The sequence below is a fragment of the Lycium barbarum genome, chromosome 3, assembly GCF_019175385.1.
Source record: "Lycium barbarum isolate Lr01 chromosome 3, ASM1917538v2, whole genome shotgun sequence".
Lineage (NCBI taxonomy): Eukaryota > Viridiplantae > Streptophyta > Magnoliopsida > Solanales > Solanaceae > Lycium > Lycium barbarum.
Genome location: NC_083339.1, coordinates 7,348,237 through 7,492,415, shown reverse-complemented (window position 1 = coordinate 7,492,415; position 144,179 = coordinate 7,348,237). Strand labels below are relative to the sequence as shown.

At 35.1% G+C, this 144,179-nt stretch overlaps 11 protein-coding genes, 2 non-coding genes and 1 pseudogene across 18 annotated transcripts in view; 7 read left to right on the top strand and 7 right to left on the bottom strand.

Annotated features, from left to right (window-relative positions):
- Positions 1 to 9,680: 9,680 nt before the first annotated feature.
- Positions 9,681 to 10,409, bottom strand: LOC132630218 (probable F-box protein At4g22060). Its single transcript, XM_060345803.1, has one exon. The coding sequence runs from the start codon at positions 10,407 to 10,409 to the stop codon at positions 9,681 to 9,683; it is 729 nt and encodes a 242-aa protein (XP_060201786.1).
- Positions 10,410 to 12,531: 2,122 nt separating this feature from the next.
- On the bottom strand, positions 12,532 to 15,951 carry LOC132630096 (delta-1-pyrroline-5-carboxylate dehydrogenase 12A1, mitochondrial-like). 3 transcript variants are annotated; one of them, XM_060345630.1, is made up of 7 exons: positions 15,781 to 15,951; positions 15,436 to 15,473; positions 15,203 to 15,328; positions 13,859 to 13,916; positions 13,615 to 13,728; positions 13,237 to 13,320; positions 12,532 to 12,839 (listed from the first exon to the last, which is right to left on the bottom strand). In XM_060345630.1, the coding sequence occupies exons 3-7, from the start codon at positions 15,325 to 15,327 to the stop codon at positions 12,726 to 12,728; spliced, it is 495 nt and encodes a 164-aa protein (XP_060201613.1). In that variant the 5' UTR covers position 15,328; positions 15,436 to 15,473; positions 15,781 to 15,951; the 3' UTR covers positions 12,532 to 12,725. The 3 variants fall into 3 exon arrangements, with proteins under 3 accessions (XP_060201613.1, XP_060201614.1, XP_060201615.1); XM_060345631.1 differs by lacking the exon at positions 15,436 to 15,473; XM_060345632.1 differs by lacking the exon at positions 15,781 to 15,951 and having other exon boundaries at positions 13,859 to 14,455; positions 15,436 to 15,449.
- Positions 15,952 to 31,026: 15,075 nt separating this feature from the next.
- On the top strand, positions 31,027 to 31,797 carry LOC132630217 (uncharacterized). The gene has a single exon (XM_060345802.1). The coding sequence runs from the start codon at positions 31,027 to 31,029 to the stop codon at positions 31,795 to 31,797; it is 771 nt and encodes a 256-aa protein (XP_060201785.1).
- Positions 31,798 to 33,393: 1,596 nt separating this feature from the next.
- Positions 33,394 to 43,700, bottom strand: LOC132630093 (ribonuclease MRP protein subunit POP4). The gene is made up of 9 exons (XM_060345629.1): positions 43,437 to 43,700; positions 39,644 to 39,679; positions 39,474 to 39,550; positions 39,125 to 39,387; positions 37,866 to 37,934; positions 37,676 to 37,734; positions 37,278 to 37,379; positions 33,921 to 34,070; positions 33,394 to 33,843 (listed from the first exon to the last, which is right to left on the bottom strand). The coding sequence occupies exons 1-8, from the start codon at positions 43,654 to 43,656 to the stop codon at positions 33,973 to 33,975; spliced, it is 924 nt and encodes a 307-aa protein (XP_060201612.1). The 5' UTR covers positions 43,657 to 43,700; the 3' UTR covers positions 33,394 to 33,843; positions 33,921 to 33,972.
- LOC132630095 (T-complex protein 1 subunit epsilon-like) lies at positions 40,002 to 41,710 on the top strand (annotated as a pseudogene).
- Positions 43,701 to 55,781: 12,081 nt separating the features above from the next.
- LOC132630091 (uncharacterized) lies at positions 55,782 to 60,833 on the top strand. Its single transcript, XM_060345624.1, has 7 exons — positions 55,782 to 56,053; positions 56,598 to 56,947; positions 58,351 to 58,542; positions 58,629 to 58,868; positions 59,185 to 59,402; positions 59,967 to 60,221; positions 60,369 to 60,833. Exons 1-7 carry the CDS (start codon positions 55,983 to 55,985, stop codon positions 60,615 to 60,617), a joined length of 1,575 nt encoding a protein of 524 aa, XP_060201607.1. The 5' UTR covers positions 55,782 to 55,982; the 3' UTR covers positions 60,618 to 60,833.
- On the bottom strand, positions 60,707 to 65,628 carry LOC132630092 (mitochondrial import inner membrane translocase subunit TIM14-2-like). Of its 4 annotated transcripts, none has more exons than XM_060345628.1 (3): positions 65,485 to 65,628; positions 62,688 to 62,866; positions 60,707 to 61,233 (listed from the first exon to the last, which is right to left on the bottom strand). In XM_060345628.1, the coding sequence occupies exons 1-3, from the start codon at positions 65,485 to 65,487 to the stop codon at positions 61,083 to 61,085; spliced, it is 333 nt and encodes a 110-aa protein (XP_060201611.1). In that variant the 5' UTR covers positions 65,488 to 65,628; the 3' UTR covers positions 60,707 to 61,082. The 4 variants fall into 4 exon arrangements, with proteins under 4 accessions (XP_060201611.1, XP_060201608.1, XP_060201610.1 ...); XM_060345625.1 differs by lacking the exon at positions 60,707 to 61,233 and adding an exon at positions 61,290 to 61,749; XM_060345627.1 differs by lacking the exon at positions 60,707 to 61,233 and adding an exon at positions 61,290 to 61,743.
- A 12,354-nt stretch (positions 65,629 to 77,982) lies between these two features.
- Positions 77,983 to 84,204, bottom strand: LOC132630090 (lipid phosphate phosphatase gamma). The gene is made up of 2 exons (XM_060345623.1): positions 83,283 to 84,204; positions 77,983 to 78,316 (listed from the first exon to the last, which is right to left on the bottom strand). Exon 1 carries the CDS (start codon positions 83,969 to 83,971, stop codon positions 83,300 to 83,302), a length of 672 nt encoding a protein of 223 aa, XP_060201606.1. The 5' UTR covers positions 83,972 to 84,204; the 3' UTR covers positions 77,983 to 78,316; positions 83,283 to 83,299.
- A 6,940-nt stretch (positions 84,205 to 91,144) lies between these two features.
- Positions 91,145 to 97,250, top strand: LOC132630089 (DEAD-box ATP-dependent RNA helicase 57). The gene is made up of 14 exons (XM_060345621.1): positions 91,145 to 91,249; positions 91,335 to 91,424; positions 91,827 to 91,874; positions 92,543 to 92,672; positions 92,793 to 92,917; positions 93,029 to 93,120; positions 93,924 to 94,020; positions 94,119 to 94,199; positions 94,282 to 94,514; positions 94,937 to 95,131; positions 95,286 to 95,376; positions 96,348 to 96,470; positions 96,576 to 96,726; positions 96,884 to 97,250. The coding sequence occupies exons 2-14, from the start codon at positions 91,344 to 91,346 to the stop codon at positions 97,081 to 97,083; spliced, it is 1,647 nt and encodes a 548-aa protein (XP_060201604.1). The 5' UTR covers positions 91,145 to 91,249; positions 91,335 to 91,343; the 3' UTR covers positions 97,084 to 97,250.
- A 431-nt stretch (positions 97,251 to 97,681) lies between these two features.
- Positions 97,682 to 97,753, bottom strand: TRNAQ-UUG (transfer RNA glutamine (anticodon UUG)). The gene has a single exon. It is a non-coding gene; the product is annotated as a tRNA-Gln (tRNA).
- Positions 97,754 to 98,177: 424 nt separating this feature from the next.
- Positions 98,178 to 99,786, top strand: LOC132630087 (protein OSB2, chloroplastic). The gene has a single exon (XM_060345619.1). The coding sequence runs from the start codon at positions 98,346 to 98,348 to the stop codon at positions 99,504 to 99,506; it is 1,161 nt and encodes a 386-aa protein (XP_060201602.1). The 5' UTR covers positions 98,178 to 98,345; the 3' UTR covers positions 99,507 to 99,786.
- Positions 99,787 to 102,488: 2,702 nt separating this feature from the next.
- LOC132630088 (beta-1,4-xylosyltransferase IRX9) lies at positions 102,489 to 107,669 on the top strand. Its single transcript, XM_060345620.1, has 3 exons — positions 102,489 to 103,485; positions 105,131 to 105,359; positions 107,289 to 107,669. Exons 1-3 carry the CDS (start codon positions 102,728 to 102,730, stop codon positions 107,400 to 107,402), a joined length of 1,101 nt encoding a protein of 366 aa, XP_060201603.1. The 5' UTR covers positions 102,489 to 102,727; the 3' UTR covers positions 107,403 to 107,669.
- A 9,973-nt stretch (positions 107,670 to 117,642) lies between these two features.
- LOC132634507 (small nucleolar RNA R71) lies at positions 117,643 to 117,749 on the bottom strand. The gene has a single exon (XR_009580225.1). It is a non-coding gene; the product is annotated as a small nucleolar RNA R71 (small nucleolar RNA).
- Positions 117,750 to 140,820: 23,071 nt separating this feature from the next.
- Positions 140,821 to 144,179, top strand: part of LOC132630085 (protein IQ-DOMAIN 3-like) — a 5,531-nt gene continuing 2,172 nt past the window's right edge. Inside the window, exons 1-4 of the mRNA XM_060345618.1 lie at positions 140,821 to 141,016; positions 142,284 to 142,382; positions 142,751 to 143,077; positions 143,486 to 143,707. Of these exons, the coding sequence (XP_060201601.1) occupies positions 142,308 to 142,382; positions 142,751 to 143,077; positions 143,486 to 143,707 (624 nt within the window). The 5' untranslated portion in view covers positions 140,821 to 141,016; positions 142,284 to 142,307. The remainder of the gene's footprint in view (positions 141,017 to 142,283; positions 142,383 to 142,750; positions 143,078 to 143,485; positions 143,708 to 144,179) is intronic.

Sequence of the window (144,179 nt, the reverse complement as noted above, 5' to 3'; positions counted from 1 at the left end):
GTGTAGCTGATTTATCACAATCTCTTTTTTTTTTTTTTTTTTTTGGTGGAATACATAGTTAGTTTCTTATCAATAAATTTTATTTGAACACTCAAATTATGATTCATTTGATCATGTAATAAAGTTTATTAGACACTTTTGGCTCAAATTTCAGAACAATAATATGTTTAGGTGCTTAATTGAAACATGTCATAGTTCTAGTGAATCAAATTTATTGACAATTTTAAGGGATTGTTGATGTATTTATCCTTTTTTTGTCCATAATTCATCGCTTGAAAACTGTTGAAGAAGAATCAATTCAATGCTCAAGTCAAAGGGGAACGCAGGTCAAGCTCTGTAAAAGCTCAACAGGGCTCCTACTATAAAAACCAACTTCTCCTCGAAGGTGGATGTAATTCAGCTAGAATGAAGTGGACCTCCATTAATTATATAGCGAAGATCACCAACTTTTCGCGATCTGCTGTCGAATGTATTCCGAATTCAAGAGTTCGGATCGAATCGATCCAACAATCACTTAAGAGTTGTTGTCAAATCCTAACCTGCCCCATATCATACTACTTTCAGATATGTCCAAACTTAACCAAGTTCTGATCAACCTTTAAAAATTATGGTGAAATGGTAAGTATCATCCATTCTTAATAAAAAATATTGAGTTTGTATTTTGAGAATATAAATGTTTTTAGTAAGAGATATTTTATCCCTGAAAATAAAACTTTTTTATTTCTTATGCAAATTCAAATTAGTCCGTGAATTTTTTACAGATCAATTTGTATATTGAGGTAGAAGAGTTTTAACATTCTACTGTGTGTTACAAAAAAGATTAATTAGTGGTGAATTTATCACCGCTCAATCTTAAGAACAGGATCGCCTTTAAATTACACCATTTTGGATTTATTTAGATTAACTAGATTTAACTTCAAATTAGGTAATTTATATAAGGAAATTAGTGCCAATTATTTTGGTGAGGAAAATTAGGTGTCTAAAGAACTAGAATAGGACCGTATATAACATTTACATTTTTATTTCATTATTAAGATTGAGGAAACAAGAAATACAATCTATATATCTTTTATTTCTTTGCAATATTTACTCGACTTATATACTTACATTTCATTTAATAGAGAGAAGAGGGGCTTTCGAATGATAAAACTAGATGATACACTGTAATCCTTCAAGTGTATCTGTTTTAAAAGTGAGCATTTTTAATTTTTGTTATTTAGTCGATAAAGTTTGATTGTTAAATTCTAACGAGTTTTCTATCAAGGAAGATTTCATTTTCGGAGTTCAAACATGCAGACTTTGGACAACTTGGCACTAAAACTAAGATAGAATGACCAATTAATTTTCTCTTAAATCAAATGTGATACCTGGATATCTAAAAGCAGAGGCGAAGTCAGAATTTGAAAATAATGAATTTGAGATTTCTATACTTTTAAGTTATTGAGTTATAAATTAATCACTTATACATATTCAATAGATTTTAAAGACAAATACTAAGTTTGGATTAAAATTACTAGATTCGACTCTAATTCCGCCCCAATCCAAAAGTCCAACTATGGCAAATTAACAAACCAAATTAGGATAAAAATAATGGTCAAAAACAGTATTAAAATGAAACATTTGCATGTGTAAACGAAAATAAGTGTTTGTAAAAGTGTCTTATCAACTCTACAAGTTGCTAACTAAATTAGGGGGGCATTTTGCATTCATGAGGACAAAAGATAAGTGAGGGAAAAAGAATCCATAAAGAAATTTTGGCTTTGCATTACCAATCAATACTTAAATATATACATAATTCTCACACTTGGGACATATCTGATCTCCATGAAAACCAGGTGGTACTTCCAATCGACCATGAAAATAACTTCTCTTGATCACTCCTTCTTGTTTCTTCAATTGAGAGCCAAAGACGTGGTGCATCTATCGAACAAAGTACGCTATGAATTTTCTTGAAGTACTTGATTATCAAGAAGTTTCCGTCTGCCTTTCGAGTTAAACCCGGGAAAGAACGTCTCTTGATCCATTCGGCTTTGAGAGAGACATATTTGATAGTTTGATCTCTTTGTGAACATCCCACAAGTTTATAGGATTTTCGAGATTCTTGATTGGTGTTTTTCAATCATTTGGTATAAATTTATTTGATCTATCAACCTGAATAAAGAGTGGGCAATACTCAAATTATTAGTAATGTAATTGTTACTAATTGCATAAAGCTAAAAATTACCTCGTTCTTGTGGACTTCCAACTTATTTGATGAATACAGATACAAAATATTTGAATATTACGATGGTGTAATGATTTTAACATTTCAAAATCGAATGGTCGAAATCTAAAAAAGAGTTTTAAATTGTGGAGGATTAATTTCCTAAACCTGGTTACGGAAATATTTACCTTTAACTTCCCAATATTATGTTCAACTTTTGAATTTATTTGCCTAAAAAATTTAATACTTATATACACTAACAACACCAGCTATTAGGGAAAATATCATTTTGACCTCCCACCTATTCAGTGAAAGATTAACTAGTAGTTCTGTAGTTGTACAATCATACTACAATAATTGAAAACTTATAAAAATACATAGTTATGACTAATTAACTAACCTCTTTTTTATTTATTTTTAAGGTTTCATCCTAATGATGGAGGAGTTAGGCATGACTTCAACCTTTATATTTACCAAAAATTATAATTATACGGAGAAGGACGTAAACCTTAGCCTCTAGCACATTGTGAAACTTGGTTGTAACCAACTTTAGATAAATATGAATGCAAAAATATCTAGCCTGCACAATGCTGTAAGAGTAAATGTTAGGGAGTTTTGAAGCATCACCAGAAGATGCAATGTACATATTTGTAATGAGTACCCAAAAGTACTTATCTAGTTGCATTAATAACATAATTTGTTTTTCTTATGTCTGAATATGAAGTTTGGGATTCCATCTGCTTCCAACTTCAACGAGGCTCTAACTTTAGAAGGAAGAGAAATAGCCTCTCTGAAGATGGATAATCTTTTATGTTTGCAAGGATATCAGCAATGTTGTTACCATTCCGAAGGGTATGACAAAAGTTGAATGTTCCATAAGGTACGTGTTGAGAAATCGATTATAAGTTACGTTAGGCAATGTATTTCAAGAAATAAGCAAGAAGGTAGTTCTTCATTAACAATTGTTCCTTTTATGCACACCCAATTCAAGGCAACCTTCGATATTAAATAAAAATAGGGGCGAATCTATGTATAAAAAATAGGTCACGTGAATTCATGGTCACCCGATTAAACTCAATATATTATGTATATAATCTGAGTTTCTCTCTCCTCTCTCTCTCTCTCTCTCTCTCTTCCCCCTCTCTCAACAGTAAGTAACAACTCCCCACCCCACCCCACCCCCCTCCTTCCTGGCAGCGAATCAGCCCCCCAGCGGGTATAGGGTCCTTTTCCGGCCAGCCTCCTCCTTTTTCTCTCCTTCTCTCTTCTCTTCTCTTCTCTTTTCCTTTATTTTCTTTGTTTTTTTTGCCTCTTGTCTTCTCGTTTCTGCACCTGGAAACCTCCGCCAGTGGGTTTCCGGCGGTGAACAGTAACTCCGGCAGCGAACAGGTTTTTTTTGTTTTAAAATTGTTTTCACCTGGAGTTGGTACCTCTGGTGGCTCATATTAATTCATGTGTCTTTTAACCTTGTTAAATCTTGCCTGCTACACATTCTTGACTATTAACTTTAAATTCTTGCCTTTATTCCTTTAGCTTATAGTGCTATCTTTCTTGTCATAGTAACCTGACTTGCATATAGTCTCTTGATAACTATGCTTTAGTATTGATTCTTGTTTGTTTGAGATAAATTTTTGATTTACTTTTATTTCCCTTAGTGGCTATAGTGAGTGATGGTAGACTAGGGTCATGTTCTCGGTCGGGGAGAGGCGCTAGGGTTAGAGGGGGTAAGTGGGATCAGGGAGCGTCTAGGTTGAGAGTAGGGTCCTGGAACATTGGGACTTTGACGGGGAAGTCCATAGAGCTAGTTAAGATTCTTAAGGAGAGGAGGATTAATATAGCTTGCGTCCAAGAGACCAAATGGGTAGGATCTAAAGCTAAGGATGTGGGCGGGTATAAGTTATGGTTCTCGGGTAAGTCAATGTATAGGAATGGGGTAGGCATTTTAGTAGATAGTGAGCTAAGGGACCAGGCCGTAGAGGTTAGGAGGGTCAATGACCGGATGATGGCGGTTAAGTTAGTTGTGGAAGGGTTTACCTTGAACATTATTAGTGCTTACGCGCCACAAGCGGGCTTGGACGAGGAGGAGAAGAGGCGCTTTTGGGAGGATTTGGATGAAGTGGTGGGAGGTATACCGCCCACCGAGAAGTTATTCATAGGAGGAGATTTCAATGGACACATCGGCTCAACCTCGGGGGGTTATGATAATGAGCATGGAGGTTTCGGCTTCGGAGTCAGGAATGGAGGAGGAGTCTCACTTCTGGATTTTGCTAAAGCCTTTGGATTGGTAGTAGCCAACTCGCGTTTCCCGAAGAAGGAGCAGCACTTGGTAACCTTTCGTAGTTCGACGGCGGCGACGCAGACAGACTTTTTGCTCCTTAGAAAAGAGGATAAAGGTCTTTGTAAAGACTGCAAGGTCATTCCGAGTGAGAACCTTACGACCCAACATAAGCTTTTGGTGATGGATTTGGGGATTACGAAGAAGAAGAGGAAGAGGGTCGCGGATGACCTGCCAAGGATCAGGTGGGGGAGTCTGACTTTGTCGAGTGCCCAGGAGATAGGGGAGAAGTTGATGGCTATGGGGGCTTGGGAGAGTAGGGGGGACGCAAGCAGTATGTGGGATAGGACGGCGAGTTGCATTAGGGAAATAGCTAGAGATGTCCTGGGAGTCTCGAGAGGTCGCCGTGGTAGGCGACGAGGGGACTGGTGGTGGAATGGAGAAGTCCAGGGAAAGGTGGAAGCAAAGAAAGTGGCGTACGCGAGGTTGGTAGACAACAAAGATGAGGAGGAGAAGTGGACGAATAGGGAAAGGTATAAGATTGCGAGAAAGGAAGCGAAGTTGGCAGTTTCGACGACAAAAACGGCAGCTTTCGAACGTCTATATGCAGAACTAGAGGAAAAAGACGGGGACAAGAAGTTGTTCATGCTAGCTAAGGTGAGGGAGAGAAAGGCACGGGACCTGGATCGAGTAAAGTGCGTAAAGGACGAGGATGGCAAAGTATTGGTAGAGGAAGCTCTCATTAGACGGAGATGGCAGTCATACTTCCATAAACTCTTGAACGAGGAAGGTGATAGAGACATTGTGTTGGGAGATTTGGAGTACTCTGAGAGGCGTCGCGACTTTGGGTATTGTAGGAGTATAAAGGTGGAGGAGGTTAAGGGTGCTGTTCGCAGGATGCGCAGGGGAAGAGCTGCCGGTCCTGACGAGATCCCTGGGGAGTTTTGGAAGAGTGCAGGAAGGGCAGGTTTGGAGTGGATGACTGGATTGTTTAATGTTATTTTTAAGACGGCGAAGATGCTTGAGGAATGGAGGTGGAGTATGATGGTCCCTTTGTATAAGAACAAAGGTGATATTCAAAGTTGCAACAACTATAGAGGGATCAAGCTGCTAAGCCATACTATGAAGGTGTGGGAAAGGGTGGTGGAGATGAGGGTGAGAAGAGGCGTGTCCATCTCACAAAACCAGTTCGGATTCATGTCGGGGCGCTCAACTACAGAAGCCATCCATCTTGTGAGGAGACTGGTGGAGCAGTATAGGGAGAGGAAGAAGGACTTGCACATGGTTTTCATCGACCTAGAAAAGGCTTACGACAAAGTGCCAAGAGAGGTTTTATGGAGCTGCTTGGAGGACAGAGGTGTACCTGTAGCGTACATTAAGGCGATCAAGGACATGTATGAGGGAGCCAAGACCAGGGTAAGGACAGTGGGAGGAGACTCAGAGCACTTCCCAGTGAAGATGGGGTTGCACCAAGGATCAGCTCTTAGCCCATTTTTATTTGCTCTAGTGATGGATTGTCTGACGCGGCGAATTCAAGGTGAGGTGCCAAAGTGTATGTTATTTGTGGATGACATAGTCTTGATCGACGAGACACGCAGTGGAGTAAACGCTAAGCTGGAGGTTTGGAGACAAACTCTGGAGTCTAAAGGGTTCAAGTTGAGTAGGACCAAGACAGAGTACATGGAGTGCAAGTTCAGTGACATGAAACATGAGTCTGGCGTGGAAGTGAGGCTTGGTACCCAGGTCATCCCAAAGAAAAGAAGTTTCAAAAATCTCGGGTCTATTATACAAGAAAATGGGGATATTGACGATGATGTCTCACATCGTATTGGCGCAGGGTGGTTGAAATGGAGGCTTGCTTCAGGAGTGCTGGGTGATAAGAAGGTGCCACCAAAACTTAAAGGCAGGTTCTTCAAAGAGGTTGTGAGACCGACCTTGTTGTACGGGGCAGAGTGTTGGGCAGTCAAGAGCTCTCACGTCCAAAAGATGAAAGTTGCGGAAATGAGAATGTTGCGATGGATGTGTGGGCACACGGCGAGATAGGATTAGGAATGAAGATATCCGGGATAAGGTTGGAGTAGCATCAGTAGATGACAAGATGAGGGAAGCGAGGCTGAGATAGTTTGGGCATGTGAGGAGGAGAGGCACAGATGCTCCAGTGCGGAGGTGTGAGAGGTTAGCTATGGATGGTTTCAGAAGAGGTCGGGGTAGGCCGAAAAAGTATTGGGGAGAGGTGCTGAGACAGGACATGGCGCGGGTTTAGCTTACCGAGGACATGACCTTAGATAGGAGGTTTTGGAGGACCCAGATTAGGGTAGAAGGCTAGTAGGTAGTCGCTGTTTCGATCTATAGTCTATTGTCCTTTTGATTCTTGCTACTATATGTGGTTTCTTGTACTTCGATTATTTTATTTATCTGTGGTAGCTGCGGCTCCCTTTTTTTTCCAGACTGCTCTATTTTGACTTATTCGCTTTCTTTAGTTTCATTTGCATTTTGCTTTGAACTGCTTCTGCTTATCTAACCTTTCTCGTTGTGATTTCTCTTGAGCCGAGGGTCTTTCGAAAACAGTCTCCCTGTCTTCCGAGATAGGGGTATGGTTTGCGTACACTTTACCCTCCCCAGACCTCACATTGTGGGATTTCAGTGGGTATGTTGTTGTTATATTATGTATATAATCCTTAAATTATATATAATATTAACGGAAGGACCACATGCTCAAATTAGACTGAGTGGGGCCTTAGTTAAGTGTTGGGTTTAATCCCTTAAGGTTGTGCGATTGAAACCTACTAAATGCACTTTTGCATCTTTTTTTTTTAAATAATAATTTTAAGATGCACTCATGACTCATCCTCTTGAAATCCTGAATTCGCTTAAAAGAATCAAATATTTTTAAATATAAGCTCTTTTTAAGACCCTACAAGTAAGTTTGCAATTTTATATACAATGCGAGTCAAATATTGAGATGAAAGTATGACACATAATAGGTGTGAGTTCGATCCTAACTCAGGCCCCCTTCCCATAAATAAAGACAAAATAGATTGGAAGTATGCCATGAAACGTGAATCTCCAATGTCTTAATTATTTGTTTTGGTATAATTATTAAGTTAAGAGTTAAATTTTGTGGAATTTAAGCGTAGATAATTCGGAAGAAGTGTAAAATAAAATTATTATATCGAGTAAAATAGATCACAATTTAGTATCATTAGAAGTCATTAATTAGTCTGCATCTAGGTTTGTTGGTAACTAGTCGTTATTAGAAAGAAGGCAAAGAATAAACAAATGGACTACGATATTTAAATCTTGAAAAACTAACTGACAATGAAGCATAACTTAAGAAGATATACATTAGGCACATGCATGTATATTATAATATGAAGTAGTTCACAACTACTCAGTAGTCAGTATACCTTAAAAGGTTCTACGATTTCATAAATAAAGAAGGCACATCTTCACCAACCTACATTGATTAAGAATAAGATAATACAATTTCCAGGTTAGATTAGGCAGTTTACAGATAGTGAATTGTCTGTTAAGACTTAAAAGGGCCCCTTTAATTTATTTTCTCTTTGTTCTTTAAGTTTGCGAAAACTGAGCCCTTTTAGTCTCCGTTAAACATTTAATAAGCCTTGGGTGTTAGATTTAGCCAGAACAGTTAAAAAAATAAAAATAAAAATGAACTTACATTTGATGTGCAGTATTTACATTTTTTAAAACAAAATTGATCATTTGTAGAGTCTGGTGGAACCACTGCTCTTTATTTATTTATTTATTTATTTATTTATATTTTTTTGGCTATTCAAGTACCTTAACAGTGGTGCAACCATAATGACAGGACTCTCTGGTTGTTTTTTAATATGGAAATCCATTTGATATGGCCAAATGACATAAACCAAAATGACGGGATCCCTTTGCAATGGTTCGTAAGTTGGATGACTACTTTGAGAAATTCGAAAGTTTTAGTCTATAACATAGCATGTCACATTATCTTTCAGACATAGGAGAGTCGAATTTCCAGCAAAAATGACCTTTTCGGGAAGGTTGGGTTAAGTAGGATAATTTTATGGTTACAAGAAATTCAAAAGTCACTTTGTTGTGTTATTTTTGTATAACTGGTATGACCGTTTAATAAGTTTTAACTTCTACATTTGAAGGCTATTAAAAAGATTTTGAGGCAATCGGCCCTTAATATGATAAAAGTCATAGATGCTGGATAATTACTTCTTGGTGTTGCTAATAAGATTACTTAACAAAAGTTTCAGTTGGTTTTTAAATAATCAAAGCAACCAAGTCAATCAAAATAAATTCGATCATGCAACAAAAAGTTCAACTGAATAAAGCAAATAACATAAAATTCTTATTTTTGTAGCTCTGCTAAATTTGACAGATGCAAGTATTGTTATCCCTTTCTATCTCAGGCACATATCAAGCATATGAAATTATGAAGGAAAACAAATAGAACTTAACTTTAGGATGATACTTTGGAAAAAAATACGTAGTAATTAACCAAACTGAAAATATACAATACAATAACTCCTCATGATCTGAGCAACGACATGGCGGCGAGTGAAGTAACATTATCATAATGATGGTATAACCCAAGTTGGATGCATATACTACTTAGTGATAATCCAGGATAAAAATATTCAATATTTCCATCATTAAGATTGTAAGCTCATTTATCTTTTCCACCTTCCAAATTTTGGTTTTGCTTAGTCCAATCATCAATAAAATATATGTGATTAGGCCTGACTCCGGTAAAATTAATAGAGCTAATACAACTTGCTCCATTAATGCCCAAAAAAATTGTTGAATTTCCCAAAGTGTTATCTTTTTCAATTTACCTTTAATTGCATCTAGTTCGTATACTTCAAAGCTGAAAGTGTCAACAGCCAGCATAGCACTTGGACCTTCTTTCTTTGCCCGCCTACTGGCAATTCGGGTAACAAGTAAGAGTACACTGTCTACCTCAACTAGCTAGTGCTGTTTTGTATACTTATATTCTTCAAACAACTCGTTATTACTGTCAAGATAAACCATGCGCGCAGAGGCGGATCTAGAATTTAAATTCTTGGGGTTTAACCTTTTAAATTTTTTAATATTAAACCATTATATTTCTAAAGTTGTGGGATCATATCTACTATTAATTGTAAATTTAGTAAATTTTTACATATAAATTTATACAACGCATCTAAAGTTTGGGGTTCAATTGAACCCCAAATTATAATGCTCCATCCGCCTTTGCATGCGCGACTTTACGGTTGGTTCAGGCGTATTAGGCCCGGGAACATCAAGAATACAGACTTCACCGGGCCAAGTAACAAAAACAAATTGGCCCTTATAGTAAATCATATTGGAGACTCCCCCCAATGTATCAACAACGTCAAATTTATTCCAATTGAGATCTCTAGGTCGCCAAAAAGCCAAATGATTAACATTTGTATTATAAGAAATCACCAGAACATAATCTGATGTAAGAGAAGGATTGGCAGACAAGACAGCTTTACTGATGTTGTGATAGCCTTCATATACTTTGACTATACCAGGTTGTAAATCCCATAAGGCTTTTTGGGAAGGAAGTTGAATTTGGGTACGGGAGAAAGGATGCAACAAGTTTAACTCTCCGTCTCCGTCCCATGCCATGGTGACAAGCCATGTCTCAGATGGGAAACACGCTCGCCCTCTAGCCTCCGGGAGGCACAATATCTGCGATACTTTACCCTTGGAAAGAGAGTAAAATTCTCGATAATCATCATCTTTATCCGCCAGCATTAGCAGAGGAAGTTGGGGAGAGAGGACGTCGAGATTATCCTTAGGGGAAGCAGTTTGCCAAGAGGTACAAACGACACTTAAAGCAATGAAATCCTCTATTAGTTTAACACGCTTTGCAATCAGAACAAGAAGGTCGTGAGGCAATCCTGCCCAGTCCGCCATAGCTTAGAAAGAAGAGCATGCAAGGGTTTTCGGGCAAACAGGAGTATTGTAAGGCTTACAAAGAAAAAGAAAAAAAAAACAATTCGAGGGAATTTATAACAACAAACCAGGACATGAGTACATTCCTATATTGACAAGGATTTGGAATACCTCCTGTTGAGTTCCGTTTATCAACTTATTCTTATGTTGCGGTGAACAAAATGTAATACTACGTTACAATCTATGGAAAGTGACACTTTTGCTAGCCATGCTTGTATTTTTTTATGTTTCGTTTTTGTCTAGCTAGTTTCCAAAATATAAGACCTTGTTACTGTTGTAAATATTTAAATGTGGATGTCCATAACTTCTAGGTGTTACTCCGGCATTATGTGTAGCAATATCACCATCTTTACTACTCTCTCATTGATCTCCCACAACCCCACAATCTTCCCCGTCTTCTCGAGGGTAAATGTCATGTTTATGACACCTTTTTATGTTACTCAATATAGCCCTATAAATAGAGGCATGGAGAATGAAATTGTACACACTCGAACACACGTGGATGAATAAGAAAGTTCTCGTCTCTTGTCTCACTATTTCTATTGTTTTCATCCTTTAATATTGTTACTATTGTAGCTTAATTTTACAACAGTTACCTTATAATGTCCCAATTTATGGCACCCTTTCCTTTTTTGTTTGTCCCAAAAAGAATGTCAACTTTCTATAATTATAAACAACTTAATTTTAAAATTCTCCTTAATGAAATGATTTATAGCCCCACAAATGTCTAAGGTTTGTTTTAGATCACAAATTACAAAGTCTTTCTTTCTTTCTTAAACATTGTGCCAAGTGATGTCATAAATTGAGACAGAAGGAGTAACTCTTTTAATAAATAAGTGAAGTATTTGATATTCAATAATTGAAAATGGAAATCCCCATATTAGATAGGGTGTAAATAGAAAAAAAATTGTATGGATTAGCCATTTTTGCGGACCATTTTTCGCAAAATAGTCAATGGTTGAAAATTTATTGGGGACAATAGCCAATTTTGATGTGGTAACACCAGGACAGTATCATGAATTTCAAATTTAAACAAGTGAAAAATCCAGAAAACTATCATGGATTTCGAGCTTAAAAAGGTGAAACTCCAGGATGTCCTGAATTTCGTCCACAATATTGTGAAAATGTTTCACTTTTTAAGTTCGAAATCTATGATATAGTGATAGTGTTGTGTCATGGACTCCAAAAATTAATTATTTTTCAATATATTTTTAATCATTAGCTCTTTTTTAAGGAAAAAATTAGGTGACTTAGCAAACTAAGCCCCTCTAATTATCTGAAATAGTAATAGTTTATAAATTACAATACATAGGGAGAGTTTGGGTTTCATAGCAGATACACCCAATTCCTCTAAATTGAACTGGTCCCAGTAAACACGACGGTGAAGGTGGATGAGGAAGAGCAGTACAAAGAAAAGAGTGGTGTATCTAGAATGTTTCTGCTTTGTATCTAGGATCCAAATCTCCCATTTTTTTTTTTTTTTGAATCTAGAATGTTTGTGATGTGTATCTAGGATCCACATCTGAATTTCTAGTGGTGGTCGGGGTGACACTACTAAAAAAATTGGGATTTTCGACCAAAAATTTCGACCACACGAGGTCGAAAAGGCCTTTATTTCGACCAATTTTTCGACCACACGCGTAGGTCGCTAACAGGTAGGTCGAAATTTTTTTTCGACCACACGCGGTCGCAATCACATTCTACCGAAATTAAGGGAAAATTATTTTCGACCACATGTGGTCGAAAATTATTTTTATATTAAATTATATATTTAACTTTTTCGACTACGTGTGGTCGAAAACACTATTTATATTTAATATTAAAAAAAATTATTTTCACAATTTCGACCACATGTGGTCGAAATTGTAAATTGGGCCCAGATTTTCGACCACATGTGGTCGAAATCTGGCAACAATATTGCTAAATTTCGACCACACGTGGTCGAAATTTTATTTTCTGGGTACAATTTCGACCACATGTGGTCGAAATTGTGAAGTATCTGGGCTGACTTTCGACCACCTGTGGTCGAAAATCTGGAATATTTTTTCCAACATTTGCCTGTTTTTGACATCCAACCTGCCTATTTTCAAATAACCAAATTCATCAATCAAAACAGTCATCCAATTCATCAACAATGCAACACAACAACCATAAACAATGTTCAAACACTTGAACACTTAAACATTGTCCATTCAAACACTTAAACATTATAAACTGCGTTCAAACACTTTAACATCTTAAAATTAAAAGTACTTCTAATTCAAATTAAAACTACATTCAAACTCTTAAACATAATATACATATCCATTTAAACATAGCCGAATTAGAATCCATGTACAACGCTCCCATCAGCTGAAGCAAAGGAAAATTAAAGGGAGTAATAACTGCCACCTACAAAGTAAAGTTTAAAAGTGGGCAGTGTGAGAACCTTTAACAATTGAAGTACAAACTTCGATTAATCACATAAGAAAGTCACAGCTGGGGAATGTAAAAAAAAAACCTATGTGCTGTTAATTTTACCACTATGAGCACTATGCCCAAAAGCAATCTAGGTTAAATCCTTAAATTAGCAGGAAGACATTCATAAAAAATGATTCCCGCAGATATATAACACAACTTTTACACTATTCTGAACTAGTGAAGAATTTTTATTCCCATAAATTTAGTGATTTTAGTTCTAAAACTGCTCCTTTAGATCTCAGTTTCAAAGTGAAAGATAGCATTAGAAGACCCTTTTGTTTAACACTTCCAATTAAATTAGTCAACAATTTGCCAGAATGGTGCTTACAGGTCCATAAGGCCAGCGAAAACCATAGCTCTGCTGCCCCAGATGATTTCCTGGTACTGCGAAAGACCTAGCTAGAAAGCGAACCTGCCAAATAAATCAGGTGTTCAGTGTTTGATCTGACAGTAATGTTAAAGAAAACGGAGAAATGATTCCCCTGGAAACAAGTCCTTCCTGAACCTGAAGTCAAAGCTTTTAAATATTTCAATGTCAAATAAGCTACTAACATTAACAGAACAACAAAAAATAAAAACAAACAACGAATGAGTAGACACAAAATTGTTGAAATAACATAAAGCAGCAATAAAATCATGTGGATTTTCTTTCTTAGATAGCCCTTGTATAACGTAGAACGTACGAGGTAATAGTTTTAGAATCTACCTGATCACCACGAAAATTTTCCAGAAATTTCTGCGTCACGGAAACCTCACCAAGAGCTTGTTGGAAACTCTTAGGAGACATCCGTTGTATTAGCTTAGCAAAGAAGTCAGAAACCTGAAAGACCAAAAAGAAACAAAAAAACAAAACAAAAAAAATTAAGAGGATAAGAATTAATTATGAAGTTATGAACTATCCGTAAAAATGGCTAAGCGAACACCAGCATCCTTGCTTGAATATATCTTACCTCAGACAAGCCAAGCGCATGAGCTGCTTTTGTAGATACGTCTCCTAACATTAGGTACCTGCAAAAAACGGTGTCACTCGATACATTCTCTAAAGTCATGATTTCTTCCTTTGTATAAAAATTCACAAGTCATTAAAGGCTCATCCTATACACTGTTCAGCTAGAGAACATCACAAAAAACAAGAAAAAGAACAAAAAATTAAAGCAAACCTTTCTGGTGCTTTGAATGGATTATGTAGACCATGTTTTGGGCACTTGGACAAGCTCTCCACAAATGGTTGCACAGGCGACAAAAGGAATTATAGAATCATCACTATGAGCCAATCTTTGATGTTAAAGATTTCATACTAGAATGGAGAAGTCTTTATGTGACCGAACTAATAGTTGGCCATAAAGTAACAAGTCAGTTGTACAGAATAACAGACTCCACAGGTTGAAAGACTCGTCTAGAAAAATACAGCGCAAAGAATTATGATGCATCCAAATTATTCACCTGCAATTCTGATTCGTTTACTTCTGCAACTTTAATGAATGGTTGCCCATTCAAGGGATCCAGTAATGTATTACAATTAGAAGAACTTGTCCACTTGCCTTGCACTGAATGGATGAAAATCACCAGTCAATTAGATGTAGCAGTAAACTAGAACCATAACCAGAGTTCTCTATTTGTATTTCGATTGAACACAATGCACATTTGGTGAAAAAGGAAAAAGTGTACAGAAGTGATGTAATACATCCGGACCAGATTAAGGCTACCATCACAAATAACATTATTATCAAAAGATGCATGCCTTTTCATATGTATAGCAACAAAAAAAAAAATACAAAACAGAGGAGGTAACCTCGCTGTAACTATTTACTTGATTGGAACAGGCTTCAATGTGTGAAAAATAGAATTGCTAGTAAACTCATAAAAAATGAGGGATATCCCATGACAAAAATAATAAAAGAAGCTGAAGCTTTATTCTTGCTGAACAACAACAACAACAACATTCAACTTCAATATTTCATTCTATTTCAATTCAAATCCCTAAAATAAATAACATAATATAAACCCCAAAACAACTATTGAACACTAAATAAAGTTATCAAATCTACTAAATATAGAAGGTAATGTAACTGATAACATGGTATTGAAAACAAATATATACCCATCAAACTTTCCAATGTCAACAAACTGATACAACATAACACAAATTAACACAGATTTAGAAAGAAAAAAAATGAAGATGAAGAGAACTGGAAGAAATTTGGGCAAATATTAAGAGAAAGCATCTTGAAATTGTAAAAGCTAGCTGCTGAGGAAATCAAAGGGGATCTACAATCCTGCATATAATGACATACCAAGACTTCAGCTTGAGGTATTCGCTAAACATCCTTGAGTTTTCTGCCACCTCTTTTGCCTGTTTCTTAGCCTCTTTCCTCATTTTCTTCAATTTTGCACACTTCTCTGCTTTAGTCAACCTCATACTATAAAAAAAAAAATTGAAAAGAATTACAATTACCTTGAGGAGTCCAAATCCTCTCTCTAGACCGAATGAGGATAAACAGAACACAAAAGCTTAAAATGTTCTTACCTGATCGAGGTGAGGGCCTTTGTTTAACAGTTTTCATCCTAAAGGAAATTATTACAAACCATAACTAAAAGATTCATTGATTAACATAGAGTGCAGAAACCCCAAAGTGATGCCAAATACAGCAACAACAACATTCAATTTCAATATTTCATTCTATTTCAATTCAAATCCCTAAAAAAAATAACATAATATAAACCCCAAAACAACTATTGAACACTAAATAAAGTTATCAAATCTACTAAATATGGAAGGTAATGTAACTGATAACATGGTATTGAAATACAAGTTTGAGCACTAGTTCAATTTGGGGGTTGTCTTCATGAGATTGAGGAAGGAAAAAAACACCTGAGCTGGCGGCGTCTGGTGGCGACGATTGCTGGTCGGAAACAGCGGCGACATCTGATGGCGTTGACCGTCTAAGGAGGGGGTGGGGTAGTCGGGTGGTGGGATGGTAGAGAGAGGAGAGGGAGAGAGAAGAGAGTGAAAGAGAAGGGGGAAAATGAAAAGAAAATTAAAGAGACATCCGGTCTAAATCTTTTGAAATTTTCGACCACATGTGGTCGAAAATAATTAAGTCAGATTTGACCGACTTTGATTTAATTATTTCGACCACATGTAGTCGAAATTAGATTTTTATTTTTATTTTTTATTTAATTTTTTTTATATATATAATTTAATTATGTATAAAATGTTTTTTTCCCATTTATTATTTGTATAAAAATTAATTTCGACCACACGTGGTCGAAATGCATTTTTTCTATTAAAAAATTGACCCGGTGTGATCGAAATTCTATAAAAAATTAAATTCTTCAAATTTCGACCGCCCGTGATCGATTTTTTTTCGACCAAAAGTGTGGTCGAAAATGCCCATTTTTTTAGTAGTGTGATTTATGGTAATGATATAAGTGTATTTCATAAATTACAAGTGTGATGACATACAAGTGCGTGTTGTATATGTAGGGGTGTTCATGGTTTGGTTTGAGTCGGTTATCCTCTAAAAGATGATCAAACCAACTTAGTTGGTTTTTTAAGTGTTAGAATCAAATCAATTAAGTCGGTTTTTCATTGCTTGGGTTTTTGTGGGTTTTTTCGATTTTTATTTAAATATATGATAATATACGTCCAAGCACATATTAAATTGATTATTTTCTAGCAAACCACTACCAAATCAATTATTACTATTTGAGAAGAGAAAGAAATATAAAACTAATCAAGTTATATATGTACTTTCTCCAAGAATTTGTATGCATCACCTAAGAATTTATCCATTTTCAAGGAACATAAAAAAAAAAAAAAACTTACAATGAATTTGTTTTTGTGCAATAAATTAAAGATCTAGTTGTGATTTTATCTTGATGAATAATTAAAGGACTCAAAAACAAGTTATTTTGAACAAGAAATAGATTCTTAGAATTATCAAAATAAAAATAACAAATCAAACTAAAAAGTAAATACAAAAATTGGATTACTATAAAGGCAAAAATATAGATTATGAATCAAGAGTGCAAAAGTTTAATATCGTAAAATTTCATGTGTGTCTGTGTGTGTGTATGCATCTATAATATTTAGATAGATATTTATTTGTCGGTTTGGTTCGGTTATTTCAGTTATTTTTTGCTTAAAATCAAATCAAATTTGATAGGTTTATAAAATGAAAAACCAAAATCAAATCAAACCAACAAGTTTTTTTCTTCAGTTTGATTCGATTTTCGGTTTGATTTGATTTTTCGATTGTTTGTGAACACCCCTAGAACTTGTATGTATGTAAAGGGCATGTTTTCATGTAAGTTGTATGTGTGGGGGCTGATGTATTGAAGTGTATGTAAGTTGATCTTATATCCGTGCGACTTCAGTTAGGCAAAGATATTGTATGCACGCAGATACACTTATAATGCACGATATGCGGGCGGATACAAAATATTTGGCCTGCGCTCGAAGACAGAGTATTCCGCTACATTTTGAAACTAATATCTCGCTATGTTTCGTAATTACTCAAAATGTCGCTATTTTTCATAGTTATGGACGGACCCGTCATTATATATGATTTTTTTTTCATTTTTTAATTATAAGTTATATTTTACCGTGTAAATCATAATTTTCTGGATGTCATTGAATTGCATGTAAGGACGAAGAAATTGCATGACTTTCCTTTCAGATGGGTTGGTCTTTAATTTTTGCCCTTTAGCGATCGAAGTTATGCCCAATGGACATAAGTTCTTTAAGGCTACGGGACATACCTTTGTGAGATATTATGATATGAAAATATAAACTTATGCCCAGCGAAAAAGTTGTTTGGTATGAGGTGCAAAAATTAAAGACCATCACAAAATAAGGACATAAGTGCCAATGACCCAAAAGAAACCAATTTTTTGCACGGATTTCCTTCAAACGCACTAGTCTTTAACTTTTGTCCCTCATATCTGCGGTCCTTAATTTTTCTCCTACTACTAATTTAATGAAGATATCCAGATATATTTCACTCGGCATAAGCTTTGTAACATTTTTATCTTTGAAAATTAAACTTTTGCCTTGCTCGGCTAAGTTCTGTAGGAATTAAGTTATGCAGCATAAGTCGTGTAGTATTTTTCAGATTATGATGAGTGCCGAAAGTTTTGTCTTTCCGGCATAACTTGTGTGGATATGATGATACATATGTCGAAGCTAAACGCTAGCTATGTCGAGTGAAGCCTAAACTTATGTATTTTTTTCAGATTATGTTGAAAGTTTTACCTTGTTCGGCATAACTTGTGAGATGTTATGATACATATGTCGAAGTTAAACACTAATTATGCCAGCCAGAATGTAGTTTATGCCGCGCTAAAAGTGCTGAAGGGAAAAAATTAAAGACCACAATTGAAGGGGCAAAAAATTAAAGAACACTCGAAATAGGACCATTTGTGCGAAGAACCACATCTCGGATGGTCTTTTAGTTTAAAGGCTCGATAAGCCCATTTGAACTCATAAAGAGCCCATAAAGTGGTACAGTATATCCTGTTCCTGGTAAACAATTGGGAGCCGGGGCGGGGGGGGGGGGGGGGGGGGGGGTGTGTGCGGGGGAGGAATATCCATGGACTTTAATGTTTACACTACATTATACTCCACTAGTAAACTTATTCGCGCTTCACGCGGTGATACTATCGACATAGTCTCTGGTCCTTTTTCTAATGCTCGGAGATAAAAAATAAAATTTTTATTTAGTGACTTTTTACATTTATATTTTTCATGCTTAATTTAAAAATCAGCTTTTAAGTTGGGACTCTCTCGCTATCTCGTCCTCTTCTTTCAACATTATCTATTTTCATTTAGCTAATAAAAATTACATGCCAATAAATTACATAGCAAAACACTTTAATATTTCTTGAAGGAGTCTTTTCTTAATGATCTTTGTTCTTATAATTTTGTACGTTTTTTTAGATTTGTTCTCCTTTTATATACTTTATTTTTTACATTCAACCACAAAATAGCCTTATAAATTTAGAAAGCTCAGAACACATCAAATTTTTTATCAACCTCTTTGTCCAATAAATATAATTTTGAAACATCTGTTATGGATTTACAATCTAATCTTTATCTATATAAATCTAATTTTAAGAATAAGATATAGATATTTAAATATTTAAGAAAACATATTATATGTTGTACACCATAATACACATTTTTCATTTTTATGAAACTATTGGCGAAACAACATCTTTAAAACACCATAAAAAAAAATTCTATATAGCAGATTTTGAGGAAGTTAAGTCCTTTTTGTGGTTCCGACTTTTTTCTATTGTTTGCATATGCGTAGGAAAACAATGACATACTTTTCATGTTATCATTTGTTTGGGGGGCATGTAAAGATAATTATACACACTCTCTCTCCCCCTATTGTGAGCAATGAAGAGATAACGAAAATCAATTTGAATTTAGAAAAATATCACCCCTAAAATTCAAAGTTACTAAATATGAATTAGCACTATAACTATTAAGTTTGGAACAGACTAAAAGAGTAACAACACGTATATAATTTATATACCCTTTTTTTTCGAGCTCTTGAGGAGTGAATACCTTTCTCTCTGATATTGTCGTCACCTATCAGAAACTCAAAATCATTTTAAAAGCAAACACAATAAATAAAATAAAACATAATCTACAACAATGTGCATCACGAAAAAAATACCTCGAAAGATTATTACCTTTGTTTTGTAATTCTCACTATCTTGTGAATTTACCCTCCAAATCAACCTACATAAAAAGAAATTCTACAACAATGTGCATCACTTCTATCTTGTTTTGCAAAATTCATTTTCTCGTGTGATTTACCCTCCTATTGAACCTACAACCATTTTCGTTCGCCTAAGAAGAGTACATACTTTTTGTATTTCCAAAACGAAATATGTGAAAAAGCTCACCGATTGTATAGAAGAGTCAGATAAGAGTACGAAAAAGAAAATGATGAGCAAAAAAGCACTCACGTTGGGGAAAAAGGAAAAGAAAAGGAGGAAACTTTTTGTGCAGAGATTTTGGGATGAGGAGAGTGAAAATGATAAATGAGAAAGAAGAGAAAAAAATTATGCAATGAATTAGATATGTTTTTGTATTTATAGTAATAATAAAATTAGTATTGATAAATGAATACATCAATTGATTGTAATAAAAGTAGTACTACGTGCACTAATATTGAATGCATTAACTGATCATTGTAACAAAATTAGTATTAAGTGCACTAATTTTCATAAAAATCATTTGGGAAGAATGTTCTTCTTTTCGGCGGAAGGATTGACTGACTCTTCATTGTCATCCATTTCCTGCAATTTTTAATTGTCTTCATAACTTTTCATTTTCCTCTCTATTAAAACAATAATAACGAATAGAAGAGCAAGAGAGTAAGATAATTAAGAGGTATAATTAAGAGAATTAAGTGAGTAATGTTTTGATTTTTTTTAATATAGAATATTAATTTTTAAATAAGGAAAAATTCAAAAAAAGGAGAAAAAAGATAAATGTCAATGGAGGTCATAGAGAGGTGCCACATAGGATTGTCTATGCCTAGCTTTATATTATATATAGATTTCATAATGATTAAGTAATAAATTGAAATAAAAATTCATATAAATTAATCATGAATTAAGTGGTAGGAAGTTTAAGTAAACACCAATATCATACATTTAACTCGTTTGTTATCAATATTGGGTGCGGATAATTATTTTTAAAAGTGTTTTAAATTTGATCAAAGAAACGTTATATTTGCAATTTGCATGTACTTGTTCTTTTTGCTATCCATAGACAGGGGCTTGCACTTATCATCATACTAGTGAATATATCCGCGCTTCGCGCGGTCATAAAAATATTAGCGAATACATGATTTTTTTTTATTTTTTTTTTTGTATCTATCGATTTAATAAATTACAAATTATAACCTTTTCATTGGAATTTCCTTGGTTGGTTGCTCTTTCTAAAACATCCAATTGTCAATTTTCCTTTTAGGGTAAAGGTGCAAATATATACCTCAATTTTGCGATTTAGAGCAGATATACCCCCATTAAAAAGTGGTATATATATACCCTCGCCGTTACAAATGGTGCAAATATACCCCCTGCCCTTACACAAATAGTGCAAATATACACTTTTCGTTATCGAGTTTTTTTTTTTTTTTTTAAAAACATTTAGCTTAATTTTTAATTAAAAAAATGTCATGTGGCTTTAAAAAAAATCTACCCATTTTTTTTTTGAGTAGACGTATTTTTCTAACGCCACATGGTAAATGTTTTTTTGGGGGGTCAGGTCTGCTCGTTTAAAAAAATATTTTTGTGGCTTTAAAAAAAATAAGTTTGCCCATTTTTTTAAACAAACCAGACCTGACCCACCAGAAAAAAAATTATCATGTGGCTTTAGAAAAATATGTCTACAAAAAAAATGGGTAGACTTTTTTTTAAAGCCACGTGGTATTTTTTAAAATAAAAAATTAACTAAATGATTTTAAAAAAAGGGTCAACAAAAAGGATATATTTGCACCATTTTGTAACGGCAGGGGTATATTTGCACCATTTTGTAACGATAGGAGTACATTTACACCACTTTTATAGCGGGAGGCATATCTGCTCCTAATTGTAAAGTTGAGGGGTATATTTGCACATTTTCGCTTGTTTTTCATGTTACATGACAGACATAAAATCTTCAACTTCATGGCATGCTCTTGCCAGTTTTATTTGTTTATATCAATAAAATGTAACTTCATCTTGAAATGTTTTTCATAGCATGTAACTCTTTTTCAATACTTGGATCTTAATATTTGTTGCCAAGACCCTTACCGAGGGATTTGAAGTTAAGTAATTAATTATGAAAAATTCCGCATTGTCATTTACTTACCTTGGACGATATTTGGCATTATACTAACAAACTAATTATCACGATTTATATGATTAAATTTCAAAAATTAAATAACCAAAAAATAAATGTTAATTTTATTCTTATAAATATAATCATAGTAAAGTCGTGTGTGTATCTTGTTTGTAAAATGAAGTTGGCTTTATGTTATCTCCCTTATCTTCGGGGAGGGCATGAAATGGTACTTCCATATTTATTTTTCTAATTCACAACATCAGGCTACATTGACTTCTTAATTAGTATATGCATTGAAATTTTACTTTTCTTTGGTCTACGTAAATATTGTTGATAGACTGTAAAACTTTATTAGAAAGAATTAAAACCTAAAAATGTGCAATTTGGTGAAGTTAATGTCAAAATAAAGAGCTAGGTTTTTCTTCGTTAATTTAGAAACTCTTTCCTATCAAGCATGCTTCGATGTAAACAGTATGAGAAATTTGATATGTAATATATGAAAGTCAACAATGACTTTTGTGACATGAGAAACATTGTATGATATCCGTAGGAAATAATGTTTTTTTCCCCCCCACAAATTAACAATTCTAATAGAGAACGTCATGTCATCATGTATAATTGTTTATACCACTCAAGATTTGATTCATATATTAAGATTTGAAATATTTACTATATGCATGGGAATTTAAAAAATTTACTCTGAAAAACTTAAAAAGTGTAAATACATATATTTTAGAGGTTACAATAATTTTTTTTTTATCCAGACCATGGAATTAACAAATCGATCAAAGAAAGGAGATGTGATGAGGAGGTTGTACAACAGTTTATCAAAGAATTCATAAGAAACATTAAAAGTTAAATATGAACCAACTCGTTGACATCATTTCATTTCTCACATGTAACAATTAAAAAATTACTAAAAGAAAAGGAAGCACGGGAAAAATGGTAAAACAAAATAACTGAAAAGAGAAGAAGAAAAAATCAATTATGTATCATGTCGATAGTCAGAGAGGATGAAAAGGAGAGAGGCAAGCTTAAAATCTGACCTCTTAAGTCTACTTGAGGAGAATTCTCGATTGCATTATATCTAAGATCGCTAGATCTTGATTGATATAGGAGAAACAACAATAATAAAATGAGTTTGCAATTAAATAATCTAGAAGGAACTCCAAGTATTATGTGAAAACATTAAAACAATTCTTTAGATGAATCACATGGCCACAAAGAATTCATACATGGGACTTCAACTTATTTAGAAGTGAGACATAATCGTTGTTATTATTGTTGTAAGAAAGAGTATAGCTAACCTTTTCATCAAAATGCTGAGTTGTATTTTCTATGATCCCATAACACTATTGTCTATTGTCTTTCTGCAAAAATCAATTCAATAGACATAGTTGTCATTCATGCTTGGTTAGAGGAGGATGAAAGGGAAATGAACAAAGTAAAAATAGTAAAAAGTACTCACCAATATTAGTTAGTTTTATACTCGGAAGATTAAAAATGTAGTAAAGTACCAAAATATAGAAATGAAAAGAGAAGAGGGTTCTTTGGGTCATCATAATGATACAGTTCATTCCCAGAATAAATCGGAGATAGATCATTCTAATTCGCTTTTTAAGTGTCAAGACGCATAATACTTCAGGTCTCAGAAACATAAATAAGGCAGAAAAACTGTGCACTTGGACGTACAAATACAAGTGTATCTTTCCTAAACAACTTGTACTATAGTACTATAAAAGTTTGTTGATCTTGTGCTTGAGAATTGAGATTTGCCTGAAAAGGAACCTTAGACAATCACTTTAGAAACTTCTGGCCTCAACTGATAGAAAGCAAGAAAAGTAAAATAAACACACACAAAAAAGGAAGAGCTATTATGGCATTTTAGCTTAGCCACCGGAATTGAACCGTCTCATATTCTCACTGAAATTAATAGCAATTAATTGGCTGACTTTCCAAGAGGAAAACATTACTTGTTGTTTAACGTTATAGAAGTACTCATTTAGGGGAAAAACGGCTTTTGATTTTATTTGAAAACAGAATTTATTAGTAAATATGGTCTTAAATTGCTGCTACGTGGGTTGAGTAGACAAAAGGTTAATTCGGCCTTAATAATAAACGGTTCCTTGGGCTTAATTACAGGTGTTACGTGGGCTGAGGCTTTAGTTAATTCAGTTAGTAAAATATTTTGTGTTATAATATAGAGAAATGAAGTAAAAAAATGTCAAAAAAAGGAGAAAAAAGATAAATATGATTGGAGGCCATAGAGAGGTGTCACATCACCTTATCTATGCCTAGCTTTATATTATATATAGATTGTACTAAAAGTGGGAAGACACTAAGATGTTAAGTTAAATTATCAAAATGTCCATAAACAGTTAAACGACATTTTTATCCCTCATCTAAGCACTGCTCCTATACTACTTTTATACCAAATAGTAAATTTACCTGCCAATAGATGCTAAATAAATCAATTAAATTGCAAGTTCCATGTATCTGCCATAACACTTATTGTAGCATATTATAAAAAAACTTTAACTAGCAATTAAACAACCTCTTCGTTTGTAGTTTTTTTTTGTTTTTTTGAAATGGACTTGCTGATCAATTAAATGTATAACACCTCTTCGTTTCTGGAATTTAAGGACTTGCATTGATCTAGTAAATGTATAATAATCCAATTAATAAATCAAACGGAAAAATCCAAAGGCGCCCAGCAAATCAGTACAAATAAAAGATGTAAACATAGATTTAAATTTAATTCAAATAAAGAAAAACGGACACCCCTTTACGTTGAAATGTAACGCCTATTAAATTACTACAATTATTCACTCTTTCACTCTTCTCCTATATATACAGTTATTTGAAGTCTTTAGTTTGCCATGTAACTTATCATGAATCAATCGAAGATTAAGAGTCACGTCTGTTAAGCTTCTAAATTAAAGGCAAAAAGAGCAAACAAATCTTCTATGTTCTTATGTATAATATTTGTCCACAAATTCGAAAAAGCTGATAAAGACTCTCTACCCCACTGTATATATTTACCAAAAAATATTAACACCGTCAATTTACCTAAAAATCCAAGACATAATACGTTATTTTCTCCTTCATCGCAACAAAGCCAACCTTTTACAAATATCTCTTTGCAAATCCAGCTCTCCACTTAGTGCTAAAATATGATATTGCTGTAAAAAAAAAAAAAAATCATTTGTTTTTTCTTCTTTTAATCAGCTAACTTTTTTACTTGGAAAGTGTGATATGTGATATAGACTTTGTCCGTCAAATATATGTGTTTGATATGTAACATTTTTTTTTTCCAAAATGTTTTCTTTTTTGTTTCATCATGTTGAATTGTGAAAATTAATAACTAATTGATGATTGTTAATCATGTTTTAGCCATTTTGGAGTATAAAGATTTTGAGGTAAAGATAGAAGATTTAATGTTTCAGTATATGCTATCTATTTATCTTCTAATTATTTGTGTCCTGTCGATGAATTTTGGTTTATTCTCTTTCTTTATCCTTTTTTGATTTGTTCATTTTTAACTGACAAGTTATGAAATTTGCATAGTGGTTCTTAGATAAGCATAACTTACTTTTTAAGTGCTTTAGAATTGTTGATCAGAAGATCAATGAGATTGAAGAGCTCAATTTCCAATAGTGGTGAAGTAACCTACTGTAGTTGTCAGATCACTAGTAAATTTTGGGTGAGATTTCTGGACTGGTTAAAATGGTAAAGGGCTGCAAAGCCAGGGGAGGAAGAGTGTAACTGGATTATTCAACAAACTAGAGGCAGAGGAGCTAAAGGAATGATTCTGAAGGCAGATTTAGCTGCTGTAATTCATACTTGGTGGATTAAAAGGAACTCAAGGGTGTTCCAAAACCAGGCTCAGCATGGACGAACTACTACATAGTGTAAAAACTAGGTTATTTTTGCGAGTCCAGCAAACAAGCAGATGAGAACTGATTCTGGTAATCAGTGGAATGGGGGCGGCTATTATGGAAGGCAAAATTATGGAGGATATGGATATGGCGCATCACAAAATCAGGATTCTGGCATGTATGCTGCTGGAGCAGCTTATGGAGCATCCTCTAATGGCTATGGTAATCACCAACAGCCTGTTAGCTAAGCTCTAACGGACTCTGCTGCTAATTGAGAGTTTGCCAAAACACTCTTTCTCTTTGGGGGGGTTCAAATTTAAGTTTACTTAAAAAGATTAAAAGCATAGTGTTTGATGAGAATTTTGTAGCTGGATTTATTTTATGCTTAGTGAGTCCAAGATATGTGAAACTTATACCTACTAAGATTTTGAGTTATGATGATTGGTGAACTTATTTCGAAAAAAAATAAAAAAAATCAATGTTCTTATATACTCCACAAATTCGAAAAAGCTGATAAAGACTCTCTACCCCACTATATATTACCAAAAAATGTTAACACAATCAATTTACCAATAATTTCAGGACATAACACGTTATTTTTCCCTTCATTGCAACAAAGCAAACCTTTTACAAATATCTCTTTGCAAATCCAGTCTTCCTCTTATTGCTAAAATATGATATTGCTGCAAAATTCTTTTTTTCATTTGTTTTTTCTTCTTTTAATCAGCTAACTTTTTTACTTGGAATCTGTGATATGTGATATAGACTTTGTCCGTCAAATATATGTGTTTGATATGTAACATTTTTTTTTCCAAAATGTTTTCTTTTTTGTTTCATCATGTTGAATGGTAAAAATTAATAACTAATTGATGATTGTTAATCATGTTTTAGCCATTTTGGAGTATAAAGATTTTGAGGTAAAGATAGAAGATTTAAGAAGATTTAATGTTTCAGTATATGCTATCTATTTATCTTCTAATTATTTGTGTCCTGTCGATGAATTTTGGTTTATTCTCTTTCTTTATCCTTTTTTGATTTGTTCATTTTTAACTGACAAGTTATGAAATTTGCATAGTGGTTCTTAGATAAGCATAACTTACTTTTTAAGTGCTTTAGAATTGTTGATCAGAAGAGCAATGAGATTGAAGAGCTCAATTTCCAATAGTGGTGAAGTAACCTACTGTAGTTGTCAGATCACTAGTAAATTTTGGGTGAGATTTCTGGACTGGTTAAAATGGTAAAGGGCTGCAAAGCTAGGGGAGGAAGAGTGTAACTGGATTATTCAACAAACTAGAGGCAGAGGAGCTAAAGGAATGATTCTGAAGGCAGATTTAGCTGCTGTAATTCATACTTTGTGGATTAAAAGGAACTCAAAGGTGTTCCAAAACAAGGCTCAGCATGGACGAACTACTACATAGCGTAAAAACTAGTTTATTTTTGCGAGTCCGGGATAACAATAGGTTGTTTGAGTTCATTTGTAAGTTGTAGTTCGATGGTGTTTGGAGTCTGTCTTTGGTCATTGTGTTGCACTGGGACTGTAGGATCTGAACTGAGGAGAGGCTAGCCTGTTAGGCTACTCCTGGTTTTGTAACGTTGCTCTAGTAATTAATAAAATATCTTTTAATTGCCAAAAAAATAATAATATTGTAATTATGTTATTTTAATCCTCTAATCTTTGTGTTGGGAGTCACCAAAACCTATGAGCTTTTGTTCCTCATTTGACATATATTAGACAATGATTATGCACTATCTCAACTTAACATACTCATAACTCATAAGTTGTCTTCAAACTGAAAATTATTACTTATCAAAAATTTGAAAACGTTGAACGTGAAAAAGAGCCTGAAAATATTACTTATCAAAAATTCAAAAACTTTGAACGTAAAAAAGAGCATCCAGAACTACACTAACTAGAGATAAGTTCAGAACAGTTGCAAAGAAACGTATCTAATATAATGTATGGTTAAGTTGACATTTGATTATCAGATACTGTATCAATAGATCTAAACCTATGAGTTTTATTTAACAAACATGATCTTACTTCACATGTTTGTGGTGTTATGAATAAGGGTATCCTCTTTGAAAAGTTTGTTGTCAATACTTATTGAAGTATCATTTTGTTCAATTGAATTGTGAATTTTTTCACAACTTATAAATAGCAAATTTTTTAGAAAGCAATGTTACTTTTATCATTCTTGCAAATAATAAACCTGGGACACACGTGCAAATCACGTGCACAAAAACTAGTTTTTCTTTAAAGTTCCTACAATATTAGTTTGATTCTTTTTTATAACGATTGGTTTCGGAGAAATGAATGCTCCTTTTCAATTTTTTTCTTAAATTGTCTTTTTTCCCCTTAAATCAGACACGTGTAGTATATGTGTTGACATCTTATTGGTTCATTTAACACGTCATAGCAAGTGGATCAGAAGTCATTCGTAAAATCAGTTGGACTTGAGTGTGCACGAGGCACATTTGTATTCACGTAAAGTGTCCAACTCGTCACAAGATCAATCTAGATGTCTAACCGTGTCACGCCCCGAACCTGGTCCTGGATGTAACACGGCACCCGGTGCCTGACTACATGTGACCGAGCGAACCAACTAGTTGGCTGAATCAACATGTGATAACAAAACATACTGAATGCGGAAATAAAACTAACACATGCTGACATACTAAAAGTCTGGCTGTGTAAATCACTGAATGCGAATATACTGAGCAAAGTCTGAACATAACAAAGTTGTCAATCATGGCTAACATAAAAAACATGAGACTCTGACTGATTACTACTCTAGTTTATGAATCCTCTTAAGAGTACTGAAAATACTGATTGTTTACCAGGACAAGGCCCCGGTATACCTGTCTGTCTAAAATACTGAAAACATGACTGTAATAAGGATAATGCCCCGAAAGAACTGGGGCTCACCGAGCAGCTGATACGAGAAACCTAGCGAGCCGATTCGTCGTCCTGTAAATCAATACCTGCATCGTGAAATGCAGGACCCGGGCAAAAGGGACGTCAGTACATTTGAATTGTACTGGTATGTAAAACAACTGAATGAAAGAACTGTAAGTGGGCTGCTCGGGAAAGGGCAGCCCAAATCAATAAACATGTATATATAATCTGAAACTGATAATTGAACTGAACAAAAGAAGTAAAGTAAATGGGTACTCCCTGTTCTGAATATGAATCACCTATTTTTCTTGATTTATAATCTATGGCCTTGGCCAAGAATAAGTGCTCAAATATGTAGCCTAAGGCCCAAGTAAGTGCATCCAGCTATGGCCTTGGCCAAGTATAAGTGCACAAGTATGTGGCCTTGGCCAAGTATGTGCATCAGTCGGTAGCCTCAGCCAAGTATACGTATACATAAAACTGTGCCCTCGGGCAAAGATACAGGTGTTCAACATTCATCAACTTATATTAAGGAACTGAAAATCATACTGTAATGCATAACACTGGAATACTGAACATTACTATGCTGAGACATGTATTCAAGAACTGGTTATGGAGTTTAAAGCATTAACTGTTTATAAGCATATTGAGTTTTCATGACTGAGACTCATGGGATAGCAAACATGAGTCTATATTGATTACGTACTGAGTTCACAATATTCATAATGATAATCATGAACAACTACAAAACTTTTTTCTCAAAGGATTAGAAGTTTTGAACTTTTCATGAACTAAGGCATAATCTCTATTTCTGATGCAACTCGTAATAATCATGAAGAACGAGGTGTGGGGAAGATCAATAACATTCTCACACGTAGATAGTTAGCCTTACATACCTGTAATCGCTCCAATCTAACAAACTAAACTACTTCTCTGACTTAGAACACCAAAACTCTAGCTTTGAATCTCTAGGATTTACCTTGGAAATCCTATGTTTTGGTTGAAGAATCATGTTACTAATCATGAATTAATGTTAGAATTACTTAGGAATTGTTAGAGTGATCTTACCTTGACGTCGGAGGATGAGGAGAGAAGAGAAACGGCTGTTTAGGGCTTTAGAACGAAGTTGGAACGTCAAAAATGGCATAAAATCATTTAAAGGTCGCTTTTATAGGCTAGGGCGAAGTATCCCTTGGCTCGTTGAGCGAGCTCCCCCCTCGCTCTGTGCCTCGCCTCGCCTGCCATGCGCGCTCGATAAAATGGGCATAACTTTTTGTACAGAGCTCTGTTTGTGCTCCACAATATATCGTTGGAAAGGATTTCAAAGGGCTACAACTTTCATGTTGTAAGTTTTCTCAAATACCTAACAGATTTTCACGAAATTAGGATAGAAAACAGACCTTCCATAAACTTAGTCGATTCTATCGAATGTTATGCACCTCACTATCTGTCTTGATTCCAAAACAACTATTTCCACCCAAACTCATCCCGTTGGGACTTCATATGGCCAAAATGCCACGCTAACACTCATTTAGCGCATTCACACCTAATTCGGATTTATGGAGTGTTACAAGTTGATCATTGATACCTCACCAACTTTGAATTTTTAACATGAAAAAGGAGGAAATAGAAAGAATAAAGTGGGCATTAATATGTCCTTTAATTAAAACCTCCTATAGAGATAATTTAAACATGGAGGATCTTTCGGGTAAAATTCACATATAGCCATCTTCTAGTCCCTATGATCGGCAAATAGCCAATTTTTGGTTAGGTAGAACTCTATTACATTATCCTGGAGTTGTACTTGTGGAATTTGAAACTTCATGATAATGATTATTTTACAATGACAGAACACAAAAAGTGATCAGTGAGTGCTATTTCTACGGCCTACGGATCTTTCACCTTTAAGGACATATTTTGTTGTTTATATATCGTAAAAGATCGCGCACTATTGTATCGAATTAACTGGATCATGACAACTAATTGAAAACATAACGACTTAGATATTCGATTTTTTTTCCTTACTTTGATTAGATAATTTGGGGGTAATCTTTATATTTGATTTTATTTTATTTGATACAACGGAAAAGATTTAATTAATTTTTTTTTTATAGATGCATCCAAAATCCAAATGACAGATATCAGAATAAAATCTAACTCATTAGAATCCCTAAGTTACGGATTAGAATCTGTGGTTATTAACGAGGGCCCCATAAATTTCCTTTTGTAGACTATGTTAGGCTGTCTGAATGGTTACGTACAATCATCATAATTGAAGATAAAAAAAAGGAATCTCAGCAAGGTAAAAATCATTTCTAATCTTAACTTTACACCTCATTAGTTTTGAATCTCCATATTATAAAAGCACTACAGTAAAAAATATCACAGTGAATATATTTCTTGATTTTGATCATTAATATGGAGATTTCCTTAGCCCTTTTGAAATAAACTATACATTAAGCATCATCCTAATACCAAAAAAGAGACTAAAAAATGTCTGAAAAATGTCTCTTAATGACATCTCTAGCAATTCTTGCTTGTCATCCAAGTTCTACAATTAGATGCTTCAAGCCAAATCCAAGTTCAACTAATTCTCCAAAAAGAGAAAAAAATCCTTCAAATCCACTTGAAAACAAAGGGATTTCAAAATCAAGAAAGAGGTTAAATTTCAAATCTTGTTCCAACATTTGTGACTTTCCAAGATTGAATGTGCACAAACCGCTTAAGCTCTTAGACGAGATTGTTGAAGGGAATCATTCAAAAACCATAGTGGAAGCGATTTTTCGCTCGGGATGGAAGCATGGAGTTGGATACAAAATTGAAAAAATCTTGAAAGTGAATCATAGCGAAAAGATTAGTGAAAATTTTGAAGAATGCAAGAAGATGGTGACGAATTCAAGATCCACGAGAAGTTCAAGTAAAAGACAAGTAGAGAGAGTTTTCTACTATGGTGCAACGGTTACTTGTTCGTTAGGCCTTGACAAGTCTCCAAGAATTTGTAGCAAGAAAACATGTGGTGTGTGCAAAATCATAGGCCAATATTATGGAATTCATGAGAAAACTAATTGGTTTGAATCATTTTCTACTAGTAGTTGGAGTGCACATAGAAAAGTTGTTAAGCAATTTGGAGATGGAGTTTCAAAGAAGGCCATTATAGTTTCAAGGGTGATTGGAAAATTGAGAGGAGAAAACAATGGAGAGGTTATTATTTTGAATCCAAGGGCTATATTGCCTTGCTTTGTTATCATATATAGCTTTTCTTAATATATATAAAGACCAAAAGTATGACACATGACTTGCAACCTATGTTGCAGAGACTTTTTAAAAATGTTGATTGGTGTGTGTTGGATTCTCCAAAAATAGTGCATTTTTTTAATGATCCAACACGAATACGGAGAATTCAAACGACATAAGTTTCAACCGTTTTCTTCATTTTAGAATTGTTCTTTTCTTTCCATACATTCTATGACTGTGCAATTCAGTGTGTGAATGTTCAATTCTAATTAGAGTCAATGTGTAACTCGTAACTTACACGCAACGACAGATTGAGAATTTTAAGTTAATGAGTTCAACTTTTGTTACCTTTAAGCTTTTTGTTTAGAGTTGATCGATTTATGAGTGATCATTTGTTCTATTTTTGAAACTGTGAAAATTGTTACCTGTACACTTTTTGTTCAGTAGGGACCATTTAAAATGTATTTAGAGATCAGATAAGTGAGCATTTTAGAATTTACGTAATTGTAAACCTTATTTCGCACTTACTACTTCCATTAGGAAACTTACCTAGTTGGCCGCTCCGTCAAAAATATTTAGTCTTTAGTCAAAATATTATGTATATGAAGAAATTGCACGACTTGTCCTTAAAATGCGCTGGCCTATAGTTTTTACCCTTTAGCAATTGAAAAGTTCTTTTAAGGGCAAAATTCATACTTAGCATAACTTGTGAATATTATGATGCAAAAATATAAATTAATGCCAATGAAAAAAATTATTTATTATGAAGGACAATAACTAAAGACCAGCACAAAATAAGGTCATAAGTGTCAATGAACCATATCACATGTAGGCTATCTTTTTAAGAATGCGGCTATTTCTAAACATTCTAAATATAACCAAAAATTTGTAAATCAATGTTCATGTACTTTGTATCTGTTAAATGAATAGACTTTTGAGTCTTTAACTCTAAACTCCAAAAGTTAGCTCATGAAACAAGGGTTATCCTTATCTATGATCATAGAAAAATTATAATTTGTGACTCACACGACTTAGAAGAGTTCAAACATGAGCATGATTTAGTCATCATCAGTGAGCCTCAAAACAGGCCAACAGAAGTCCATCTTTCCGTATTATTTCTGGTGTGTCGAGGATATGAAAGAACTTTATGTTGTCTGGTTGATGGATTCCACAGAATGCAATTACATTATAATTCCCACTATTAGCCACAGGAAGTTAATGCAAATCGATAGGTCTTTCAATCATCAAATATACTACCGACTTCCCACACTTATCAAACATCACCGAACTTCAACGCTTATCCCATGAGAGTGTACATAAGAACTTTGTGCCTCTGTGGCGACGGCCAAAGTGAACCTTTCAAACATAGAATTACACAAACCTTTCTGAGAAGGAGAAAGACTTAAAAATCTTCATACCAATTCATAATGTTTCTTTCATCTAAGCACATATATGAATTTTTCTTCAGGCAGGAAAGTGAAACTCTGCTCACATACCCTTCTAAGCATGTGAAAGTCTCTGGTCTTTCAGATTTTCAACTTCAATTATTTATACCAAATATGTATGAATAGTTGAATACAAAGCCAAATGCAAGAAGAGAAGCTTTCTCCAAGAAACTCTGGGTCCTTTCTTTTAACAGTAAAATCAATATGATAAATATCTCTTTCTGAATAAAAGTTAACTGTACAACTCTAAATGACACAAGGAGTATCAAAATTTTGCAAAAGAAATTCTGTTGCAGCAATAGATATGCTCCTTGAACAGTATACAACAACAACATACCCAGTGAAATCCCACAATGTGGAGTCCTTGAACAGTATGTCAATAAAAAATATAGAACTGTTGCATCGATTTTTATCACTGAGGGGAAAAGTACCTAACAGAGATGCTTTCAATTCCAACACCGTACTCAAATTTCAAAAACTAAGTACCCCCTTAAATGCCGCCTTTATTCTCCCACTGTAAGCCCAATGTAGTCTTTCTTTTGATCAGCCTCGGCTAAAAGAATGAAACCCAGGCCACGTGATCTTCCAAGCAATAATACAGCTATTGGAGTCATTCTTCATCTGTAAGATACTGCAAGAGCCAAGAAGGATGTTTAATCATAACTAGAGCTTGTGGCAACATTTTTAGACGTGAATAGAGCCACTAACCTCAAGAAATGCCAAGAAGTTTCTCATATGATAAATATCCATTTTAACTATATCATGTAATCATGTTTCTTGACATTAGTTTGTCTCCAAGCAATGTAACTTTCCAGCAGTCCACTTGTAGCATAAATACAGAAAGCTTTTTTGGTACAACTGCAATTCAGATAAGCAATAAGATGAGAACAAGGCAGTGAAAAAAACAAGTATTAACAAGAACTTCTGCATTCTTGCCCCATCCCCTTTTCCTAAATCGAAAAGAGAAAGAGAAGCTATGTTACTCGGACTCTTCAAAAATGTCACCGAGTGCGTCTCGGATCATCCAAAAGTAGTGCATTTTGGAGGATCCGACATGACAGACAGCATTTTTAGAGAGTCCGAGCAACATAGAAGAAAAGTAGTTTTTTCTTAGCTTGGTTCAAGATTTTCACATAAGAGGTCGAAGTTAGCTACTGGATTATGATTCAAGCGTTATATTCCAATATAGCCTACTAAGAAAATGCTCATTCATTAAAAACAGTAACTGACGGATTAAAGGTTACTGCTCCATATCAATGTATAGTAGACACTCTTGAGGATGGATGCAGCCGAGTTTTGGAACTATAGACTTAGCAAGCCTCTAAAATGTCTATAACATACTAAGAACCAGCTTATCTATACAATATTTTGCAGAATATAAACCAAAATACAAAATAAGGTGTATCAAGTAAAAGTTCCAGGTTGCATTGACAGCATGGGTGACAACTCACAAGTCACAGCTTAATGAAAAGAGAAAGAACTAAGAAAGTTGAAATAAGCAAGCTGATTTCTGAAAATCAGAATGCCTTTTTGAGCAAGAGACAAATAGCAGATGCAGCACTGCTGGTTAACGAGTGCATTGATTACTACTGTAAAAAGAAATTACAAGGAATTATGTTCAAATTAGATTTGGAAAAGGCTTATGATCATGTCAGCTGGCCTTGTTTGCTGAAGTTGCTGGAAAAGATGAACTTTGGAGACTGGTGGATTCAATGGATAAAATTTTGTGTTTCCACTAATAAGTTTTCTGTTCTTATTAATGGTAGTCCAGTAGGTTATTTTAGCTCCCAAAGAGGCCTGAGGCAAGGGGACCCTCTTTCTCCTATCTGTTTCTTTTAGTTATGGAGGTGCTAAGTCAGATGATTAATACTACTGTGAGGAGTGGATGGATAGAAGGCTTTAAACTGGAGGGTCGCTCCGGAAATTGTATAGAAGTTTCTCATAGTCTTTATGCTGATGATACACTGTTGATGTGTGGGGCTGAAATAGAACAAGAGTTACACTCGAGGGTGGTGGTGTTGGCATTTGAAGCTGTTACTGGATTGAAAATCAACCTGACTAAGAGCTCAATGTTTTCTTTGAATGTTGAAACTGATGTAAATGTGCTGGCAGGCTAATATCATGGGCTGCAAAGTTGAAAAGTTTCCTACCAGTTACTTGGGATTACCTTTAGGTGCAAAATTCAAAGACGAATCCGTATGGAATGGAGTGATAGAGAAGTGTGAAAAGAAGTTGGCTCTTTGGAAGCAACAATACTTATCTTTTGGGGGCAGATTGACATTGGTAAATAGTGTCCTCGATGGCATCCCAACATATCTAATGTCTCTGATTCCTATTCCAGCCAGTCTTGATAAAAAAGTGGATAAAATCAGAAGGCAACGCAGAAAGGAGGAAATTTCATTTAGTAAAGTGGAGCATCGTGACAAAACATAAAAAGGAAAGGGGTCTGGGAATTAGAAATCTCAGAGCTCAAAATCAAAGCTTGTTATGTAAATGGCTATGGAGGTTAAATGATGGGATAAAAGTTCATGGAAAGAAGTGGTAGAGGTGATTTATGGAAAAGAGGGTTTTTGGGCACCTAAAGCAGTAAAGACTCCATATGGAGTTGCTGTTTGGAGACAGATTTCCACTCTATGGGAGGAATTCAACAAGTACGTTGTTTTAAGGATCGGGAATGGAAAAAAGATTAGCCTTTGGGAAGATAATTGGGATAGTTGTGGTTTGCTGAAAAATCAATTTCCCAATTTGTACAGATTGGCATATAATCCAGAAGTCCTCTTAGCAGATATATTTACTAATTCAGGATGGAACTTCCAGTTCAGAAGGAATCTCTTTGACAGAGAAATGCAAGAAGTTGATTTATTTATTCAGAAGATGCAATCAGTTGTGTTAGTCCCAAATAGAGAAGATAGCCAAATCTGGGAAGCGAGTAAAAAGGGTTCTTTTACTGTCAGATCTTTCTATAAAATTCTAAATTCCTCTCAGCCAGTGCACAGACAAAATTGGCCTTGGAGGATGATCTGGAAGACCACAGTCCCAACAAAAGTTGCCTTCTTTGGTTGGCTTGTGTCTCATGAAGCATGTCTAACACTAGAAAATCTGAAGAGAAGGGGTTGGAAAATGTGCAGCCGATGCTACTTGTGTGGAAAACCTAGCGAATCGGTGAATCATATTTTTGTGCATTGTGAATTTACCCGGCAGGTGTGGTCCATGTTCATTGCTAACTTTGGCATTCATTGGACAAGTCCAATGACATTCAGGGGTGTGTTATAGTGTTGGGAAGCTGCATGTCCAGATGCATCCCTAAAGAAGATATGGAGCGCCATTCCTCTTAGCATAGCTTGGACTATATGGATAGAAAGGAATAAGAGGTGCTTCAAAGGCAAAAAGCAGCAGTTGCAGCCTGTGAAATATAGTTGTAGGAACAACGTGTACTATTGGAAAGATGGAAATGTTGTGATGAATTTAGATGACATGCTACACTACTTAGGTTTCTAATGTAATCTAGCCTGCATTTTCTTTGCACTTTCGCAGTATCATCTTGATACTGCTTTTGAATAAAACTTTACCTTATCAAACAAAAAAAAAGTTGAAATAAGGATAAGGTTGGAGAGAGTATTTACCAAATGAGCCTACACTGGGGTATAGTTCCCAGAAGGAGAGTCGGAAAGGATCATTATTCCCCAAAGATTTCTTTCAGAACAATAGCAAAACGGCTAAGGTGCCAATTTCCTTTGGATTCAAAGTTGAAATACGATCTTTTAAAGCTAAGAAATTGGACGGCACGAGTAGAAATGAAAACTAACAAAAATTGAAAATAATGCCTCACTTAGTGGTAAAATTCATTGGTCATCAAGGAGAGTGGCACCAGCAAAAATCACTCAACCAAGAAAGCAAAAAAAAAAAAAAAAAAAAAAAAAGAGAGAGAAGACAGAAGCAAGCAAGCATCATAATCTGTTCTATTTCTGGCATCAGGGCTAGTGAAAGTAGATTGCAATGGACATATATTTGCTACTTATAGGCTCCTATAGCTATCAATGAAACTCTAAGTTGAACAGGACAAACCTTGGAATTTGTTGTCTTCTGTGATTATTCCAAATGTTTCTACGGTCTCACGAATCATGATACCACGTACACCAATTAAGCCTGCTATTTTGCACTGAACAACTGCAACAAATAAATGCCACAATGTTTCAGAAACAAAGATGTTATATTATCTGTGAGCACGGGCCACTGTGCAAGAGATAAACACTGTGAAAATTTTCTCTATCAAAGTTCAATTCTTCAGGCTTTAGATATAGATAACCGCTTCTCGCAATTTAGCTCATCACAAAGAATGCTTAGGTCCTTGTAAAACATTAATGACAGGACAGAATCAGCGAGTAATAATATAGCCTTTCCTTGTAATAGTTTTGAAGGGTCTACCTAAAAGAGTTAAAAAGGAGATGTGTTTTATACTTAACCTAGAATTAGTGCACCATGTAAGTCTGCATTAAGGAGACATTGTGATAACTGATTTTTCCTGCAAGGCCAATACTGCAGGTGAGAGAGACATACAAATTGTTTAATTGGATCACTAGAGAAAAAGCTTCTTTTTAAAAAAAACTGAACCATAAAAAAATAAAAATAAAAGCGAGGAAACAAAAAGCCAACCCAATATTTTTCAGGAGTTTTGTTACATAGTCTTTCCACTTATCGTGCATTGGCTTGAAGATGTTATAGCTGCAGAAAAGGCCACATAAGAGAGTCACGTACACACATTACATTAAAAAGGAAAAAAGAACAGAAAAGAGGGGGGGGGGGGGGGGGGGGGGGGTTGAGGGAGGAACACCTAACCTATAAAAGAACAAAGCTTAGCAGGGAACTTAACTAGTCAAAATAAGAACAACATGCATATAAAAAGTTGTAAGAATATAATATCCATGAGGTATCATCAACTGTAAGTATCTAGGAATATTTGGCTCTATGTGACCCCACAGTACGCAAGGCCCACAAAAGTACAATCTTTCACTGCTGAACAAGGCGAAGCGTCTAACAAGTAGCTCTGTCCCTAGAAACCTAGTTGAAAAATATAGCTAAAAGTCAAATAAGTAGACAGCTGAATTTAAATCTTACCTTATCAAAAAAAAAGTAGACAGCTGAATTTGTTCACTTAGCAATTGAATTTTATGCGGAAGAACCACATGGTGTAAGATATCCATTTTGGGATTTGACTTTCTAGATAAGCAATATGTATTGTAATCAACATAAGGGAGAAGTAATAGCAGCCTATTCATCTTTTGTCCTCAGCAGATCAAATGATATGGAGGCCATGAGATTTTTTTTAGCTCATTACACAATATGTAATATTGCTACTCGTAAATACTCACAGCACCTTCTGGTTGTGGGTCATTCAATAAAAGACCTTTAACGCTAAATAAAAGAATAATTACCAGAGCAGATAGAAGAGACAGATATCACATGCCACATGAGATTCAGTGTAGCCGTTAATCTCTTAATCAAGACCATCGCATGAAAAGGTAATCTTACCGAGAATAATTCACACCAGTTTTTTTAGACGAAAAATAAATTGTGTGAATTATTCTCTGTAAGATGACCTTTTCATGTGATGGCTCTTATTAAGAGAAACAAAAAAATCTTTAAATTTTTTTTTTTTTTAATAACAAAAGTTCACCATATTAAAATAAATAAATAATCACATCACAATTAAATCTACAAACCACCATGAGACTTCAAAGTTCAAAGTTCAACTTCCAACGTAGTCAGACTCATCTAGTCAAACAGAAGAAAAAATGAACCGCAGTACACTGTAGTAAGTTCGAAAACTACATATAATTCCTCACTAAGAAGGGCAGAAAGTTTTAAACAGGCAAGCTAAAACTCTTTTACTCAAAAAAGTAGACGCAACTCACTTATGGAATTCTTGAGGCAAATCCAATAATCCCAACTTCTTATGTTGCTTTATGGACATATGTCTTTTAGATCTCTTTGACTGTCTCTCCATAGCCCGAATACGAGCTCCAGTAGCAATGCTGCTTTTTTGTACAACATTATCAAGAAGAATCCAGTTATCAACTTTCACATTTTTTGACCCCTGCATATATTTCTGGGCTGAATCACCATGTTGGAGAAGATCATGCAAAATATCGTTAACAGTCGTGTCTTTACCAGGAATCTGCAACAAAGGGGATGAGTAATAGAGAAGCTATTAATTAATAGAGCACATTCTTGAAGCATTATTTTGTTCACGTGTATTCTTACCTCAGTTGTAATTTTCAGGAGATTCTCGTCTACTGAATGGGAGAGCTTGAGGTATGCTGGATTATTCAATTCAACATCTATGTAGCAGGATGAAATTTAGCATCCTAGATTAGTCTCATGTATACCTTTAGATAAGAATGCAAGAGAAGTATATAGAAGAAAGGTTGTACCTTGAGCAGATGTATGGCCAGAAAAAGATAAATAGCCTACAAATAAACCAGAAAAATGTTTGAATGAAGATAAATCAAAAGAGAGAATCACAAGAATGAAATCAAGACAGAACCACATTAAAATGTTTAACTCACGTTCCTGGAAAATGGCAACTGTGTTGCACAGTTTTTGGATGCCAAAAGTTAACTACAGATATGAAAGAGAATAAAAAGAAGGAAAACCAAAGGGTTTGGCACTGAACTGAACTTAGGATTCTGAAACCTTCTAGACAGACTACAGATTCACTCTAGACTCCATCGCACCTGATCCCATTGAGGATCATCTCATTGAGGATCTGGTGCAGAGAGAAAGAGAGCAATGGCATTGGCATTCGATGAGTTTGGTACGCCATTCTTAATTATCAAGGAACAAGAACCGAAAGCTAGATTAAGAGGCCTTGATGCACAAAAAGTCATCATTTTCTCTGGAAAAGACATAGCTCACCTTCTCCCACTTCTCTTGGTCCTAAGGGCATGGGCAAGATGCTTCAGAATCAGAAATGATTGCAAAACCATCTTGGAGCAGATGAATGTTGACAGTCAGATTGCAAAATTGATGGTGCAGTTGTCACAAAGTCAACATTATGAAATGGTGATGGAACTACTGGAGTAGCTTTCATGGGCTCATGGCTAGGGCACTTCTAGAACAAGCGGGGAAGTTGTTGGAACGTGGTATACACCCTATTCGAATGACACAAGGATATGAAATGGCTCAAGGATAGCAGTTAGGCATTTGGGCCATATCGAACAGAAGTTTGAATTTGATGTGAATGAGTTTGAGCATTGATTCCAACCTGCATGACTAGTTGACTACTTAGATCTAAGATTGCGAACAGATGCAACCGTAGCATGGCTGAGATTGCTGGCAAAGCAGTTATAGCTGTTGCAGATTTAGAGAGGAAGGACGTTAATTTGGACTTAATCAAAGTTGAGGAAAAAGTTGGTGGGAGGATAGACAGCTAATTTGTGGAATTGTAGTTGACAAAGATATGACTAATCTTCAGATGCAAAAGCAAAATGAGGATGCCGTTTTGACTTGTCCGATTGAACCTCCAAAAACCAAAGATAAAGTATAAGGTTGACATTGATACCGTGGAAAATTTTCAAACTTTACCCCAACATGAGCAGCAGTACTTTGATGACATGGTTCAGAAAGGCAAGGAGGTTGGTGCCACTTTAGGTATTTGCCAGTGGGATTTTGATGACAAAGCAAGCTACTTACTAATGCATAGAAATCTCCTGCTGTTAGATGGGTAGGTGGTGTGGAGTTGGAGCCTATGTTGCTCGGACTCTTCAGAAATGTCGATGAGAGTGTGTCGGATACTCCAGAAGTAGTGCAATTTTGAATAATCCGACATGGGTGCGGCAATATTTTTGGAGAGTCCGAGCAACATAGGTTGGAGCTGATAGCAATTGCTACGGGTGGGCGAATTGTGCAGAGGTTTCAAGAGTTGACACATTAAAAACTTGTCAGGGCTGACCTAGTCCAAGAGAAATCATTTGGTACAACAAAAGGACAGAAAGACATATATTACACATTGTGCAAATTCAAGGCTGTGACAATATTTATCTGTGGTGGCAACAAGATGATGACAGCGGAGACAAAACATAGTAGCCATGATGCTTTGTGTGTGGCTAGAAATCTTATTCGCAACAATTCTATTGTATATAGTGGTGGTTCAGCAGTGATCTTTTGCTCAATTGCTGTGGAAGCAACAGCTGATAAAGACCCAGGAGTTGAGCAGTATACTATCAGGGCATTTGCAGATGCTTTGGTTTTATCCCAATGGCACTTGCTGAGAATAGTGGTCTCAAACCCATTGAAATTCTATACGCTGTTATATCTCAGCATATTAAGGAAAACAATTGTTGTTGTGGAATAGAATGCAATGATCTTGGCACAAATAACATGAGCGAACAAAATGTCTTTAACACACTGATTGGGGAGCAATAGAAGAGTTTTCTTGCAGCTCAGGTTTTAAGATTAATCTAAAGATTGAGGATGTCATTAGTCCATATGGTTATTGATGTTAAGTATGCAATTGCAAAGTTTTGCTTTTCCTAAGAGAAGGTAAATATACTACCTTTGGCAATGCCACTCCACGCAGTTTTGGTTTCTATATCTGCAATTTGGTCAGAACTTTGGTGGTTTACCAATTGGTGTGATTTTTGGATTGAACATATTGGTTTGGTTGATCATCGGTGCCTTGACACAATTTGCTCTGTCAAAAGCTTATATTCTATCTCGGAGGGAATTTACCCCTTTAAAAGAATCCAACAAAACAAATTCCCTCATTTTGTTTTTCTGCCATAGAAAAACACAAACTAACACAATATCTTCTGCACACAAAAATATGTTTTCTTCTCCACGTATGATTTTCTGGCAGTTACACAGTGAATCATAATGCAATTGCAACTACTTTCTTTTGAAACACCAGTTCCAATTACATTTAGAATTTAAAGACGCAGCTCCAATCAATGAGAAAAAACTAAACATAGGTAATTGCAAGTCTGTTTCTTTCTTTTTTAAAATAGGACATCAAGGTCAACATCAGCAAGCTGTTCTGGTGTTGGATTTCACTACTGAAGACAACTAATGTAGGCTCTGAGGAAAATCTGGAAGCACACTAGGTTGAGTTTGAATAAGTTGAAGTGAATGACTGACACTAAGATTAGGGAAGTGATACACTGACGAACGGTAGCAATACAGTGAGCAGATGAAGAGGATTTTAATCAAACACAAATGCAATTTTCTAAACTGTTGCAACCAAAATCGGTTCCTGAAAACCCTCACTACTCTTCCTCTTTCTTTTCCTTCCCTCACTTTATCCATCTATACAAATATGAGAATATCATTTTCCTTAGTAATTAAAGTTCATCCTATAAAATCAAACACACCAAATAGTAAGAGATAATACTAGCATTAACTGAGAAGAAAGATCGAAACCAGTTTTAGCTAATCTCGGATAAATACGCATCAATCACTGCTAACGTTAAACCTAGAGCATAGTAAGTTCAAGGTGAACCCAAACAAATTAGTTGCTCACATTAAAACTGAAATTTTTTTAACAACCAACACAAAAGTGAACATAATTCCACCTAATCCGCAGAGCATAGTAAGTTCAAAGTCGGGGTAAAGATTATTTGCACTAAGTTCATGCCCAGGCATAAAACATAATTATGACGAATCCTACTACTGATATACTCCCTCTGTCCCAATTTATGCGGCAACTTTTCGTTTCCCCATATACAAACCACATGAACTTTGACCAACATTTTATGACGTATTTTTTTCACTAAATTGGTATGAGAAAAGTTAAAATTGCAGTACTTTTCACGTAGTTTTCAAAATACATAAATTTTAATTTTAAAATATTAAGCTAATCTAATCTAATTCAACTTCAAAGTTTAGTCAAATTGACTCTCGAGAAGCGAAAAGTGACACATAAATCGGGACGGAGGGCGTACATACAACAAGTATAGAGGATTCATGTAGCTAACCACGACGAATTTGAAATTGATGCATAGTTGATTGATAAATAAGGTTGACCAGTTTAGGAGTCAAAAAACTATTTCTTTTGACTGCAAATTTTATCCAATATATTGTGAATTAATATTTTTTTATGTAGTTTTCAAATATGTAAATTTTATTCTAAAATACTCTTAAAATTAAGTCAAACAAAAAGTTATTTGACTCCCAAACTGGTCAACTGGAACAGAGGGAGTACTAAAAACGAGTGTAAAAATATGAAACCTTTTTTGGATGACGTGGCAGTAGAAGTTGCAATTGATTTGAGAGGTGAAGGTGAAGAATTGATACTCTGAGGAGTAAGTTTAACGTTGTTTTGAACAGGTGTTGTAGTAACAGTGAATTTCTTGTTTTTGTGTTGTTGTTGTTGATGAACTTCAGCTTTTGCTTGAGCAAATCTTCGTTCTAATGCTTCCATTGTTCGTTTCTTTTGTTGTTCAGCCATTGTTGTCCCCAAAAGCTTTATATCTGGTATAATAATAGTAACAACTGAAAATCAATTAAATTATGGTGTTAGTTTGATACGAGAATGTTTGGGTTTGGGTTGCTTATACTATAAATGGGCCAAGGTATAAGCCCAACAATTCTTGTACAATTTGCACGTTTGTGCTGGCCTTTAATTTTCGTCCCTCTTAATAAAATACCTTTTGCATCGTAGAGTCCGTTTGGATTGGCTTATAAGTTGCTTATAAGCTGTATTCAACTTTTTTGAGTGTTTGGCTGGCCAGCTTAAAGTCATTTTGTGCTTAAAATAAGCTCAAAAAAATAATTGGACTCATTTAACTTAGGTTATTTAAAGTAGCTTATAAGCTGAAACAGCTTATAAGTCAAAAAAAATAAGTTAGACTACCCAACTTATTTCTTTTAGCTTATAAGCTGCAAACAACTTATAGGCATAAGTCCATCCAAACAGGGTCATAATATGCTCTGTATGACTTTTTCATTTAAGTCATACCAAATACCAAACTTTCAAACTTCGATTCGGTTATTTAGTAATCGTTAAATCAAACTTCGATTCGGTACGATATTCGGTAATACCCTATTAAAGTCGAAATCCACAGTAATACCCCTAACAGTGGATGCAAAAATGCACTTCATTGTACCTTGTAGCTAAATGCAAAAATGCTTTCAAGCACTAGACTTATGCAAGGACTAACCGAACCAGATGACTGATATATATATAAACATTAAAAGATTACCTAAATGAGTCAAGATTTACAAGAGCAATGGAGGAATATAGTACCTTGAAATTGTAAAAGTGAGAATGGGAGGGACAACTGACAAGAGCTTTTGTATCTGTGGTAGGTCGATTAGGGATTTTAATTATTAGGTTATTAAGTGTGAAGTGAGTTTAGGTCGATCAGGGATTTTTTTTAGGTGTGATTCGTGTGAAGTGAACTGATGGGTAGGCCTATTGGCTATTGGGCTGGACTAGTAATTATGTAATTTAATACAATGGGCTTATATCGGTATTTATTTAGGTATTCGGAATTTTCCGAAATACCGAACAGTATATTTATAAATACCGAAATTTAAGTACCGAATTTTTTACTTTTATTCCCCAAAAATCGAAATACCGAAGACTGAAATACCGAAATAGTCGGTTCGGTTCGATAATTCGGTTTTCGATGTTTTATGCCCAGCCCTAAGTGCAAGACCATCCACAATCATTTTTATTAAGAGTGTCAAATAGACGGGTTGAACTCAATTTAGACGGATTAAAATGGTTGAGTTAATAAATGTGCGAGTGACCCCTTGAAAAGCTGTTTGGGGTGAAATGGATCAGACTAAAATGACTAAAAAACGGGTCATAATCTAATCCGTCAAATTCCTATTAAGTTTTAATTTCTTTGTCTATTCTTATAATTTTATAGTACCTAATAAAATTATTATTTTTCTTTATTATGGCTATATATAACATATAAAATAAAGAAACTGACTTCTTGAAAAAAAATTGACAATATTTTTCATAGGTCAATTTGAACTACATATCAGCCATAGGATGAAAAGCATTGGGCTGAAGTGAGCTGAGCTAATAAACGGGCGGATCATAATCAGCCGAAACTTAAATGCATAGGATGAATTACATTTTCACTGGCTAATCTTGACACCTCTAAGTTTTTACAAATTGTAAATACTTGCAGATTAATAAAAATCAACAAAAGGGTAAAAAAAAAACAGTTGCGTAATAGGTGTGGCGGCTAAGGAGTTTTGGGGTTGGAGAAAAGGATTGTTAGAAGAGTTTCTACTTTGCTTCACTGATAAATGAAAAATTGGGAACATGAAAAGTTGGATTTCAATGTACTCCTAAACGGCAAAGGCTGATCCAAGATTTAAACTCTATGGTTCAATCTTAAAATTATTAGTATTGAACCTATTATATTTTGAAAGTTATGAATTCATAATTACCATTTATTACAATTTTAGTATTTTTTTACCCATAAATTTATGTTTTGCGTGAAAAATTTGGGGTTCAATTTGAATACCTACCTAGCACTCTATACGCCTCTAACCGGTTACAATGTAATTACTACGAAAAATAAGATTTTTATAGAGTTAATGCAAGCGGAGTAGTGATACCAAATTTCAACGGGCATGGCAACTTCAGATTTGAACGAAACCTTCTAACCTTCTTTAAACAAGAACAGGAAGGTTATATAAGTTTGGCTAGTCTAACACCATATTTTTGCGCGGATTGCCCTTCTTTTGGGGTGGTCTTTAAATTTTGCCCTTCAAATTTGTGGTCTTTAAATTTTGCCCCTCATATTTGTGATCTTTAAATTTTGTCCTTTGCTTGGAAAGGTGGGCGAATACATGAAGTTCTGGGTTCGAACTCCCGCTTAGGCATAAAATAAAAAAATAATTTCGCCAGGCAGGACTGGGGGAGTGTATGCCGGATCCAGCATACAATCTTTAAGGAAAAGCTAAAGTTATGCCGGATCCGGCATAACTAAAAGTTTGCCCCATAAGGCAGAATTTTTCCTAAGACATAGTTTAGTTATGCCTTATGGGGCAAAATTTTAGTTAACACATAAGAAAATTATGCCCCATAAGGCAAGAACTTTTCTTAAGGCATAGACTTTGCCTTATAAGACAAAGTTTAAGTTATGCCTTAAAGAAAAGTTCCGCCTTATGGGCATACTTTTAGTTATGTCTTTGGGGCACACTTTTTAGTTAAGGCATAACTAAAAGTTTACCTTGAAAAGTAAATATATATATATATATGCTTCAAGGCAAAGTCTGCCGGAGGGGTAGACTTTTAGTTAAACACAACTAAAAGTCTGCCCCTTCCGGCAGACTTCTAGTTAAACACAACTAAAATTCGGCCCCCTCCGGCAGACTTCTAGTTAAACACAACTAAAAGTCTGCCGGAGGGGGCATAGCAAAATTTAAACTTTGCCTTATAAGGCAAACTTTTAGTTATGCCTTGAGGAAAACTTACGCCTTATGAGGCATACTTTTAGTTATGTTTTATGGGGCACACTTTTAGTTAAGGCATTACCAAAAGTTTACCTTGAAAAGATAAAAAAAAAATATGTATATATGCTTCAAGGCAAAGTCTGTCCCCTCCGGCAGACTTTTAGTTAAACATGACTAAAAGTCTGCCGGAGGGGGCATAACGAAATTTAAACTCTGCTTTGCAAAATTTTTTAAAATTTTGACTGAGCGGGGGTTCGAACTTGGAACCTATGAGTTTTAGCCGAAAGGCAAAATTTAAAGACCACAAATATGAGGGCAAAATTTAAATACCACCCCAAAAAAAGGCAATTCTACGAATTGCCCGTCTAACACAAGTATGACCTTCGTACTTGTTCCAATATTTTTATTATGTTGGACTTAGGAGAGACATTATAATTTTGGTGTAATTTCCCGTAACAAAAGAAGTAGCGCGGCGAGAATATAATGAAATACTATTAAGCATCGTAACCTTATGAAATCTTTGTCATTTTACATTGATCGGAAACAAATTATACTATACTATTAGATTTTGACCATCACACGTCCACTTGTTGTGGCTCACGAGTTCAAACCCCGTACAAAAACCTAAATTTAAGAAAAAAAGAATAAAAATCAAAAACTTATTGCTTATCGAGTTCATCCTGTGTGCCACTAAAACTTATACTATTACTATCAATTATTCTCAAATGGCAAATTAGTTACTAGTAGTAGTATTTTTAATTAAATGTAATTCTTGAATTATGAATAAGTACTTGAAAGGATGTTGTTTTGCAACTCCACTTCCTTTTTCATGAAAAGCAAATACAAGTGCTAGAGCCCGTTTGGATTGGCTTACAGCTTAAAGCTGTTTGCAGCTTATAAGCTGAAAAAAATAAGTTGGGGTAGTCCAACTTTTTTTTTTTTTGGCTTATAAGCTGTTTTCAGCTTATAAGCTGCTTTAGATAAATTAAGTCAAATGGGTTAAATTATTTTTTTGAGCTTATTTTAAGTATAAAATGACTTTAAGCTGGTCAGCCAAACACTCAAAAAAGCTGAAAACAGCTTATAAGCCAACTTATAAGCCAATCCAAACGGGCTCCTAGTAAAGATTATTGAGCTTGTGGGAAAAGAAACAGAAAAGACATGTACAATAAACAGATCCAAGTCATTTTACAATTTCAAGAACAAAAAATATCACTTTTTTACACCGACAAAAACCTGCAAAGCTGGAAGCTTAACCCCCAGTCAAAAACGGTTCAAGAAAGCGTGACTACGACGGCATCTTTTGCAGATTTTCTTTGCCCTTTCCAAGTTATACAGTACTCCCTTCGTCCAAAAAAGATTGCCAATTTTTACTTTTTGTTAGTCAATTTTTTTAATTTTATTTGTGTGTTAGAACATATAATCTTTAAGTTTTTCGGAATAGAATTTTTACATATTTGAAAGCTACATAAAAAGTATTATAAGTCATTTTAATTAATAATTTAAGATATTTAAAAGACATATAAAAAAAATTATGATTAAACTCAATTTGTTGGACTCTCAAAAAGCGAAAAGTGTCAATTTTTTTAGTACGGAGAGAGTATTAAAAACTAACTAATTCGACTAATTTAAATGGGCGTAGGATTCTCTTTCTTATAAAAGAAAAATTATTTTTAAAATTTGAATGAGAGACCTCTAATTAAAAGTTGATATACATACATCTCGTAATATTCGATTCATATCTTTTATCATTGTTAGTAATGGTAGCCAATCTTGTCAGATAATTTTTTGTTGGTACTAACTTAGGGTTAAAATTCACCTGCATTATTAACATTAAATTAATAAATATGCCGAAAAGGGTCGAATATAACCCTCTACTATTAGAAATGATTTGAATATATCCCTCGTTATACTTTTGTCCAAATATACCTCTTTTATTATATTTTCAGTCTTAATATATCCCTTCTCTTATAATTTGACATTGATTTATCCTTATTTTTAATGGAATGACACGTATCAGCTTAAAAATAAAAAGACTTGTCCAATTTTTTACTCACTACCCGACCTTAATTTAGACTATTTCTAATAATATAGGGTATATGACATAAATTTGTGTATAAACTTTTAGCATTAAATGATAGTTGATTGATATACATGTCCACCTTATTAAATCGATAAATTATACTTCCTCTGTTTCATAATAAGTGGTATTTTTATCTTTTCATTTTGTTTCAAATTAAGTGGTGTTTCACAAAACCTAGAAGACATTTTATTTTCTTCCAGTTTTACCCTTAATTAAACAGTTGGAGTTTTATATAACTAAGAAGCCATCAAATATCTACTTCTTTTTCAAAATATTTGATTAAGAGTAAGTTAATAAAATATTTTTTGCTTTTTAGGAGTGAGCGGTTTTCTTAAGGAATTTTTTTTAAAGAGTTTGTATAAATTAAAAATACCACTTATTATGACACGAAGGGACCAGTGAATTTATATGATTCGACGTAAATTCGAAAGTACTACTTAAGCACAGCGTGGCCATTTTAGTATTATGGCATCAATCTCAATGCAACTATGTCCTTTCCTTAAAATATAGGGACTACTAAAGCATAGGAAAAAAATGGAGGGCCCAAGGCTGCAAAGCTCGGAAACACCATGAAAAGTTTAGAAATCTGGTATTTGGGCTGGACCACTCTAATCCAAAGCGAATATGTGTCCATTAATTATTTTCCACGGAAGAGGTCAAATGCATCAGCTTTTTTCATTTTTTCAAAATATTTAAAAACTCAAGGTTCTGATTGTTTTTTTATATATAAATATTATAATCAAATTCGAATAAATTGGAAAATCACAACTTTCAGTTTATGTGTATGTTGTGCTGGCGTGTACCATCATGACTATATTTTTATTTATTACGGATTGTTTGGTTCAACGTAATTCGAAATTTTTAATGGACTGGAATGGCTAACGCAATAGGTTAGGCGCAACGGGCTCTCTGCTCCTAGTTACTAAGGCTATGAACCTCTGGCCTATTAAAGTTCTTTTTAGAAACCTCGTTCAAAAACTTGTATAGAGAAGGATTTTGATGGGCCCGGGGATATATAATATAATTGATCACTTCTCTTATGCGGACTCTTATTCGATATCAACAGCTCAGCTTCTTTGTTTAATGAAGGCACAATCCCCTGAGTGAGAGCATTCATTTGTCTTACTTTGACACCTTTACATAAGGTAAATTTTGCTTTTTTTGGGGGTGATAAAAAAAAGTTAACAGATAAGTCACTCTTACTGTCGCTCTAGAGAACTACACACGAGATTCTCAATGCATACGACTCAACAATAACATATCCAGTGTAGTCCCACAAGTGGGATCTGTGGAAGGTAAGATGTAAGCAGACCTTACTCTTACCTTTGTGAGGTAGAGAGACCATTTCCGATAGACTCTCGGCTCAAAGGAAGCAATACAAGTGGCGCATCAAACGACTAGGAGTTCAAAATTATCAATTAAAAAAAATTATTGACAATTTAAATAATTGATTGCCCTTTCTTTGTTCTTTCCCGAGTGAAGTGACTCACACTAAGCCACGCTTAGAACTGCACTCGTGCCTCTTCCACATCAAATTAACCGCCCCTTACATAGTTCTATCAATCACGTAACGTAGGTAGGACCCTGCATTCTTGTTAGTATATTTTAGGTAAACTTACAGAAATAACTACCTTATTATAGGTTTTTACCATTAGTAGCTACCCTTTTCAATATTACGATATGTAGCTACCATTTCATTAGTTTATGTATTTAGACACGTGTATTTGAAGGTCTTCAAATACATAACTAATCTGTAAACAATAACCAGATCCCATAAATTTAGGCATTAACGGTGGTGTTTATTAATAGACAGAATAATATCTTTTTTTAATAACTTTCTCTCTTCCCTTCTTTTGGTAAGGTAAATTTTGTTCCATAATTTTAGCTTTTATTTCTTTCTCCAACCATGATTTTCTTTCTCTCTTCCCTTCTTTTTGTAACTAAATTCAAAATTCAAAAACATTAATAATAGAAGGAAACACAAAACCAGAGACTACGATCATTCAACCGGTAATTTGAAAAATACATGATTTGTAACTTCAAAACACTTAAAAAATAATTGTATTTAAGCTTTTATTGAAAAATTCAAATATACAAATACATTCGAACATTCATAAACAAATTTAAAGTGACTGTGTATTTGATTTGCACTTCATCACTATTTCAACAATACAAATACATACAAACAAAATACATCACTCATTGGTTCAAATACACAAAAACATGCAAACTGTTACGTGGCGCCTTCTTGAGATGTTTAGAAGGGCGACGTAAGGCTAAGTAATCCGACTTCCGTGTGATCAATATCCGCCAACCTGAGGTCCCCTCTACATGCTAGACTAGACTGTTTATGCCGTGTAGGAAAATTATGTCGTCAACAATTTGCAATGAGAGAATTGAAAACGAAAATGCTTGCTTGTATTAACAGAGAATTGATTACAAAAGAGCTGGGGTGTTCGAGGGGGGAGAGAACACCTTTGCAGAAGATTTGAATGCTTTTTTATTTCACCAACTATATCCCCCCTAATAATGCTTTAAAAATAAAAACCCAAGTTACAGGAGTAGACATAAAAAAAAAAAACTAGAGAATCACACTACAAGAACAGGAAGTAAACTACTCTATATTTACATCAAAAGTGACCTAAACTAGAGCAGGTCCATTACAGCAACTTCGGATCATGGCACTGTCGTGCGCACCGGGGTGCGGGCACGGTCGGGCGGGTGTGGGCGCAGGCTGTCGTGCGCGCGCACGCACTGGGGCGCTGACGATCGGGCATTGCGCGGCGGCTGCCTGGCATGGGCACTGACTGCAGGCAAGCGTTGAGGGCGCTGCTTGCTGACGGGCGCTTTGGGCACTGCCGGCTGGTGGGCACGGTCACGAGCAAACGATGGGGCGACATTAGCATAGGCGTTCTTGTTGCTTGGTGCGACCAAGACCACGGGGTCTTCCATGACACTAGGGCCATGGGGTGCGACCAAGGGGTCATTGGGCATGGCGGTAAAGCCACCCATGACAAAACATATGCATCATGATAGCCGTTGTTGAGAAGAAGTTAGGGTTTATGATTTAGTGAAAGAAGGAAATGGAACATGGTTGAAGAAGGAAAGGGAAGAGAGAAGGAGAATCATGGTTGAAGAAGGAAAGGAAGCTAAAATTATGGAACCAATTTTAATAATAGTCATGCCTATTATTAAGGGATTTGTTTAACCATGTATGTGCATAGTTACTGATATAGCTATGGATGGTAAATTAGAAAAGTAAATTAGTTACTATATATAAATAACTAAAAGAATAGTTATTATCAATAAATAGATCTTATAAGAAGCTACATCAAGTAATTATTCCTTAAACTTGTGTAGTCCATGACTCCATTATGGAAGTTTTCGAGCTTTGCATCCCTGGGCCCCCATTTTTTCCTCTGCTTTAGTAGTTCCTATATTTTAAGGAAAGCACATATTTGCTTCGTAGCCACGCTAAGTCCATGACTCCATTATGGAAGTTTTCAAACTTTATGTAGAATTATAGATAGCAAGTATCCATATCGCAATTACTAAAATATAAAAGACTTTCTGTTTTACCTTTTTTTTTTTTTTTGGAGCAAAAATGAAAGCGGATGAATTGAACAGGGATGGAGAATGATATAAATTGCTGGCAATACGTTATTTACATTTTTAATATACAAAATTTAGTTTCAAAAAGTCAAAACATGGTTGATGAAGAGAAAAAAGGTAAAAACGTTGGGAACGGGTGAGTAACCCATGGTATTCCATTTTAATATTCCTAGGAAATAGCTTTTTCAAGAAGATATTGATAAAATAAAATTTAATCAAAAGAACCTGATCTTTGGGAGGACAAATCAGTCCATATATACTTTTTTTATTAGTAATAAATAGGATAAAATAGTTGGTATAAAAAAATTAAAATAGAGGAGGTAGCCGTAATATTACAAACGTGAGGGGAGGTCAGTGAAACGAAGCAAAACGCGAGGGAAGGTCTCTGAAAATTTCCCTTAATTAAATTAATAAGATACTTATGTATTGTCTTTTTCGTACAGCATTGTTATGTGTTACTCGAGTCAAGGGTCTTCTGGAAACAATTTCTCTATCTCCATGAAGTAGGGGTAAGTTTGGCGTATAATCTATCCTCTCCAAACCCCACTTGTGAAAATATTTTGAGTACGTTGTTGTTGCAAGTAATTTAATAAAATGAAAACGCATACTGATTAACTGTATTATGAAAAGAATGATAATGATAATGTAATTTTCTGGAGTATTGATAATGTTGGTTCCGCTATTGCTAGCAATGATAAAAGATATCACATATTATGAGATGAATGCAATTTTTTTCACTTTTGTTCAGATTTCTCAAATTCAAGTTCTAAAAATGAATTCCTTTATTTATTTAGAAGAAACTCATTTTCCTTGAAAACGCTTCATGGGGCATCAACTTAGGAGCCTTTTGGATATGGTTTGAAGCCATGGTTTCAATTCATGATTTGAAATCATGCTTGGATATCTTAAGTTGTGAAAACTATCAAAACATTCCCAATTCTTATACAATCTTACCAAATGAGCAAGTCATAGTTCATAACAAAATTAATACACTACTAGAAGGCCTTTCTAAAAAATACAACATCAATTGATCGAACTTTAGTTTAATAAAAATGAAAATTTAACATGAATAGGAATGTAATTACTTTTTAATATAATCCTTCCACATGGTAGACATAAATAAAGGTTGGTGGAAGTTACTGAGGTTGGTAGGAGTAATTGTTAAAAGTATTTACCAATTTATGGGTCTTTTTTTATAAAATATAAATTTATGAGTCAATTTTTATATTTAAAATTTTTAAAACCCCAAATCATGCTTTTTCTTTGGATGATTTGAAATTTTAAATTATGATTTGACATAATGAAATGAAATGCATGTCTAAATGCTGATTTTATCTCATAATTTCAAATTATGATTTCAAACCACATGTCCAAACGCCTACTTAAATTGATGTATGAATAAATTTAAAAAAATCGAGGCAGTTAAATTGGAAAAAGGAAAAATTCTGCAAAAGATACCGTCGTACTCACGCTTTCGTGGACCGATTTGACTGGGGTTTCAGCTGCCAGCTTTACAGGATTTTTGTCGGTGTGAAACTGACATATTTTTTGTTCTTGAAATTGTGAGCATTGAATGAGATATATTATACCTTGGTTGAATCTCTCTTGAATGAATTATTTTTTAATATAATATTTTTATTTCAAAACACTAAAATCAAAATCCTATAAAATATGATACTTAGATCTAAAGATGACAAGTTTCTAAGCAAACAAAACTTACTTCAGGGCACTCTACAACCCCTAAAACGACGATACAAACGTTTAGGTATAATTGATGTAATGAGCCGACGTTATTGTACGCAAAAAAATATATTAAGTTATATATAAAATATTGATATTTCGGAATTTTGAAATATAATTAATTTTTACCCAAAGTATGAAAAAAACGTGATTTTTCATAGCTTAAAAAAATATCTCTTTCATGCACAAATTCTGTGCGTGAAACCTAATTTAGATTTTTTTTTATTGAATTAGTTTGGTTCCAATATTTTTTTTATTGTTTTATTAGAAAAGTGCGGGGCTCAAACGCAGGGTGGTGACTAGTGAGCGCGTCAGAAAGAGGGAGACGCTTTAACCTTTTGGTGAGGTTAATATTTTGAACTTTACGGAAGAAGATCTGATTCCTTCTGCAATGGTCGGCTGGGATTGATTAGGAAAGACAGAGGAAGAGTATCTTTTACGTCAACATTTTAACATTTCTACGCCGCACGACATGAAAGCAAAGTTCAACTTTATATCTTTCCTAAATACTACTCCTTCCCTCTCAAAAATATTATTTTATTTTAATTTGATACAAAATTTAAAAAATAAAAAAAGATTTTTGAAATATATGGTTCAAAATAAGTTTTAGATATTTGTGTGGCCGTAAATTATCTCATAAAGTTAAATTATTTCTAAATATAAAAAAAGAATAATTTTTTTGAGACAGACTAAAAAGGAAAGGAGGACAATTTTTTTGGATAGAGGGATTAATTGTTTTCTCTCCTTCCACTTTTATTTGTTCATGTTTAATTTGACACACCTTAAAAATTAATAAATAAAATAATATTTTATTATGTCAACCCTAATAATTATAATCATCTATATTGTTGCTTTCCAACTCTCCCCAACTCTACTTAAGGGATTACACTAGGTATGTTGTTGTAAATAATTAAAATTAATTAAATAACTTTAAAAGTTACGCAGTCACTATTTATTCTTTGAAGTTTTCAACTCAATAATTAATAATAAGGATAATATTAGATGAAATGGTAAATTATTTCTTAGTTTTTCGGACAAAACAAGTAAAGGTGAATACTATTTTGATTATACTGGATAACAAAAAATGGACAAAGGGAGTATATAACAAGGAATTTAGTATGCTACTCCATCTCTTTCAATTTATGTGAACTTATAACTATTTGAAAGTCTACGAGGTAGTTCTTGACCATATCTTTCTTACATTTTTTCTAAATTATCTTAGTTATAAATTGTCAGTACTTTTTATATAGATTTTAAATATATAAATTTTATTTTTACAAATTTAAAAAATATATATCAAAATTTACGATCAAAGTTATACAATGAAACACACGTAGCAATAATTAGTTCTTTCGTAGCATAAAAAAAAAACTTTGTAGTTACAAAAATATAGTCAAACTTACTATTCTGACGATACTCGATATCATGTCAACACTTCAAGTCAAATTTTTATCATGCTTCTTTCTTTCTAACATTCACATGTTTTCCCATTGTGAATAAAGATCCTCTCATGCTCTGTTACTTGTGTTAAAGATAAAAAGAAAAGATATTTGTAAATTGTAGTAATATTATTTTAAAAGCAAAAAAGAAAAGGCAGCAAAACCAAAAGAATAAAGAAAAAAAAAAAAAAGAGAAAAGAGGGGGCTCCACAGAATTATTGTTCACTAATTAATTTCTGTCACATACTACTAAATTAGTACTACTCCTATGAGCACATCACTATCTCCTTTATATATTCTCTCTCCACATTCCCCTTTCCGGTCACTACCACTACTCTCCTAATTAAGTTTATTAACACTAAAATAGATCGTTATCATTTCTTTCTTCTATAAACTTTATTTTTATAGATATTCCTTTCATAATGTGTGTGTTTTTAAGTGTAAACAGCTAGGTTTTAGGAGTGTGTTTTCGAAGTAATGGCGGATGTTGCAGTTGCAAAGTCATGGAGGGACGAGCTAGCAAGCTTAGTAGAGGACAGCGGGATAAGGTTCTCAAGCAAAATATTTTATTCATTAACTAATAAGTTAGCGTTTCGTCATAGATTTTGGATCAGATTTGAAAATTTATTTTCATTTCGCCGTCAAATTTGATCACATTTTGAAAATTTATCTTCAAAATATTTTCAAGTTCGCAAAACTTCAGTTAAACACAACTTTAAAAACTCAAATTTGCAAATTTCAAGTTACCAAATTTGAATCCTAGCAGTATCTCTATTTATAATAGTTTGAAACTTCTTTTGACTATAAATTGGAAAACCTGTTCGTATATATTTTTTTACTATAATTTCTAACTAGACATGAATTAGCAGGCATTTGGCCATAGAAGCTACATATTTTTTTATTTTTTTTTGAAATTTTAGTTGGAGATGAAGTTGTGTTTGGTTATAGTTTTTGTAAAAAAATAATTAGTTATTTGAATGCACAAAAAATGTAAATAGGTGTTTTTCAAATTGCAAATACAACTTCTAAGTTAAAATAGTAAATTCGAATCAATTTTGGTTTCCTACGACTTTGAATTATTTTTTCCAACAGGTTCGCCGGAGATGCAGTAGAAATATGTACGCCGGCGTTCGAGGAGAAGAGATCGGTGTATGAATCTCCGGGGACCGAGGAGGTTGTGGCGGAGCCTGAGAGTTTTAGGGATCAATTCGAGGGTTTCGTGAAGGCTTGGGGAGAATTGTTGATGGAATTGTTGAGAGGTTGTAGAGATGTTGTGCAACAAAGTTTATTGACTGAGGAATCATACATTGTGAAGAAAACTAAAGGTCCTTTGGGAGAAGTTTCAAGGAGGTTGAGTGTTTTGAATGAGTTTTTGCCGGAGGATCGTGATCCTGTTCATGCTTGGCCCGTGATCTTCTTCGTCTTCATCCTCACCCTGTCCGGTAAATTTCGGCTTTCTGTTATTACTTTGAGAAGTTCTCCATTTGCATTTGCATTTTGCCAGTAGTATGTAGAATTCTTAGAAATCACTTTTGAATTTCAAAGTGCTGGGGAGAGGTGATTAGAAAGGATATGGCGCAGTTTCAGCTAGGGGCGGATGGAGTCAAAGCCCAGGTGTTCACTCGAACACCCTCGGCAAAAAATTATAGTGTATATTGACGGTCAATTTTCTGTGTTCATGTACATATATTGACTTTTGAACACCCTAAACAAATGCAAAAATAGGTTCATTTATTTTTCCGAACACCCTGATTGAAAATCCTGAATCCGCCACTGGTTTCAGCTTACCGAGAACATGTCCTTAGATAGAAGGTTATGGAGGATACGGATTAGGGTAGAAGGTTGTGGAGGATACGGATTAGGGTAGAAGGTTAGCTGGTAGTAGAGCGTTGTCTCGCTTATCCTTTCATACTACTAGTCGTAGCATTACTCCTGTGGTGTTTGATGTAGTTACTGTTTAGAATGCTTTGGTATGCTTTCGGTAGTATTTTGCCATGACTTTCTCATTTCTGTTATTTCCTTTTTTGAACTGTTTTTTCTCGAGCCGAGGGTCTATGGGAAACAACATCTTTACCTCTAAGGTGGGGTAAGGTCCGGTACACTCTACCCTCCCCAAATCCCACTTTGTGGCATTACACTGAGTTTGTTGTTGTTGTATTTGTAAAATTTCAAAGTGTCAGGTTTTCGCTACTGCGGTGGTCAAAATAATCGTCACCTTTGATTACCTTTTATGGGTATAATTAACTCTGTTTGATTGATTAACTTCTCATACAAGTTGTGATTGTAGTTGAAATTCTTTATCTAACATTCGGCTCCACTTTGAAACGAAAGAATTGGAAAACTACTCCTGTTTGGCACTAGTACTATTTGGGAGTCAAACTGACTTTTCTTTTTTATCTCCAGAAAATGCAGTACTTATTGTTTAGTTTTTGAATATGTGAATTTTATTTTGAAAATTTAAGAAATCCAAACTCAAAAAAGTAGATGAGTTGACCTTCCTGCTCTAACCATCCCATTCTTTTTAGGACCGATGGAGTATAAAACAAATTAAAGGCTTTAACTTCTAGAAATCTCTGGAAATTTTCAAATCTAGCATTTTCTTTGAAGATGAAGAAGTTTTCATCCTTTTTTGAAGTGTTTCTTTGTTTCTTTGTGGGATCCATTGTAATATTATTAGTCACAATGGTTAATAACCTGATTTTATTATGTTTCTACAATCAATGAACATCTCTTAGGCTCTTGTTAATAGATTTCTGGGATCTAATTGTGCTTCTTTCTCTAGTTTTCTCCTCTCGGTTCATGATTCTTTTTGGTTTCTGGTCCTGATAATTGGTGACATGTGCAGCATTAAGTGTAAATAGCAAACAAGATACCTCGGGCAAGCTAGTGAAAGAAGTGTACATACATTTTCCTAGCGCTACTCATATACTGCTTCCAGATGGTAGAAATATGGCATATACTGAGATAGGAGTTCCACCTGACAGAGCTAGATATTCTGTAATTGCTCCACATGGCTTCCTCTCTTCTCGACTTGGAGGTAGGGAATTGCTGCATAGCTAGTTAAATATTTAATTTGACATTGGTTCGTGTTAATTAGTTTGTTCTATATGGCTTTTGTGATAGGTATACCCGGAGTGAAAGTATCACTTCTTGAAGAGTTTGGGATTCGTTTGGTAACTTATGACCTTCCAGGTTTTGGAGAGAGTGATCCTCACCCTGAACGAAACCTTAACTCATCTGCTCTGGACATGAAATACCTGGCTGATGCCTTAGGAGTTAATAGTAAATTCTGGGTTTTGGGCTACTCAAGTGGAGCAATACATGCTTGGGCTGCGATGAAATTTATACCTGACCGAGTTGCAGGTATGTTCATTCTCCCATTTTTCTGTTAACTCTTCTCCACTAAATTTTAAGGATTTTTTTGCTCTTTTAGCATGAAGTGATTGTCAAAGTTAAAGTAGATGGCATGATAATATGCCATTGGGACAATTCACCACAATCAATGATGATCTCTTAAAATAGGAGGAGAGATAAAAGGAACATCACTTGAATGACTCACACTGTAATGTGCTAGCTTCCTTGGTTGCTGGATGGTCTGATAAATATCATGCTTTCCCCTCTGATTGATCACATTAACCTTACTCATCAAATTTCTGATGATTTTATCATCCTGTTACAGGCGTAGCTATGTTTGCCCCATTTGTCAACCCATATGAATCAAGCATGACCAAAGAAGAGATGACAGGAACTTGGAACAAGTGGACAAGGAAAAGGAAATTGACATACTATTTAGCTCGGAGATTTCCAAAATTTCTTGATTACTTCTATAGCCGGACATTTCTATCTGGGAAGCATGGTCAAATTGATAAATACTTGTCTCTGTCGTTGGGACAAAAGGTAGATATTGTTATGCAAAATAATTGAAAACCCAGCATGAAATAATGTGAAATTTGAGTAAACGGGTGTCACCTTAAATTTTCAATGTTGGATCCCCCCCCCAAACAACAATCCTCGAGAGTGGTCTTAACAGTTTTTATGGAATGCAAATATTCACTTGCGGCTCCGTGAAACAAGAAAAAGAGAGTCCAGAATGTATTCATTCTTATGTTTTCAGTTTGGATTGCCTGTAGTAGGTGACCTGCAGTGATTAAAAACTTAAAAAGATTTCATTCCAAAATATATAATAAGAAAAAGGAAAAAACTGGACACACTTTGCATTACTATAATAGCACTTAGTTCTGCCTCTTCTCCTTTTTTGTTTGTTTTGTTGTTTATTGTGTATGTAATAGATGTGGCAGAAAATTGTATATCCAACCTCTACCTGGAGCACCCCAATTTCCCATTGTATTTGTGATAGATACAGAAAAAAAGACCTGATACTTCTCTCTCTGTCTTCTGCTTGCAATATCTTCTGTAGCATTTTAATTATCTTTGTCATGTATCATCTCGTGTTCTTCTCAGGATAAAGCGCTGATCAGTGAACCAGCCTTTGAAGAGTTCTGGCACAGGGATGTTGAGGAATCAATACGTCAGGGTAGCACGAAGCCATTTGTAGAGGAAGCTGCACTTCAGGTGTCAAATTGGGGGTTTAGCCTTGTGGATCTTCAAGTGCAAGAAAAATGTTCCGGAAAAGGGATTCTATCATGGCTCAAGTTTGGTCATGGTCAAGTGAAGTGCGAATTGACTGGATTTCTAGGACCAGTTCATATATGGCAGGTTTGTAGACATCTAAATCTTGTTTCCTCTGTTTCATTTGATTTCTCGTCTCATTCTTTAGAATGTATATCTGTGCAAAGATAGGATTGTTTCCACTGTGTCTCAACTGTATAGGATATATTTCATGAGCATTCGAATTATGAACAGGGATTGGATGATCAGGTCGTACCACACCAAATGACCGACTATGTGGCTAGAATTCTGCCAAGAGTGGTGGTACACAAGCTTCCTGATGAGGGCCATTTCTCCTATTTCTTCTTCTGTGACGAATGCCATAGACAAATGTTCCTGACCATTTTCGGAAGCCCTCGGGGGCCTCTTGAAGAGAGCATTGAAGCTCCAATGGAAGACGATGAAGAACAGGCAGCTACAAATCTAGATTTGGCAGCAGAATGAGCGAAAAAAGTTTCATGATCACTAGCTATTGATGTATATACTACAGGAATGCTCTCTCTCTCCAGGAGCACAATAGGTCAGACATACGGGTGGTCCTAACAGGCTTCAATATATTTTTTTTTTTTTTGGGTGGACAGTGCTTTGTGGTTTTCACTATGAATTTTAACAGCAGAAGTTGCAAAAGACAGTTACAGGAAGTTTTTCTTTTTAGAGGCAGATCTTTGTCTTTCAATAGATATCCCGTATTTTGGACATAACTTGTTACAAGGATCTGTTTTTGATGCCAAAGTTGACAAGGTTGACCGTAGCGTCTCCGCTTACTGTTATTTTCTAAATTTACTTCACTCTATAAGAAAAGGTTTCTACTGCAAAGTTAATACTATTACACAGGTGCAGATATATCTTCCAGTTATGCAGCGTCCATAAACAAATGTTACAGAAACCATTGTTCTAAAGATCAAAAAACTATACTACATAATTTTTGAGCCTAATTTGATAAATTGTCGATCTTTGGTGGCTGCTGCAAATTTTCTTTGTTTTCCAAAACCACTTGATTCCTCTGCACACATCCCCTATACAAAAGAGGCTACATAAAAGTGTCTTCACTGGAGCTTGCCTAGAGGATTTGAAGGAGCACTCAGTTACTTAAATGGAGCGATGATGCGGCATGGATAGTAAGAATTCATATTATCAATCTCTGAAACTTGCTTAGATTAAGATATAGTTGCTGCTCATAGCATTAATCAAGACACTGTTTGTTGTCTGTCATCAAGAATAGCTAAATTGAAAGACTTTAACCAGCTAGAAGAATCAATAAAGAGATCTACCCCCTAATGCTAAGTTATCCGACTAAATGTACATCTGTTGGTTTAGAAGAATGATACTCTATTCTCAATATTCTAGTGCTAATGGCCACAAATATCCATAGAGTGTAGGATTTGGAAATTCTAAGCACCAGCGAAAAATCTCGTTAGCCTAGAATACGGATCCACTGCTCTTCGTCTGTCCAAGCAAAGTGTCTTTCGCTTCGTTTATTTTAGAAGCAAGGTAGTGACTACCTCCTGCATCTGGATGGTTAGCTACCATCACCTTCCTATGTGCTTCCCTCACTTTATCTGCTTGAACACTTTCCCTGTTGAAGATTGGTGTCAATATAATGAATCCAGAAAGGAAAAAATAAAAAAGGGCAAGACGAGTGATGCTGATGTTCTTATATATTGAATATCATTCTACCAAGTCTTTTTCTTATTTGGGATGGGGTTGAAAAAGAGAGAGGGATAGACAGTACTACAAAGCACAGCAAACACGCACAGACGAAATCGTTAGACCAAAGTCGAGAAATGAGGTAGGTATGGAAATGAAATAAAAATATCACTTATATGTTCAATTTCTATATCAACTTAAAACGTGGAGACAAATCCAACTCTACAATCTCGTTTCTCAAATCATATAAACACCAAAGGCAGGTTCACCACAATACATAGGGAGAGGATCAAAGCGTCTACTGCTTTTCTTATACCAGACAAGCAATATTGCTTTGTCCCTTGTTCTAAAAAGTATAGCTAAGAGAAAGCAAAGCTCTACAACAACAACGAATTAACTTTAAACTATTGCAGAACAATTGAGCAACGATTCAATGAAAACGAAACATACGAGGAAACTCAGAACCAGAAAATGTGTTGCAAACCTAAAAATACATCTATCAGGTTCCAAAAGACGCAAAAGTGATGCCTCAAAACAACCTCACAGATCAACACTGAATCAGTCCTCCATGTCTTGCATGCTCAATTTAATAGTTTCAATGATGCACCACTTATAGGTGCACCCAAGGTTATGGCCTAGTGATCAATTAAGTGGATGGAGAATCACAAAGTCTAGGAGGCAAAAAACACTAGGTGATTCTTCCATCTGTCCCAGCCTTGGAGGACAGAGTTATCCGGTACTCCGTGCTAGTGGGAGGTAGCAGGTCTCCTTTACGCAAGCTGACCCAGACACCAAGTTTTTTTTTTTTTTTAAAGAAAAATCTCATATGAATTGCAGCAAGGTGTTAACATGAATGAGAGAACAGACCTGACTCCAAGTATGAGAGCTGCTTCCCTCCTGTTCATCTTAGGCTGAAAACCTCCTTCATAAAACTTGTGCATTCTTACAGAGGGAGGTCTCGCCTTGAATGCTTGCCATGCCTGGACTCCATACCTTGAACCATATGCAACAGCAGCTATAGCCAGTCCTGCTATCAATGGTGCGACCTGAAGCACAATTTAGAGTTACGTAAATTACAAGTATAATCAAGACAAATAGTCTGTTTCGCCAAGCATCTAAAATCAGTTTATTTTGAAAAGTGCTTTTCCAAAAAACTACTTTTGGTGAGAAGCAATTTGCATTTGGCTAATCAATTTGAAAAACACTTTTGAACAACAATTAGTGTTTGGCCAAACTTTTAAAAAGTGCTTCTAAGAGTATTTTCAGAAAAGTACTTTTGGGAGAAGCTATATTTTGCAGTTTCTCAAAATTAGATTCTGCTTCTACTCAAAAGCACTTTTCTCTCCTAAAAGCTTGGCCAAACATCTCAACTTTGAGAAGAAAAAAAGCACTTTTTGCCTTGGAGAAGACTGGCCAAACAGGCTAAAAGTAACCATCATACTGAAACCACATGGTGAGCATTAAACAGCATGATGACATAATTACTTATGCATCATAAATGGCACTGAGAAATAGCATAGTAGTTTAAAGTGACCCAATATATGGCCAATTTTTTTTTAATTTTTTCTGATAACCGAGAAATTCCAAGTTCAAGTGGTGCATGGTTCAGAACTTGGTGGATAATGTGACAACTACACCCTTCTCTGCACTAATAGGCTTTTATCTAAGGCGAGGCTTGGTGTCCCAATGTATGAGCTATCTCAAAACCTTTTTTCCCAATAATATTCCCATTTGAAGAATGACTCGAGAATGTACAAAGACGACATATACTTTTTTAAATGATGGTGGTTTCAAGAAGCTGGTCTATTCCAAATGGTTTAGACTCTATTAGCCCATTCAAAGGGTTGGGCTAAAATGGGCTAAGCTAATAAATGGGCGGGTCACAAACTTAAACGGGTTGGGTGGGCCACGTTTTCATCAGCTAATTTTGACACCCCTAGCTTAGAGCAACCCCTTCATTGCCACTTACAGAGAGGTTTTTCAAAGCAAAAGTCAAACTGTGATCCCAAACGGCCTAATAACATTAGTTTGGTTCATAGGCAAGTGATACAAGGATTCTAATATGGTGAACTATAAGCACTAAATTGTCGTTTTGCTGTGATGAAAGCTGATAATTTAGATTGAATATAGCAAAAGGGAATCATCATTGAGAACAAAGACATGAAGAAAGATGCTTGAGCAACATCATCATGCAAAGCAATGATCCAAATTCATAAGATAACCTAAAAATCTCAAAAGCTGAAAGCATCAACAAGCATGAAGCTTTATTACCATAACTAAAAATAAAGATTCCCCTAAGTATGAAGTGCATAGACAACAAACACAGAAGATTAAAGACGCATAATAATCAATATTCTCCATGATATTAGGATGTCCTAAATTAAGAAATTCGTAGTCAAAGAAAGCAAAGGCTTCTGCAAAGAGACCTCTTTTACAAAAATGATCTTGGACTGAAAATAGCAACAACGAAAAAGACAAGGACATGAAATTAAGATGCTTAAGCAACACCATCGCACAATGCAATTTCGTAATTGAAGTTCATAGCATAACTATTTACTAGAGAAGATTAAAGATGCATAAAAACCCAATATTCACCATGATATTAGGATGCCCTGAATTAAGATACACGCAGCAGAAGAAAGCAAAGGCTTCTACAAAAGAGACTCGTAACAAAAGTGATATCTTGGCCTAAAGATAGCAACAACAAAACAAAAAAAGACATGAAATAAAGATGCTGAAGCAACATCATTGCACAAAGCAATTTCTCAATTCAAGTTCATAACATAACTATGTAAGTTAAAATCTCAAATCAAAGAATCAAAAGTTGGAAGCTTTATTACCATAACAAAAAAAAAAATAAAGATCCCCATAAGTATGAATTTCATAAACAACAAACACATAAGATGACAAAAATGATATCTTGGATTGAAAATGGAAAAACAGGGCATGAAATAAAGATGCTTAAGCAACATCATCACATAAAGCAATTGCTCAATTCAAGTTCAAAGCATAACTATTTAAGTAAAAATCTCAAATAAAAGACCAAAAAGTTCGAAACTTTGTGCCCCCGGGGCTTAGCTCACTTGGCAGAGGTTGACGGATTTGAGGCTTAGGTCACAAGTTCGAGCCCTACAACTATGCTTAGCATTTACTCCTTCTGTTCACTTTTACTTGTCGTGTTTCGCTTCCCAAGAGTCAATTTGATTAATTTTCAAAGCTAAATTTACTTAAATTTCAAAACTATGCGAGAAATACTGTAAGTTGCAATTATTCTCATATTAATATGGTGAAAAAAATACTATCTTAAACTGTTAGTCAAAGTTCACGTAGTTTGACTCTCAAGAAGTGAAATTTTCTCAGTATCAAAATAAAGTGTGAAGCTTTATGATTAGAAACAGCAAGGACAATAACAACACAGAAGTATAAAGATGAATAAAGCCCACTATATACTATATTAAGAGTATGCTAAAAAAAATCAAGAATCAACCACTAGAAGGGAAATAAAGCAGATAAATGCTAAGCTTTTTTCACAATTTAGAGTTTAAAGAAGTAAACATTATGAATTTTCTTTATAGAAAAACAGAATGGCCACAAATATTTGAATAACAAGAAATTAGATTAAATGATAAAACACAATTTTTTAAACAGAAGAAAGAGTATTCACCATATTTGTGGATTGTTCTCCACGATGAAGTGATTAAACCATTAGTGGGTTTCTTGGGAGAATGAGATGAGGAGGGCATCCAAGTCTTCAATTAAAAAAAGGGGACAGGTGGGTCTCATTTTTTTTCTTTTTTCTTTTGCGCAATTAAACGCTAATTAAGTAAAATTGGGGTTAACTTGTAATATTCAAAATTTAGAGATATAAAAGAATCTCTTTCTTTTCGAAAATCAAAAGGCATTCACTTAGAGCCCATTTGGATTGGCTTATAGATGCTTATAAGTTGTTTTCAGTTTTTTTGAGTGTTTAACTGATTAGCTTAAAGTCATTTTGTACTTAAAATAAGCTCAAAAAATAATTTGACCCATTTGACTTAGCTTATTTAAAGCAGCTTATAAGCTGAAAACAACTTATAAGCCAAAAAAAATAAGTTAGACTACCCCAACTTATTTTTCTAGCTTATAAGCCTTATAGGCATAAGCCCATCCAAACAGGCTCTAGTCCCAAATTTTATTCCATTGTTGAGTTGTGAAGCCTTTGAGTTATAAATTTGTGATTGAAATTCGAAAATAATTGGTGAATCATTGCATAATCGAGTAGATATTATTTATCTGTGCTTAAATAGGTTGTTAAAACTACTTGGAAGGAGATTTAGTGTAAGAAAAATTAAAACTACATTGTTGGGTTTGTTAAAGTTGAAAATTCGAATCTGAAAATTGATTATTATTTTGAGTGGGTGTTCTTGAAAATCATTGTAAACACCTGAGAGAAGCTAAATATCAAATTTGAGATTATTCAATGGTGATTTGAGAGATTTTTGAAAATAGATTTTAAAACCAATAAATAAAATTTTGCAGTCGCGAACAACTACGGGAGTTGTTGGACAGCTACATTAGTTGTTGGACAACTATTAAAATTCTTGAAACAACAACTATTGTTGTTCCCACAACTTCAACAGTTGTTCCAATATTTAATAATCATAACTAAGTTAATATTTCACTATATTAAAAAGATCTTACTGGTTCAAGTTCGATACTACGTGTCCCAACAATTATTGCAGTTGTGGACCAACTTAACTAGTTATTGGGACAACTTCAGCAGTTGTCCATCAATGGCAGTAGTTATTGAGACAACTTTAGCATTTGTTCCAACAACTACAATAGACGTTGGGGACCTATAATCATTCGTATTATAGATTCTTAATAATTCTTGTCTTTTTATATTTCAGGTACGATGTAATGACCTCAAAGATTGCTAAGTTTGTTATATAACTTAATGTGTAGGGAAGAAAGATATTTTATTTGTCATAAGTATTTGACGTTGCTATTATTACTGATCTAAGTTTAACAAACAGCCTTGATGTATATTTAAGAGCTTGTGGTAACAAGTCATTGTATGAATTATGTTGCATTAATGGAGTCATTTTATTACAGTAGTCACACGTGTTAAAATTATTATTGAGTTTTTTCAATAACTTCGGTAGTTGTCCCATAATTACTAATGTAGTTGTCGGACAACCTTCAGAAGTTGTTGGAAAATTCTGTTAGAGATAAGCCAACAACTTTAGCAGTTGTCGTACAACTAGAGTAGTTGTCGAACAACAACTAAAATTGTTGGAACAGCAAAGCCAGTTGTCGGAACAACTTCTATAGTTGTTGCCACAACTAAAGTAATTGTTGGGCATAAATGTAGTAACTCAATGATAATTGAAGATAGATCAAGTGATTCTATGAATTATTACATATAAGCTAAGTGATTTAATGAAAATTGATGATCAATTAAGCTAAATTATGAATTATTAAGGATAAATGTAGTGATTCAATGACAATTGAAGATCGGTTGATCTATTCTATGAATTATTGCACACAAACTAAGTGATTTAATAAAAATTGAAAATCAATTGAGTCATTCGATAAATTATTAAGGATAAACATAGTGATTGAATAACAATTGAAGATCGCTTGAGTGCTTCTATGAATGATCACATATAAATTAAGCGATTTAACCACAATTAATGATCAATTGAGCTATACTATGATTAAGTAAGGATAAACGTGGTAATTCAGTGACAATTAAAGATCGATCCAGCAATTTTATGCGTTATTACACATAAACTAAATGATTTAATGACATTGATGGTCAATTGAGTCATTTTATGACTTATGAAGGATAAATGTAGTGATATAATGACAATTGATGCTCAATTGAATCATTCTATGTATTATTAAGAATAAACGTAGTGATTCAAAGATAATTGAAGATCGATTGAGTCATTCTACGAGTTATTGCACATAAACAAAGTGATATAACGACAATTGATTATCAACTAAACCATTCTATAAATTAAAGATGAACATAGCGATCCAATAACAATTGAAGATCGATTGAACAATAATATGAATTATTACACATAAAATAAGTAATTTAACGAAAATTAATGATCAATTGTTCCATGTTATAAACAAATGTAGTGATTTGATAGCAATTGAAGTCGATGGAGTGATTGTATGAATTATTACGCATAAACAAAGTAATTTAATGAAAATTAATTATCAACTGAGCCATAATGCAAATTATTAAGGATAAAGTAGTGATTCGATAACAATTAAAGAAAGGTTGAGTGACTGTATTGAGCATTACACAAAAACGAAGTAATAATAAAAATTGATGATCACTCGAGCCATATTATGAATAATTTTGGATAAACATAGTGGTTCAGTAAGAATTGAAGGTCGATCAAGTGGTTCTATAGTTATGTTTGGCATAAACATAGCAATTCAATAACAATTGAAGTTTGAGTGACTTTATGAAATATTACACATAAAGTAAGTAACGTAATGACAATTGATGATCAATCAAGACATTCGATGAATTATTAAATATAATATAGTTATTGTATTAACGATTTTATGAATTATTTAAGAGTTATTAGGATAACTACATAAAATGATGAAATAACTGACATAGTTGTTGGGACAACTAAAGAAATTGTTAAGTATAATATAGTTATTGTATTAACGATTTTATGAATTATTTAAGAGTTATTAGGATAACTACATAAAATGATGAAATAACTGACATAGTTGTTGGGACAACTAAAGAAATTGTTGGAACAACTCAAGCAGTTGATGACATAATTTTAAAAAATTGTTGGTACAATTGAAGCAATTTTTGGGCAACTATATAAATTATAGGAGCAATTAAAGTAATTGTTAGGACAACTATAAAAAATAACGATTAATTCATTATAATTGAATATCAACAGCGCATACAATGCATAGTAAAATACTAGCTAAGAGATTTAGCGATAGTTGAAGATTAATCGAGTGATTCAACATATTATTAGACATAAACTTATTGATTTGGTTATAATTGAACATTAATCAAGTGATTATACACATAGTAAAATATTAACTTAAAGATTATAATTATTAAATATTGAAACAACTTCGACAGATGATGGAACAACTATTGAAGTTATGGGAACAATTATCGTAGTTGTGGGAACAACAATAGTTGTTAACTTTAATATTACGTGTTACAACAACTTTAACAGTTGTCCAGCAACTAATGTAGTTGTCCAACAACTAATGTAATTGTCCAACAACTCCCGTAGTTGTTCGCGACTGTAAAAGTTTATTTACTGGTTCTAAAATTTATTTTCAAAAATCACTCAAATCACCATTGAATAATCTCAAATTTGATATTTAGTTTCTCTCAGGTGTTTACAATGATTTTCAAGAACACCCAGTCAAAATAATAAACAATTTTCAGATCCGAATTTTCAACTTCAACAAACCCAACAATGGAGTTTTAATTTTTCTTACTCCAAATCTCCTTCCAAGTAGTGTTTTAACAACCTATTTAAGCACAAATAAATAATATCTACTTGATTATGCAACAATTCACCAATTATTTTCGAATTTCAACAACAAATTTATAACCCAAAAGCTTCATAACTCAATAATGGAAGAATTTTTTTTTTTAGGCAATTTTTAATTTTGATGGGGTTAAAATGAAAACAAATAAAGTTTGGCTGCTGGGAAAAGTATTTTTTAATGAGGTTTGACCTCAATAACACTAACCATTTATTTGTCACTCCTACCTAATATTTAAAACTTGAAGGACTCCCACTTAATTGTCAAACTTGTTTGTTACTTTTAATTCATTCTCCCCGGGTTCTTCAAAATCTATAAGTTCTTTGTTGGGCCCCACTTTTACTTGTTAGGGTTTTGTGTAAAGATAACCAAAATAATATTCAAGTTACCTACATAGTTTAGTTCTTTTTTTAAAAAAAAATTATCAAGTCATTCAAAAACATTTATAGATAAACTTTGTTGGAATTATTTATTCCTGTTGTAGAATTCCTACGTAGTTAATGCAATGGTTACAATAAAAATGTCTTGATTCATTCTCTTGACATTAAGTGTGACTATATAATGAATCATTATTCCATATTCGTTACTGACTCTTCAATTCCAGTTTAAAAGACTGATTTATTGTTGATTTGAATAGCCAGATTAATGGCTTATTAACTTCTCTTTAATGGTTGAGTTAATGGCTAAATAATATCCTCTTTGACCCTTCAGATTTCCAACCTATATAAATTAGCCTTCTTGGTGAGTTACTTACGTACAGAAAAATTCCTTCTCCTCTTCTTTTCTTGTGTTATTTTCTGGGAAATTGGTTTGAACAAATTTCAAATTTCCAGCCACTATTGCAAGTGTTTGGGAGTGCTGTGAAATCTTGGGGAGTGACCGGCCTTAATGATTTGCATCAGAGTAGGGCCGAAATCCCTTTCAAAGGCAGTGTTAATCTGATAAGTTGATTCTATCCTTTTGTTTGTTTTACTTAATATTTCCTACAAACTTCACTAGAATGTGAAATGTGTAATTTTAAAGATAATACAAGTTACATGTTACTAACACCCTGTGCGCACCCAAAAGATAGATGCTGCGGGTTTCCTTGTCATAAAAAAAAATGATGATGTAATTACTTAAACATGCATAAAATTTAAACTCATTTGATCGAATTTTTTTTCCCAAAAAGATCGCATATATTGTAATTGCATGTTCATAATAAAACTCAAACATTACCACTTTTCAATTTATGTAATTGAAAATAATCATTATCTTGAAATTTTCATAATAATAGGAGTAACTATTTTTTAAAGATAAGACCGGAAAGAGATCAGTATAGGGCTTGTTTGATATGGAGGATGGGATAGAAAAGGATGGAGCATGTATTGGGAAATCTCATGGGATTGGCGGTCAATAGTTAATCCCACCATTTTAGTGCATGAAATTGTTATCCCTTATCCCATCAACCACGCATAGAATACAATAATTTCGCACTTTATCCCAAAATTGTTATTTCTTGTCCTGCATATGTCCACATACATTTGGGCATATTAAAATTTTAAAATATATTTTTAACCAAGTGTTTTTTGTCTCTTATTAAGACCAGTAGTTAAAATCATCGGACAAGCAAAAAAATGTACAAATTCCTATAGCATTGTGATATCAATCAAAAACCATGATAATATAAATCAACTTATGTAACGGACAATCACTTGAGAAAACTCAAATGCATTTCCATATTCTTTCTTTGTTTATATTTGACAAATTCCACCAAAAAGCCCATAACTACAGACATTTGTACTGCAACTGATGGATGGATTAAGCTGCTGCATCCAACACATTTACTTTCATGTCTATTCTTTCTATCAGAAGAAACCTTCATTCTCATATTGCAAATGCTGCAACCATTTCATCTCATTATATTTAATTTGCTACAATCGGAGCTCCGTTCCAAATTCATTAACATAGATGGTTTGTATCCACTCGAGTTCTTTGATAAGTACTGTTGGTGATCTTGCAGTGAAATTACAATTACAATTGAAAAATCACAATGAAGCAATAAAAATTTTTATGGCTGAGGCGCGGATATCTCGCTCTCTTTAAGGAGATTCAAGCCCACTGCAGCAAATTTACCGGTCCAGCAGTAATCTTTCTGACTTGTCCCCTCCAGGATACAACAGCCCGAACACGTCGTATAACTCAACGAACTCTGGACAAGATGTTGAGTCCAAAGTTCCACCAAAAGAACACCTTCCTTCAACTAATAAACTCTTTTATTTTTCACTTTCCTCACTTTTCCTCTCTACACCCACAAGTTAAGGATTGAACTTATTTTTTCTTGAATGTATAAATGGTGAATCATAATTCATCCTTTTATAATGGATGAAAATGTGAAAAACTTGTTCAACAAAAAATGTGAAAAACATTGTCACATTTTTTTACTACAAAGCAATGTGAAACTAAGACCAAATATGTTCATATGGTGGCTACCATGGTCTTCACATTTTTTTCCACAAAAAATGTGAAAGATATGGTCAACTTTTGTGGCTACCCAAATGAAAATAAAATTACATGGCAAGGCACAAAACATGTGAGGAATTTGGACAAAATTTGAAAGATATTTGCAATATTAAAATGCTCAAAACCTAACAATCCCCCACTCATTTTAATATTAACATAAGAGAGTTTATCAACTGAAGGTAGATTAATATGCATAATGAAAGTGTGCTCTGCATTGAACCTCCACTTAGTAAAACAATAATCTTTACTCCAGAGCCGTAGTGGTCTCAGACTTGAACTAAGACTGCTTTAGGGAAATAAAGAATTACTGCTTACACATAATAATCAAGATGTTGACATGAGCTTTAATAGCCAGCACATTACGGCCTTGTGCTATCCCGGTTTTCATGAGTGCTTTTGAGAACGAGCCCAATTCTCATAGAAAGCGGCCTACTTCCACACTCACATAGGTGAAATCTGTCAAGAGTGCTTCTGTAACTTAACACCCCACTCATACGAGCTACAGAGTTTCATTAAGAGTTTATAAACTCAACCTCCACAAATTGTTATAGAATAATGCACTTACATCATAGGGAGGAAATAAATAAAATAGTGCATTTTTCTCAACAAGTCATCATATGATTCGTTTTTTCCCATTGAACCTGGTTATAGGATCTCTAGTCCCCAGGTTGGGTTTCCTCATATACGACTCATGAATTTATGGGCTTCAATCCCATCCCCCTCGATATGCTCCAGACCTTTTCTCTTGCCAAGGCCTTGGTTAGTGGATCTGCAAGATTATCACAAGATTTGACATAATCAACATTAATGGTACCACTTGTCAAATATGATCTCACAGTACTGTGTTTTCTCCTTATAGATCTGGATTTACCGTTATAATAACGGTTTTGAACTCTACCAATTGCAGCGGTGCTATCACAATGAATTAAAATAGGAGGAATTGGTTTTTCAAAATAAGGAATTTGAAATAATAAATCTCTTAACCAATTCGCTTCTTCAGTAGCTGAAGCTAAAGCAATTAGTTCAGCCTCCATGGTAGAGTTAGCAATAATAGTTTGCTTTTTTTATTTCCAACAAATAGCACCACCTGCCAACGTAAAGATATAACCAGTGGTAGAACAGGAATCACCAGATAAAGTGTTCCAATCTGCATCAGTAAAGCCTTCAAGTACAGCAAGATATTTTTTATAAAACAAGCCATAGGTTTTTGTACCAACTAAATATTTCATAACTCTCGTTATGGCATGCCAATGTTCACTACCTGGCTTGCTTGTAAACCTGCTATGTACTCCAACTGCATACGCAATATCAGGCCTAGTGCAATCAGTCACATATCTCAAACTTCCAATTAAGCTAGCACATTCCTTTTGATTTATCACATCATTGTCACTTTGAACAGGAAACAAGTGAACACTTGAATCAAAAGGAGTTATAACATGCTTGCAATCAAGAAAATTATATTTTTTCAATATTTTCTCAACATAATGTGACTGGTCAAGGAATATTCCATCACATGTTTTAGTAATTTTTATTCCAAGAATTAAATTTGCCTCACCAAGATCTTTCATGTCAAAATGGCTTCTAAGAATATTTTTAGTTTCATCAATAACATTCATGTTAGAGCCAAAGATCAATAAATCATCAACATAGAGGCAAACAATAACATGTGAATTATTCCAAGAATTATGATAGATGCACTTATCACATTCGTTTGTTTTAAAACCATTTTCAATCATGCAGGAATCAAATTTCTCATGCCATTGCTTTGGTGCCTGTTTCAAGCCATATAGGGATTTAGTAAGTTTACACACTTTGCTTTCTTGGCCTGCTTCAATAAAACCTTCGGGTTGTTCTATATAAATTTCCTCATTTAGGTCCCCATATAAAAAAGCAGTTTTTACATCGATTTGGTGAATGTGCAAATCAAAAATTGCAGCAATAGCAATTAAAAGCCTTATGGATGTAATTCTAGTTACCGGAGAAAAAGTATCAAAAAATTCTAGGCCTTCTAGTTGTTTAAAACCTTTAGCAACTAGTCTAGCCTTATATTTATCAACAGAGTCATCCGGTTTTAACTTTTTTCTAAGGACCCATTTACACCCAATTGTTTTACAACCCGGTGGTAAATCAACTAACTTCCAGGTTTTATTGGAAATAAGTGACTCCATTTCATCATTTACAGCCTCTTTCCAAAAAATAGCATCATGTGAAGATAAAGCTTCTTGTAAATTGAGAGGGTCATCTCCAACATTAAAAACATAAAAATCAGGACCAAGATCTTTTTCTACTCTAGCTCTTTTGCTTCTTCTTAATTCAAAATCATCACTTTCTTTATTTTTCAAAACAGAAGTAGAAGAGCTAGGTAGTGACAAAATATTTTCATTAGTCCTATGACCCCCACTATTTTTAGAATCAAATGGAAATTTGTTTTCATGAAAAATAGCATTTCCTGATTCTATTAGTATATTATCTTCAAGGCTAAAAAATCTATAAGCTGTACTATTTGAAGCATAACCAAGAAAAGCACAAGTAGTAACTTTTTTACCCAATTTACTTATTTTGGGATCCATTAGCCTTACATAAGCTAGACAACCCCAAACTCTTAGATATCCCAAATTTGGCTTGTGACCTCTCCACAACTCAAATGGTGTTAATTTAGTCTTTTTATGAGACACACGATTCAACACATAACAAGCAGTTAAAATAGCTTCACCCCAAAAATTTAAAGGTGCACTAGACTCAATAAGCATGGCATTTGTCAACTCAACCAAAGTTCTATTTTTTCTCTCCGCTACACCATTAGATGCAGGAGAGTAAGGTGGAGTAGTTTCATGAATTATTCCCAATGATCTAACAAAAGAATTAAATTCGTTAGACTCATATTCACGACCTCTATCACTTCTAATTCTTTTTATTTTTCTACCAAACTGATTTTCAACTTCATGGAGATAAATTTTAAAATTTTCAAAAGCATCACTTTTATTTTTCATCAAGAAAACATATGTATACTTAGAAAAGTCATCAATAAAAGTGATAAAATATCTATTTCCTCCACGAGTTAAAATTCCTCCAAGTTCACAAATATCAGTATGTATTAACTCTAATAATTCAGTTTTTCTGTCAACTTGGAAATGAGGCCTTTTTGTGATTTTGGCTTTACTACAAGCCTCACATTTTTCAAAATCCTTTTTAATCATTGGGATTAATCCTAAACTACTCATGATTCCCACATAACGATTATTAATATGACACAAACGAGCATGCCAAAAATTAGTGGAAGAAAGCATGTAAACAGAATTAGTAATTTTATTCATCGCAACATTCAACTTGAACATCCCATCACAAGCATACCCCTTTCCCACAAAAATACCTTTTTTCACTATTACATATTGATCAGATTCAATAATCTGTTTGAAGCCTGCTTTATTAAGAAGAAAACTAGACATCAAATTTTTTCTCATGGAAGGAGTAAAAAGCACATCTTTTAGAGTTAACTCCCTTCCTGAGGTAAAGCTCAACTCGACATCTCCCTTTCCAAGCACTTGAGTAGTGTGAGAATCATCAAGCATGATGGTTTTGGGCTCCTCAAATGGAGTATACACTTTGAACCAATCTTTGTCATAGCAGACATGACGGTTTGCACCAGAATCAGCCCACCATCCATCAACATTTTCAACCATATTTATGTCTGTTATCACCGCCACAAGTGGCTCTTCGGTAACGTTCGCCTGAGGTGTAGGACCACGTTTCCGAAACTTGCAAAATCGAGCAATATGCCCACTCTTGCCACAGACAAAGCATGGTCCTCTATTTTGTGCTTGTTGATTTTGTGCTTGGTTCATATCACCATTATTTTTCTTGGGAGGTCTACCGTTATTTTTCTTAAATATTTTCTTCTTAGGCTTCATTGAGGTATTTTTGTTAGCATTAGGAGCAGCATTATTTGAAGTAATTAAATTTACCTTATTTGTGACGGGTTGTAAGTTGCTCTCTTCCGTTTGCAAAAGTGCATCTTGGCCCCTTGCTTCTTCCTCCATGCGGATTCGCATAATCAACGTCTCAAGAGAGGTTTCCTTTTGTTTGTGGCGCATATTTTTTTTTAAATTCCTTCCATGAAGGTGGAAGTTTATCTATTATGCCACAAACAATAAGGTTATCTCCAATTTTTATATCCTCGGACCTGAGCTCTCCAACGATCATTATAAAATCTTGGGCTTGGTCTGCCACTGATTTGTTGTCCACCATTTGGAAACGAAAAAATCTACTAGCAGCATATTTTTTCGCTCCAGCCTCCTCGGTATCATATTTACTCTGCAACGCTTTCCATATTTTCTTTGCAGTAGAGTAAGTTCTATCATAATAATCATAAAAATTATCTGATAGACAATTAAGTAAATAATACCGACACTTGTATGAATCTTCATCGTACTGTTCAGTTTTTTCTTGAAGAGAAATAAGTTCTTCATCATTCATGGAAGTGTTGTCTATTTTATTTGGATTCTTCTCAGTTAACACATAAGAAACATTGAGAAGACTTAAGTAGAAAAGTACTTTATCCTTCCATCTCTTAAAGTGAGTACCGTTGAACCGAAATGGCTTGTTAAGATCTCCTACTTTGACATCCGCCGATTTTTCAATTGTAGCCATTTGAATTCTCCTTAAAGTTGTTGGTGATCTTGCAGTGAAATTACAATTACAATTGAAAAATCACAATGAAGCAATAAAATTTTTTATGGCTGAGGCGCGGATATCTCGCTCTCTTTAAGGAGATTCAAGCCCACTGCAGCAAATTTACCGGTCCAGCAGTAATCTTTCTGACTTGTCCCCTCCAGGATACAACAGCCCGAACACGTCGTATAACTCAACGAACTCTGGACAAGATGTTGAGTCCAAAGCTCCACCAAAAGAACACCTTCCTTCAACTAATAAACTCTTTTATTTTTCACTTTCCTCACTTTTCCTCTCTACACCCACAAGTTAAGGATTGAACTTATTTTTTCTTGAATGTATAAATGGTGAATCATAATTCATCCTTTTATAATGGATGAAAATGTGAAACACTTGTTCAACAAAAAATGTGAAAAACATTGTCACATTTTTTTACTACAAAGCAATGTGAAACTAAGACCAAATATGTTCATATGGTGGCTACCATGTTCATATGGTGGCTACCATGGTCTTCACATTTTTTTCCACAAAAAATGTGAAAGATATGGTCAACTTTTGTGGCTACCCAAATGAAAATAAAATTACATGGCAAGGCACAAAACATGTGAGGAATTTGGACAAAATTTGAAAGATATTTGCAATATTAAAATGCTCAAAACCTAACAAGTACGATGTTTGTTTGTTTTTTTTTAGGTGTGATGACGAGAGAACCCGCAGCAGCTACTCTTCGGGTGGGCACCGGATAAACCCAGCTCCTGTGCAAGCTGTTGTAGGCAGGGTACTTTGTACCTAAGACCTCCATTATGAAAGTCTAACTGAGCCACCCTTGCATGTAATTATGACGCTTTTCGATGTCGAAATTTAAGTGGAATGGTCAATTTTTGAATAGATAATTAAAATTTAACTATCATATCAAATGTATTGAACAGTATACATTCTAGGACGAAAATATTCGTTAAACTTATAAAAATTCAAACTCCAAAGGTTTTTCCTAGAGCTTTGAAATAGGCACCATGAGTGAAATAATGATTAAATAGGTGTCATAAATTCAGAAGTGAAATATAACGTAAAAATGATTGTTTCACTCATGATATTTCTTTTGAACTCAAAAACAATGTTTGGAGCTACAATAAACATTGGTATAAATATATTTTTTATAAATGAAACTCCGAGATTGTGTCTTGAAAATCCAGGATTTTATATAAAAGGACCCAAACTCAATAAAAGCTCCTAGAGTTCGAACTGATAAAAGTTAAAATTCATGATCCTAAAATTTGAACCCGGCTAAAGCTTGATTAGCAGTTAAAAAGATGTCCATTTGCCCATATGTCACCTTTTTAATGGTCATTGCCTCATTGGGATTTTTGCTTTACCTTTAAATAGTAATTGTGCATGTTTGGAAAACTAAGTAGTCACTATGAGATAGACATGCAAGCAAATTAAAAGAAAAAAGTGACAAAGCAAGCAATTCCTTGCAAAATGAGAAATACAGCTCCCAAGTCAAATTTTAAACACAGTTGCATCACCATATATGATATCAAAACATATGTAAGGGTGATATATCAGCATCTAATTCAGCATGAAGAAAATATAGTTTATACAAATATTGGTCCAAATGAGAATCTATCAGCACAACTACTAATGGTAAAAGATCAGTAACAAAAGGCAGCTCATCCAAACTTTTGAATTCTTTTCACAAAAAGACTTGCACAGAGCATAAACCTCCAAACGATCAAGTTCGAGTTGGTCAAGCTGTTCCAACCTCAAGTTTCACTCTGTTGGAATATCTACAACAGTCAAAGGAGAAAGAAATAAAAAAACTGGTCTGAAGTAATGAAATAGAAATATTAGCATGAACAAGTATTAACATCTATTTCAACGCATAGTACAAGAAGGAGAAGGGTAATGCTTTAATAAGTTCCATCACAAACTGTTCCACTCCTTCCTCCTCAACAATCATTCATTCTGGAACATATTTAAGAATAGACTCCACTTGTACCAGCAAAATGAATTTAAAGCGATGATTCAAAAAAAAAAAACTCTTGGTCTAATCTCATGTTGCACTATACGGTTATCACATCCTGTAATTTGATTTGATTTGTTAAGATAACAGATATTGCGTCAAAGCTATCTTATGAGTAGAGGATTTTCCAAAAACATATAAGGAAGATAACCATCTATTCCCTCAACCAATGTGGGACACTTAACATCCCATCCCCGGTGAGCAAGGACTGGATATCTATTGCATGGGCAATATGATATGGAGGTAAAAAGTTGAAGTTTGGATAACTCTTTTTTTTTTTTAATTTTTTTTTTTTTATAGTTTCAAAAAAAGAAAGTGAAGAATGGCCCTAAATAAACTCTAAAAGCTAACTCATAAGGCGGGGCGTTGCCTAAAAATATATAAAGACAATGGTCCATTTCCTCAACTTATGTGGAACACTTAATATGATTATTTTATGCCTTTCTACACTTTTAAAATTAAGCGTAACACTTTGTTTTATTTATATTCACCTATGTTTTCCCTTCATCGTGTCATGGAAGCACGAGATGCAGGATACTCCACCAATCTTTAGAATAAGTGCAATAAAGATGCCGCTATGCATCTTTGCCTTAAGGAGTAGACTCCCATCTCTTATTTTCTTTTGGTGCACCCATGCAGTTTCCTGTTTGTTTAGAGGATTGGGTGTCCTTTGGACAGAACCATATTTTGAAGGTTATCTGGTTTTGGTATACTTCTTGTATATGGCCAAGTTGGCCTTGTTATTATCAATGAAACCTTTTACTTGGTTTAAAAAAAAAAAAGTGCAATAAAGATGCATTGAGATCCTACTCTTAACTTTTCCATATCTCAATATTCTTCTACCACTGTGTCGTCTTCACAACTCCTAACTTCCACTCGTACTTCTTCGCTAGAAAACTCCTCTCCACGGTCTCACCCACTCCCTTTATCTTCCACGTATTATTTAATGAATGCCCTTTTACCTATGCTCCATCCACGTTCTTATATAATGCTATATAGAGTCCCTTAATTGAACCTCTCACCTTCCCCTCATACTCTACTCCCCAACCTCTAGAAGAAAGGCTGTATGTCGCAACCTCACAAAATCTTATTAATTTTATTAAAGTAATGAGAAAGATCCTCTCATACAATGTGCGTAAAGAGGTATAGAACCTTAGACATGGTCCTTCGCAAGGAACATCCAATCATCAATTAAAGATCCTCTCATACAATGTGCATGAAGAGGTATAGAACCTTAGACATGGTCCTTCGCAAAGAACATCCAATCATCAATTCTAATTGGGTCTCGTATATGCTCCAAAAGTATACCAAAAACAAGGAGAATCAACTAATTTGTACAACGTTACTTTCTACTCCATCAAATGCTCATCAATTTCCATCCTTGCATATTATCCACATGAGTGTTGAATGAACTACATCACTTTGGACAAAATTAAAAACAAATTTGTGCAATTAGAACAATTGTTGGCACTGCATCGCTAACTATTATGTTGTGCGCAACTTCAGTAAATCATATATCACTCTGTAGGAATATCCAAATTGCTAACTATTTGATTTTACTATAAACTATACTTCAAGGCTAGAACTTATCCAAATTCCTCTGAAGGCTTTAAAAGGAAATCTCCAAAAATAATTTTTTTGGATAAATCCAAAAAAGAAAGTTATCTCGCTATAGACATTCTCTAAGCAGAAAGCTTCCGAAATGTTCTCCACCAAACACCTTTTCTTTTGTAAGATGCTTTGGAAACGGAATTCTTGCACAAAAGTTTGTCAGAGAGACTTTGAAGAGAAAAATTAGTCTCAGACAAACCCAAGAGTCTTTGGTAGTTTCAGGGACTATTAGAAACCTCCGCCATCATGAAGCATTTAAAAGATACCAAATTAAATGCCTTTCCAGGAGAACTTTTTGGTAAGGCAAGGTCAAAAGTTCATTTCAGGTATATAAATTAGATGTGCATGTAAGCTTCCTATAGAAGTCTTTTTGGATGAAGAGCTTCCTATAGAAGTCTTTAGGGAAGCATTTCCCTTAAACACCACACAACTTACCTATAGGCCCACCTCACTGCCCTTATGTTGAGGTTAAAGCTAAGGTCCATTGCAAGCTTTGACTGTTGAAGCATAGGTTTGGCTTGACCATGTACCGCATGCAGTCCTCCTATAGGCCTCTAAATCAGTTATTTTCCAATTGTAGCTATGTAACATGGAGAAGTTCCTAAAAAGATTTTCCAGGATACCCATATATTTTCATTTCTAATTACCTGGTAAGGTAAACCTTATCAACTAAGTTTATATATCTTCATTTCTTGGAAAGGTAAACCTTCTCAATTAAGTACATTGAAAAGATAGTGCAGTAAACATCAACATGCATTTTAAAAGATCAAACGGTTGTCACTTGCATGTAAGGTTAACAACCAAAATGTGCAGAAATATAGATAGAATGTAAGACTTCAAATCTTAAAAAATGATGAACCCACTGGTTAGTTTAGTAGCAAAAACGTAAGTTGTTCAGCTACTGGATTTTAATATTAGAATAGAAATGGTTATGCTCATCCAATGTCTCCCATTAGTTTAAACTTTCTCATTCACTCAACCACAGAAGGCATCTTTTTTTCTCTCCAGAATTCTGGTAAATATAAGCAAGTATAAATATGTAACACCCTATGTAGACCTCAATATGCACCGATAAGTAGGTGCGCCAATATGGTGATTAAAGGCGATAGATGGGATTGAGATATACCAAGAGAAAAAATGTCTCCAAAAACCTACAAATACTGGAGTCAGTGTGGACTTAGTTAAGGACAGAACAGAAAGGGAAGTAAACGGTCCATACCGATAATACCAAAGAAGATGCTCCTAATTGAATAAGACCTTGAGGAAAGAGCACACTGAAACTTGATTTTTCATTGTGTCAGTTCAAAATATTTATGCTTCATGGTATGCTTGCAGCTCTATCAGCGATAATTAATTGTGCTCTCTTAATATTCTCTTTCACAATTGATGAATAAAGGAGGCAGCAGAAAGAGGCTGTGGTGATTTACTGGGTTCAATTCTATTGACTTATAATCCTAATAGGTATATGCTAATCGACTCATTACTAGTCTGCTAGAGATAAGTTTAGAAGCCCCCAATCGGCCTTCTGATTCAGCTTCCAGTTCTTCACACATAATAAATAACTTTTCTTGTTCATCCAAAGGTGTGGTCCAGTGGTCAATGAAGTCGGAGGAGAACCATGAAGTCTCAGGTTCAAATCAGCAAAAAAACTAGATGATTTCTTTGCATCTGCTTAAGTCTTGGACGGTAAAGTTACTTGTACCTATGTTGGTGGGAGGCACTAGGTACCCAATAAAACAATCAAGTACATGTAAGTTGGCCCGGATACCACTGCCATCAAATTTAAAATTAATAAATCATCATGGTCTTTCTGTCTGCCTTGACTCACCTCTTCACTTATAAGTGTTGGCTTCATCAATTTTCCCTCTATTTGGCACTTCATATAGCTTTTAAGTCTTTTTCTCAACCAAAGATCATCTTGGAAGTCTTAAAACTTAATAGATTTGCACTCAAACTTAACACTACCAACAACACATCAGAAGGCAAGTTGCCCTTCATTCAACCATACCCGCCATAATATTTTCTTACGATTCGAGGGAGTAACAAAATGATTCCAAGATAGATCAAGATCAACTTCTCACAGATTTGGTTAATAAGGTAGCTCGATTATATTTTGAGTTAACCATGAATTTTCATTATTATGCACTATCCATCCGTAAACCAACACTTGGAGACAAAAATAGCAAAGAATTATCATGATGAATAAATGCCAGCATGATAGTGTGTTAGTGACCCTTTACACTCCAAACATTTTGGCTTTTGTGTGGCAGTTTGCTCAATTGACTGATGTTAGCATCAGCTTGTTCTTGCTTTGAGTAACCAATTAATGGTGGGCACAAAGTATAGTGGGTATGACATACTGCTTTCTTCATAAATGCAAAACTTTCAAATAATAAATGTGCATAATGACAATAGATTCTGGAAAATATAGCAAACCCTGTGGTCTTAAACAAAGAATAAAACTTTGTGCTATCGCATTGAATGATGGACTTAACAAACAATCATGCTGAGAATAAAGTATATAGTCATATCACCAAACAGATTAATCAAAAAGCAGTAAATCCTATCATCAAATATATCAAGGACAGCAATTAAACTAACACAATGTACCTGTAGTTTATTCGCAAAACAAACCTAGTCATACTTCCACCACAGTTATATTTTAACTATAACAACAACTAGCGCCAAGCCCGAACTTATTGGGTCTGCTATAATATGAATCCTCAACATACATTCCGCTCCGCTTGGACTCATTTCATTACGATGCTCAAATAACAATATGTGTTTTTAGACAAACTAAGCGGCCGTTTGGTTGTTGGTTAGAGTTATGCAGGGTTTAGTTATTCATGGAATAGATATTCCATCTTCTACCCTGCATAAATAGTACATAGATTCTCTCATAACTTAGTACACATATTAGTTATGCGAGATTATAAACTGCTACCAAACATGATATTAGTTCTGCTGATTTTAATATATGAATAATTCACTTCCTAGCCAGCAACCAAACGACCCCTGAGGGTTCTCTAACACAAACAGACTATAGGAATCCACACTTCATCATTTAAGCTCATTCAACATCATCAACATAATAAGAAAACGAATATAAACTCTCTTACCAATGAACGACGAGGAATCAATCAGCACGCTTGTAGGACGGGTGTTTCCTTGCAGACCTTGCATTCTCATACTCAAATCTCAAAACATTAGGTATATGAGAAGTATCCTTAACATAAAGAAACCTCCCAAGAGCACTCTCTTCAATAGCAGGGAAAAAACCACTCAACACATTGTTAACAATCCAAAACCAACCCCCACCAAGCACAGTTCCCAAAGCAGCACCAGCAAACACCTGTGCAACAGTATGATATCCCAAATACACCCTCGAATACATTGTCAAAATCGCCATAGGCCAAACCAAAAGAATGACAATCAACATTTGATTTCTACAAATCAACCCCAATTTTCTATAACTCAACAGAGTAACATACACAGCAAAAAAGAACATGTATTGTGAATGACTTGAAGGCCAACCATGTGAATCACACATTTCAAGAAGTGCACAAGTTTCAGGTCTATCTTGTTGAACTGACTTCTTGATTATTTCATTAATGAACTGAGAAATAATAAGACCAATTGCAAACAACATACCTTGAAGTTCTCTACGAAAAATAAAATGAGATATGAAACCACCAAGACTTACAAATACAGGAACTAATGAAACCCATGCTAAAAAATGGCCTAATTGATCACCTTTTTGGTATCTAACATGGGTAAGTGTTACTGCTTTCAATGGATGTTGAGACATGACAAAAGATTGGTTCTTTTTTAGATCTGTGATGTGGGAAATAGTAAAGAAAACACTGTAAAAACACCTTCTTCTTTTTTTGTTTTGGGATTGTTTGAGAATTGTGAAGTGAAATCAAGAATTGGGAAAAGGGACAGGTAGAGATAAGAAAAGGGGTGAGTTGTTGAAGAGGCCAGAAATGTGGGAAAGACTGGAAGGAAGGAAGGTGGAACTATGCCATGTGTTTAAAGATTGAACAAGAGATCTATAGACAAGTGTCCTTAGGTAAACCTCCAGCAATTTATCAATTTTTGTTGTCTAAGTTTCAATTTATGTGACATTATTTGACAAGCACGGAGTTTGAAGAAAATAAAGGCTTTTAAAATTTATAGTTCAAAATAAGTTTCAGATATTTATGTGACTGTAAATCATCTTATAAAGTTAAATAAATTAAAAAAGAACACGTGTCGCATAAATTTGGACGAGGAGAGTATATTCTTAGTAGAACTACCAAAAATTCTGAAGTTATTGCCCCAATTATTTTAGATTCCCGTTGTGTATGATTTTCATAAAGAGTATACTCGAATCTCACACCTCTAATTAAAAATGAAAGAGTTTTATTTATCTCGTTGCACCCATTGATCTTATTTACCTAAACTTTATAATATCTAAATAAAATAATGTTAAGGAGCTAAAAAAGTTTCAAGTATAATTAGAAATGAAATAACAACAAAGAGTTGCATAAAGTTGTCAAAACCATAGGATGAAGAAACCTTTAAAGAACACAAGAGTGCTAAGAAGACTACTAGTAAAGATAGGAGAAGCTCTAAGTGGTCATTTAGTAATTCTGGGACTAATTTATTCCATCTCTTGGGACTAATTTATCTCATTTAGGAGATGGATAAAATAATCTCAGGATTAATGGGATAAGATGGGATATCTCATCTTTAAGTTTGGAATGCACTTTCTACTTTGTTTGTTACAAAAATTGATACCTTCTACCAAACATGGTACAAAATTAATCCCACAGTTAGTGTTGGGATATCCCAGCTAATACCGTATACCAAACGACCTATAAATGACTTGTATCAAAAGCAAGGAACACGAGAAGGGGACATTTTTTGTTTAAACTAGCATGTTAGGAGAGAGAAAAAGTAAGGATTAAATTAAATAAAATGTATTAAGGATGATTCTCAAGTGTTGACAGGAGATAACGAGATCAAGGAAAAATGGAGAGATTATTTTGATGATTATTCAATCAGGACCAAGAGAAAAATATTTTAGACATCCACACATGTGTGAACAATAGAAACTTTAACAACACTTGTAGAATTGTGCCAATAGAGGTAAAAGATGCAATGAAATATATGAGGATTAGAAAAGCTTGCGGTCTTTATAGTATTCCTATAGAAGTTTGAAAGTGTATTAGAGATATTAGTGTAGAATGACTTGTCAGACTATTTGATGTTATACTAAGAAGTGGTTGGATACCTGATAAGTGGAGAAAAAGTACTTTGATTTCGATTTATAAAAATAATTGAGATATTCAGAGTTGTGTGAACTATCGTGGCATTAAACTTCTATAGGAATACTATAAAGAGTGAAAGATCATCGATTTGAACTATGCCCGGTATCTACAACGAAGAAACATATGATACAGTGCCACACACGGTCCTTTTGTACGTGAGTGATAAAGAAGAAAGAAATTTATATTAAATATATAAATGCCATAACATACATGTATAAAGAGTCCTAACTAGTATGAAAAAAGTAGTAAGTGATAGAAGAGTTTCCCATAACAGTGAATTTACATTGGAGATCGGCTTTGAACCTCTACTTATTTACCCTAGTTATGAACGAGCTAACCAACACAATACAAGATGAGGTCCCATGATGTATTCTATTTGCTAATGATATTGTGTTAATTGCGAAAATAATGAAGATGTCAACTAAAATCTTGAACTATAGAGAATTACTTTAGAGAAAAGGATGTTAGGACAAGTAGAAGCGAGATTGAATACATGCAATGCGGGTTTAGTCAGCATGAGACTACAGAAGTTGATATGAGATTAGACGGAATTACGGTGTCAAAATGCAAATAATTTAGATACTTAGGCTCGTTATTTTAGTGCATCAATATATATATATATATATATATTACTTATATGATTAAAACTTGATGGTTGAAGTGGAGAAGTGCTTCTGAGGTGTAATGTGATAGAAGGATGCGTATCAAAGTGAAAGGTAAATTCTATAGAACAGCTACAAGATCAACAATGTTATATGATAGTGACTACTCGGCTGCTAAAGTCAATATATCGATGAGATTGAATAGTGGTGGAACCAAAGTTTTCATTAAGAGGATCTAAAATATAAAGAAGTAAATTTAAAATGATATGAAGAAAATTCCATACCTACTAATATATATATATATATATATATATATATATATATATATATATATATATATATATACTAGCAATACATGCCCGTGCGATGCACGGGCCGAACATGTTTATTTACTTTAATTAGTCAGTCTTTAAGGTTTGTATTTTGAAAATAACTTTTAAAAACATTCTAATTATTATTATATATACAAAATGTATTTTATGTGCCATCACTTTAGTTGTTATTCAAAGTCTTTGAGATGGAAAGAGTCGGACTTTTTTTATCATTATCATGACAATGAAAGTTGTTCATTGATGTAACAGAAAATTAGTAAGAATATGAGGGAAAATTAATATTTTGATTCTAAATTTTTTCTTTTAAATTATTTAATATTTTATATGTATATCGATAGGTTGATATCCATTTCAATTTCGTACCTATTTAGATCCAAATATTTATATTAAATTAATTAAAAATATATTATAATTTTTTATATTAATTGTTACAAAAAAATCAAAATTAGAAAGATATATGTTATATCATTAATCACTAAATTTTAATTTTGAAATGAAAATATAAAGTAATATATTTTATAAATGTAAAGAAACAATAATGAGAGACTACAAAAGAGAGTGAATAAGTAAAGTATTGACAATGAAGGAAAACGGGGATAAATGTCACTCCCTCCCTTTACTTTTACTTTTCGATGTTAATATATCAAGGAAAAAATTATTCTTTTTATTTTACCCTTCACATTAATTATTCATTTTCAAATCATTTTTGAGGCTATTGAGACTATATACCAATAAATATGAATATTATGATAAAATATATACTTGATTTATTAATTTTTAAAGAACGTGAAAAGTCAAAAGTGAACAAGTCATGTGTAGGAGCATTAAAATAATTTTTTATGCAAATTTGCATTGCTATTGTTCGTCCTCTCTTCATGTTCAAAGTATTGACAAAGAAGGAAAACGGGTATAATAGAAATAGAAAAGAAGATAAATACAGAATAAAAAAATAAACATATATTTTTAGTAATGTGGCCAAGTAATATGGACAAAGGGAGCATTTCATTTTTATTAATTCTAAAAGAACGTAAAAAGTCAAGTATAGTAATGTCACCGAGTAATATGAGACGGAAGGAGTACTTCATTTATTAATTCTTAAATAACGTGAAAAGTAAAAAAGGAACAAGTAAAAGTGCACGGAGGAAATAAATATGTGTTGGAGAATTAAAATAGAAGTGCACACGTGTATACATGAGAAGAGAATAAATATTCAGTGCTATGACATATATCCACGTGAGATTTATTAATTCTCAAAGAATGTGAAAAGTCAAAAATGAACAAATCAAAGTACACAGAGGAAATTAATTTGTGTAGGAGAATTAAAATTGAATTGCATATGTCTATACATGAGAAGAAAATAAATATTTAGCTAGAACACGAAAATCAAAAGTGAACAAGTAGAAGTGCACGGAGGAAATAAATGTATCGGAGAATTAAATTTAAAGTGCATATGTCTATACATGAGAAGAGAATAAATATTAAGTACTATGACACATGTCTACATGGAATATAAAATAGTTGGTTAAATTGTACAAATTATATAGCCCATGATACAAGAATTTAATGCGGGTACAATTCGTGAAGCAGTGGGTACAAGGAAGGACTGTTGTGTTCATCCCTCCATGGCACTTACTTATATATATATATATATATATATATATATATATATATATATTAGATGGCCTATGCCCGTGTTGCGCACATGCCCAACACTTCGGATTATAGTGTATCTATGTATATGTAGTTGTGTTTAGCTAGTGATAATATATATATATATTATACTATGTTCAAAATACGATTAATATAACATTGTAGTTTGTGCTCCATATCTAAAACTTTATTTTATTCATGTTTGCTACGAAAATTTATTAATACTTTTTAAAAGAGAAGACTTGTTTAAAAGAAAACTATTTTCCTCTCTTTGAGATAAAATAATAGCAATATTTACGCATCAGTTTATACTTTTAATTCGATTAATTTAAAAGTGTAAAATACTTATTATTTTTTATCAAATTTTGATTTGGATAATTCTAATTCTAATTATTAAATTAATTTTACATATTTAAAACGAAACAAAGTAGAAATTAATTTTCTATTTAAACGAAGAAATTCTATTTTATAATTTTTGGTAAATATTCTCGGTTTAACTCATTTTACTTGTCACGTTGTCTTTTGCATGGGTTTTTAAGGAAACTTGAATTAGAATTATAATTTGACTAATTTACCTTATTCATTATTTGATCTTCATTTAATATTAATCTCTTTTTCACATTTATTAGAGTAAGAATAAAAATAAAAAAGTAATTAAATTGTATCTTATTTTTTAAGTATATATATTTTAAGTATATTTATTTTAGTAAACATAACAAATAAATGACATGGCGGAATAGCAAATACAACAATTAAATATTTTGAAGAAAAGTAATAATATGAGGTCCGTGTTTTTTACTGTGCAATAATTTCATTTGGTCTCACTAATGGGTTAATATGCATGTGACAATGAATCCACTATTATTGACTTGATGGGGATATTTTGGGAATTACATGAATATTGTTTGATTTTTTAATATATGGGGTGCACATTTTTTTTTAATATGGGGTCCACTTTTTTTTTCATGAGTATGGAGAGGGTGGGGTCCACTTTTTTTCATGAGTTTGGAGAGGGTGGGGTCCACCTTTTTTTTTTCTTTTTTAAGAGTGATTGTCGACGAAACATGGGTAAACCGATGCTTCTATATAGTAGAAATATAATAAAGTATTGTATCTACTTTTTAGAAGAGTTGGTAATATAAATTATAAAACGCCATTTTTTTGCCCTTAAATAAAAAAGTAGGTGGGACCACAAAGGATTTTTTTACCCTTAAATAAAAAAGTAGGACCGAACACGAACGACGATCTTGCCCCTATAAACCGACTCTTCTATATAGTAGTAATAGTAAAGTAATACATATAATCTTTTTATCAAATTTTAATTTGGATAATTCTAATTCAAATTATTATATTAATTTTACATGTTTAAAATGAAACAAAGTAGAAATTTGATTTTCTATTTAAATGAAAAACTTCTATTTTTTAATTTTTAGTAAATATTTTTTGTTTAACTCATTTTACTTGTCATGTTGTTTTTTACACGGTTTTTTAAGGAAACGTCAATTAGAATTATAATTTCACTAATTTACCTTATTAATTATTTGATCTTCATTTAATATTATTTTTTCTTTTATGACGTTAATCTCTTTTCACATTTATTAGAGTAAGGAAAAAATGAAAAAGTAATTAAATTCTATCTTATTTTAATATATAAGTATTTTAAGTATGTTGCTGTACAATAATTTCATTTGCTCCCACTAATGGGTTGATACGTGTGTGACAATGAATCCATCATTATTGATTTAATTGTTTGATTTTCTAAGCATTTTTTTAACATTGTTTGTTTTTTTAATATGGGATTCACTTTTTTTTTTTTTTTAATATTGCTTGATTTTGTTATATATGGGGTCCACTTTTGTTTTCCCGTGAGTTTGGATGTGGTGGGTTCCACTTTTTTTTCTTCTCTCTTTTTTTATTTTTATTTTAAATACTGGTTGGTGTTTAATACAGGGCCATGAAGAACTTCTATTTTTTAATTTTTAGTAAATATTTTTTGTTTAACTCATTTTACTTGTCATGTTATTTTTTACACGATTTTTTAAGGAAACGTCAATTAGAATTATAATTTCACTAATTTACCTTATTAATTATTTGATCTCCATTTAATATTATTTTTTCTTTTATGACATTAATCTCTTTTCACATTTATTAGAGTAAGAAAAAAATGAAAAAGTAATTAAATTCTATCTTATTTTAATATATAAGTATTTTAAATATGTTGCTGTACAATAATTTCATTTGCTCCCACTAATGGGTTGATACGCATGTGGCAATGTGTCCATCATTATTGATTTAATTTTTTGATTTTCTAAGCATTTTTTTTAACATTGTTTATTTTTTATGGGGTATACTTTTTTTTCCCATGAGTTTGGATGTGGTGGGTTCAACTTTTTTTATTTTTTTATTTTTTTAATACTGGTTGGTGTTTAATATGAGACCCACAATTTTTTTTAACATTGTTTGTTTTTTTAATATGGGATTCATTTTTTTTTTTTGATATTGCTTGATTTTGTTAATATGGGGTCCACTTTTTTTTCCCGTGAGTTTGGATGTGGTGTGTTTCATTTTTTTTAATACTGGTTGGTGTTTAATATGGGGCCCATAATTTTATTTTTAATATTAGTTGTTGTTTAATATATATGGGGCCCATAATTTTTTAATTTTATTTTAGTTGTTGTTTAATATATATGGGGCCCACAATTTTTTAATTTTATTTTAGTTGTTGTTTAATATATATGGGCCTACAATTTTTTTTATGAGGCGCACAACGAACGACGAAAAAGGAGCCCATATGGGGCTCACATTTTTTTAAATATTAATTGTTGTTTAATATATATGGGGCCTATAATTTTTATTTTATTTTAGTTGTTGTTTAATATATATGAGATTCATAATTTTTTTTTATGGGGCTCACAACTGACGACGAAAAAGGAGCCCAACCGGCTCTTCTATATAGTTAGAATATATATATATATACGTTAAAAAAAAACAGTTTGACCTTGTATGTATATATTTTGAAAGTTTGGTAAATTACTTTAAACCTTGAAAAGAGAAATTTTACTTTTACATAATATTTGAAATTACTCTGTCATTCATTATTTTTTTATTCCCTCTTAGAGGTTTTACATCTAAGCTTCATCTTCTAAAACCCTGCAAGTCTCCAAGTTCTCAGCTGCCAAAACAAGTTGTAGGGTTTGCCCCCAATATTCTTTCCATATATTCATCTAAGCCCCTCTAATTTTTCTCCTCGTTAACTTCAGTTCCAATTGCAGTTTATAGTTATGGAAAAAGATGCATCTTTCTTGTTTGGTGGCATCTCTTTCAACCGTAAAAAGTTTTCCAAAGATTTTGACAGATTTAAGGTAGTTTTTTTCTTCGACCCTTTTTTTGTTTCATCTTATAACATAGTAAAAAAGTAAAATTTCAGTGATATATAGTATTTAAAATTGTGGGGTTTGAGTTTTTGTTTGATTTTATATTGCAAAAGTTATTCTTTTCTTAGACTCTTTTTTATTTTCGTCATATAATAGAGTAAAAAAGTAAAATTTCAGTGATATATAGTATTTAAAATTGTGGGGTTTGAGTTTTTGTTTGATTTTATATTGCAAAAGTTATTCTTTTCTTAGACTCTTTTTTATTTTCGTCATATAATAGAGTAAAAAAGTAAAATTTCAGTGATATATGGTATTGAAAATTGTGGGGTTTGAGTTTTGTTTGATTTTACATTGTAAAAATTATTGATTTTTGTGTAATTTGATGTGTAGGGGAAAAATACAGCTGATGCAGCTGAGAAACTGCAATTGATTGAGAAGGTATTCTTGATTTTACATAAATTATAGTGCCACAAGAAACATTTTTTTTTTGTTTGTAATTAAAAATATTTAGGAAATGTTTTGACTTTGTAGTCAAAGTAAAGAAAGGTTTGATTCTCCAAATAGTAATAGTATTATATAAAACAGACAGCTCACTGTATGGCTTGATGGTCCTGAACCTCACTTTATATGTTTGAGGTTCCTAGTTTGAAACTCGCTACCTATGCCTTTGCATCCAAGGGTGTGGCCTAGTGGTCAAATGAAGTAGGTTGAGAATCATGAGGTCTCAGGTTCAAATCCCAACATAGACCCAACAGAGACAAAAAACACTAGGTGAATTCTTCGCGTCTGTTCAATCCTTAATGGATAGAGTTATGGGTACCTGGTGGGAGGTGGCTCGGTATACCGTGGAATTAGTCGAGGTGCGGGTAAGCTGGCCCGGACACCCCGGCTATAGGATAAAAAAGAAGGGACAGAGGGAATACAAAAGAATAGGAGGAAAACTGAGTTCCTCCGAAATGTGTCTATATAGCATTTGCTTATTTGTTGTTTCAATTTTCACTTATTTCTTATTGATGAAAAGCCCAATCATATATTGTGTGTATGTCATTGCATTGCCATCTGTTATGTTTTTTGCAAATGAAGATTTGACTTTATATTTTACCTAGGAGCATGAAACTATTGATAATTCATTAGAGAAACTGGAGTTCATCGAGAATGGAAAATCTGAAATGGAGGACGAGACAAATAAAAGTGTGGGTAAGAAGAGGAAGAGGAAGGAGAAAGGAACAGTTTCTGGTAAATTTCTTTTGTCTGTCTATTTTGAGCTTCTCATTTATTTCTTTGTACCAATTATAAAGTGGGTACTAAAAGTTTGCTGCTTTGGCTCTTTGTCATTATTCGTGGCATTGGTTTTAGACTCAGTGGAGGGATTTGCCGTCTTCAAGAGTTCAAAATTGAAAAAGGAAGCTGCCATTGAAGAGAATGGCCAATCTGTAAATGAACTGGTTGAGGGAAAGAAAGAATATTATCGACAATTGGAGGTTTGTCTCATTTGCTAGCAGTTGACAGTAAGTTATTTTGCTGTGTTCATGAATTGTTTTTGAACTTTTACCGAGGAGATATTTCTTGTCCCTATGATTTTGTGGATTTAGAGGGACGCAATTTTCCGGAAGATGCACAACATTCATGTTTCGGGGAGTAATGTCCCTTCGCCATTACACAGTTTTGAGGAATTAAGATCAAGGTACTCTATCATGCTTTTTGTTGAATACGGCATATGCTCTCATGCTTAACCATGGACAAGTATTTAAGATGTTTACTTATTTACAATAGGTATGATATCTATTTATAGAACACTTCGATCATGTCAAAGGAAGTCACTTTTGGTGAAATGCCCAACAAAGCCTTAGTCCATTCATTTTGTTTGCCACTTTCCATGCCTCCTTGAATCAACTTTATGTGAGTCATGCATTTTGTTGTGATGTGTAAAGCAAGAATAGGCTGTGATAGAGTGTTGATGAATGCTTTAAGCTCTTTTGAATTGATCTAGCACGGAAGATAAGTAGGCTAATGAAAGATTTTGCTATTTCTCCTGCAGTTTTGGTATCCTTTTTCCTTATCTATTCCAATTTCTTAGTTCTTATAATCATTGGGGGAGAGATGGATCACTTATGAGGCTTAGCTTTAGATGCTAGAAGTTTTTGAAATATATCATAATGCATATATGATTTTAATTCTCAACTGCTACTCTTATTTCGTCATGTCATCTTTACCTGTTTACTGTGCCTTCTTTGGGGATAGGCCATTGATGGGAAATGAGGAGAGTTCTGCAATTGTGCATTGAAACTCCTTTTTCCCCAACTCTCCTTTCTATGTATCCTCCTTTACGTCATATTCCCTTTCATGGAACATAACTAGGAATGTACAAAGTTGTTGTGAAGAGCAAATCGCTTTCTCTGTATTTATCAGTTTATTCATTGTTGTCTGCACTTGACTTTTCCTCTGTCCTCGCGTTCACCAACAGTCTGTTTGTATATGGTCTCACAGATATAAATGTCGATCATATCTATTACGAAATCTGGCAGAACTGGGATTTAAAGAACCAACGCCAATCCAAAGGCAGGCTATTCCAGTCCTCTTATCTGTATGATCTTCCTTGAGTTCCGCCACTGTTTTGTATACACACATCTATCTTTCTTGTTTTTCCTTTAACAGTCTCTAATCATGTTTGACTTTCATTAGGGACGGGAATGCTTTGCTTCTGCACCTACTGGTTCTGGAAAAACATTTGCTTTTGTCTTTCCTATACTTACGAAACTCAAGGTATATTGGATTGTTATGTTTGATCGTTTTCACTTTATGAGAAGTTGTTAGACGACATCTGACAGCCATCGTTCTTGATCAGCATACTTCAAAGGATGGTGTCCGAGCTGTAATTCTTTCCCCTACAAGAGAGTTAGCTTCTCAGACAACAAGAGAATGCAGAAAGTTGGCCAAAGGGAAGAAGTTCTACATCAGGTTGATGACTAAACAGCTCGCGAAAAGTGGGGACTTTTCTAAACTGCGATGTGATGTACTCATCTCGACACCATTGCGCTTAAAGTTTGCTACCCGCAAAGGAAAGCTTGATTTAAGTAGGTATGTTCCTCATTTTCTAGGTTCAAACTCTCAGGTGCTAGTGTGGGCATTTCAACTTTCAACCTTGTTGATATTAAATCATCGTGGTCTTGTTAAACAAGAGTTTATGAGGCAATGACACAGTAGATCCCAGGACGATCGCATAATTCGTACTGTAATTCTTATAAAAAGCATCTGGTGAATTTAAGGGTCTAGTGTAGAGATGCAAGGATTTCAAAAAATCTCTTTGTAATAATTCTTTTATTTTCAGAAACACATTGAGATTTAATTATTTTGCAGGCTGAGTTCGTTATAGAGGTGTATATGCCTTGGCTTTTATTCTGTGTAAACCTAGAAAATGTTACTATTTGGAATTTGGTGCAAAATATTTCCATTTTGAATCAGCATTAGCATGCTTTTTCACCAACTCCTTTTGGGTGCAGGGTTGAATTTCTTGTCTTAGATGAATCTGATAAGCTTTTCGAGCCTGGCATGCTAGAGCAGGTTGATTTTGTGGTAAAGGCATGCACAAATCCTTCAATTCTTCGGTCATTGTTCAGTGCTACTTTACCTGACATAGTTGAAGAACGAGCACGCACAATTATGCATGATGCTGTTCGAGTTATTATTGGTAGGAAGTAAGTACTAAATAGGCCTTTGGCTGGTTACACTCCCTTTTTTCTGTTGTTTCTTGGTGAAGGAGAAGAGAATTTGTCGGCATCTTCCTTTCTCACCTATTTATGTATCTCCATCTTGGTGAATACTTACTTGCCTGCTGTCGCATTTCTGCAGAAATTCGGCTTCTGAAACAATAAAGCAAAAATTGGTATATGTAGGGAGTGAAGAAGGGAAACTTCTGGCTCTTCGTCAAAGCTTTGCAGAGGTATGGCCCTCATGTTTCTTAGTCATCAGTCGTTTTTTGGAGTGATTGGACTCTGCTTGCAAACAGCTTAGGAGTGATTGGACTCTGCTTGCAAACAGCTTACTCATCCTCAAAAAAACCTTGAACAACAATATTTGCACGAGAGATTTCATATGGATACTAGTTATTGCACATTTGCTGTGAAACTTTTACTTTTGAAGCACTCTTGCATATTGAGACGGTACATTTGTGCTATTTCCTGCATTTTTTCCACCCCCCACAGATGTCATATGTGCCTGTCAGTTGTTCGCGATTTTATTTTTCTGCTTATTTGGTTTTTATATTCCAAAAAATCGGACACTAGTTGATACCCCTTGATTTGATGATTCAGACCATTGTTTTGCTGAGAGGGATTTCAACGTTTGAGTCGTGCATCTATATTTTTTATTCCATTCTATATAAAACTCCTGTGCTCTAGAATTGCCATTTTGTTACTACGTACTGTTACTTTAGCGAATCATCCTTTTTCTTTTGATAGGAAAAGGGGTATTACTACCTTTTAAAGGAATTAAGTGACCGTATAAAACATGTGTTGCTTGCTACAAAGTTCATCCAGTTGTCTATGTGACATGGTATGCTACATGTTGTCCAAAAACTTAAAAAAGAAAAGAAGTTTGTTAGATTTGTGTACAAACTGTCAACATCAGCCCTCAACGGACAATTCCAATGCAATATTTCTATTTTTGCTTCCTTCCAATCACGTTCTTTTCAATGCCACTCGCTGGCTTTTTCACGGCTACGTTTGATACTTTTATTGATATCATAATGATCATTTTGGAAAATCCCATCACCTGTCCTAATTTAGGTATTTATCTTTTTGCTATTTTGTTAAGCTGATCTATGATCAATATCTACAATGATTTGTTAAACTGATAACGTATACCAAACTCATCTTATTATTCTATTGCCTTTCTGATTTATAATATTTGTAGAGTTTGAACCCACCAGTGCTATTATTCGTTCAAAACAAGGAGCGCGCAAAGGAGCTATATGACGAGCTAAAATTGGAAGATATTCGACCCGATGTTATCCATTCAGATCTATCTCAGATACAGGTAATTTTGGCATGGCTCCTGTATTTTCGTATTGGCTGATTAAATTGTATCCTGCTGTATAGAATACTTCTTTCCGTTCCTACTTACACTTTAATTTTAATGCAGAGAGAAAACGCCGTTGATTACTTTAGAGCTGGAAAAACATGGGTTTTAATTGCCACTGATGTTGTTGCCCGGGGAATGGATTTCAAAGGCGTCAACTGCGTGATAAACTATGATTTCCCAGACTCCGCTGCAGCATACATTCACAGAATTGGTAAATATCTAACCACAAATTTAACATTCACAACCTTATCCAGTGATTCATAAGTTTGCGACTTCCCAAAACATTTTTAGCATGGTTTAAGTCATAGTCGTACAGTGATTATAAGAGGTACTGTTCACTGAAACCTGCACGGTGATTTTGTAAATAGGACGATCTGGCAGAGCAGGAAGGAGTGGGGAGGCGATAACACTTTATACGGAAGCAGATATTCCGTTTTTGAGGAACATAGCAAATGTTATTACTTCATCTGGTGGTGAGGTTCCAGAGTGGATCATGTCCCTGACCAAGAAAAAGTGGAGGAAACACAGGCCGCGAAGAGAAACCATTTCAACTCAGCCAGACATATGAAACACAGGCTTCCAGTTTTGAGCATTATATCAAGTTTTTAACCATTTTACAATTTTGATGTATGATTCTTTTTGTAATTTATGTTATGTATGAATTTGGAATGGTCTTTCTTGTGACATCTTCACTTAAATACTAGAGAAATGAATGCTGTCTTTTTTGACTTAAAAGTTATGGAGTTCCTTCAAGTTAATTTGTGGAGTTTTTCAACTTCACTTGCAAATAATTTTTTGGAGTTTTGGTGTTCATGTTTGTTTAAGCTTTTTTCAAGCAAAACTTTCAAAAGAATTCTCTTTTGAGTTGTGATTCGAAGGTGCATTTCAAGTGAAACTTTTTAAATCTTTACCGTTAACAAATTTCATTTTTTCCCAAACGTAAAACTTCTACCGGACGTTTTGTTTGGGATTACACTGGGTACGTCGTTATAAAACTTTCACAAATTTTTTCTCAAACCTAAAATACAATTAACTTCTTCTCCACTTGAACTACAAAAGTTGTATTGTGTCTTTCATCTTCAACAAAAAGAAAATAGCATAACAGAGAGCAAACATATATATGGAGATAATAACTATTGCTCCAAAAAATCCCTTTCAATTTCAAAAGGTCCTACCGGGAGTCGAACCCAGGTCGCTGGATTCAAAGTCCAGAGTGCTAACCACTACACCATAGAACCTCACTGTTCGATGTTTATCTTTTGTTTAGAAAAAAAAGGAGTAACAGTTATTGGAATAAACCAAGAAAAAGGGAAGAGAAGACCGCAACAACAACAACATACAAAGTAAAATCTCACAAAGTGGGATTTGGAAAGGGTCACCTTACTCCTAAATTGGGAGTTAGAGAGGTTGTTTTCGATAGACCCTCGACATAAGAACCATCAATTCAAAGCAGTACGAAGAGACAAATAATAACAACATACCCAGTGGAATCCCATAATATGGTATCTGGGAAGGATAAAGTGCACACAGACCCCTTACCTTAAAAGATAGGAAAACTGTTTCCGAAAAACCCTCAGCTCAAGAGAACGAAAAAAGAAATACCAGAAAAGAAAAAAGTGAAGAGTATTGTAATTATACAAGAGTTGAGGGAGGCATCCTAAAATCAGCAAACCATCCAGGTAAACTGGAACCAAAACATTAAACCCTTGTGCCACCACAAAACCCTTCTGCTTCTTCCTCCAAATCATTTCCATCTCCAAAAAAAAAACGTAACAATTCCCTTTGCTTATATAAAAGATTCAAAATTTCTCTAAAACCCAAGTTTCATCCATGAATTTCTTAACAAAATCAATAGCAAACAAGTCCTTATTCCCAAAAAAATGCCAACTTTTACTCCAAACCCTCACTACCCTCCAACAATCTTCAAGATTTGCCTCTACAACAATCTCCAAATCAAGAAATCCCAAAATCCCAAAACCCCAAGAACCCTCCTCATCTTATGTGCTAACCCCTCCAAGGATTGAGATTGATGAAGCAGCAGATGTATCTTCTTGGCCAAAGCCAAGTGAGATACCTTACCAAGCAAAAGTTGCAAATTTAGTTAATCTTGTTGGTTTTGTGCAAACCTCAGTTAAGTTTGAAGCTTCAAATGATGGGAAATATTCTGCTGGTACTGTTGTTGCACATGAAAGTAGTGATGATAACTCTGTTTTAATGATTCCTGTTGTGTTTACTGGTGATTTAGCTCATGTTGTCGCTTGTCATGTGAAGGAAAATGATTGTGTTTATGTTTCTGGGAAGTTCTCTATGGATCCATTATTGTCTTGTGAATTCATGGATGAATATCAGTCTTGTTTTCATATTGTTGCTGAGAATGTTAACTTTGTTCAGGGTCTTAAAAGAAAAAACCTAAAGGAGAGTGTGAAATCTGTTTATCCGAAAAGTAATAATCAGCATTCTGATTATTTGGTCAAACAGAAGGATAGCTTGTCTGGTTTAGAATATGATGATTCGGTTAACTTGGGTGGGGGGAAACTGAAGGAGGGGGGCGTTACTGGAGGTGATGATTGGAGGGAACTTATAAAGAATCCGAAAGAATGGTGGGATTGTCGGAAGGCGAAATTAGATGGAATTGTGAAAGCAAGGCATCCCGATTTCAAGAAGAAGGATAGTAGTACATCTCTGTGGGTTAAGAATGCTCCCAGGTGGATTCTTGAGGGACTCGAAGGACTTGAATTTGACGTTTATGCTCCTAAACCGAAAGGCGTTGGGAAGGAAGTTGATTCTTGGAAAGATTTGGTGGAGAATCCCGATAATTGGTGGGACAATAGAGCTAATAAGTTGAATCCGAAAGCACCTGATTTTAAGCACAAGAATACTGGTATAGGGCTTTGGGTCGATAGCTCACCAGATTGGGTTTTGTCACGTTTGCCACCATTGCGAGAACAACGAGCTGCTTTTTCAGACAAGCAGCACATTCAACTCCATTAGGAAGAGTTTCCATATAAGTTTGATGCTATGACAGTGAATTTTGTTCAGTGTAGTCAAATACTGGCCACCTAAAGTTTGAGAAGTATTATGGTGGAGGGAAGCACATTATCGTAATGCTCGTGAAGCACTTATTTTCCCCTATAATGGTACATCTTATAGCACTTTCTGATGATAGTTTTGTTTTCCGATGCATCTTTCCGTTGTGATTTTGGTGAATATGAAGATCTTGATTGTAGCATTTTGAATATAGCAGTGCTGTTTGTTGATTCTCCATACATAAGCTCCGAGGCCAAGCCAAATTTCTGGATGCATTATTTCTCAAATTCTCTGGGTAGATGTTAGTAAGACAATATGGCATGTTGAAAATTAGCGAAAAGTGAAATGGAGGTGAAACAATTGACTTTCACTTGAATATCAATCTAAGCACATTAGTCTGGAACTTTTACCAGTTGTCTAGAGAAAACTATTAGTAATAATTGTATGCATATCTGTCTTAGATCACTAGTCTGTCCTATCCGCTACCTGGCATCTTCGTACCCTTACAGCTTTCGTTACTTGAAAGAACAGAACAAGTGACGGATGCTTTGGGAAAATTCGGACTGTTAGAAGTCTGCACGTAAGTGATGACTGGTTTATTTGCTAGTAAAACTTAAAATGATGATAAATTTTGATTTGGGTAGAGTTATAGGGTGACGAAGACATGCACACTTTCATTTTTGTGTGCAGTCAGTTAGAATGTTCAAAGTTAAAATGCATCACCCAAAGAAATTTGCACCATGTATAGATTGTTGTTTCTCTCCTACTTCATCCTGACATAGGGGAGACGTGCACTTGCGTCCACAGAGTGCCTCAAAAGGTGGCATATCTATGCTCTTGCCCGATAACTCTAGTTACAGGTGAACTCCACCAAGGGTAGATGTCTGTCCTAACAACCTCGAAAATCAAGGGATTATTTCCTCATAGCCTCCAATGTCTGGATGGTCCTTTTAGACTGGCCATCAGTCTGAGGATTGAAGGTTGTGCTAAAACTCACTCTGCTACCCAAAGCCTTCTGTAGGCTCTGCCACAAGACTGAAGTGAATCGTGGATCTGTCTGATACTATGGATGATACTATGACACACACACACATCTGGGCTAGCTGCCTGTAGAGTAAGTCATACTGATCGGCTCAGTTTCAGCAACAAGTTTTGACACACACACATATCTGGGCTAGCTGCCTGTAGAGTAAGTCATACTGATCGGCTCAGTTTCAGCAACAAGTTTTGAAGTGAATTAACTTGCAGGGACATTTTAGATTTCTCAACTACAGCTTGAGCTTATAATGAAGTAATGATCTGTTTGGCTAACCTTTGGGGACATTATGCTATAGCAAGCATACTCTGAAGTCTGCACCTTGTTCAAAAGGTGCAGCAAGTTTTGGAAGTCACAATAATCGACAGAGTTGTTATCAATTTCCCTCTAGTGTTATGAAGGAACATCACTAGCTGATTTTCAAGTTGATAAGAGAATTCTTGACTTAAAGAACTAAAACTCAACAAAAGATGATAATTCAAGGATTTTTTCCTTTTCATTTCATCATTTCTAAGGAAGAAATTTGAGTTCTGGAAAACATAGACATATAGAACTATTGCTCAACAGAAAAGAAGAGCTTTAGTTTTGACTCATTGGGATAGGAATAAGGATAGGAAAAAGAGAGATTTCGTCGTTTGTGGATCACTCGAATAAACGTATTAATTCGCGAAAGGAGAGTATCCTATAGTTATAGTAGATTAATACACGATCTGTATAAGAGACAGTTGCTTCTTTACTGCTAGGGTGTATGTACAACTCATTTAGATCATGAGCTGGCACAAAAGCAAGAAAATGACTTACAATGTCAATGATCAATATCGGTGAATGACATAGGATGGCAAAAGAGTCTTGGTTCCGATTTTTCCAGATGTATCAGAAACCCTTTACCGTACTACCCTCCCTTTTACTTATAATATACGAAGTGGTGGATAAACAAAACAAAGGACATAGAAGGATGATTTCAGCTGATTTTGATAAAGAAGCAAATTGTGCTGAGTGGTTGGTGTGGAGTATAAACTTTAGACTCGTCTGAATATATTTTGAAATTGTTTCTGATTTAAGATAGGATTAGATGGTAGACATTTTCAGAATGGTTCCAGTCGCTCCATTTATGTTAAGTCTAGTCGATTGGTCATGCTGAGCTGACCGGTTCTACCTCATGTGTAGGTATTTCTTACTCTGTAAGACTTCAATGAATGTGTGGTTGAGTAATTTTCAATTATGTTGTTCATAGTATTCAAAAATGTTTTCGTACCTGTGTAAGATCTTTAAAAAATGCATTAACTTTTGGAGGGTCTGATACACACGCGGCTACATTCTTTAAGGAGCCGAGCAACAGTATGGATTTCGAACAGAAGTTAAATATACACAACACATAAGATTTTATTTTTGAAAAGAATTAAGACTTGCCACCTTATTTGCTGATATTCTACACTAGTCCTTAAACAGAAACTCATATGAAGGAAGTAGTTCAAAGTTCTCGATCCTTAACTAGTATATTCATCTTTTCCCCTTTCTTTTCAGGTTTCATACTTAAAACTAGGATTTAATTCTACTCTATTACCATTAAGGCTCTGATTGAACATCATTATGAGTTCATTAACTAAAATTACCTACTTCTTTAAGTGAGTAATAATTGATAATTTCCTTTTAAAAAATATCATATAGTATAGGTGAGTGTCATAAATCTAAATATGGTCGCCAACTTGCTCAAACAAGTCAATTTTTAAAAATAAAATAAAAAAAATAGCAGGTGCATGGCATTTCAAATATGAAATCATTTTAGGTGTATGAGCTTTCCATCTCAACTACTATTTGGTAAAGAAAGCAACTTATTTCCTTCTGCATATGATTAATTTTCTTTGCTTTATTTTTTTCCTTTTACTTCAAGCAAAGCCCCTCACCCAATGACATAAAATTGAGAAACAACTAACACTCTGTTTTATTCAACCAACTCCTTCAATCATATGCTTGTTAGCTCTTGCCCTATCTTTTTTATCTTTAAAAAATGAATTAAGGGTTTTTTCTTCTTCTATTCTCAACCCTACTAGTTATATATAATTTCCATGCTACATTTCCTTGTCCATTACATCATCAATTCCTTCTATCTTTTCATCTTAGTGAAGAAAAATCAAGATCATTTTACATCATGGGGTCTTTAGAAAGATCAAAGAAAAAAGTTCAACTATGGAAGAAAGCAATTGTTCATTTCCTTCTTTGTTTTGTTATGGGATTCTTCACTGGCTTTGCTCCTACAGGCAAAGGTACTTCAATGATCTCCAGTAGGAATAGTGCAATTCCCAAAACTCCCCATGAGTCAAATCAAACACAACCTTCATTGAACATGTTGCACCGTGCAAGATTAGAAAGTGAGACTTTCAATAAACCTTTGTCTGACAAAACGTCAGCAACAACAACAACAACAGTAACATCACAATGGTCTAAATTAAACGACACGAGGCACTCAAAAAAGGTCTTAGCGGAAGAAGAAGGAGAAGAAGAGCGAGAAGATCAAGAACAAGAGCCAGAAGGAGGTAACGACGAGTTCTTGAACCCCAGAAGGCTACTAATAATCGTCACTCCAACGAACGCTAAAGATAAAAAAAGAGGAATGCTACTAAAGAGGCTATCAAACACATTGAGATTGATTCCACAGCCAGTTTTGTGGGTAGTTGTGGAACAACAAATTGAGGATTCAGAAGTATCAGAAATACTTCGAAAAACAGGCATTATGTATAGACACTTGGTTTTCAAGGAGAATTTCACTAACATTCATGAAGAAGTGGATCATCAAAGAAATGTGGCTCTAAATCACATTGAACATCACAGGTTAAGTGGGATTGTTCATTTTGGTAGCCTCTCTAATGTCTATGATCTCACCTTCTTTGATGAGCTTCGAGCAATTGAGTAAGTATTCTTAATTTTTTTAAATAATTTCCATCATATATATTCCAAGAAATTTTCTTTGATGACCATATTTAAATTTTCAAGAAAACGCAGCGTATTAGATTCTTGATAAATTATATATACATATTAAGTGAATTTTTAAGCACAAATATATGGTTTGAATCAAAGCTACTAGGTTCTGCCGAACCCGGAGGCGGCGAAGCTGTAGTCCGCCCCTTTATAGATGTTCAATTGTTCATAACTTAGATTTTTCGAAAACCATCAAGTCTATTTTCTGGATAGAGTTTAACTGATATACATTAATACTGTTTAGCCCGTTAAGCAGATGACAAGCCTTATTTTTTAAGTTACTAATGCCACCTTTTTAAAACGATGGTTACCTATAGTTATTTAGGTGGCCGATTATTCATTTTTACCTAGATTTCTCGAAACTATCAAGGTTGTAGTGTTTAACATGTTGCAGGAGGTAACATGCTTTATTTTTCGTATTATTGATGCCGCTTTTTAACTGATGATTATCCATAATTATTAGGTGACATGATAGTATAAAAGTTACTATTTTACGTTATTGGTGTATAGAAGTTAAACTCGGATAAATTTGGATAATCTCTGAGGCATTGGATAAGTGTTAGTTGGGAAACTTCTGTCCCCCAGATATAAACCCCCAGATATAAATAACATGAAATTTTCAGAGGTAGCAGTTTTTGACCAAATCCTACTTATGGGCTTGTTCGTTTCGTTATTAAAATCAAGCCTAACTAATAATCTACTAGAATAAATTTATCAATCCAAATTCTTTTTTCATATTAATTTGTTTAGTTATACTTAACGCTAAGAGTTGACAGACAGATTCTAAGTCGATAAAGCATCTTACATTATGTCTTTATAGAGAAGAATCCAAGAAAATCTTTGACAACTTATACAGACACATGGTTTAGGTGAATTTATTAGAAAATTGGTTCGAGAACTTAATAAACGACAACCCGGTGCACTAAGTTCCTGTTACACGCCGTGGTCTGGGAAGAATCGAACCACATTGAGTTTAGTATACATGATCTACCTTGTATTTTTGCGAGAAATTATTTTTACGGCTTGAAAACTGCGACCTCCAAGTTCGGAGGCAAATTCAAAATTTGAATTTTATGGGGTCCATACCACATGTCATTTGACTTATTGGGTTCAAATTTTATTAGTTGTACTTATTCAGTAAATTTTTTAACACATATATGATTTGAACCAAATGAATCAGATGAACCCATAATATGTAACCCTAACTTGTATTTGCGACTGTGACCTTCCGATACGGAAGCATATCCAAAATTTGAATTTTATGGATTTGATAGCACATGCCAATTGATTGATTGAGTTCAAAATATATTACTTATATATACTTACTAAAAAATATTTAACACATATACATAGTTTAAGTCAAAACTACCAACTTTCGACGAACCCATAATAAGCGACCCCCACTATATAATTTTGCAAGAGGTTGTTTTCACTGTTTACGGCTTGAAACTCTGACCTCCATGTGCAGGTTGAGCCACAGTTGATTTAATCAGTTCAAAATATGTTATTTATATTTATTTACTATTTTTTTTAATATATACATACTTTGAGCCAAAACTACTCAATTTTATTACAGGGGATTTGGGACATGGCCAATGGCATTATTATCTGCAAACAAGAAGCAAGTGATAATAGAGGGACCAGTTTGTGATTCATCAGAAGTTATGGGGTGGCATTTGAAGAGAGCAAACAATTTAACAGATGAAAGGCCTCCAATTAGAGTTTCAAGCTTTGCTTTCAATAGTTCTATTCTTTGGGATCCAGAAAGATGGGGTCGCACTTCTTCTGTTCAAGACACTTCTCAGGTAAATAATACTATATAATTTTGCAAGTTAATTAATATGATTAACCTTGAAAAGAGTTATTTTACTTAATTTGATCTTGTTGAAGTAGAAAATTTGATATTAGTTTGATAATACTTTCTTAAAGTGGCAAATCGACTTCTCCCTAACATGCGTTCTATGCATTTAAATGGTGTAAATTGTTTTACACTATCTTTTCTTGAACATTTAGGGGTCGGGTTACAGGAAATAAGGAGTTATCTCAATTTAGAATTTAAGAGTAATTTGTTCAGTATTGAGTTATAATATCAACTAAAATCAGGATAAATTTATATTAAAATCATAAGATTATCTGTCCCCTATAGAAGCTGGAGTTATATATCCTGACTAATCTTGAATATAATTAAGGATTATAATATTATCATATTGTAGTTTTTAGTTGACATGTCACTCAAATGTCACTTTCCAATCCTAGGATATCCTTATTTTAAACCAAACAACCCCTCATGTCAGTATATCATATTATAGTCTCTGGTTGACATGTCACGCAAATGTCACCTTCTACTTCTGGGATAATATTATTTTAAACCAAACGACCCCTGTTACTTATCATAGTCTTTAGTTGACATGTCACTTAAATGTCACCTTGAGAAAAATGTGAAAATAAAAAATAATAAAAAGTAGAGCCCAAGAACAAAAGCAAACAAGTACGAACGTAAGGTAAAATTAGATTTTCAATTTGGAGCTCACTAAAATTTTCTTGTATAATGAAATATATAGCAAAATGATTTTTTTTCCTTGCTAAATTGTCCTTTTACATATATATGCATGTGTGGTATATGCAGAAGAAAAAAAGAATATTTAAAAATTAGTGATTACCTCAAGAAACTTCCAATCATCACTATCATTATAATTGATCATAGTCAGTCAAGTGCTTCATAAGCAACCACTAATTATACACCTAATTACTATTATAATAATTGACAACTAACTCTTCCAAAACCTTTCGATATAAAAAACAAGTAATGAAAATAAAAGAACAACTAAACTTATGATCACGTCACTTTCTCTTAACTACATATGTCCACAACCAATACCCTTTTATATATATATAAAGTTATAGACAAATTTCATAACACCGTTAGACTAGAGACATATTCAGAATTTTAAATTAGTGGATTCTAAATTCTGTGACAAGATAATGACTACGTTCAGAAATTGAAACTAGATTATTTAAGATATTAAATGATTTCTTAGTATGTATATACAAAATTTGGGTCTAAGCTACTCAATGTTGGTGAACGCATAACTTGTGGTATGGATTCCACCCTATTAGACATTACAATAAACTTCGAATCATACAAGTCAGAGCCCTAAATCAAACAAATTATAGAGGAAAACTACTTTTTTTTTCAGGAAAAAAATTCAAAAAATATCAATAACTACCTTCCTGATCTTAATTTTATATGCTTCCAAGGGGACAACACATACTATAAGATAAGAATCATAATTCGAATTTCAGTGTCAAGAGTTTGAATTCTAATAATTTTCTGGTTACTATTTCTCAGTTGGTCAGGTCCGTCTTCCCACATTAACGAACTATGAGGGAAAAAATGTCAATTAAATAATATTAAAAGAAAAATCAACTTCCAATGTCCACCCTCTCAAAATACAAAAAAAATATTAATCCCTTGTTTGGCTTTTTTTTATTTTTGTTATTTGCATATAAAAATCATAAGTCGAATCTCAGTGTCACGAGTTTGAATTCTTAATAATTTATTGTTACTATTTCTCAGTTGGTCAGTTCTGTCTTCTCACATTAACGAACTATGTGGAAAAAAATGTCAATTAAATAATATTAAATAACATTCAACTTCCAATGTCCACACCCTCAAAATAGGAAAAAAAATATTAATCCCTTGTTTGGCTCTTTTTTATTTTTGTTATTTGCAGGATTCTCTAAAATTTGTGAGAAATGAGGTTCTTGAAGATGAGACTAAATTGATGGGAATTCCACCAAATGATTGCTCCAAAATTTTGCTATGGAATCTTCCTCTTTCAACATGAATATATTTCAGAGTTATTTGATAAACATAAGGACAAAAAAAAAAGAGAAAAAAATAATCATCTTCTGATGAATGATAAAACAATTTGTTTTGCTAGGAAGAGGAACAGAACAAAGTACCCAAAGAGCAAAATCTATCAATATTTCAGAATTTTTTATTTTTTATAATTCTTATATTTATTATCCTATTCCTTTTTAGTGTATTTTTCTTGTCCATTACTAAATTTTTGTTCTAGATGTAGAAATACATTTCAGTCCTGGCATTTCAATCGAAACATCTCAGATAATTGTTCGTTTGAGTTTTATTTTTCTTTCTAAATTAATTGTGCTAAATGGATCAATATTTGTTAAATTGATAATTCTAGTTACACGACATAATAAAAGTTAGTGTTATACTGTTTTCAATAGCTGAATGACATTTCTGTTATGACATAAAAAATGATTTTGTTATACCGTTTTTAGTGGTTGAGTGACATCAACTTCGCTATCTCTAAGGTAATCCAACGATAAATCTCAAAGAATCTAAGGTAAAATGATTTAACTAATATACACGGATAGTATATTATCATACTAATATTGTAGTTTTACTTGTTATTAGTTATAACAAGCCATTTATCATCTTTGGTAAGTTACTAATATACGTTGCTATTGAAAGTTACTTATACAGTCAAATATTTTTATAACAACATCATTTGTCTAGATAATTTTTTGCCACTATAGCGAAATGATGGTATATAGAAAGAAAATATAATATAATATAACATAACTTGATCAAAAATCGACTCCATAGAAAACTTGACCGTTTTAGTGAAATATTATTAAGATGATGAATGCTATAGGAGGATTGACTGTACTTAATATGTAAATCTATATCTATATATAATATAAAGCTATGCAATAAGGAGATGATGTGACACCTCTCTTCGGCTAAGGATCCTATTTTTTTTTTTTTTTTTTTTAGCTTTTTCCCCTATTATCTTTATCATTATAATTCAATTAATCTTACTCTATTAATAGCCCATAGAGTCCCGCTACTAAAGTGGGGGTAAATGCTTGTATTCGTGGGGTTGTTAATGCAGCCTGTATGCTTACCTTGTCTGCCTTCCTTAACAAATCTTAAATAGGCTGAATATATTCTTTTCGTTACTATATTACTTTGTCCATTTATGAGTCACGAAAACTTAAAAGACTCCATAATTACACCTATATATACACCACCATATACACACCTAAGCACCAAACGAATATCTAGCATTTCATGGTACAATGAGGTGTGTGTCTTAAAGAAATTGTTTGGTTTCTGTTGCTCATTCACTCATTTCTCTTCAGTAGCAAAATTTAATAAAAAAGTGACTTGAGTAGACATATATATATAGCCAAATGACTGCTATCTCCTGCCAGCAGGCTACAAACAATATTGCTTATGATAATCTAAAAAATTACTACATTGTTGGCTATAATACACAATGTTTTTATTCAAACCTCACAGGTAAGGTATCTGGTTAGGTAAGAATTAAGATTACACAAATAAATGAATTTTTATTTATTATGTAACTAGAAGTAATAAAATGAAAAAGTTAGATGATTAATGCGAACTACGCACACTTACACCGTTCCACGTCTACAAAATATGCTGTGAATTATATATTTTTTGTTTTAGTGTTTTTGTAATTTTGCTGCCATGGAGGCTATTTCTTCTATATTTTTTCACTTGTTTGCTTAAAACAAATATATCGATGATGTTTTATGTGACTTTTGGTTTAGCATTTGAGAACTTAGGTTTTGTACGAGGACCTTTTGGTTGAAGTTATAATTTCTTCTATTTAGAATATTACTTTTGAAGGAAGAATAATTTAAAATAAAATTACAAAATTAATTTTTGAGTATTCTAATATTCGGGCATTCAAAATAGAATATGTCCTAAATTTAGTGAGACTCTTTTACTCCGCGCGTAGTGCGGATAAATTCACTAGTAACTTAGTACAACAAAAACTTAATACAATAACAACAATAATTGCACCTCAATACCGAACAAGTTAGGGTCAACCGGTCAGCTATATGAATCCACATTTTTTCATTACTCATATCACATCATCATAAAAGTGAAATATTTTATATATATATATATATATCAAGAAGTTTAAATAACTTAATAATATTTTTTTTATATGGTCAATCTATAAAAATTAAGAAAATCCAGTCTTTTGCCGTCAAATTGAAATTTTCAATTGCTGCCAACTGCTTTCTCCATTCTCCAAAACGTACGTCAAGATAATAGATACAAAATTCAACAGGTAATGACAAGGTTATCTAAGCAACAATAACTCCAAAATTATGTTTTTTTCCAAACAGAAACAACAAAATGAAAATAAAAAACAAAGGCAGGTGGGGACTAATGCAAATGCACTGTTAGTTTGTGGGGTCGATACTAATAGTAATAATATGAAATCAATATTATAACGGTCACGTAGGACTTACATTACATTTTATTGTAACGGTTGTAGTCCTATGTCTCAATAATTCAGTTAAATAAATGCCTTGATATTGTATGAGTTGTATCAATGAATAAACTAATGCCATAATATCCGCTGGTCCATTTGTTTAATAGTCCATTGGTCCAGTCAGAAAAAAAAAAATGGTTTTTGGGTAATTATGGACAGAAGTGATGGTTAGCCACCTACGCACACATACAAATTTCTTTCACTATTTTTAATTACTAATAAAATATTCTTCACGATTTTATAGAAACCATATATAACAAGATATCTCGTTTAGCTCGTTTGTGAGTTTAAAAGAAAAATCTTGAGCACACCTTTTTATTTGATAAGTAAGTGTTATCATCGTATTCAGGCGCGGACTCATGTAGTGCAAAGTGGTGTTCCACACCCATTGACCGCATCCCAAACTTTACGTATTTATGTATAAAAATCAACAAAACGGATATATAAAATACTTAAGCACCCATTGCATAAAGATGCTGCTGGGTGCTTTGATTTAAAAGGGGAAATCAAAGTTGTTGTTTGCGTGAGATTCGAGACCAATCCTTGCTTAGAGCGTTTGCTTCTCAAATTTTTGGCCAGATTCTTCCTTTCAGTTTTACCAGCTGTTTTTTCTTTTCCTTTCTCACTGCTTATTTGCTTTTTTGAACTTCTAATTTTCCCTTTTTAATTAGTTTGCTTAATTGTGGTAAAAAGGAGAAAAAAAGTATCACTTGCATTAATATTTACAACCTTTTCTTCAGTGTCCTAATTACCTGGAAACAATAGTTTCTCTTTTCCCGTAGCATTACATTTTTAGACGATCATAATTTGTCGTTAAAAGACAAGCACTCACGACCTTAAAATTCTAGGTCCGCCACTGATCGTATTGGACCATCAAATTTGACATAAAAAAGGAACTTGAAGTGTAAGATTCCATCTTGAGTGAGGCAAGGAGATAGTTACAATTACTAATTATTACAATTGGTGGAATTGAAAAAACTAAAATAAAATGATCTCGTTTGATTTGTTCGTCAGTTGAAAAAATATGTGTCGAGCACGCCTTTTATTTGATAGGTAACATCGTTGTATTAGCAACGTCAAACTTGATTATATTAAAAAGAATTCAAAAGAAAAGGCAATCATATGCGAGGTTGTAACGAGATAGTTACATTTATTAATCATTATAAACTGTGACGTTCAATATTTTATTAAAAATTAGAATCAAATTATCTCATTTAATTTGTTTGTACGTAGAAAAAAAATGTATTGAGCACGCCTTTGATTTGATAGGCAATCGTGGTTTAGTAACATCAAATTGTTATAAAATTAAAATGAAATTAAAAGGAGAAAGACACAATCATATGCGAGATAACTAGATAGTTATATTTACCGATCATTATAAATGGTGTCCTTCAATATATTATTAAAAATAAAATAATATAATCTTATTTAATTTGTTCGTTAGTGTAATAATCCAATTTTTAAATAAGGGTTTAGTTGGTAATTTTAGCTAAAAGGAATTTAAAAGAAAAGAAATTCGTAATTAGAATTAAAGAGAAAATAGAAAAAGAAGCAATTTAGTGGGCCAAGCCCAAAAAAAAAAAGGAATAGGAAAAAAGAAGAAAAAAAAAGGAGCTTTAAAATTTTGATGGATCAGACGTGAATCACTAAATTGCTGAAAGAAAAAAAAAAAAAAAAAAAAAAGGAAACGTGCCAACAGAAGGAGAAAAAAACCAGTGAGACAAAGAAAAGAAAGGAAGAAAAAGAAAGGAAAAGGGAGAATAAAAACAAGAACTTTCATCCCAAATCATCAAGGTAATGACTCTAATCTTTTATTTAAGTTTATTACATAATTATAGGTGAATCTTTATGGTGAAAACATGGGGATATTTTGAAGAATTGAGAAAGTTTAGTTCTAGGGTTCTTCAACCAAAATCATTGATTTGAAAGGGCAAATAGCGTCGGATTTTAGACTTCTATATATCGTTGGAATCCTCTCGTTAAGGCCTTTCTGAAAACATAAGTCTTGTCGGGTTTTGAACACATTGACCAGAGGGCGTTTTCATCCTTTAAAATTTGACTTTAACCGTTTAAGTCTCTAAAAATATAGAAGTGGTTTACCCTAAGGGTTTTGACCATTCTAAATTCGTTTTTGTGTAGTTTGAGGCAATCCGAAGACTCGAGAACGCAGTTTTGATTTACTGGGAAGTGTGTTTGAATTGTGAATTTGAGGTAAGTGAGACTTTAAGCTTTGGGTACTTGCTTTTCAAAACTCGTTTTAAAAATATGTTTTGTCTGCCTGGTTTATGTGTTGGGTCGAGTGTGTGCTTGACAGAATCGGTGGTCCTTAAGGCTAACCGCATATACTTTATTTTCAAATAATCTAAAACTCTCTTTATAAATTATTTTGTGATGTGATATAGCTGTGAGCCATGATATTGGGGCATTGTGTATGCTTCCCTTAGCATTGTGTATACTTCTTGATTATATTGGGTGTATGCTTCCCTTAGCATTGTGTATGCTTCTTGATGATATTGGGGTATTGCGTATGCTTCCTTTAGCATTGTGTTTGCTTCCTGACATATTTGGCACATTGTGTATGTTGTCGTGGATTCATAGTGTTGTCTAATTCTTTAACTGCCACTTATGACGGTTCGTAGTGTAAATTGTGTTGAGATATATAATATATTTGATAAACAGTTGTTTGGACCTTGGTTGCTATTATATAATGATATATTCATGTGCATAATATTTTTGTGCCTGTTGTGTGTTTGTATTTTCTAACACTTATTCCAGGGGTATTTGAAGTGGCGGGTCGAGGATCAACTCGGTTATATTTATGTATAACTCACTCCTTACCTGCATGTCCATGCAGATACTGTCGTTGAGAACGAGGCTGGTAATTGAAGACTTCGTGAGTGGATTCTGTTGCTGAGGTGAGCCACCGCATTGTTCGTGGAGGCAGCCATTTCAGCTTTATTTAGTTTATTTCTAGTTATTTCTTTTATTTTGGGTACATGCCCGACACTCAAACTCATGTAACTTTGTTAGATGCTCCATGGTCTTAGCGTGGGATGTGGGCTAGAGATTTTTTTTATCTTAGCGTTGATTGGTTTTAATAAATCGATTATGGATTTGGTTGGCGACTATTTCGCATTTTTATCATTAATAACGTTGTTGGACCTGCACTTATTTTCTTTTAGTGCTTTTGTAAATGATTAAGAGTATGATATATGGTTCGTCTGGCAAGTGGTGTTTGCTGGGTGCCAATCACGTCTAGCGGGTATTTTGGGACGTGACAAAGTTGGTATCAGAGCTTAGGCTTTAAGTCCGAGGTCATGGAGCAGTGTTTAGTAGAGTCTTGTTCATCGGTGTGTAGGCGCCCATACTTATGACCTTGAGGCTACTGGATATCTAGGAAGTTTTCCCTTCTTTAATTCCTTGTTCGTGCGTGAGTTTAATCAAGTTTAACCTTGTAATATTTATTTCACAGATGGCTAAGAAACGCGCATCTTTATCTGCTAAATGTGGTGCTGGACAGAGTGCTACCCGTGGTGGTAGACAAACTAGTGCTCATCAGACTAGAGCTCAGACTAGGACTCAGGCCACTCCTCAGCCTGAAGTTGTGAATGAGGGTCAGCCCCGAGTTACGTCAGAGCAAGTGCAGGAACAAGTGGTTCAAAACACTCTACCGGCACCAGCTGCTGCCCCTACTATTGCTGTGCCCGCAGATGTGGTGACCAGATTATTGAATGTGTTGGAGGCATTGGTGCCTAATCATGGTGGAATTCCAGGTCCTCAGGCTACTTCACAAGCACAAGCTCAAGTTCAGTTGAATGTTGCAGCTAATCAGACACCTCAGTTGTCCCCTCAACAGGTTGTCCAGTCTGCAGGACAATCTAAGGAGTTTAAGAATTTCATGGATCTTAAGCCACTAGAGTTTGATGCTTCACCAACTTCTATTGAACCTCAGAAGTTCATTGATCGTTGTGAAACGATATTGACTACGTTGGGGCTGAAGGAGACTCGTGGTGTGGAATTTGCCACTTTCTTATTCTCAGGCTCTGCAGAGTCTTGGTGGATTTCGATTCAGAGAGGTAGACCAGCAGAGTTACCACCTATTGCTTGGTCAGAATTTTTAGCACTGTTTAAGGACAAGTTTATTCCATTAAGCAAGTAAGATGACATGAGACGTCAGTTCAATAATCTGCGGCAGGGAACTATGACCGTTACAGAATATGAGGCCAAGTTTACAGATTTATCCAGGTATGTACCTTATTTGGTAGAGGATCCGAGAGAGAAGGTGAGACGATTTGTGGATGGACTTGAGCATCGCTATCGTGGTCCTGTGGTACGAGATGTGCGATATGGTACCTATTCAGATGTAGTTGACACTGCTCTCCGTTACGAGTCCTATATAAAGATGGACAAAGTTGAGCGTGAAAGCAAAAAGCCACGTAACACAGGTGGGTTTAGTGGTGCTCCATCTGGGGGAAAAAGTGGTTTTTATCATGGGCAGTCCAGATCTACTCAGTCAGAATTAGTGGTGCAGTCTTCTACTGGTTATTCCGCTAGACAGGGCCAGCAGCAGATGCAAAGGAAGGGTAATAACTCATATCAGTCAGGTTATCATTCGAGGTGTTCTAACTGTGGTAGAAATCACAATGGTCGTTGCTTTGGGGCAGATAGGGCTTGTTTTACTTGTGGTGAAAAGAGACATATTGCTAAATACTATTCTAAAGGAAATTCTGGTGCTAGTCGAGCTACTACATAGCCGCACGGAACTACTACAGCTAAACAAGGTCAAATTCAACCAGCTAGGACCGCTCCACCGGGTGCTCGTGGACAGGGTCGACAGGGTGCACAGGTTGCTCAGGGAGGGGGTGGGCCGCCGAGATTCTTTGCTATGACCAGGCAGGATGTCGATGCATCTAATGCAGTAGTCACATGTATTATTATTATTGGTTCTCATGGTGCATATGCTCTTATTGATCCCGGTTCTACGTATTCGTATGTATCTCCTTCTTTTGCTATATTCTTAGAACGGGGAGTTGAGTCTATTAATGTGCCGTATGTGATAGAAACCCCAGTTAGGGGGGAGGGGTATATTAGTGGATAGAGTTTATAGAGATTGTGTGATATTTGTTCAGGGCAGGGACACCGTAGTTGATCTATGTGTGTTACTGATGTCCGCTTTCAATGTGATTATGGGCATGGATTGGTTGGCATCATATTATGCATCGGTGGATTGCTGTGCTAAGCTTATACGTTTTAATTTTCCTGGAGAAACTTTAGTGTGGAAAGGCATGACTCCTGTGACTCAAGGAAAAATAATATTTTATGTAAAGGCACGCCGAATGATTAATCATGGGTGTTTGAGTTTTATTGCCACCGTTCATGATACTCGAGCGGAGAATGTAACTATTGATAGTGTTCCTGTTGTTCGTGTATTTGCGGATGTTTTTCCTGAAGATTTACCCGGCCTACCCCCGACGAGAGAAATCGAGTTCAGCATTGATTTAGTTCCAGGGACTCAACCTATCTCTATTCCTCCATATCGTATGGCTCCAGCTGAGTTGAGAGAACTGAAGGCTCAACTCCAAGAGCTACTTGATAAAGGGTTCATGAGGCCTAGTGTATCGCCTTGGGGTGCACCTGTGTTATTTGTGAAGAAGAAATATGGCACGATGAGAATGTGCATTGACTACAGGCAACTGAACAAGGTGACTATCAAGAATAAGTATTGATGTGCCGTGAATTTTAGCACATTTTATGCCTTTGTAACTAGACATGTTGCTTGATTTTAAGTGTTTTTACATTGTTTCTTATGTTATTTTTGTGTTTTATAGGGTTGATTAACTAAGGATCGGAAATGAGAAGTAATGCTGAAAAAACGGACAAATTGGAGCTAAGCGACGCTCCGTAACTCATGTTACGGACCGTAACTCTTGTTACGGACCGTAACAGGGTCCGTAACTCATGTTACGGTCCGTACCTTTGAACCGTAACAGGGCCTGAATTTCCAGAAAGTTTTCATTGAAACCATCAGTGTTACGGTGGAGTGTTACGGTCCGTAACTCATGTTACGGTCCGTAACCCTTCACCGTAACATCATCCAAAATTCCAGAGAGTTGCCAAGTAATTGTCACCACTTACGCTTCAGAAGGACAGACCGTAACACAGGGTACGGTCCGTCGCATGGTGGCCGTAACGTCAAAGTGGTCAAATGACGAAATGAAGGACGGACCGTAACCTGAGTTACGGTCCGTAACAATGCGGCGTAAGGGCATTTTTGTCCAGAAACTTGGCGCGATTTTTGGCTCTATAAATACATAATGTAGGGTTTTAATTCATTATTCAGATTTTATTTTAGAGGCATAAACCCTAGGTTTTTAATCTTGAAGTGGTTGGAGCATTTAAGGCAACAACTTCACTCTCATTCCATCTTGTATTAGTATTGTAAGTGTATTATGTTAATCTTTAAGCTTTTTCTGTCAAGAAACATTATGAGTAGCTAATTTCAATTCTAAGGTTGTGAATCCCATGATGGGTATTATGTGAATGGGTTTCTATTATTGATATATGCATAATGGTTGTTGTTATTTATTCTATCTTTGAGTTGTAATGTTGGGTAATGATTGCAAGCATTAGCCGAAGCCATTATATTGACTTTTCTTGGGAAAGAAAGTCAATATTGGTAAGATTGAATAACAATGATTCGAGGCGTTAACCCTCGTTTAATAGACTAACTTAGGAATAATAATAAGTCTAAATTGGCATCATTGGTCTCTCTTCGATTGTAACTCTTTTATATTCGGAAGAATCGTAAAGAGGAAATACTGCTTAACTGTTGGGAAACATTAAGAAGTCTTTAAGAGACCAAGTGCATATTCATAGAACAACCATTAGAAGTATATCACTTTGAAACCTGAAGCATAATATCTAATCAAATTGAGGAACACAACCTTAGTCTCTCTCTCTCACATTAATTACATTTTAAGTCAAAGTATTAAATTACATTATTCAACAATCAATTCAAACTATCCGGAATAGGATTAAAGCATTTAAAGACCGGTATCGCATACAATTAGTACTCTTTTCTCTCCATATTCCCTGTGGGATTCGACCCCAACCTTGTTGGGTTACTATATTTGACAACGTCCGCTTTACGCCATTAATAGGTGTAATTTGAGCGTATCAAATTTTGGCGCCGCTGCCAGGGAATACGGTTCAGAAATTACTAATTGTTGTGTACTATTCTTTAAAACTTTTTCTATTCCATCACACCTTGTTTGCTGTTTTAGTGAACCAGGTGAACATGGCTGGAAGACCCCATCGCAATCAAGGGAACCAAGGGGGGATCCAAGTGAACCATCCTGCACCAGAAGAAGAGGAGGATGAGAATGTATTTGCAGAATTCATCGACGAAGCTGATTATGCTTCTGCTGTAGTTCCCCCGAGAACAGGAAATACTAATTTCAAAATTGATAGTTCTATCTATCAGCTATTGAAACTTGAAGGCTATTTCCGAAATTCTTAGGAGGACTGTCCACTTCGACACCTAAAGAATTCCGTGCATGTATGTTCCCAACAATCTCAAGGTGCTGTTCCTGCTGATGCACTGCGACTGCGGGTTTTCAAATATTCCTTAGCTGGCCAAGCTAGGGAATGGTATGAAAAGCTCTCGAGCAATACTATTCATACCTGGAATGAGCTGGCCAATATCTTTCTAAAAAAATGGTTCCCACCCAGCAAAAAGGCTGAGCTTCGGGATAAGATTTTTGGGTTTAAACAACTTCCAGGGGAACAACTATAGGCTGCATGGGAGAGGTTCAAATATTATCTAGCTCAATCTCCGACTCATGGATTTCCAGATGCAATTCTCACAGAGAAGTTCTACAAGGGGCTAGATACAATGAATCAAATAGCTGTCAACACTGCAGCTGGGGGATGCTTCATGGACAAATCCTTTGTCAACATCACCCGGTTGCTCGACAAGCTTACTACCAATAATCAAGCCTGGCATTCGAGTGATAGCGAAATCCTATCATATGGTAGTCCCTCTGTGGCCGCGGTGGCCAAAGAAAATCATGAGCGAGATCATGCGTTCGCTCAATTGCAAACCACCATGGATTTATTATCCAAAAGGCTTATGGAGAAAGAGGCCAAATGTGTAAATGCTGTCGATGAGATGCCACCTCATGCTCCCGGAATGTATCAAGTTTCTGACGAAACTTATCTTGAGGGGCAACCACAATATGAGGATGCGAATTATGTCAATAACTCGCAAGGGGGTTATCAACGGCAAAACTACCAAGGTCCCGGTAATCACCCATGGCAAATGCCTCAACAAAATTACCAAGGAAATAATTATGGAAGAACTGATCAGGGTAATCCCAATCAAGGGAATTACAATAACTATAATTATGGCAACAAGAGCTCTAACCCCTACATTCCACCTACGGGGGCAAGCATCCAATTCCCAGCCATGGAGAGATAATTCAGCTACTAACTCTGCTGGCAACACGTCTAATGATTCTGCAGAACTGAAGAGTATGATGAAGAAAATGCTGATGAATCAAGACAGAACAGAGAGCACAATCAAGGGAATGTCCCAGGTCCAACTATCGCATTCAGCTTCCATTCAGAAGCTTGAAGCGCAATTCAGAGACCTTTCCCGAGAAGTGCATACTCCTCAACGGGGACAATTACCGAGTGATACAGTTCCTAATCCAAAAGGTAGTGGAGTGAACTCTGTGGAGAATGTACTTGCCATTAGCACCAGAAGTGGAAAAATACTTCAGGGTGACAATAAAAAGCCAATTGATCAGGAACCAATTGTTGAAAAAGAAGCGCAGCCTAATGTATTGGATGATATTGTCGAGGAAGAAGCAGGGGAGGAAGTCCCCATTGTAGTTGAAAAAGAGCTGAATCTTAATAAACCAAAGGAACCGGTGGAAAACCAGGAAAAGGGGAAGGCAAAACTTTCCAGTGCTCTTCGCCCTTTGAGCCAATTGTTCAAATCTTCACCACCTTTTCCTCAAAGTCTGGTGAGAAAAACAGAAGATGAGAAGTGCTTGCGATTTTATGATCAACTCAAGCAGTTAACGATGAATTTTCCGTTCATGGATGCTGTCCAAGAAATGCCTGGCTTTGCTAAGTATTTGAAAGATCTCCTAACAAAGAAGAAAAATCCATTGAAACACGACACTGTGGGTATCACTCACCGCGTTAGTGCCATTCTTTCCAAAACTACAGTGCAAAAGAGGGAAGATCCGGGAGCATTCACAATTCCATGCACCATAGGGCAGCAAAATTTTGCCAGGGCTTTGTGTGATAACGGGGCTAGCATAAATCTTATGCCCCTGGAAATATTTAAGAGATCGGGGCTAGCGATGCCAAGGCCAACTACCATGAGGTTGCAGATGGCTGACAGAACAATAAAAAGGCCAGTTGGGGTAGTTGATGATGTGCTGGTTCAAATTGAGGAATTTCTACTGCCTGCAGATTTTGTGATTCTTGATTGTGCTATTGATCAAGAAATCCCTATTATTCTGGGAAGACCTTTTCTTGCCACAGGGAGGGCTCTTATGGACTCCGAAAAGCACGAAATAAAGTTCCGGGTGAACGATGAGGAGGTGACTTTTCACGCTAGTAAAGGCATGAAATTACCTAGTCCTTATCAAAGCATTTCAGTCATAAACTCTGTTGACGAGGTGGATGAAGCAGTGGAATTTAAAATGGAGGAAGAATGCTTGAGCGAAGCATTGTTGGCCATCTTGGTAAATTTTGATGCCGAACAAATGGAGGGACATAATGAGACAGTGAATTCACTCACAGGTCTGGGGTCTTACTCTTATGAGCCCAAGAAATTATCTCTTGATTTAGAGAAACGAACAACTCCTCCAGCAAAACCATCAATTATTGAGCCACCAAAACTGGAACTCAAGAAACTACCATCCCATCTTAAATATGTATTTCTTGGAGAAAATGCTACTCTTCCAGTTATTGTGTCATCACTTCTGAATGAGGGCCAAATTCAAAGACTCATCGTAGTCTTGAGGAAGCATTTAAGAGCTCTGGGTTGGACTATTGCAGACATCCGGGGGATTCCCGCCGGAATTTGTGAGCACCGAATACAGTTGGAGGAGGAAAGTTCGCCGAGTGTTGAGCATCAGCGAAGATTAAATCCACCGATGCAAGAGGTGGTGAAGAAGGAGATTATTAAGTGGTTAGATGCTGAGGTGGTTTACCCGATTTCCAACAGTCCATGGGTAAGCCCAGTTCAGTGTGTGCCAAAGAAAGGGGGCATCACTGTTGTCCCTAACTCTAAAAATGAGTTGATTCCGACAAGGACTGTCACCGGTTGGAGAGTGTGTATGGACTATCGGAAGCTGAATACCGCATCTTGCAAGGACCACTTCCCTATGCCTTTTATTGATCAAATGCTTGATCGGCTAGCCGGAAGATCTTATTAATGTTTCTTGGATGGGTACTCAGGATACAACCAGATCAACATTGCGTTGGAAGACCAAGAAAAGACTACTTTCACTTGTCCCTATGGGACATTCTCTTTCAGCCGGATGCCATTTGGTATTTGCAATGCACCAGCTACCTTCCAACGATGCATGATGTCCATATTCTCTGATATGGTTGAAAACTTTCTTGAAGTTTTCATGGATGATTTCTCTGTGGTGGGAGATTCATTCAATGAATGTTTGGGTCATCTTGATCGGGTGCTACAACGGTGTGAGGAAACCAACCTCGTGCTCAACTGGGAGAAGTGTCATTTTATGGTCAAGGAGGGCATTGTCCTTGGCCATAAGATTTCAGAAAAAAGGATTGAGGTTGATCAAGCTAAAATCGATGTGATTTCACAACTCCCTTCGCCCGTTTCAGTAAAAGGAGTTCGGAGTTTCTTGGGGCACGCCGGATTCTATAGAAGGTTTATCAAAGAATTCTCCAAAATTGCAAATCCCATGTGCAAACTCTTAGAAAAAGAATCCAAATTCAATTTTGATGAGAAGTGCATCAAGGCGTTCAACGAGTTGCAGCTAAAATTAATCTCCGCACCTATTGTTGTGTCCCCAGATTGGTCACTTCCCTTTGAATTAATGTATGACGCCAGTGGTCTTGCAATTGGAGTTGTGCTTGGTCAGCGGCTAAACAAAATCCTGCACCCAATTTATTATGCCAGCAAAACATTGAATGGAGCTCAGCTAAACTATACAGTAACGGAACAAGAATTACTTGCCATTGTTTATGCTTTTGAAAAGTTCCGGGCTTATTTGTTGGGTGCCAAGGTAGTGGTTCACACTGACCATGCTGCATTGCGCTATTTGATGGCGAAGAAGGATGCTAAGCCTCGGTTGATAAGATGGGTTTTGTTGCTACAGGAATTTGACTTTGAAGTCAAAGACCGGAAAGGGTCAGAAAATCAAGTAGCTGACCATCTTTCCAAACTTGAAGCACCAGGGAGACCGAGTGATGTGCTAGATATTGATGACACTTTCCCGGATGAAAGAGTTTTGGTCATTTCCAATGATGTGGCACCATGGTATGCCGATATTGCCAATTATTTGGTAACTGGCATCGTTCCTGAAGAGTTGAAGACATATCAAAAGAAGAAGTTCTTGAGAGACTGCCGACAGTATTGTTGGGATGAGCCTTACTTATTCAGAACGTGTGCTGACAATATGATTCGGAGATGTGTGGCGGAATCTAGGGCTGCATATCGGTCGGTTCGGTTCGGGTTTCAAAATTATCGGTTTAACTTATTGGTTATCGGTTTGTAGACATGTTAAACCGTTAAAGAACCGTTAAAATATCGGTTAATGGGTTATCGGTTAATCGGTTGTTGTATGTTATCGGTTCGGTTATCGGTTTAACCGTTAAGATTTCACACAACAAAAAAATGGCTTGACCACTTTGTACAAGCAAAATCATGCACAGAGAACTACTTCTTGTACCAAGATCTAAGAATAATCTTAAATTGCATTTACTACTACAAGAAATTTAATGATTTGTTACTGCTCTATCATACTCAAAACATTGCTGCATCGTGTGGGCACTAGGCAGCAGCGACAAAGGCAAAACCATCAATGGAGCTTGCATAATTAAATTTGCATAATGACCCAAACTGTTAGGTGATGTGTCAATTATATCTTTGTAAATTGAAGTGCATATTTCATTCAGATTAGGGGCTTGCTTCCTCTTGTTAGAGTACTCTAATGGTTCCTGTTGTAATTGAATGGGTAAGACGTAAGAGAGGCTTAAAGAGAGGCAGAGAGGCTGTTTTATGAAATGAAATGAAGTAACCCTAATTGTAGTGTAAGTGACTTAATATATATGAAAGGGTAGAAGTGTAATTAATTAAATTGTTATCGGGTTATCGGGTAACCCGTTAACAAAAATGGTCAACCCGCGACCCGACCCAATAAGCCAATAACCCAAAAACACCACCCGGTACCCGAACCGGTAATCTATTAACCCGAACCATTAACCCAATAACCCAATAATCGGTTCGGGTTATTGGTTTAACCGTTAACATGCACAGCCCTAGCGGAATCTGAGGTGATGGACATTTTGAAAGCGTGCCATGATTCTCCAGTTGGTGGACATCACAGTGGAAATCGAACAACAACCAAGGTGCTAGAGTGTGGCTACTACTGGCCAGTCATTTATCGTGATGCAAATATGTTGGCACGCTCTTGTGATAAATGCCAACGCCAGGGCACAATAGGTTGGAGGTATGAAACTCCGATGAACTTTGTTCTTGAGGTGAAGCTATTTGATGTATGGGGAATTGATTTTATGGGGCCCTTCGTGAGCTCCTACGGCCTGAAATACATTCTTGTCGCAGTGGATTATGTCTCCAAATGGGTGGAGGCGGTGGCCTTGCCTAACAATGATGGTAGGAGAGTCAATGCGTTTCTCAAAAAGAACATCTTTACTAGATTTGACACTCCTAGAGCTATTATTAGCGATGGTGGATCTTATTTCTGCAATAAACCATTTGCTGATCTTCTTGAAAAATATGGCGTGCATCACAGGGTTGCCACTCCATATCATCCTCAGACGAGTGGTCAGGTTGAGGTCTCAAACAGAGAAATAAAAAGCATCTTGGCAAAGACGGTCAATGTGAATCGCACTGACTGGTTTAAAAAGTTGGATGATGCTTTATGGGCATATCGCACGACATTCAAAACGCCTATAGGGACTTCACCGTATAAGTTGGTATTTGGGAAGGCATGTCATTTGCCTGTTGAGCTTGAGCATAAAGCCCTTTGGGCATTGAAAAAGCTGAATATGGATTGGCATGAAGCAACCAAGCTGCGGTTGTTTCAAATCAACGAGATGGATGAATTTAGGTACAATGCCTATGAAAGTGCAACACTGTACAAGGAAAAGATGAAATACTATCATGACACGAAGATCCTAAAAAGGGATTTTCAGCTAAAAGACTTGGTCTTGTTGTACAATTCACGCCTGAAGTTCTTTCCAGGCAAGTTAAAGTCCCGTTGGTCTGGTCCTTTTGAAATTATGAGTGTGTCCCCAAATGGAAGCGTCATTAAGGTGAAATCCGAGGATGGCACTCGGACTTTTAAGGTGAATGCACAAAGAGTGAAGCATTACCATTGGTGTATTGATGATGGTAAGGTCGTGGATAGGTATCGTTTGAAATATGGCTCCTGAACACGAAAATGAGGTACCACGTCGAGCTGTGACGTTAAACCAAGCGCTGTGTGGGAGGCAACCCACATTTACTGCTTTGTAAGTAGTTTAAAGTTTGTATTTTCCTTGTATTCTTTTGTGTTGTTGATGTGCTAATGTGGTGGGATTTTGAGAACTGAAGGGACCAAATAACTGCTGAGTGATCCAAGGCGAGACGCTCCATGTTACGGCCCGTAACTCATGTTACGGTCGTATCATGAAGCGTAACAGGCAAAAGGAAAAAAAGAAAAAATCACTGAAGGATGAGGAAAAGTGTTACGGTACAAGTTACGGTCCGTCGTACGTGTTACGGACCGTAACACTGGGTCGTAACTTTGATACAAAATCTGGGTTTCACTGGAAATTTTCAACATGTTACGCCAGGTGATACGGACCGTAACACGAGTTACGGTCCGTCGATTAGACTGCCAGGTCATTAATGAATAAGTGAAACGGGGTCGTTTGATGGACTGTAACACAAGATACGGTTCGTATCTCAGGATACGGTCCGTAACATGTAACGTAATTGTCGGAAATGTTTAAATACATTACCGACGGTTCCCATTTCAAATTAAAAGAATTCTTAAAATGTTTTTCAACTCCCTCTCCCTCATAAATCCTCTCTTCTCTTCTTCACATCCTCCTCTCTTCATCTTTCCATTCTCCCCCATATTTCTCTAAAAAGCTGTTACTATCTTCTTATCACAATCCCTGTTGTAAGTTTGAGTTTCATCCTTACAATCGCCAACGATCAGGTATTACATGTCTTTGCTCTTTTCTTTTAGCTATCAATGCGAGTTCTATGATGCTCTTGAGTAATTTCGTATAATATGCGTTGAAATTCGTGTTTTGGGCTGTGTTGATTGAGTTTGAATTTCAATTGATAAGTTATGGGGGATTTGATAATGGTTGGGGGTTGGGATTGGTATTGGTGCTGTTTAAAAGATTCTTGGGCACAAGCAATTGCTTCCCACTGAATTGGAGGGCAAATCCGGTTAAAGGTTTCATTTGTGAAATTACTAAATCGGTTTGCCCACCAACTGTTCGATAAAAGTCCCCAATGAAAACTTTAATAAAACCGGGTGAAGTCTGAGTAACCCGAGGCATGTGAGGGGATATAATATTGTTTTACTACATACCCATGGGACATTAAGTCAAAAATCTTGGCCTCGTGCTTAAAACGAGAAAATTTGGCCAAGTCATTTATTTGCTAATCCGTTGCCCGTCATTATGTGTTACGGACCGTAACGTACGTTACGGACCGTAACACCGATAATTTCCATGAAAACTTTCTGGAAATTTGGCTGATGTTACGGTGGGATGTTACGGACCGTATCCTATGTTACGGACCGTAACACCACACCGTAACATCGATGGATTCCATGAAAACCTTCTGGAATTTTGACAGACGTTACGGTGAGGTGTTACGGACCGTAACACGAGTGACGGACCGTAACACCTCTCAAATTTCCAGTAACTTTTCTGGAAATTTTGATCATGTTACGGTGAGACGTTACGAACCGTATCCTACGATACGGACCGTCAACTGTGTTACGGTCCCTTTGCTTAATTGAACCATTTGAGTTACGGTTGAAGATACGACCCGTAACACCATCGACGGTCCGTCGACTGTGTTACGGTACCTGGCTTAATTAAAGTCCTTAGCTTAAATTCATAAGGTGTCTAATTTTTTTTAACAACTTCTCGTACATCATATCTAACTTTTCCTTCCACAGGTATGGGTAAACCACGACAATCAAAGAAGGCTTCACCTAAGGTCGCGCAAAAAGGAAAAGGTCGTGCTGCAAGCAAGGTAACCTCACGGCTGCGCGACGACGATCTGATCAAGGACGCCAGGCCTAAAAAGAGGCCGGTCGCACCTATCAAGCCACCCCCACCAGTTGCACCCAGCCAACCAGACCCACAATCAGAAAGTTCCTCCTCGACTGAGGAGTTGAGAGAGTCGAGCTCGTCGAGTTCGTCGAGCCAAAGTGAACCCCAGCGGGCTATCACACCAACACACCGACCTCAACCACCCATTAGACAGCCTACTGCGGAGGAGCGCGAAAAAGAGCGCGAACAGGAAAGGAGGAAAATTGACATTCGGCTGCAAGCTATGACTGAGAAGATCCTCCGGTTTAATGTGGAGGGATCTGAAGATTTGTATAACAAGGGGTGTGAGCGGGTAAAAGGTGAGGGAATGGACCCAAGGCGGAGTATTTTTGAGGAACGGAATGTCATCTTCGATGGAATAGAAGGATATCCCGGCATTAGTGATACTATCCGATTCCACAAGTTGGAGTTTTTGAAAAACCCCGTTGGGTCCTACATATCGGTTTTTGTTAGGGAATGCTACGCTTCATATGGGGTAGCTGTATTCAAAGTAGTGAAGAAAGGGCAGTGAGCAACTCAAGTACCGGCAATGAATGAGGTTGTATTCCGGACAAATAAGATAGATGTCTCTCCATCGGTTATAAATAAAACACTATTCGGGGAAGATTATATAGATCCTATAGCAGCGGAAGAAGGGGAGTTTGCCTACAAAATTGAACAGAAGGATACAATCCCCGTCCGAAAATGGGTAGCTTCTGTTATTGCACGGTCAACAGATCCTGAATGGGCCATAGTGCCAAAGTTGACAGCCACCACGCGGATTTGGAAAAACACCCTAACGCCAGAGGCAAAGTTTTGGTGGCAAATTGTTCTGTTCCGCATCCGTCCTACCCAATCAAATAATTATTTGACTCCAGACAGGGCTGTTCTTGTGGCTTCCATAATGTCGCGATATAAGATCAACTTCGGACGACTGATAGCCGAAGACCTCCGAGAGAGAGCCACCCAGCCGGCCACTTCCCTCATTCATCCATGCCTGTTTACGCTACTATGCTTGCGTGCAGAACCAGAACCCCTACCCCATATCGATCACAGTGTGATTTCTATCCATATTTATGACATCACAAAGGGGAAAAATGAGGTGTTGAGCCAGGGTTCGTTGCCCTCTGCATCGGTTTCTGAGGTGCCGGAGGGGCCTACGGGGTCAGATGTTATACCCTTGGCTATCATGGGTGAAGAGGGAGCTGCTGCGGATCAGCCCACAGATTCTGAGGCTCCACCGGCTGATCATGCTACACAGCCTATGCCATCTCCAGCCGCACCTACTTCGGGTGGTCCTACCTCTTCCACTGGAGCAAGCCCAGCACCACCGCAGGCAATACCAGGAGTCCTACCCGAGCTTGCGAGAAAAATGATGTTCAACCGGGACAATTTTGGGGCAGTGGTCCAGCAAGTGGATCGCACAGATAGGCAGGTCAAGCAGATCATGACTGAGCTAAAATTATACACAAAAAGGGCTATTGATGCAGCGCTGCGACCGATAAAAGAACAAATGGCTGCGGACCACCTACAAATCCACTCCCGAATAGATAGTATTGAGGGCAGGATGACTGAGCTGACTAGGACACACCCTACATTGGAATTGAGCACTATTCGGAGTGAGTTGCGGTCTGTCAAGGATGATGTGCAGAAATTGAAGGCCCAGGAAGTGGCTGTGGCGACAGACCAGGTTCCTAAAGTACACACGGAGTTGGTACAGAGCCTATACCATCCGGTTCAGAGCCTACTAGGGGATGATGACAACGAAGACACGGTTGAGGAACAGCACGACGAGGAGTTGGAGGAGGATATCCCCTCTGTGGACAAAGGGAAGCGAAGCAGAGCATCGCCAGATCTCGAGCCCATTCTCCAAAGTCTTGATCCATATGCTGAGTTGTGCCCACAGAATGAGGAAGAGGAGCGGCGTACTTTGAAAAGAATCCGCCAGGAGTCCCGGTTAAGTTCTGACACCGCAGGAGCTACTTCTAGCTCAGCTCAGCCCATTGAGCCGGCTCACCGTATTTCTTCCCCACCCACTGCTCCACCCCATGATGCTTTGACAGATCCGAGTGCCTAGTGCGCTCCAGGGAGGCCTTCCATTTTTTAATGCGTTATATTGATGCTTTGAGGGCAATGCATGCTTTTAAGTTGGGGGTGTGGTATTTACTGATTGGTTGTTGGGATTGCTGTTTTAGTATACTGGATATTGTTTTTAGTATTTTTGTTTTGATAGGTATTTTATCCCAAAATTGTGATAATAAGCATGTGTTTAAGACAATTGTTATTGTTTTGTTTTGTTGGTATTATTTTTATTAGCAAGTATGTGTTAGGACGTTCTTCAGCTGTTCTTTGCTATGTGTTTCTATTCCCGAAGAATGCTATGTGTATGTTAAACCTAGCATGTTTAGGATGTTTAATATAGAAGTAAAGTAATGATGACTTAAGTGGTAGTGGTCCGTGTTTCTAGCATAGATATAAATGGTTTTTACAAGTTCAATGATATCCCTCCGAAAAATAATTTGTGATATACATCAAAAATGAGTTGTTGATATTGACATGTATGGTTCTTTTAATGACATTGCAAAGAAAGGGTGTTTATGCATATGAAATCTTCAAACGGAAATGAAGTCGGAATATTTAAACAATCCTTATACCATTGTGTGGTGAGTTTTTAGCTTCTATTTGCATATGATGCTTGCAATCTAGAACTTGCCCGGTTGGTCGTGCGTGAATTCTAAGGAGAATTTGATTGTGAAGTGATCTTAGGCTTTCTTTGTATTAACCCCCAAGTATCTTAAATGAGCCTGGCCCGTACAGAAAATGATCCCTAGTCTCCCATTTTTGAGCCTATAGACTTTTTCTTCGATTAACCATGAACTAACCTATTTCCCTTCTGTGAATAAACCCATTTGGCACCAAGTCCCTCCTTGACACGGAAGAATGACAAATGAGGCTAAAAGCCTAAGTTGGGGGTGACAAGTCAAAAGTGCGAAAAATGAGGCTAAAAGCCTAAGTTGGGGGTGATAAGTCAAGATGCGGAAAATGAGGCCAAAGGCCTGTTGGGGGTGATCACGAATATAAAGGGACATAATTCAGCGTGGATATATAAAATTTTTTTTTTTTTTTTTTAGATATATAGGTATATAAGTTCTAAATAAATCCACGCTAAAGATGGAGGGTCGGAAATGATAGGAAGAATGATGAATGAAGTCAAAAAGAAGTGTCGAGGAGAGTGAGTCACCGATACCCAAATATTCATCCTACCCGTCCCTAAGCTAACGTTACAAGCCCAAAAAGTCCTAATGTGATCACGATCAAATTGTTCAGAGTTGAATGCATGGAAAATAAAGGCAAGCCTATGGTTTGTGCACGCATGGTATGCAAATTTCTTTGTGAGTGTGAGTGTTCTTCTGTCTCTTTAGTCTTCTGTCCCATTTATGTCGTAAATGTGTGTTGAGACATTTTTTGGTCTATGTGAGGGCATAAGGATTGTAGGTTTCAAAGTAACTGGCTTTCCGGAAGTTGAAATTCATGTGCATAGAGACCCCTGTACTATGATTGTGTCATTAATTGAGGTTGCATAGTTAATTGAAAATTTTCTGAAATGTGCGTTTTGTGTCACAAACAGGAGATGGATAAGAGCCTAAATATTTTTCTTGGATCGAAGAGTCCGTGCTAGAAGCACATGCCAAACCCACCGTAGTCATTCTTATTTTGCTAAGATGTCGTGTGTTAGTAGCGAGTATTGTTGTAGTTGCTTGAGGACAAGCAAAAGCTTAAGTTGGGGGTGTTGATGTGCCGTGAATTTTAGCACATTTTATGCCTTTGTAACTAGACATGTTGCTTGATTTTAAGTGTTTTTACATTGTTTCTTATGTTATTTTTATGTTTTATAGGGTTGATTAACTAAGGATCGGAAATGAGAAGTAATGCTGAAAAAACGGACAAATTGGAGCTAAGCGACGCTCCGTAACTCATGTTACGGACCGTAACTCATGTTACGGACCGTAACAGGGTCCGTAACTCATGTTACGGTCCGTACCTTTGAACCGTAACAGGGCCTGAATTTCCAGAACGTTTTCATTGAAACCATCAGTGTTACGGTGGAGTGTTACGGTCCGTAACTCATGTTACGGTCCGTAACATGTCACCGTAACATGAGCTAAATTTCCAGAGAGTTTCAATAAAACCTTCAGTGTTACGGTTTAGTGTTACGGTCCGTAACTCATGTTACGGTCCGTAACCCTTCACCGTAACATCATCCAAAATTCCAGAGAGTTGCCAAGTAATTGTCACCACTTACGCTTCAGAAGGACGGACCGTAACACAGGGTACGGTCCGTCGCATGGTGGCCGTAACGTCAAAGTGGTCAAATGACAAAATGAAGGACGGACCGTAACCTGAGTTACGGTCCGTAACAATGCGGCATAAGGGCATTTTTGTCCAGAAACTTGGCGCAATTTTTGGCTCTATAAATACATAATGTAGGGTTTTAATTCATTATTCAGATTTTATTTTAGAGGCATAAACCCTAGGTTTTTAATCTTGAAGTGGTTGGAGCATTTAAGGCAACAACTTCACTCTCATTCCATCTTGTATTAGTATTGTAAGTGTATTATGTTAATCTTTAAGCTTTTTCTGTCAAGAAACATTATGAGTAGCTAATTTCAATTCTAAGGTTGTGAATCCCATGATGGGTATTATGTGAATGGGTTTCTATTATTGATATATGCATAATGGTTGTTGTTATTTATTCTATCTTTGAGTTGTAACGTTGGGTAATGATTGCAAGCATTAGCCGAAGCCATTATATTGACTTTTCTTGGGAAAGAAAGTCAATATTGGTAAGATTGAATAACAATGACTCGAGGCGTTAACCCTCGTTTAATAGACTAACTTAGGAATAAGAATAAGTCTAAATTGGCATCATTGGTCGCTCTTCGATTGTAACTCTTTTATATTCGGAAGAATCGTAAAGAGGAAATACTGCTTAACTGTTGGGAAACATTAAGAAGTCTTTAAGAGACCAAGTGCATATTCATAGAACAACCATTAGAAGTATATCACTTTGAAACCTGAAGCATAATATCTAATCAAATTGGGGAACACAACCTTAGTCTCTCTCTCTCTCACATTAATTACATTTTAAGTCAAAGTATTAAATTACATTATTCAACAATCAATTCAAACTATCTGGAATAGGATTAAAGCATTTAAAGACTGGTATCGCATACGATTAGTACTCTTTTCTCTCCATATTCCCTGTGGGATTCGATCCCAACCTTGTTGGGTTACTATATTTGACAACGTCCGCTTTACGCCATTAATAGGTGTAATTTGAGCGTATCAAGTATCCATTGCCTCGTATTGATGATTTGTTTGATCAACTGCAGGGTGCTACTCATTTTTCCAAAATCGACTTGAGATCAGGTTATCATCAGCTAAGAATCAAGACTGAGGACATCTCGAAGACAACTTTTCGGACAAGATATGGACACTTCGTATTTTTGGTGATGTCATTCAGGCTGACTAATGCCCCCGCAACATTTATGGACCTCATGAACAGGGTATTCAAGCCATACTTAGACCATTTTGTGATTATGTTCATTGATGATATTTTGGTCTACTCTCAGAGTGAGGCTGAGCATGGACAACACTTGAGAATTGTGCTACAGACACTTAAAGAACGAAAGCTTTATGCCAAGTTCTCAAAATGTGAGTTCTGGTTGAGCACAGTTTCTTTTTAGGACACGTGGTGTCCCGAGATAGGGTTCAAGTTGATCCAAAGAAAATTGAAGCAGTTCGAGATTGGCCTCAACCCACTACTCCCACAGAAATACGCAGCTTCATGGGACTAGCTAGATATTACAGAAGGTTTGCGGAGGGTTTCTCGAAGATAGCTGCTCCATTGTCACGTTTAACTCAGAAAGGTGTGGTATTCCAGTGGTCAGATGAATGTTCAGAAAGCTTTCAGAAATTAAAGACTGCATTGACTACGGCTCCGATTTTGACCTTACCTACTGATGAGGGTGGTTTCACTATTTATTGTGATGCATCTCGAGTTGGGTTGGGTTGTGTCTTGATGCAGAATGGTAAAGCGGTAGCTTATGCGTCTCGACAACTAAAGAAACATGAGAAGAATTATCCAACTCATGACTTAGAATTGGCCGTAGTTGTATTTGCAGTCAAGATCTGGCGTCACTATCTTTATGGTGAGCCGTGTGAAATCTATACTGATCACAAGAGTTTGCAATACATATTCAAGCAAAGAGATCTGAATTTGAGACAGAGACGATGGTTAGAGTTACTTAAAGATTATGATCTTACTATTTTGTATCATCCTGGTAAGGCGAATGTGGTGGCAGACGCCTTGAGTAGAAAGTCTATGGGCAGCTTGGCCCGATTTACTGCTGAAGAACGACCTATGGCTAAGGATATTCAGGCATTAGCCAACCGCGGAGTTCGGATTGATCATACAGTACAGGGCAGGTTACTTGCAGTTATAATGGCACAATCGTCCTTAGTGGGGCAGGTCAAAACTTGCCAATATGAAGATCCCCATCTTGCTAGACTGCGAGATCGAGTGCAAAATGGGGGCGTTAAGTCATTCTCTATTGATGGCGAAGGCGTGTTACATTGTCATGGTATACTGTGTATTCCTATGGCAACTAATTCTTGAAGAGGCTCATAGCTCGTGATACTCCATCCACCCAAGTGTTACGAAGATGTACCAAGACTTGCGTGGATTATATTGGTAGAAAGGTATGAAGGCTGATATTTTGAAACATGTGACAAGTTGCTTAAATTGTCAGCAGGTCAAATATGAACATCAAAAACCCGGCGGAGTAATGCAAAACTTGATTATCCCATAGTGGAAGTAGGAAAGGATTACGATGGATTTCGTAGTTGGTTTGCCGAATACTTTCAAGAAACATGACTCAGTCTGGGTGATTGTGGATAGACTCACCAAATCCGCTCATTTTATACTAGTTCGGGTTACTCATACCGCAGAGCAGTTAACAAATATTTACCTCTGTGAGATAGTACGACTTCATTGTGTCACGACCCAACTAGGGGCCGCGACGGGTACCCGATACTTGTACCGAGCACCCCCCCTATCTCGTATCTTATTCTTATTACTAAGTGGGCCGTATGAGTTATACCGTTATTTCTTTACTTAATACTGTCATTAATAGCATAACCATAATCATGTGTTAGTAAACTCTGCTAACATGTTATACAACCTCAAGAACGAACAAAAGTGCAAAACATCTAACTGTACATATTTGTCTACGAGCCTCTAAACAAAGTACATATACATATACATGAAGGGCCGGGTTCTGCCGTGCCCGAGTAGATACACAAAAGTAGTACCAAGAAACAGAGGCTCCGGAACAACTGGAGCACTGCTACAGTACTGCTGATGGAGCTCCTAGGAGTCAAATCTGTCTACCTGCTGACCTGCACGGCATGAAACGCAGCGTCCACAAGAAGGGACGTCAGTACGAATAATGTACCGAGTATGTAAGGCATGGAAGATAATACAAACAGAAACATAAAGTATGAATAACAATATCATAGGATCGTAGAGCGTGTAATGAGATAAGAAGGTAACCTATACATAGGAATACGTTTTAGGCCGGATACCATGCATGTTTGTCTTTCCCTTTAAAAAAAACATTTCTTTTTCATAGACATAGAAAATAGAGCTTATATCATAGACATAGAAAATAGAACTTATATCATGTCGTGTCATAGCATATCATATCGTATCGTATCATGTCATATCATATCATGTCGTATCATATCATGTCGTATCATAGCATATCATATCATATCGTATCATGTCATGTCATATCATATCATGTCATATCATATCATGTCGTATCATATCATAGCGCCGAACATCGTCGGCTCGCCCACATAGCGCCGAAATACGTCGGCTCGCCCATATATCCCGCGCCCGGGCATCCCTCGTCCGGGATGATAACGCCAGCTGACCAGGTGGCAATGCAACATATGTCCCTTCCCCTCCATATCTCCCTCCCTCCCCCCATGTACATATACATATACATATACATATATAGCATGCATGAGAGCCCAAGGAAATTCATGTGTCCATCAGAGTGACGTAAGGTCGGTAACCTCCGATTACATTATGGAATAACTGTGGTCGCTTTGTCTCACCTTGAAGGAACAAGTATTATAAGGCGAGACTATCACGGAGGATAGCATTAAAAGAAAACATAGAATGAAATCATGGACATCATAGACGTCAATTCATATGCTTTGAAATCTTTAGAAATTAGGGACATAACCAAGGAATGGAATTAAGGGTCAAGAACTAGTTTGACACTTGCATACCCACATTGAATCCTTAACTTAAGACTTTTAGTTATGGAATCATTCCTGTCATACTTATCATAGACATATTCTCTTCCTTAACATCATCGTTATCATTATCATCATAGGAATATTCTCGTTTGAATAGTTACAACACTTATCGTTTGATAAACGAAACAATAAAGAAAAATCCGGAAACAATGGGCCCACCTCGGGTCGAATGAGGCGGCGTACACAATTTACGTACATTACATTTCATGACGTCACTTGTGAGAGTTTTAAGGTAATCGGGTTCCATTTGTGCAAGTTCTAGGTGTTTAAGCAATTCTTGCAACTATTCATGAAATATCTAATTCTATTCTATTGAATGAATAAGGGTCAAACTCAAACTCGGATTTCTAGAAGTAGAGTGTTCCTTGAGGTTCGTATCCAAGCCTATTATGTCTAAGACATGCCAAAGAAGGGAGGGTGAAGCCTTACATACCTTTTCCGCTTCTTACGCGCCTCCAAATTCAAGTTCCAAATCCTCCAAAATCTACAAATTGGTCACATTTACCAAACCTTAATTAGAGCATTTAGAAGTGGAATCTTAAAGTAACACTTGTCTACCGAAATTTCGGCAGCACTTCCTCTGTAAACACACCATCCTCAAAAATTCAACTTGGCCAATTCTAATCAACAACAATCCGGGAATTCAACCCGGCCAAACTATCAACAACAATATCAACAATCATACTAACAACATTAACGATTTATTCAAAATACATTCTAACGATTCAATCAATATGCCACTTCCTTCACGACCTTCCAACTCCAATAAGAACGATAACAACCTAACAATTTACACACCAATAACATCATACTAACCACATTATCTTCCATACATGCAAGAACATTATATTCAATTTACATAAACTTCTAAAACACATCTCCAACTACTACAATTTCACTAAGATCATTAAGCTTTTATTAGCAATATAGAATTCATTCAACAACAACCAACACACTAAATAAAATTGACTCATTTTCTTCCATATTACACCACCACCACACGGCCACACCACCATATGCATACACGGCCACACACACATATACTACACCTCACGGCCACCACCCCCACTTTCATATTTTTCATGAATTTCACTTATTTTATACACTACAACATACACAAACATCCATAACATATAAAGGGAATGAATTCTTACCTTCTTCTTTGATTCTCCAATTGGCTAGAATTTCCAACTTATGTGAATATATGTTTTTCTTGCTCCAAAAACCACTTTACTATGCTAAGGACCCTTCAATGGATTATTTGGCTAGAAGAGAATGATTTTTGGTGAAGAATTGTCCAAGGTTCTTGTGGGATTTTGCTATGGCCGAATGGCCCCTTAATGTTTCTCCTTCTTTTCTTGTTCTTATTTTCTTGAAATTTCTAGAGACTAGTATGAATATAAAGATGACTTAGTCATCTTTTATGCACATGAGATATTAATCCATGTGGGCTAAAGCCCATCTACTTGGGCCGGCCACTTGGCCCACTTGTACAAGCCCACTTTTTTTTTTTGTGTTTTGCACTTCATGAAAATTATTTTTAAAATTCCAAATTTGCCCTTCGCCTTCCTCCATATTTCCACGGGTCATATTACGAATTTACCTTTTTGCCCCTAGCCTTTCTTAATATTTTCGCTTCTAAATTCTTCATAAAAAACTCGTATGCCAAACAAAATAAAAATAAGGCCTTACTTGTTATCTTCCCGAAATTATCTTGAATTATCCGATGGCACAAAAATGCGGGATATAACACATGGTATGCCTATTTCTATAATATCTGATCGAGGTGCACAAGTTACTGTTGAGTTTTGGAAGTCTTTTCAGAAGTCGTTGGGTTCACAGGTTTCATCCACAAATTGATGGGCAGTCTGAGCGAGTTATTCAGATTTTAGAGGAATGGTGGTCATTGGGACGATCAATTGCCTTTGGCAGAGCTTGCTTATAATAACAGCTACCAATTGAGTATACAGATGGCGCCGTTTGAGGCTCTATATGGTCGCAGGTGTCGTTCACCATTTGGATGGTTCGAACCGGGCGAAGCACAACTATTAGGTCCAGATCTGGTTCAACAAGCCTTGGAAAAAGTTGCATTGATACGAGAACAACTTCGGACAGCACAAGGCAGAAAAAAGTCCTATGCAGATAAGAAAGTACGTGATATGGAGTTCATGAAGAGGGAAAAAGTCTTTCTAAAAGTATCCCCTATGAAAGGAGTTATGAGATTCAATCGGAAAGGTAAGTTAAGTCCTAGGTACATTGGTCCTTATGAGATTTTGGATCGAATTGGGTTGGTGGCATATAAACTTGTTTTACCTCCGAGATTGTTTGCTGTTCATCTTGTATTTCACGTGTCTATGCTAAGACGATATGTTGGTGATGATAGCCATAAGATTCAACCAGAGGATGTGGAGCTCGATGAAAATTTGACTTATGAGGAGGGTCCGATATCTATTCTTGATAGGCAAGTGCGACAATTGAGGTCGAAGAAGGTATATTCAGTCAAAGTGTTATGGCGTAATCATCCATCCGAGAAGGCTACTTGGGAGTCTGAGACGGATATGCAAGATAAATATCCTCAATTATTTGATGTGACAGGTATGATCTAAGATCCGTTCGAGGACGAACATTATTTTAAGTGGTGGAGAATGTAATAACCCAATTTTTAAATAAGGGTTTAGTTGGTAATTTTAGCTAAAAGGAATTTAAAAGAAAAGAAATTCGTAATTATAATTAAAGAGAAAATAGAAAAAGAAGCAATTTAGTGGGCCAAGCCCAACAAAGAAAAGGAAAAGGAAAAAAGAAACAAAAAAGGGGCTTTAAAATTCTGATGGCTCTGATGGCTAAGCCATCAGACTTGAATCACTAAATTGCTGAAAGAAAAAAAAAAAAAAAAAAAAAAGGGGGGAAACGTGCCAACAGAAGGAGAAAAAAATCAGTGGGACAAAGGAAAAGAAAGGGAGAAAAAGAAAGGAAAAGAGAGAATAAAAACAAGAACTTTCATCCCAAATCATCAAGGTAATGACTCTAATCTTTTATTTAAGTTTATTACATAATTATGGGTGAATCTTTATGGTGAAAACATGGGGATATTTTGAGGAATTGAGAAAGTTTAGCTCTAGGGTTCTTCAACCAAAATCATTGATTTGAAAGGGCAAATAGCGTCGGATTTTAGACTTCTATATATCGTTGGAATCCTCTCATTAAGGCCTTTCTGAAAACATAAGTCTTGTCGGGTTTTGAACACATTGACCAGAGGGCGTTTTCGTCCTTTAAAATTTGACTTTAACCGTTTAAGCCTCTAACAATATAGAAGTGGTTTACCCTAAGGGTTTTGACAATTCTAAATTCGTTTTTGTGTAGTTTGAGGCAATCCGGAGATTCGAGAATGCAGTTTTGATTTATTGGGAAGTGTGCTTGAATTGTGAATTTGAGGTAAGTGAGACTTTAAGCTTTGAGTACTTTCAAAACCCGTTTTAAAAATATGTTTTGTCTGCCTGGTTCATGTGTTGGGGCGAGCGTGTGCTTGGCAGAATCGGTGGTCCTTAAGGCTAACCCCATATACTTTATTTTCAAATAATACAAAACTCTCTTTATAAATTATTTTGTGATATGATATAGCTGTGAGCCATGATATTGGGGCATTGTGTATGCTTCCTTTAGCATTGTGTATGCTTCTTGATTATATTGGGGCATTGTGTATGCTTCCCTTAGCATTGTGTATGCTTCTTGATGATATTGGGGTATTGCGTATGCTTCCCTTAGCATTGTGTATGCTTCTTGACATATTTGGCACATTGTGTATGTTGCCGTGGATTCATAGTGTTGTCTAATTCTTTAACTGCCACTTATGATGGTTCGTAGTGTAAATTGTGTTGAGATATATAATATATTTGATAAACAGTGGTTTGGACCTTGGTTGCTATTATATAATGATATATTCATGTGCATAATATTTCTGTGCCTGTTGTGTGTTTGTATTTTCTGACACTTGTTCCAGGGGTGTTTGAAGTGGCAGGTCGATGATCTTACCGGGTTATATTTATGTATAACTCACTCCTTACCTGTATGTCCATGCAGATACTGTCGTTGAGAACGAGGCTGGTAATTGAAGACTTCGTGAGTGGATTCTGTTGCTGAGGTGAGCCACCGCATTGTTCGTGGAGGCAGCCATTTCAACTTTATCTAGTTTATTTCTAGTTATTTCTTTTATTTTGGGTTTACATGCCCGACACTCAAACTCATGTAACTTTGTTAGATGCTCCATGGTCTTAGCGTGGGATGTGGGCTAGAGATTCTTTTTATCTTATCGTTGGTTAGTTTTCATAAATCGATTATGGATTTGGTTGGCGACTATTTCGCATTTTTATCATTAATAACGTTGTTGCACCTACACTTATTTTCTTTTAGTGCTTTTGTAAATGATTAAGAGTATGATATATGATTCGCTGGCGGGTGATGTTTGCTGGGTGCCAATCACGTCTAGCGGATATTTTGGGACGTGACAGTTAGTTGAAAAGAAATATCTCAAACAAACGTGATGTATGGTGTCATCACAATTTGATTATAAAAAAGAGAATTCAAAGTGAAAGGCATCATCTTGTGCGAGAAAAAGAGGTAGCTAATCTACTAATCATTACAAATGGTACCTATCACTGATTAATTTACTCCAAGTTCTTTTCTGAAAAAAAGAAGAAGGTAAAAATGAATAAAGAAGAGAAGGGTCTACTTCAAATTTACGTTTATATATTAAATAGCAGTGGTTAAGTTGGTTCTTGCTAGAGTAGACTTTTCTAAATAATTTTGGTAAAATATCAACTTCACTTTGAGTGGAACGTTATTTAACTCTAAAGAAGTCACAATCCATTAACAAACAGAAAAACAATGTTTTCTAACAACCGAAGGTATTTAATCACTAGGAATTGTAATTCAAAAATAAAAATGTACTCACCCAAATAAGATACATATATTTATACCTGAAAAAGTCACTGCACGTTCTATAACAAACTTTGACTAATCATGTGATATCGTGTATGAGTTAAATTATACTATGAGGCTCTTCGTTCATTTTGAATAATGAGAACTACAGACGTGATAAATCATAAATTTAACATAAGAAATTCAACATTCAGTGCGTAGTACACGTTACAACTATTGATCTGAAATTATTAATTCGTAGTACAAGTTAGTACAAACTAATGATCATTATTTATTATTTACTACTAGTATTAATTATTATAGGAAAGACTAGTTCCTTTTGTAAGTCAAAGATGAAAATCATTTGCTGAAATTTTGACCCTACCAGTCTACCAGGATAATTTTGTAAAAGGTTCATATTTGATTTTTATATTTAGACTTCCATCAAAATAATAGCCAACAAATGTATATTTTTGATATATGTATAACTAACTCTATTATTTTTTGTATCTTCAACAACCGGTGTAATTATTTTTTACGAGAGGCTAAATATGTAACTTCCCCTTAAACACGGTTCTAGCTGTTTACTAACCAAATGTGCAAGTATTTACACAATTGTCATCCTCCAAAAGAAGTAGTATATACATAAATTAAATTTCAAACCCGTGAAAAACATCTTTTATATATATATATATATATATATATATGTAACAAGTTATATGCACTCCATCTCATGTATTATAGTCTGTTTGGCCATATTTTCAAAATCTTTATTTTAAAAATAACTTTTATCATAAATACTTCTCAAAAAATAATTTTTGAAAAATAAAAATTTATATCTAGCTAATTAATTTGAAAAACACTTTCGTATTCATCCTTCAATTCTTACCATAGGATTTGAAAAGGCATGGAGTTTTCAATGATAACTTCAAGTGGGGTCATTTTGAATCAACAAAGGTTGCAGTAGAGCGACAAAGTATTTTATCATCCTTAATCAGATGTCTCGGATTCAATTCCCTGAGTATAGAGTTGCCTTTGTTAGGAGCACTTTGTCTCCTAATGTGTTCGTGACTCTAATTTGGATTTAATCAGACTTCAATGCAGATATCCAAACGATGGAAAACAAAAAAGGGATTATTTTAATATTATACAATCTATCATAAAATATTATATTCACGTAGCCATATTTTTAATTTACATCCGCATAGCCAACTTCTTTTCTTTTTGCAAAGTATACACACGATATACAACATTATACATTTACTGTAAATAATGTATCAACCTTGTATAAAAGTGCATAATAATGTATAAAAGGGCATTTCGAGTAATATTAGAAATATGGGTCATTTCGGATAAATATTTTCTCCAAATATACATAAAGTGTTATTTTTCAAAAAAAAAAAAAAACTAATTTGAAGTGGGGTCACACACACTAGCCAAAACCAACTGTTCTTTTCTCTCAATATGCCATTTCATATTCATACTTAGCCCCCGTTTGGCCATAAAAATTATTCACTTTATTCCAATTTTTTTTTCCACTTTTTTCCGGAATCAGCATTTGGCCATGAGAATTTCAAATACAACTTGAAGTTGTATTTCGGAATACCAAAAACTCAAATAACTTGTTTTAATTTTTTATGACTACATTTCACCAAAAACTACAATTTCAAAAATTATGGCCAAACACAACTCCAACTCCAACTCCAAAATTCCAAAAAAAAAAGTGAAAATATTTTTGGTATCTATGGACAAACGGGGCCTTAGTATGTGTTTGGCCATAAAAATCAAATATTTTTCATTTTATTAGGAATTTTGAAATTAGAGTTATGTTTGGTTATAGTTTTTGCAAAGAATATTTAGTTGTTTGAATATATTAAAAGTAAAAATAAAGTTTTAAGCGTTTTCTAAATTTTAAATTATTTAAAATTTTTATGATCAAACGTTAATTTTCAAATAAAGTGAAATAATTTTCCTTTTTAAACCAAGATCTGCTATCTCTTTCTCTCGTTATTTTTCTCACTACTATACTACAAGTGCTTACCTCAAAAGTAGTGACACTAAAGCCCCCAAAGGGGTCTACCTCTTTTCTCATCTTTTTGTTTTCTCTATTTTGATTTGATAAAAATTTATTTGAGACATATTCTGAGGAAAAGAAAAAAAAAAAAAAAAAAGCTTAGTCCTTTCAAGAACACAAGAAATAAATATAAGCTTCTTGAGATCTGTCAAGCTCCAATCTTTACTAGGTATTTTTCTCTTTTACTTAATATGGAGTAAAAATGTATGTTGTCTTTATTGTAATCTAGCTCTTTATTTTCTTGTTTCCTGTTAAATTTTCCAGTTTTCTTGATTTTTTTTTTTGTGTGTGTGTGGGTATTTTAGAATTATATTATGGGATAATTGATAACTGTGTGTCTGATCTTTGGTCCATTATAGGAAAGGAAGCTCATTATAGTGACATTTGTATATGTTCGGTGGAATTATTGTTATTTGGTGCATTATGTTATGTGAAAGTTGATATCTTTTTTCAATTTAAAAGAAAAATCATTGAAGCTTTGTTATTTGTTAGTAGTCATGTTATTATGATATAGTAATAATTACTGGCAGAAAGTAGATTCAGCTAAATTAGGCACTTAAAAAACTTGTTTCCTGTTTGATTTTTCAGTTTTCTTGATTTTTTTTTTTTAATTATAAGGGTACTGCATCATTTTAGAGGGTAATTGATAACTGGGAAATGTTTGATCTTTGTCACATTGTGTGAAGGGAAGCTGATTTTAATGACATTATGTAAATGTCTTTTCTTTTTGTATATTTTTGGTGGAGTTCTTGCTATTTGGTGCTTTATCTTATGAGAGAGTTGATTTTTTTTTGTTTTATCAATTGAGAAAAAAGATATGTTTGAAGCTTAATTTATCCAATTGGTTGGTTTAGTAGTTAATGTTATTATGATTGATTACTGGTGAAAGTAGATTCAGCTAATGTAGGCACTTAAAAAAATTGGATCTTTTCTTGCAATTAAAGTTTAATTCACTCAAGTTTGAAACCCCCTGCCTACGACAGCAGGGGATTTGCCTTCTGGGTCGAGCTCGTCGCACCGGGCTTTCTTAGTGCGGGTTACCTCTCCTGTGTGGTTTGCGAGCTATTGCACAGGAGCTGGGTTTACCCTGTGCGTATCCGAAGGGTAGCGGCTGCGGGTTCCCATGTCATAAAAAAAAAAGTTTTTACCTTATTGCTTGAGATCATCTTAGGATCTATCTCCAACTCCCAACTCCCTCCCTGTTTAGTACGCCCTGTTTGTCCATAGAAATTCTTTTCCTTTTTTCAAAACACTGTTTGGGTATACATTGGACTGATTTATTGAAAAACTGGTTGATTTTTTTCCACTCTCAAAACTTCAACTTTTTTTTTTTTTCCAAGTGAATGTATGTCCAAACACAACTTCAACCTTCAAATACCATTTTGCATCCTCAACTTTCCAATATAAATCGCTCATGTAATGTACTGTGTTTATAGGGCAAATTGAGGAATGAAAAGAAGATGGGGAGGACAGGAAGCTGGTTTTCTTCTGTAAAGAAGGCTCTGAGCCCAGATCCTAAGGAAAAGGCTGACAAGGTATATTGAAATAGCATTTCTGTTATGATGCTCGGACTCTTCAAAAAGAGAATAATAATAGCCAGCAAATGTATATTTTTTTATATATTAATGTATAATATACATAATATATATAGAGTTTTGATACATAATAGTGTATAGTTTTTGTATATTTGGCTACGGAATGTAATTATTTTTGGCCGACCGGCCAAATTTGTAACTTGCCCCTTCAAAAATGTAGCTGGCTGCATGTCGGATCCTCCAAAAGTAGTGCATTTTGTAGGATCCGGCAGCAGTTTTGGAGAGTCCGAGCAACATAGTTTCTGTCCATTCCTTGTGAATTTTTTTAATTTATCTGGTGGCTGATATTTGTTGTGCTTAAATTTCAGAAAGCAAGTAAATCAAAGAAGAAATGGTTTGGGAAAGAAAAGCAAACACTCCCCGGTTCTTCGACCGTGGTAACTGCAACTGTGTCTCCTCCTCGTCCTGTTCCTGTTCGCCCAGTGGAAGAGGTCAAATTGGATGAAGTGGAAGAGGAGCAAACGAAACATGCTTACTCAGTTGCAGTTGCCACAGCTGCAGCAGCTGAAGCCGCTGTTGCTGCGGCCCACGCTGCTGCAGAGGTTGTTCGGTTAACTACAGTGAACCAATTTTCGGGCAAATCAAAGGAGGAAGTAGCCGCAATCAAAATTCAGACTGCATTTCGAGGTTATCTGGTATGCTTCTTTTTTTTTTTTTTGGCTATCTAGTCTTGCATTTTGTTTCAACTGGTTTACTTTTTGGGATAATTTCATTTTTGGACCACTCAAAAGCATAATAGCCAGCAAATGTATAGGTTTTGTATATCAAGTATAAATATACATATAATATACGTAATTAGTGTAGGTTTTTTATATTTTGACTAGCGCCCGTAATTAATTTCGGCTGACGAGCCAAAAATGAAAAAAGCCCACTTTTGGTGATATAATAGCATTTCTTTCAATCGTTATGACTTTGAAATCTTCTGTAAATAGCACCAAACATATGTTGTTTCATCTCATTTTAATTGTTATGGCTTCGGAGAATGTAGAATAATTGGTTGATGCTGAGATAACCTTTGCAATTCTTTGGTTTATCATTTGTAGGCTAGGAGGGCATTGAGGGCTTTAAGAGGACTTGTCAGACTCAAATCGCTTGTTGATGGACCTACCACCAAGCGGCAAACTGCAAATGCTCTGAAATGCATGCAGACGCTATCTCGGGTGCAATCTCAGATTAGTTCTAGAAGGATCAGGATGTTGGAGGAGAACCGAGCTCTCCAGAGGCAGCTTATGCAGAAGCATGCGAAAGAACTTGAGAGTTTGAGGGTTAGTTTCTTTTTTTATTTCTCTTCTTTCCTTCAAGGAGAGGATTTGGTGCGGGAATGTGGAACATGATTCTCCAATAGGTACACCTAAGATGAATCTGCCCCTCAAAATAACTTTAACGCCGTTCAGTCATATTTTATGTCTTATTAACAGTCCAGGGAAAACGGTTATGTTGAAATTTATTGACATCAGAATATGCTGCAAGACGAGATTAGATGTATCAACATTTTACCATCGAATTATTAGCCACTGAAAATTTTCTGGTAACATATTCTACTGTTTTAAAAGTTATGCTGGTCTTTTTATCCCAAACTAGTACTTTGCCAGTGCTCTTCTACAGCAATATTTGTTCCTTCCTTCCTATAGACAGAGGCGGATCCAAATTTAAACTTTATGGGTTCAACTAAGATTCTTAGGACCCGTTTAGCCACAAAAATTATTCACTTTTTCTGGAATAAATTTTTTAATTTGA

What these genes read in the sequence shown, in the direction of transcription:
- LOC132630087 (XM_060345619.1), top strand. Translation starts at nt 98,346, where the DNA reads ATGAATTTCTTAACAAAATCAATAGCAAACAAGTCCTTATTCCCAAAA.
- LOC132630090 (XM_060345623.1), bottom strand. Translation starts at nt 83,971, where the DNA reads ATGTCTCAACATCCATTGAAAGCAGTAACACTTACCCATGTTAGATAC.
- LOC132630217 (XM_060345802.1), top strand. Translation starts at nt 31,027, where the DNA reads ATGTCTGAAAAATGTCTCTTAATGACATCTCTAGCAATTCTTGCTTGT.
- LOC132630096 (XM_060345630.1), bottom strand. Translation starts at nt 15,327, where the DNA reads ATGAGGTTGACTAAAGCAGAGAAGTGTGCAAAATTGAAGAAAATGAGG. An exon ending in TACCTCAAGCTGAAGTCTTG is followed by an intron (nt 13,917 to 15,202) that starts GTATGTCATTAT and finishes CGTTTTTTGCAG; the next exon opens with GTACCTAATGTTAGGAGACG. An exon ending in TTCGCTGGCCTTATGGACCT is followed by an intron (nt 12,840 to 13,236) that starts GTAAGCACCATT and finishes TTTACTTTGTAG; the next exon opens with GTGGCAGTTATTACTCCCTT.
- LOC132630093 (XM_060345629.1), bottom strand. Translation starts at nt 43,656, where the DNA reads ATGGCTGAACAACAAAAGAAACGAACAATGGAAGCATTAGAACGAAGA. An exon ending in TGGCCATACATCTGCTCAAG is followed by an intron (nt 39,551 to 39,643) that starts GTACAACCTTTC and finishes CCTGCTACATAG; the next exon opens with ATGTTGAATTGAATAATCCA. An exon ending in TTGCCTCAAGAATTCCATAA is followed by an intron (nt 37,935 to 39,124) that starts GTGAGTTGCGTC and finishes CCTTTTCTGCAG; the next exon opens with CTATAACATCTTCAAGCCAA.
- LOC132630088 (XM_060345620.1), top strand. Translation starts at nt 102,728, where the DNA reads ATGGGGTCTTTAGAAAGATCAAAGAAAAAAGTTCAACTATGGAAGAAA. An exon ending in GATGAGCTTCGAGCAATTGA is followed by an intron (nt 103,486 to 105,130) that starts GTAAGTATTCTT and finishes ATTTTATTACAG; the next exon opens with GGGATTTGGGACATGGCCAA. An exon ending in CTGTTCAAGACACTTCTCAG is followed by an intron (nt 105,360 to 107,288) that starts GTAAATAATACT and finishes TGTTATTTGCAG; the next exon opens with GATTCTCTAAAATTTGTGAG.
- LOC132630089 (XM_060345621.1), top strand. Translation starts at nt 91,344, where the DNA reads ATGGAAAAAGATGCATCTTTCTTGTTTGGTGGCATCTCTTTCAACCGT. An exon ending in AATATTATCGACAATTGGAG is followed by an intron (nt 92,918 to 93,028) that starts GTTTGTCTCATT and finishes TTGTGGATTTAG; the next exon opens with AGGGACGCAATTTTCCGGAA. An exon ending in TTTGAGGAATTAAGATCAAG is followed by an intron (nt 93,121 to 93,923) that starts GTACTCTATCAT and finishes ATGGTCTCACAG; the next exon opens with ATATAAATGTCGATCATATC.
- LOC132630092 (XM_060345625.1), bottom strand. An exon ending in GCTCTCATACTTGGAGTCAG is followed by an intron (nt 61,750 to 62,687) that starts GTCTGTTCTCTC and finishes AATCTTCAACAG; the next exon opens with GGAAAGTGTTCAAGCAGATA.
- LOC132630091 (XM_060345624.1), top strand. Translation starts at nt 55,983, where the DNA reads ATGGCGGATGTTGCAGTTGCAAAGTCATGGAGGGACGAGCTAGCAAGC. An exon ending in GTAGAGGACAGCGGGATAAG is followed by an intron (nt 56,054 to 56,597) that starts GTTCTCAAGCAA and finishes TTTTTCCAACAG; the next exon opens with GTTCGCCGGAGATGCAGTAG. An exon ending in CTCTGTCGTTGGGACAAAAG is followed by an intron (nt 59,403 to 59,966) that starts GTAGATATTGTT and finishes TGTTCTTCTCAG; the next exon opens with GATAAAGCGCTGATCAGTGA.
- LOC132630218 (XM_060345803.1), bottom strand. Translation starts at nt 10,409, where the DNA reads ATGGCGGACTGGGCAGGATTGCCTCACGACCTTCTTGTTCTGATTGCA.